At 42.9% G+C, this 144,179-nt stretch overlaps 1 protein-coding gene across 1 annotated transcript; it reads right to left on the bottom strand.

The window, feature by feature from the left end:
• Positions 1-52,294: 52,294 nt before the first annotated feature.
• Positions 52,295-143,373, bottom strand: LOC134355257 (calcium-activated chloride channel regulator 1-like). Its single transcript, XM_063065054.1, has 16 exons — positions 143,157-143,373; positions 130,657-130,797; positions 100,590-100,782; positions 100,273-100,416; positions 90,369-90,519; positions 84,087-84,195; positions 80,312-80,477; positions 73,072-73,293; positions 71,446-71,670; positions 71,187-71,364; positions 68,543-68,649; positions 68,233-68,454; positions 63,631-63,892; positions 60,371-60,538; positions 59,022-59,249; positions 52,295-52,973 (listed from the first exon to the last, which is right to left on the bottom strand). Exons 3-16 carry the CDS (start codon positions 100,752-100,754, stop codon positions 52,552-52,554), a joined length of 2,769 nt encoding a protein of 922 aa, XP_062921124.1. The 5' UTR covers positions 100,755-100,782; positions 130,657-130,797; positions 143,157-143,373; the 3' UTR covers positions 52,295-52,551.
• Positions 143,374-144,179: the final 806 nt, after the last annotated feature.

The following is a 144,179-nucleotide window of genomic DNA, read 5'->3' as shown; positions in this document are numbered from 1 at the left end:
TTAGAGATCTCTTGCGGGATGTTAGGGATAAATTTGTCCCAGTGAGAAAGATAAAGAATACTACGGTGAAGGAACCATGGGTGACAAGTGAGGTGGAAAATCTAGTCAGGTGGAAGAAGGCAGCATACATGAGGTTTAGGAAGCAAGGATCAGATGGGTCTATTGAGGAATATAGGGAAGCAAGAAAGGAGCTTAAGAAGGGGCTGAGAAGAGCAAGAAGGGGGCATGAGAAGGCCTTGGTGAGTAGGGTAAAGGAAAACCCCAAGGCATTCTTCAATTATGTGAAGAAAAAAAGGATGACAGGAGTGAAGGTAGGACCGATTAGACATAAAGGTGTGAAGATGTGCCTGGAGGCTGTGGAAGTGAGCGAGGTCCTCAATGAATACTTCTGTTAGGTATTCACCAATGAGAGGGAACTTGATGATTGTGAGGACAATATGAGTGAGGTTGATATTCTGGAGCATGTTGATATTAAGGGAGAGGAGGTGTTGGAGCTGTTAAAATACATTAGGACGGATAAATCCCCGGGGCCTGATGGAATATTCCCCAGGCTGTTTCATGAGGTGAGGGAAGAGATTGCTGAGCCTCTGGCTAGGATCTTTATGTCTTTGTTGTCCACAGGAATGGTACTGGAGGATTGGAGGATGATGAATGTTGTCCCCTTGTTCAAAAAAGGTAGTAGGGATAGTCCGGGTAATTATAGACAGGTGAGCCTTATGTCTGTGGTGGGAAAGCTGTTGGAAAAGATTTTTAGAGGTAGGATCTCTGGGCACTTAGATAATCATGGTCTGATCAGGGACAGTCAGCATGGCTTGGTGAAGGGCAGATCGTGTCTAACAAGCCTGATAGAGTTCTTTGAGGAGGTGACCAGGTATATAGATGAGGGTACTGCAGTGGATGTGATCTATATGGATTTTAGTAAGGCATTTGACAAGGTTCCATATGGTAAGCTTATTCAGAAAGTCAGAAGGCATGGGATGCAGGGAAGTTTGGCCAGGTGGATTCAGAATCGGCTTGCCTGCAGAAGGCAGAGGGTCTTGGTGGAGGGAGTACATTCAGATTGGAGTATTGTGACTAGTGGTATCCCACAAATATCTGTTCTGGGACCTCTGCTTTTCGTGATTTTTATTAACGACCCGGATGTGGGGGTAGAGGGGTGGGTTGGCAAGTTTGCAGACGACACCAAGGTTGGTGGTGTTGTAGATAGTGTAGAGGATTGTCAAAGATTGCAGAGAGATATTGATAGGATGCAGAAGTGGGCTCAGAAGCGGCAGATGGAGTTCAATCCGGAGAAGTGTGAGGTGGTACACTTTGGAAGGACAAACTCCAAGGCAGAGTACAAAGTAACTGGCAGGATGCTTGGTAGTGTAGAGGAGCAGAGGGATCTGGGGGTACATGTCCACAGATCCCTGAAAGTTGCCTCACAGGTAGATAGGGTAGTTAAGAAAGCTTATGGGGTGTTAGCTTTCATAAATTGAGGGATAGAGTTTGAGTCGCGATGTAATGATGCAGCTCTATAAAACTCTGGTTAGGCCACACTTGGAGTACTGTCTCCATTTCTGGCCACCTCACTATAGGAAGGATGTGGAAGCATTGGAAAGGGTACAGAGGAGACTTACCAGGATGCTGCCTGGTTTAGAGATTATGCATTTTGATCAGAGATTAAGGGAGCTAGGGCTTTACTCTTTGGAGAGAAGGAGGATGAGAGGAGACATGATAGAAGTGTACAAGATAATAAGAGGAATAGATAAAGTGGATAGCCAGCACCTCTTCCCCAGGGCACCACTGCTCAATACAAGAGGACGTGGCTTTAAGATAAGTGGTGGGAAGTTCAAGAGGGATATTAGAGGGATACTCAGAGAGTGGTTGGTGTGTGGAATGCACTGCCTGAGTCAGTGGTGGAGGCAGATGCATTAGTGAAGTTTAAGAGACTACTAGGCAGGTATATGGAGGAATTTAAGTTGGGGGCTTATATGGGAGGCAGGGTTTGAGGGTCGGCACAACATTGTGGGTCGAAGGGCCCGTACTGTGCTGTACTATTCTATCTATCTATCAGTCTATCATAAACAGAAAAAAAAATTCTGAGGAAGGAACATTTTGAAAAAAATTGTTGTCCAATGTAATCAGTCACCAATCACACTGTGGCAACACTCATGACATGCTGGAGGAACTGAGCAGGTTAGGCAGCATCTATGGAAACGAGTAAACAATGGATGTTTCTGGCCAATAGCTTTTATTATGACTTCATCATGCCAAATGGTGCCAGTCCCCTGCTGTGCAAAGGGAAATTATGATCATCAAAGACCTCTCTTCAGAGGCCTTTCTTGCATAGGTTGACTGCACATTATCTGTAAACTCTCCTTGCCTGGACATTACCTTAACCCTTGCCTTGCTGCAACTTCCATAGTACTGTAAAGCTATATAAGGTGTTATATATTTGTCAATATTATGACCATATTATGAGCAATTTTTGGCCCTGTATCTAAGGAAAGATGGCTTGTTCTTGGAGAGGTCTAGAAATGGTTCACAAGAATGATCCCAGGAATGAAAAGCTTCGTGTATGAGGAACATTTGATGGTTCTGGGCCTGTACTTGATGTACAGAAGGATGAAGGAGATCTTATTGAAACCTACCGGATACTGACTAATCTGAATAGAGTGGATGTGGCGAAGATGCTTCCATTAGTAGGAGAGTACAAGATCTGAGGGCACAGCATCTCAATAAAGAGATTTCTCTTTAAAACTGAGATGAGGAGGAATTTCTTCAGCCAAAGGTGGCAAATATATGGAATTTGTTGCCAGAAAGTGTGGGGGAAGCCAAGTCATTGGATACTTTCAGGAGATTGATAGGCTTTTGATTGGGAAAGGATTTAATCTTTATGGGAGAAGGCAGGAGAATAAGCCTTAAACATGTCAACCACAAATGTCGGAAACAGCTCTATTTCTACCTTTAATATTTTTATTTTTCCCTTTTGGGGTTCTTTTGAAGACCTTGACCTGGAGTTACACACCAGGTTCTTGGCAGGAATGGGACCCATTCTCAGGGTCCCATGACTGGCCGTTATTCCACATGCCAAGAGTTTGACCTGAGGGTCTCGCTCGCGTTTGGAAGCCAAAGGTCTTGGGGCTCTGGAGATGGGTGGATCAAGGGCCAGTATCATGGCAGGAGACTCGTGTGTCGTCCAGGAGGCCAGAAAATCTTTCGCTGTGGGCCTGAAGACCCAAGGTCTTTGCGAGCTTTGGACACAGGGCTCGAAAAAACCGATGAAATGGACTTTTAACATCGTAAACCAACGGGTTGTTGTTATGTCTCCCACTCGCTATGAAAATGGGGGATACCTCCCTCTCCCCTGCTAGGAAGAGAGAGAACCTGTGGTTTGTCGAATGTCGGATGAAATGCGAAGCCTTTGGTATAACTTTGGTCTGTGTCTTTGCTATTGCTTAGCACACGCTTGGGCTCGGTGATGGTACCGACGCACCTTTCTTTTGCTTGTGGGGGGAGGGCGAATCGTTACTTGCTGCCGCTTATGCACGGGAGGGGAGATTGAGGGGGGGGACCATGGGGTTCTCACGTTTAACTGTCGTTCATTCTTTGGGGCACTTCTCTGTTTTCGTGGATGTTTTGTGAAGAAAAAGCATTTCAGGATGTATATAGTACACATTTCTCTGACATTAAATTTGATCTTTGAACCTTTGAACAATTGAGTGGTGGAGCAGATTAACAGGCCAAATGGTCTAATTTTGCTCTATAACCTTTTGGTCTTAATGCTTGTTCAAATTGAAAGCACTGTCCATTCTTCTGTTATGGGATGACATTTCCTTTATATTATTTCTCTTATCACAATAATCTGTTGTAAAGTTGGCTTCTTTCCATCATATTTGACAAAGGTTTAGCTGTTAACCATGTTTACATCTTAAAACAATCATGAATTGCCAGTAAATTTTAAAGAGCTAAAATAAATCTTAATAAATCTAATCAAGTTTATTATCACTAACATACATCAGGAAATGTGTTAATTTGTGGCAGTAGTACTGTGCAAATCATAAATTATATGATGAATGACAATAAGAAATACAGTATCTGCATTGCTAACATAGAGTAAATATATTAAGTTGGTATCTAGACTTGTTTTCAGACTGCTGACAGATTTTTAGTATTTAGACTGTTTTCGAAATTTGAACCCAATAGATTTTGAATATTTTTGTCAGACTTCAGTGAATCCTGAACTTCACTTTTCAAAGTCTGTCCTGGATTCAATTTCATAATTGAGTAGTTTTAACAATATGGACTGTGACCCTCTTGCTCAAACCACCTATTAGTCTGCAGAGAATTTCCTATGTGACATAGGAGGCCATTCATCAAATCCGTACTGGAACTCAGGGCAATCCTGTCAGTTCCATTCCCCCACTTCAGAATCAGGTTTATTATGACTGCCTGATGTCTTGAAACTTTGAATACAAGATATTCTGCAGATGTCCTGATGAAAGGTCTCAGCCCAAAACATTGAATGTTTGCTCATTTCCATTGACGCTGCCTGACCTGCTGACTTTCTTCAGCATTTTGTGTGTGTTGTAGTGAAATTAGTAGTTCATCATCAGTGCCTGTCACATTTTCTCTCACACAAGCCCTTATCCATCTTCGACTAGGTATATGTTAGAGGTTTCAAGGAAAACTTCAAGCTTGACAAAAACTGGTTGAAGGAAGAAGTTCATCCTGACATAATGATAAGGATGCTGAGGAATTTTAAGGTGAGGTGATGTACCTAAGTGTCTAGGAAAGAGTCAGGGGTTGGGAGGTGGGGGTAAATGTGTTCAGACGGATGGCTTAGAAATGGTTCAACACACACAAAATGCTGGAGGAACTCAGCAGGCCAGACAGCATCTATGGAAAAGTGGTTAACTTAGGAGTCCAAGCTGTAGATGGAGGGGGGGTGTGTGTGTGTGTGTGTGTGTGTGTGTGTGTTTGTTTCTTACTACTATGAATAAGGTCAAGGTCAGGTTTAGACTTCTTCAAAGAAAAGTGAACTGGATATCACAGGAATGAAAGGCAACTTTCAGTCAAGAAATATAGGTATTAGTGATAGCCAGAAACTTGAGTGCACCCGTATGAGAGAGATTTCTTGTTTTGAGAAACATAGATTTATGTCTCACATACTACTTGTGATCAATTAACTGCTGGTGTATATGGAAACTTCTGTTTGGTAATGTTCTGCAATAAATCAACATTCAAAATTTGAATTGTATGGTGTGATCTCGAGTGTAAGGTTTGTCAATTCAGCTGATATTTAATCTAACTCAAGACACATTTGTGACTACAACAAACCACAAGGCATTTAGGTATATTAGTTACAAGCACAATAATTTATTCAATAAATTACATAGTATACAAAGTAGCAATACTCAATAAAAAATGAGAATCACAGTCTGTTGCTCAAACGCTCAGATTTTCGCCCTTAGAGACTGTGGCATGAATTTCTTTCCCCCAATGACTAAAGGCTCTTTTTCCTTTGCTCGCACTTACTTGTTTTCTCTCCCTCTAATCCCAAATGTTGTGCACTTTATCTCTCTGACATAGACTGCCAAGTCACGGTGTGACTTCACCTTCACTCTCTTACCTTTCAGTCAGCCCCCAGGGTGCTTGCTGGAGTTGGCTACTTGAAACGAGAAAGGCTCAAGATTATGATGGTAATAACAGCAGAACACCTAAGTACTGAACAGTACAGGCACCATCCATAGAGAGGAAAGAAAAGCCTAGTTCTGTAGATTTCCAGCAATGGGGATTATGAGAAGGGAAGAGAATCAAAAGAGATTTCATTGGGAAATAGACAAACTGAATGCATGGCAAAAAACATGTAAGGTGCAATACAATGGAGAAAATTGAATTGTGAACCACCTTGTTGAACATAACAGAATTTCAGAGTGTTTTTTTAAGTGGTGAGAGATTTGCTAATGTTGAAGGGGAGAAGTGATATGAAGGCAGGGAATAGAAGAAGGAAGAGGGAAAAGGTTTTTTTTTAACCAGAAGGAGAGAACAATATTCATGCCATCAGGTTGGAGGCTACCCAGACAGAATATAAGGCTTTGATCCTCCAAGATGAGGCCACGGACCGACATGTTGGACGGGAATGGGAACTGAAATTAAAATGCTTGGCAACCCTGGAAGTTCCGTGTTTGGTGGATGGAGCAGAGGTGCTTGACACAGCTGTCCCCCAGTTTATGATCAATCTCACCAATGTAGAGGAGGCTGCTTCAGGAGCAACTGACACAATAGACTGCTCCAGCAGTTTTGCAGGTGAAGTATTGCCTTACCTTTAACGACTGTTTGGGACACTGAATGCAGGTGAGGAAGAGGTGAATGGCAGGTGCAGGTCTTTGGCCAATTGCAGGGATAAGTCCTGGGAGGGAAATTGGACAATGGAATCCTAGAGGGAGTGATCCCTGCAGAAAGCGGAGGGAGGGGAGGTAAATATAAGTTTGGTGGTAGGATTCCTTTGGCGATGGCAGAAGTTACAGAGGATGCTCACGGGGTGATCATAAAGATGAATGAGTAGATAAAGAAGTGCTGCAGGGGACAGAGTTACAGATTTGTGGTTTATTGGGATCTCTCTTGGAGAAGATATGATCTGTACAGAAAGGATAGGTTGCACCTGAACCTTTAGTTAGAGGTTTTGGGGAGGGTTTAAACTGATTTAGCAGAAGTGATGGAAACTGTAATGATAGGGCTGAGGAGGGGGCATTTGGCGTACAAGTCCTTTGTGTAACGAGACTGTGAGGAAGGACATGCAGAAGCTGACATAATTGCAGTTAGTGGGAGGAGTTGAAGTGTAATATGGGGGAAAGATCAAAAAGTGTGATGAAGACAGGACTGAAGGCATTATATTTAAATGAACCAGTATATGGAATAAGGCGGCTCTGTGGGTAAAAAAATGAAATCTAATCCTTAGAAAGAGGAGACATAGGATCCGAAGGTGTAGAATCCTTGTATGCAGAGTTGAGAAACTGCAAAAAAACCAGGATGGGAGTTATATACAAGCCTCTGAACAGTAGCCAGGATTGTGATATATCATAAATTCTAATGGGAGATATAAAATGCATGTGATAAGGTCAATATTATGATAGTCATGTGGGATTTCAACATGCAGGTAGTTTGGGAAAATCAGGTTGGTGCTGGATCCCAAGAGACGAGATTTGTAGAATGCCTGCAAGATGGCTTTTTAACCATTCCTAGTGGTTGATCCCACTTGGGAAGGGCAATTCTGGATTGAATCATGTAATGAACCAGATTTGATTAGGGGAGTTGAAGGTAAAGGAACCCTAAGGAGTCAGTCATCAGAATATGATAGAATTCACCCTGTAGTTTGAGAGGGAGAAGATACCATCATAGGTATCAGTATTACACTGGAGTAATGGGAATTACAGAGACATGAGAGAGGAGCTGGCCAATGTTGATTGGAATGGGAAACTAGCATGGATGACAGCTGAACAGCAGTGGCTGGAGTTTCTGGGTGCAATTCAGAAGACGCAGGATAGATGTATCTCAAAGATGAAGAACTATTCTAAAGGGAGGATGAGGCAACTGTTGCTGACAAGGAAAGAGTGAGCATATAATATTGGAAAAATTACTGGGAAGTTAGAGGAATGGGAAGCATTTAAAAAACAATGGAAGGCAATGAGAAAAGCCATAAGGAGAGAAACAATGAAATATGAAGGTATACAGGCCAATAATATAAAAGAGGATACAATATGTCTTTTTTTCAGATGTATAATGAGTTTAAAGAGGCGAGAGTAGATATCAGACCATGAGAAAATCATGCTGAAGAAGTACAAATAAGGCACAAAAAATAGTGGAGGAACTTAATAAGTATTTTACATTAGTCTTCAAAGTAGAAGACACTAGCATGTGCCATAGATTAGAAAAAGGTGGCAGAAGTGAGTGTAACTGCCATTACTAAGGAGAAGGTATTTAGGAAGCTGAAAGGTCAGATAGTAGATAAGTCACCAAGACGAGATGGTCTACACCCCAGGGTTCTGAAAGGGTAGCTGAAGAGATTCTGGAATCAATAGTAATGATTTTTCAAGAATCACTAGATTCTGGAATTGTTCCAGAGGACTGGAAAATTTCAAATGCCACTCCAATCTGTAACAAGGCAGGGAGGCAGAAGAAAGGAAATTATAGGCCAGTTAGCCCGACTTCAGTGATTGGTAATGTATTGAAGTCCACTATTAAGGATGAGGCTTTGGGGCACCTAGAGGCACAAGATAAAGTAGGCCAAAGTTAGCATGGTTTCTTGAAGAGGTAATATTGCCTGACAAACTTGATGGAATTCTTTGAGGAAATAACAAGCAGGATAGACAAAGGAGAGTCAGTGGATGTTGGATTTTCAGAAGGTCTTTGACAAGGTGCCACACATGAGGCTGCTTAACAAGCATTGTATTAAAAGAAAGATACTACCATGAACAGAGGATTGGATGATTGGCAGGAGGCAGAGTGGGAATAAAAGGTCTCTTTTTCTGGTTGGCAGCCGGTGACTAGAGGTTTTCTGCACGGGTCGATGTTAAGACTGATCCTTTGCATATTATGTCAATGATTTGAATGAAGGAATTGATATATTTGTGACTATTTGCAGAGAATATGAAGATGGGTGGAGAGACAGGTAGTGTTGAGGAAGCAGGATGTCTGCAGAAGGGCTTAGACAAATACAGGGAATGAACAAAGAAGTGGCAGATTAAACATTCTGTCAGGAAGTGTATGGTCATGCACTTTGGCAGAAGGAATAAATCATGAACTATTTTCTAAATGGAGAAAAATTAAAAAATCAGAGCTGCAAGGGGACTTGGGCTTCTTTCTGTAGGATTTTCTAAAGGTTAACTTGCAATTAACTTTCTTACTTGTGGTAAGGAAGGCAAATGCAATGTTAGCATTCATTTCAAGAGGACAAGAATATAAAATCAAGGATATAACGCTGAGGCTTTATAAAGCATTGGTCAGACCAGACTTGGAGTATTGTGAGCAGTTTTGGGCCCTTAACTAGGAAACGTTGTGCTGGCATTGGAGAGTGTCCAGAGGAGGTTCATGAGGATGATTCCAAAAAGGAAAGTATTAACATACGGGGATCATTTGATAGCTCTGGTCCTGTACACACTAGAGTTCGGAAGAACATTGGGGGAAGCTCATTGTAGCTTAGAAATATTGAAAAGCATAGGTAGGATGGATATGGAGATGTCGTTTCCTATAGTGGTTGTGCCTAGGCCAGAGGGCACAGGTTCAGAATAGAGGGAAGTCCATTTAGGACAGAGATGAGAAGGAAATTCTTAAGGAAAGTGAATCTGTGAAATTCATTTCCGCAAATGGTTGTAGAGACCAAGTCATTGAGTATATTTAAAGTGGAACTTGATAGGTTCTTGATAGTCAGTGCATCAAAGGATATGTGGAGAAAGCAGGAAAATGGGGTTGAGTGGGATAATAAATCAGCCATGATGAATTGCAGAAGACACTCAATGGTCTAATTCTGCTCTTATGTCTTATGGTATTATGGTCTTATCCCTTCCTGTCTTTTTAAAGGAAGGCACAACAATAACAAACTTCTCAGGCTTCAGTACTACTCCTGTGACCAGAGGTGATAGGGGTCAGAGCATCTACAACTTCCTTTTTTGTTTCTGTTTTAATATGTGGGTATATATAACAGTGTAGCCTTGGGATTTATGTATTTTGCCCCTTTTTCTCTCTCTGCGCTTATCCAATCAAATATTTTCAATAATCCTCATTAATCTCAACATTGGTATTGCTAGTATGTTTTTAAAGATAGCATCAAAAAAAATCATTAAAAAGCCTTTCCAAGTCTTCTGCTTTTATGATTTTTTTGCTCCCTATAACACAAATTTTTCCCTTGGTTATCATCTTTCTCTTTATGCATACAAAACTTTTTTCTATTTTCTTTAATTTCCCAATTTGTGCCATGTCATCTTCCCACAGTTGCACACTGGCAGGAGGTACAGAAACCTGAAGTTCCACACCACAGGGTTCAAGAACAGTTACCATTTAGTACAACCATTCAGTTTTTGGAATGACTGGCAAAACCCTCATCACCAGAATTTAATAACACTGTAATTACTTCGATCACTTTGCACTAAAATAGACTTAGCTTTGTTATTCCTTTCTTCTAAAAATTATGATTAATTTGTGAATGCTGCTCATATGATGTTATGGGTATGTGTTTCTGCTGCTAATTGTAGACTTCAGGAGAGGGAAAACAGAAGTCCATGAGCCAAAACCAGACAGCACCTCTGCTTCCTTAGGAGTCTGTGGAGATTTGCCAGGACATCAAAAGCTTTGACAAACTTCTATAGAAGTTTAGAAGGAAGTGTATTGACTAGCTGCATTATGGGAACAACAGTGCCTTTGACTGGAAAATCCTATAAAAGCTCCTGGATTTAGCCCAGTACATTACAGGTGAAGTCCTCCAAACAATTGAACACATCTGCATGAAACACTATCACAGGAAAGCAGCATCCATTATCAAAGATCCCCACCACCCAGGCCATGCTCTTTCCTCACTGCTGCCATCAGGCAGAAGGTACAGGTGCCTCAGGACTGACCATCATGTTCAAGAACAATTGCTACTCCTCAACCAGCAGGCTCTTGAACAAAGGAGGGTAAGTACACTCATCTATTGAAATGTTCCCACAGCAAATGATCTTACGCTTAGGTCTCTTCATCTTGTTATTTAATGCTTTAATTTTTATTGCTATTTATTTATATTTGTATTTGCACAGTATGTTGTCTTCTGTGCTCTACTTGATCCTTCACTGACCCTGTTTACAATTACTATTCTATAGATTTGCTGAGTATGCCCATATGATAAAGACTCTCAGTGTTGTATGTGGTGATAAATATACTCCAATAATAAAATTTACTTTGAACTTTGAGCTAAGTTTTTTATTGCAGTGATCCCTGGCACTGTAAAGTGTTCAAGCTCAAAAGTACATTTATTACCAAAATATGTATACCTTGAGATTCATCTCCTTAGAGGCAGCCACCAAACGAGAAACCCCAAAAGAACCCATTAAGAAGACTGTCAAACACCGAGTGTGCAGAGAAAGAGAGAGAGAGCAATAAAATAAGCAAGTACCATTTGGAATGAAAGTGAATCCTCAAACATGAAGCCCAGAACAGGCAGAGCAGGCCCACAGCATCAGAGTCATTTCAGTGAATAGCAGAGTAAATGCCGTGGAGCCCACAGACATGAAGCCCAGGTCAGCTGGTACAGGCCCACAGCCTCAGCCTCAGTTCAACACAGAGTGGAGTATACATGGTTGAGTCCACAGACACAAAGCCCGCAGCAGCTGGAGCAGACCTTCATCATGGGCCTCAGTTCAGTAAATAACAGAGTAAATGTCAAGGAGCCCGCTGACTCAAAGCCAGGATCAGACAGAGCCCACAGACACAAAGCCAGGATCAGACAGAGCAGGCCCACTGCCTCAGCCTCCATTCAGCCCTTAGTGGAGAAAGCTTCACAGAACACCGAGCAGAACTGAACCAACCCTCGCCTCTGATCCCGACACCCTGCCTTTTCAATTCCTCTGGCCCAGCATTTAAATTGTCCAAACATTGGGTCATTTCTCACACTAGGACCAGGGCCCTCTTGCATCAATGCTCGCTGAGCCTAGACCCCACTGCCACGTTTCAGTTCGTGCCAAATCAATCAATCTCACTCTTGGTTTAGGAGGAGGGACCCTGAAACTGCCTTTCCTCCACTGTGACTTTTCTCCACTCCACTTGCCTCAACTCCGTCTCAAATGTGCCTCAACTTTTCCTTGCAAATGCACTCTTCGACCTTCAACTCAGCCTCGCCTTCACTTGCCTCTTCATTGTTTGCGGTGATCAGCAAAGTTAATTTTTTTCCAGAAAAGTGCTATTAATAAAGTATTTAGTTGGATTTCTTCTTTTCTGAGCCACCTGGAAGTTGTCATTCACCCTCAGTAGTGCCAGCTTCAACTGAAAGTTTCCTGCTAATCGCTACGCTTCCTGCCACCCCCACTAATTGGTGGGTTAACTGAAATGTGAGCAGCCAACTTTGGAAAAGGCGATGTCAGCATCAAAGAGGTTGCTGGATCTCTGTCCTCAGATTAATTTGAAGTTTTTAATGAATTAATGCAAGCCAATATGTGATAATTATTGCGTTGACTTTTCTAGGAGCATACTGCATCCAAGTTGGCTGTTAGGTTTCCCACTACAACAGTAACTACATTAATTGACTGTAATGATTGGCTGTCCAGGCCTATAAGTCTCTTAGTACAATAAGTTAGGCTCCTGACCTCACAATCTGCTTCAATATGATTTGCACTTTATTGTTTGCACTGAACTTCCTCTGTAAATATAAAACTTCAGTTTGCTTTCAGAATCAAAATCAATTTTAATATCACTGGCATGTCATGAAATTCATTCACTTTACAGCAACAATACAATGAAATACATAATACATATAGAGAAAAAATACTGAATAAAAGTAAGTTATTCTTACATAGACATTTAATATGTCTATTAAATAGTTCTGTTGAAAGTAAGTAGTGCAAAAGAAAACAGAAATAAAAAAGTAGTGAGGTAGTGTTCACAGGTTCAATGCATGTTTAGAAATGGGATGTCGGAGGGGAAGAAGCTGTTCCTGAATTGCTGAGTGTGTGCCTTCAGGCTTATGTACCCCCTTCCTGATGGTAACAATGAGAAGAGGGCATGTGCTGGGTAGTGAGGGTCCTTAATGATGAATGCCACCTTCCTAAGGCACTGCTGCTTGAAGGTGTCTTGAATACTACAGAGGATCTCCTTGGTATATTTGTAGAAGTTTTTGAACGTTCCGGTTGACAAACTTCGAATGAAATACAGTTGTTGTCTTGCCTTATTTACAGCTGCATCGACATGTTGGGACTAGGTTAGGTCCTCAGAGATTTTGCACACAGGAAATTGCTCATTCACTCCATTTCTGATCCCTCTATGAGGATTGGTTTGTGCTCCCTCATCTGACCATTTCTGAAGTCTATAATTAGCTCTTTGGTGTTGCTGACATTGAGTACAAATTTGTTGCTGTGATAACACCCAACTAATTGTTATATCTTGCTCCTGTAGGCCCTTTCATCACTATCTGAAATGCTGCCGACAATGGTTGTATTATCAGCATATATAGGTCCACAGCAAATGCCATTTCATTGGCTCTTTACTCAATCCTAGAACATCTGGACAGCTAAGGTGCATACATCAGGATACTCTTTAACAACTACAGCTCAGCATTCAATACCATCATCCCCTCAAAACTAATCAATACGCTTCAAGTCCTTGGCCTCAGCACCTCCTTGTGCAATTGGATCCTGGATTTCCATACTTCTAGATCCTTGTCAGTTCAGATTGACAATACCTTCTCCACAATCTCCATCAGCACAGGTCCACCATAGGGCTATGTGTTTATACCCTGCTCTACTCATTTTACACTTACGACTGTGTGCCTAAGCACAGCTTCAGTGCCATATTTAAGTTTTCTGATTATACCTCCGTCGTGGGCTGAATCAAAGGAGGTGATAAATCAGCATATAGAAGGAAGACTGAAAATCTGAACAAGAGCCTCTCACTCTATGTCAGCAAGACAAAGGAACTGATTTCAGAAGGGTGAAACTAGAGGCCCATGACCCAGTCCTCATCAAAGTATCAGAGGTGGAGAGGGTTAGCATGCTTAAATTCCTAGGTATTGCTATTTCAGAGGATTTGTCCTTGCTCCAGCACATATGTGCAATTGTGAGAAAAGCACGGCAGTGCCTCTACTTCCTCAGGAGTTTGCAGGGCTTCGGCATGACATCTAAAAATTGACAATCTTCCATGGTGTGTAGTGGGGAGTATGACATTTTATATGCTAAAGATCAAAGGACAACTCCATATGCACAATGTATCTACAATGCTTCCTTTGAATTACATAGAATTTTCACACCTCCTTCTTCACACCCCGCTCCAGACACCCAAAATGAATGTTAATTAGCATTGTCCGGTTTTCCAGTTACCTGCTGTCCAGATCTCTAGGAATCTATCGTCCAGGGCTATATTTTAAATTTAATTTACCATCCACTTTCAGTTCTAAAGATTGTTTGCAGAAATTAGTTGCTGAAGTTAATATTTTGCAATGTAACCCAACTCTAGAATATTCCCTACAAGCACCTCTCTGCTGAGCCCAATACAGGTCATTCAATATATTAACACCCAGAAATTTAAAGATTTAAAAATGAATAGTATTGGCCATGGTGGAGTTAAAGTATGGAAGAAAACATCAAACTCAAATGGGTGAGGGACACACCAATTGTCTTGGTTCTCGCCATGTGCTGATTGAGTGGAGGTTCCCAATTTGTGAAGCTTCTCTGTAACTTCCATCTTGTGAACTGTTTGATTACTGACTCTCGCTCTGGGATAATCTAATCAAAGCAATTGAATGTGGACACAAGGAGTTTTTTGTTTCTGACCTGGTAAACCTGAGATCATTTTCAGATAATCTGTGTATTGTCATGCACTTTGGAAGAAGAAATAAAAGGGGGAATCAGGGTAGTAATCTCTGGATTGCTGCCTGTGCCACATGATAATGAGCACAAGAATAGAATGATCAGGCTGAGAGACTGGTATATGGGGCACGGCTTCATATTCCTGGATGATTAGGGCCCCTTCTAGGGGAGGTATGACCCGTACAAAAAGGAAAGGATGGGTTACACCTGAACCTAAAGGGGTCCAATACCCTCGCAGGCAGGTTTAATAGAGTTGTTAGGGAGGGTTTAAACTAATTTGGCAGGGGATGGGAACAGTAATGATAGGGCTGAGGAAGAGGGAAACAGAAATCAATCAAAGATACCATGCAACAGAGATGATAGAAAGGAGAGGCAGGAGATGAGGCATAATCACAGCCATTGGGATAAGTTACAGGGCAAAAGACACATGGTGCAGTTAAAACAGAAAACAACAAATACTGGACCGAAAGTGTTATATTTGAATGCACGCAGCATACAAAATAAATGGACAATCTTGAAATTCAGCTACAGACTGGCAAGAATGACGTTGTGGCCATCTCTGAAACTTGCCTAAAGGATGGCTGCCATTAGGAGCTGAATGTCCAAGGATATACGGTGTATTAAAAAGATGGGTTAGTAGGCAGAAGGGGTGGTGTAGCTCTGTGTATAACCATTAGAAAGCGATGACATATGATCGGAAGGTGTAGAGTCTCTATGGGTTGAGTTAAGAAATGGCAAGGGTAATGACAGTTATATTGAGGCCTCCAAACAGCAGCCAGGATGTGGATTACATATTACAGCAGGAGATAGAAAAGGCGTGTCAGAACGGCAATGTTACGATAATCGTTGGGGATTTTAACATGAAAGTTGATTGGGAAAACCAGGTTAGTACAGGATCTCAGGAGAGAGAATTTGTAGAATGTCTAAGGGATGGCTTTTTAGAACAGCTTGTTGTTGAGCCCACTAGGGGATCGGCTGTGCTAGGTTAGGTGTTGTGCATGATCCGGAGATGATAAAAGAGCTTAAGCTTAAGGAAACCTTAGGGAACAGTGATCACAATATGATCGAGTTCATTTTGAAATTTGAAAAGGAAAAACTAAAATACAATGTGCAGGTAAATTATAATGGTATGATAGGGGAACTGTCCAGTTGACTGGAAAGGGGCACTAGCAGGAAGAACAGCAGAGCAGCAATGGCTGGAGTTACTGCAATTAAATGAGGGAAGCACAAGACAGATATATTCCAAATAAGAAGAGGTTTTCGAATGGAAGAAGGACACTACCGTGGCTGACAAGTGAATTCAGAACCAAAATAAAAGCAAAGAAGAGGGCATACAAAGAATCCAAAGCTAGTGGGAAGATAGAGGATTGGGAAGTTTTTAAAACCTTGCATAAGGAAACTGGAAGGTCACTAGGAAGGAAAAGATGAATTATGAAAGGAAGATGGTGACTAATATCAAGGAAGATTCTAAAAGCTTTTTTAAGTATATAAAGGGTAAAATCAGATTTCCTTCATGTCGTTCCCCCTAGGCCTGAGTCGACATAGTAGTAGTGGTAAAGGGTAAAAGAGAGTTGATGGTAGATATAGGACTAATACAAGATGACGCTGGAGATATTGTAATGAGAGACGCAGAGATGGCAGAGAAACTGAATGTGTATTTTGCATCAGTCTTCACAGTGGAAGACATCTGCAGTATACCGGACATTCAAGAATGTCAGGGAAGTGAAGTATGTGCAGTGAAAATTACAACTGAGAAGGTGCTCAGGAAGCTTAATGGATAATGAGGGTGGATAAATCTCCTGGATCTGATGGAATGCACCCTCAGGTTCTGAAGGAAGTAGCTGAAGAGATTGCAGAGGCGTTAACAATGATCTTTCAAGAATCGATAGATTCTGGCATTGTACTGGATGACTAGAAAATTGCAAATGTTACTCCACTATTTAAGAAGGGTGGGAGGCAGTAGAAAAGAAACTATAGACCTGTTAGCCTAACATCAGTGGTTGGAAGCTGTTCGATTTTTAAGGATGAGATTTAGAGTATCTGGAGGCACATGACAAGATAAACCAAAGCCAGCATGATTTCCTGAAAGGAAAATCCTGCCTGACAAACCTACTGCCATTTATAAAGGAAATTACAAGCAGGGTAGATAAAGTGGATGCAGTTGCTGGAGTACTTGGATTTTCAGAAGGCCTTTGACAAGCTGCCGCACAAGAGCCAATGTAATTTCAAGAAATTTACAAATATGGGTGGAGCATTGGCTGTTTGGCAGAAAACAGAAAGTGGAAATAAAGGGATCCTATTCTGGCTGACTGCCGGTTACCAGTGGAGTTCTACGGGGATCAGAGTTGGGAACATTGCTTTCTACAAATGTATGTCAATAATTTGGTCTATGGGATTAACCTCTAAATTGAATTGGTGGTGAGGAAGGCATATACAATGTTGGCATTCGTTTCTAGAGGTATAAAATATAAGAGCAGGGATGTGATTTTGAGACTCTATAAGGCACTCATGAGACCAGACTTGGAGTATTGTGTGCAGTTTTGAGCTCCTTATTTTAGAAAGGATATACTGACATTGGAAAGGGTTCAAAGAAGATTCACTAGAATGATTGCTGGAATGAATGGGTTACCATATGAAGAAAGTCTGGCAGCTCTTGGGCTGTATTCCCTGGAGTTCAGGAGAATGTAGGGGTGGGGATCTCATAGAAATATTTCGAATGTTAAAAGGCCTGAAGAGATTAGATATGGCAAAGTTATTACACATGGTAGGGGAGTCAAGGACAAGAAGGCACAACTTCAGGATTGAAGGATGTACATTTAGAACTGAGATGCAGAGAAATTACTTTAGTCAGAGAGTGGTAAATCTGTGGAATTTGTTGCCACGAGCGACTGTGGAGGCCAAGTCATTGGGTGTATTTAAGGCAGACATAGATAGGTTCTTGATTAGCTAGGGCATCAAAGAGTATGGGGTGATGGCAGGGGAGTGGGGATGACTGGAAGAATTGGATCAGCCCATGGTTGAATAGCGGAGCAGACATAATAGGCCGAATGGCCTATTTCTACTCCTATATCTTATAGTCTTATGGACTATTTTCTCAATGGAGAGAAAATTCAAAAATCTGAGGTGTAAAGGGACTTGGGAGTCCTTGTGCTAAATTTCTTAAAGGTTAATTTGGATGTTGAGTTAGTGGTGAAGAAGGCAAATGAGATGTTAACATGCCTTTCAAGAGGACTAGAATATAAAAGCAAGGATGTAATGCTTAAACTCTATAAAGCATTTATGAGGCCAAATTGGAGAATTGTGAGGAACTTTGGGTCCCTTAATGAAGAAAGAATTTGCTGACATTAGAAACAGTTCAAAGGAGGTTCACAAAAATCCTTCCAGGATTGAATGGTTTGTCATATAAAGAGTGTTTGATGGTTCTAGATCTGTATTCACTGGAATTCAAAAGAACGAGGGGTGATCCAATTGAAACCTATCAAATGTTGAATGGCCTCAATAGAGTGGATGTGCAGGAGACAGAAGAGTCTAGGACCAGAAGCAGCAGCCTCAGAATAGAGGGGCAACCATTTAAAATGGAGATGAGGCAGAATCTCTTTAGACGGATACTGGTTAATCTGTGGAATTCATTGCCACAGGTGGCTGTGGAAGCCAAGTCATTGGGTATAGTTAAGACAGAGGTTGATAGGTTCTTAATTAGTCAGAGCATGAAGGGATCTGAGAAGAAGGCAGGAGATTGGGGCTGAGAGGAAAAACAGATCAGCAATGGTGAAATAGCAGAGCAGACTCAAAGAGCCAAATGGCTTACTTCTGCTCCCACGTTTTACGGTCTTATGGTATTGTGGACAATGGCAGTTTTGCAGAAGTAATCTCACCACGTCGGCCCAGTGTCTGAGTAACCTGGTCTGACTGGTCTGAACCAGAAATGAAGGGAACAAAAGAAGTCACCCAGGGCATGACGTTGTGTTGCCCTTGGACTACATCCAAGGGGAAGGTGTTATAGGTTCACAGATGAATCATAGCCAATAACACTGAAATGCAATATTCATCTGGTAATGAACAAATATAAAAAACAGAGGTTTCAATTACAAAGAGCTATAACTTCAAACGTTCACCATCGTCAGTAAGAACCCCCATACCAGAAGCTGGGAGAAGAAAAGACTAATAGTCTGGCCAAAGGAGATCCCCTATCTCAGTGTAATTAATTGGAAAAGTGGTCTGAGTGAGTACTAGTACAAAGGAAACAGTGGAATTCATTTTTAAGTTGTTGGCCTAGGGTCAACACAGTCACATTGTTGTTTGTGCAAAGAGAATAAAATGCAATCTTTGATACCTTAAGAATCTTCTAGGGAATTTCCTAACCGAGTTCCACTGATAAGTGGTTAACAATAGGATTAGGAGGAAAAGGAAATCAGATTGCAGCCAACATATAGAGGTAATGGAGTGAAAAAGTGTGGCTAAACCAAGACAGGTGTTGGGAGGAGGATGATGGGTCCAAAGAATCCCCATAATTCATGAAAGTAGCATATTTATTACAAGAAAAGCTTATTGTGTGCTGAATATTATTGCAATACATAAAGCATTCTGCATACTTGTTACTGTTATACTTCTGAGAACAGGGAGCTGGGGGCCGTGGGAAGACTGGCCAAGCGGTCCTCAGACTAGTGGAAGATCCCAGTCCATAGCACTAGCTGGGTTAGACATTCACCTGAGCTCTCAGATTAGTGATAAAATGGCAAGAATGGACACTGCTGGCTGTATGGTCCATCGTGGAATGCCTTAGGGACTCTAACTTCAGATTTTTACCATGGGACTTACTCCCAAAGCCTTTCCCATGTATGCGTATAGCCACAAAGCACTAGAAGTTGGAAGTGAAAGTTTTCCTTCTTGAGGAGCTGCGAGCAATGGCTGGTGAACCACGTCTCCTCAAAATGATTAGTTTTAAGGTGCCAGTAACCTGCCCTCGCCCCTTCTCTTGTCCATAGAAATGGTTCCACTGGGCTGAGAAGCTAAGCCACATGCAAAGCTCAGCAGCTGGATTTGGTTGTCAGAGGCCATTTGAGGCGCAAGCCATTGGGAACACTTGATAGGTAGTGGGAGTTTGTCCCCACTATCACTCCTGGTTATAATAACTTTAAGGAAACAATTCCTTAATCCCTTAATAATAAATTGGTTTATTGTTATCACGTATACCTCATTAGAATGAAAAGCATTTGTTGCATATGTTCATACAGTTCATTTCTTACATAGCGCATTGAAGTCGTACAAGGTTAAACAGCAATACTGAATAACGTATAACAGCTGGAGAAGGTGCAGTATAGGTAGACAATAAGGTGGTAGATTATAACAAGGTAGATTTTGAGGTCAAGAATCCATTTTACTGAACTATATTTGAGACTTGGTCATCATCAGCAAAGCTATCATTTATTCTTCATCCCTAATTGCACTTAAGAAGGTAGTTAAGATTTCTTTTTTCAAGATTGGCTTTATTTGTAACAAGTGCATCAAAGTATGCAGTGAAATTTGACGTTTGCATCTAAGGATGTGCGGAGCACAGCTGGTAAGTGCTACCATGCATCTGGTGTCAACATAGCATGCCCACAACTGACTAACCTTAACCTGTACATCTTTGGAACATGGGCAGAAACTGGAGCTCCCGGAGGATACCCATGCTGTAAGTCCTTACGGACAGCAGCAGGAATTGAATCCCAATCACTGAATCTTTCATATTCCACCGGCATATAACTTCCTGGTATGTGTTTAGAGTTTTTCTTAAACAGCAGGACAACATTGGCTACCCTCCAATCATCTAATACCTCTCCTGTCACTAATGGTGATTTAAATATCTCTGCTAGGGCCTTGGCAATTTCTGCATTTGCCTCCTGTAGAGTATGATGGAACACCTTATGAAGACCTGGGGATTTCTCCATTCTGATTTGCCTCGGGATAACAAACACCTCCTCCTCTGTAATCTGTACAGGGCCCATGAATTTGATGCTGCTTTGCCTTATTTCTGTAGACTCTGTGTCCAAACCCTGAGTAAATACAGATGAAAAAAAGATATTTAAGATGTCCCCTATCTGTTTTGGCTCCACACATGGATTACCATTCTGATCTTCCAGAGGACCAATTTTGTCCCTTGCAATCCTTGTGCTCTTAACATACCTGTAGCATCCCGTAGGATTCTCCTTTGCTTGGTCTGTTGGAGAAACTTCATGCCCTCTTTTAGCTCTCCAGAGTTCTTTATTAAGCATTCTCATGCAGTTCATATAAACTATAAGCACCTCATTTGTTCCTACCTGCCCATACCCACTATGCACCTCCTTTTTCTCTCTTAATCAGGACCTCCATGTCTCTTGAAAATCAAAGTTCCCTACATTTATATCTTTATCGTTAATTCTGACAGGCATATACTGTACAAGCTTTTCACTCTCAAAAATTCCACTTTTGAAGGCCTACCACTCACCAAGTGCACCTCTGCCAGAATACCATCTGTCCCAATCCACACTTGCCAGATCATTTCTGATACCATCATAATTGGCCTTTATTCAATTAAGAATCTCAACCTGCAGACCAGATGGATCTTTTTGCATATTTACTTTGAAACTAATGGTATTGTGGTCACTATATTCAAAGTGTTCCCCTGTTCAAACTTCTGTCACCTATCCTGGCTCATTCACTGATAGCAGATCCAGTATCACATGCTCTCTTGTTGGAACTTCTATGTACTGATGAAGGAAACTTTCCTGAACACACTTGACAAACTCTATTCATAGAAACATAGAAAACCTAAGGCACAATACAGGCCCTTCAGCCCACAAAGCTGTGCCGAACATGTCCTTACCTTAGAAATTACCTAGGGTTACCCATAGCCCTCTATTTTTCTGAGCTCCATGTACCTGTCCAGGAGTCTCTTAAAAGGCCGTATCGTATCCGCCCCCACCACCGTGGCCGGCAGCCCATTCCATGTACGCACCACTCGCTGCATAAAAAACTTACCCCTGACATCTCCTCTGTACCTGCTTCCAAGCACCTTAAAACTATGCCCTCTCAAGTTAGCCATTTCAGCCCTAGGAAAAAAGCCTCTGACTATCCACACGATCAATGCCTCTCATCATCTTGTACACCTCTATCAGGTCACCTCTCATCCTCCGTCGCTCCAAGGAAAAAAGGCCGAGTTCACTCAACCTATTCTCATAACGCATGCTCCCCAATCCAGGCAGCATCCTTGTAAATCTCCTCTGCACCCTATGGTTTCCACATCCTTCCTATAGTGAGGCAACCAGAACTGAGTACAGTATTCCAAATGGTGTCTGACCAGGGTCCTATATAGCTGCAATATTACCTCCTCAATTCAATCCCATGATTGATGAAGGCCAAAGTACCGTATGCATTCTTAACCACAGAGTCAACCTGCACAGCAACTGTGGACTTGGACCCCGAGATCCCTCTAATCCTCCACACTGTCAAGAGTCTTGCCATTAATGCTATACTCTGCCATCATATTTGACCTACCAAAATGAACCACCTCACACTTATCTGGGTGGAATTCCATCTGCCACTTCTCAGCCCAGTTTTGCATCCTATCAATGTCCTGCTGTAACCTCTGACAGGCCTCCACACTATCCACAACACCCCCAGCCTTTGTGTCATCAGCAAATTTACTAACCCATCCCTCCACTACTTCGTTCAGGTCATTTATAAAATTCACGAAGAGCAGGGGTCCTAGAACAGATCCGTGAGGCACACCACTGGTCACCAACCTCCATGCAGAATATGACCCGCCTACAACCACTATTTGCCTTCTGTGGGCAAGCCAGTTCTGGATCCACAAAGCAATATCCCCTTGGATCTCATTCCTCCTTACTTTCTCAATAAGCCTTGCATGGGGTACCTTATCAAATGCCTCGCTGAAATCCATATACACTACATCTACTGCTCTAACTTCATGAATGTGTTTAGTCACATCCTCAAAAAATTCAATCAGGCTCGTCAAGCATGACCTGCCTTTCACAAAGCCGTGCTGACTATTCCTAATCATATTATGCCTCTCCAAATGTTCATAAATCCTGCCTCTCAGGATCTTCTCTATCAACTTATCAACCATCTAGTATTTTTACAGTATGGTATTCCCAGTGAATAGTTGGACATTTGAAATCACCTACTGTAACAACCTAATGTTTCTTGCAACAGTCTGTGATCTCTCTACAAATTTGTTCCTCTAAATCAGAATCAGAAACAGGTTTATTATCACCGACATGTGACGTGAAATGTGTTAACTTAGCAGCAGCAGTTCAATGCAATACGTAATATAGAAGAGAAAATAAATAGAAATAATAATAAATAAATAAATTACTGTATACATATATTGAATAGATTAAAAAACGTGCAAAAAACAGAAATACTGTATATTAAAAAAGTGAGGTAGTGTCCAAGGATTCAATGCCTATTTAGAAATTGATTGGCAGAGGGGAAGAAGCTGTTTCTGAATCATAGAGTGTGTGCCTTCAGGCTTCTGTACCTCCCTCCTGATGGTAACAGTGAGAAAAGGGCATGCCCTGGGTGCTGGAGGACCTTAACAATGGACACGGCCTTTCTGAGACATCGTTCCCTGAAGATGTCCTGGGTACTTTGTAGGCTGGTGCCCAAGATGGAGCTGACTAGACTTACAAACCTCGGCAGCTTCTTTCAGTCCTGTGCAGTGCCCCCCCCCCATACCAAACAGTGATGCAGTCTGTCAGAACTAGCTCTTCATGGCACATCTATAGAAGTTTTTGAATGTATTTGTTGACATGCCAAATTTCGTCAAACTCCTAATGAAGTATAGCCGCTGTCTTGCCTTCTTTATAACTACATCGATATGTTGGGACCAGATTAGATCCTGAGAGATCTTGACGTCCCCATGAAACACTCCAATTCTGTCGGCTGCGTAAGTCTAGGGAAGGCAATCTCTGGCCCCACCAAACATGGGAGATTGAAGCACAAGCCCATCGGAACCCCCTGTTTGTTTGGATGCTGCGTGATTCATTACCCTGTTACAAATAAGGACCATGAAATGACAGACAGTATACTGCATGCTATTGAATGATATAGCTTTATAATTCTTAGTTTGACTAAAGGGTTAGTCGAGAAAAAGCAAAAAAAGAAAAGTACCCATTTTAATGAAACAGTATAATGTGCACAAGTTGGAGCTCGCGGTTTCCCCTTCGCCAATCCTCCTTCGATCTCCCCGAGGTTTATCGAATCATGGCTCTGCTCCGGGTCGAGTCCTACAACTTCTTTCACAAGCGTCTTCTCCCTTCATCTTCCACCGATCAAAAGACCCAGCTCACACTTGTGTCAGGCACAGAACACGATAACACACTCCCTTCATTGGATGGCTCACATTCCGAAGCACTCATTATCTCTAACCATAACCCAAACACTGCTTCCACAGGAAAACTGTTACATTAGCAGTGAAACCTTTTCCAAGGTGTTACACCTAGGAATGTTGAGTGGCCATTAACATGACCATACCTTTCTTATTACTCAGTTACACCCATAACGCCTGACCTTTTGAGTTCTCCAGTCTGTCCTGTCAGTGCACTGCTATGACAATTTTCCTGATTAGTAATGCTGCCTCTCCCACTTTAGTTCCTCCCACTCTGTTATGTCTAAAACCACAAAATGCCAGTCCTGTCCCTCTTGCAACCAAATGTTACAATATCATAATTTCATGTGTTGATCCATGCCCTGAGCACATCACACTTTCCTACAATACTTGCATTAAAATATATGTATTTCAGGATTTAGTCTCATCACGCTCAACCTTTTGATTCCTGACTTTTGTCTGAGATCTAACCAACATCTGGCTCCACAACCACTCCATCAGCAGTTCTGGCACTCTGGTTCCGATCCCCCTGTAACTCTAGATTAAACCTCACTGTGCAGCATTAGCAAAACTTCTCACTAGGATATTAGTCATCTCTTCTGTCCATATCCCAACTTCCCTCGAAGAGAGCCCAATGATCCAAAATCTTATGCTCTCCCTCCTACACCAACTCCTTTGCCACATGTTAAACTGTATAACCTTCCTATTTCTGGCCTCACTAGTATGTGCCAACTATCCAGAGATCACAATCCTGGAGGTCCTGCCCTTTAACGTAGCATTTAGCTGCCTGAATTCCCTGTGCAGAACCTCGTTACTCATCCAACCCATAACTATAAAAGTGGTGCAGAGGAGATTTACGAGGATGTTGCCTGGATTGGGGAGCATGCCTTATGAGAATAGATTGAGTGAACTCGACCTTTTCTCCTTGGAGCGGCGGAGGATCAGAGGTGACCTGATAGAGGTGTATAAGATGATGAGATGCATTGATTGTGTGGATAATCAGAGGCTCTTTCCCAGGGCTAAAATGGCTAACACTAGAGGGCACAATTTTAAGGTTCTTGGAAGTAGATACAGCGATGAAAGGGGTAAGTTTTTTTACGCAAAGTGGTGAGTGCATGGAATGGGCTGCTGGCGGCAGCGGTGGAGGCAGAAATGATAGGATCCCTCAAGAGACTCCTGCATAGGTACATGAAGCTTAGAAAAATAGAGGGCTATGGATAACCCTAGGTAATTTCTGAAGTAAGTATATGTAGGCTGAAGGGCCTGTAGTGTGCTTTAGGTTTTCTATATTTTTCTTTTCTATTGGTACCTACATGGAACACGACTACTGGCTTTCAACCTCCCACTTAAGAATGCGGAAGATTCTATCGGAGATGTCTCTGACCCTAGCACTTGAAAGCAACATACCATCCAGGAATGTTGTTCTTGCCAACGGAATCTCCTTCCTTTTCCCCCTAACTAACAAATCTCTTCTTGCTCTTTCCCTTTTGATCCACAGGGATGCTCTGCACTGCCACCTTGACCCCTGACCCCTTTCCCCTTCCTGACTGTTGCCCAGTTTCCTGTGTCCTGCACCTTGGGTGTAACTGCCTCTCTATGTGTCTTATCTGTACAGAAGATATGGAAAAGTAGCTCTTCTGAACCTAGTGGTGTGGGTCTTCGAGGTCATAACCAGTTTTGCTTTGTTGTATGCACTCTCTTTTGGTTTTACATTAGCTTTGATCTCCCTTGTCAGGCATGGCTGTATAATTCTGGCATTCAGGATTTCTTTGTGTCTGGAATACATCTATTGTGCACCTTCCTCATTTTTCCCAGAAACTTTTGTCATTGCTGCTCTGCTGTCATCCCCACCAGCATCTCTTTCCAATTTCTTTTGTCCAACTCCTCTCTCGTACCACTTTAATTTCCTTTACTCCACTGAAATATTTCTAGGTGAGACATTATTTTCTCCTTATCGAATTTCAAGTTGAACTCAGACATATTGTGTTCACTATTTCCTAAGGTTTCCTTTACCTAAAGCTCCCTAATCACCTCTGGTGCAGTACATAACACCAAGTCCAGTATAGCTGATCCCCTCATAGGCTCAACTTCAAACTGCTCTAAAAAGCCATCTCATAGGCATTCATTAAACTCACTCATTTGAGATCTATTTCCAACCTGATTTTCCCAATTGACCTGCATGTTGAAATCTCCCTTGACTATCACAACATTGCCCTTTGACATGCCCTTTCTATTTCCTGTTGTAATCTGTGGTCCACATCCCAACTATTGTTGCGAGGCCTGAGTAGAACTGCCACCAGGGTCCTTTTACCCACCTTTTCTCACAGCTATCTGGACTATTCCTCTTCTCACCCTGTCTCTTGCAAAAATGCCATCCCCTTCTCGCAATTCCTCCGTCTCCGCCGCATCTGCTCTCAGGATGAGGCTTTTCATTCCAGGACGAGGGAGATGTCCTCCTTTTTTAAAGAAAGGGGCTTCCCTTCCTCCACTATCAACTCTGCTCTCAAACGCATCTCCCCCATTTCACGTACATCTGCTCTCACTCCATCCTCCCGCCACCCCACTAGGAATAGGGTTCCCCTGGTCCTCACCTACCACTCCACCAGCTTCCGGGTCCAACATATTATTCTCCGTAACTTCCGCCACCTCCAACGGGATCCCACCACTAAGCACAACTTTCCCTACCCCCCCCCTCTGCTTTCCGCAGGGATCGCTCCCTACGTGACTCCCTTGTCCATTCATTCCCCCCCCCCCATCCCTCCCCACTGATCTCCCTCCTGGCACTTATCCTTGTAAGCGGAACAAGTGCTACACATGCCCTTACACTTCCTCCCTTACCACCATTCAGGGCCCCAGACAGTCCTGTTGGAGGAACAACACCTTATATTCCGTCTGGGTAGCCTCCAACCTGGTGGCATGAACATTGACTTCTCTAACTTCTGCTAATGCCCCACCTCCCCCTTGTACCCCATCCGTTATTTATTTATTTTATATATATATTCTTTCTCTCACTCTCCTTTTTCTCCCTTTGTCCCTCTGACTATACTCCTTGCCCATCCTCTGGGTCCCCCCCCCCACTTGTCTTTTTCCCCGGACCTCCTGTCCCATGATCCTCTCATATCCCTTTTGCCAATCAACTGTCCAGCTCCTGGCTCCATCCCTCCCCCTCCTGTCTTCTCCTATCATTTTGGCTCTCCCCCTCCCCCTCCCACTTTCAAATCTCTTACTAGCTCTTCCTTCAGTTAGTTCTGATGAAGGGTCTCGGCCCGAAACGTCAACTGTTCCTCTTCCTAGAGATGCTGCCTTGCCTGCTGCGTTCACCAGCAACTTTGATGTGTGTAGTCTGACTGCATGCTATCTTTGCTTTTTTATCATCTGTCCTATCCTGAGTCCCTTCTCTCCAGTTCCCACCCCCCTGCCAAATCAGTTTAAACCCTTCCCAAAAGCTCTAACAAACCTGCCTGTGAGAATATTGGTTCCCGTTTGGTTCAGGTGCAACCCATCACTATTGAACAGGTCATACCTCCCCTAGAAGAGATCCCAATGTTCCAAGAATATGAAGTCCCACCCCTTGCACCAGCTTCTCAGTCACCCATTAATTTGCCAAATTATCCTGTTTCTACCCTCACTAGTTCATAGCACCGACAGCAATCCAGAAATTACTACCCGGGAGGTCCTGCTTCTCACCTTTCTACCTAGTTCTCTAAATTTTCTTTTCAGGACATCTTTGCTTTTCCTTCCTGTGTCATTGGTACCAATATGCACCAAGATATCTGGTGCTTTCCCTCCCTCTCCAAGATGTTGTAGATGTGATCTGAGACATCCCTGACCCTGGCACTGGAAGCCATATACCACCTGGGTGTCCTGTTCATGTCCCCAGAATCTCCTGTCTGTTCCCCTGTCTATTGAGTCCCCTATCACTACCACTCCCCTCTTCTCCCTCTTTCCCTTCTGCATCATGAACCTATGCTCAGTACCAATAACCAAGACTCCATTGCATTCTCCTGGGAGGTCATCCCCCACAACAGCTTCAAAACCAATATTCTTACTTTTGAGGGGAATGGCCACAGGGGTGCACTGTGCTAACTGCCTATCCACAGTTCCATTCCTCCCGACAGTCAACCAGCTACTCACCTCCTGCAACTTCAGGGTGACTACTTTCCTGTAACTCTGATTGACAATCTCCTCACTCTCCTGTACAAGCTGAAGGCCATCCAGCTGCTGCTCCAGATCCCTAACACGGTCTTCAAGGAGCTGCTGCTGGATGCACTGCATACAGAAGTAGTTCCCTGGAAGAGTCTGGGTCTCCCAGGGCTCCGGCATGAAGAACGCACAACAGCCATTTACTACACCAGGTACAGTAAGAGGGAACCTTAACAGAAGCTTACCCAGAGCCTCTTTGGAGCTGAAGCCTACTCTCACCACTGGCCGACTCCCAACAATAGCTGCCCTGACAGTTGCCGCCCCGCTTCTCCCTTCTGTACTTTTAAACAGGTATCATTGACATGTGAGAAACCTGTGGCCTGCTCCTGCCGCTGACTGGGCCATCGGAATGAGCCTGAATGCCTGCGAAGATCTCATTTTAAAAAAGCAAGGCCAACCTGCAAGAAACTTCGTTGCTGTGGCCTGCTTCTGCCACTGAATGGCCAGAAGATGCGCCATACTTCTCCATGACTGGAGTTTAGAAAATTAGGTCAACAACAAAATAAATATTTTGGAATTTCTAGACATGGATACCTTGGAATTTCTAGATATGTTATTAATGGTTGAAGTATTTCTTACAATGATAACAGCAACCTGTATTACTATATCCCTTATGAAAGGGAAAAAATACATATTTTGCAGAAGTGTACGTCAAAAGAATCCAAGATCAGTCGAAGTGATCGGATCCGAAGCATTCTAACAAATAGAAAAGTAAATGGTTTATGAAGTATGGAGTTCCTAAATTCTTCTTGTGACACCATAAGTTTAAAAATGACTTAAGATACCAGACAGAATAAAATAACTGAAGACATTTGTGGAAGTTATCCAAGTGAATTACTTGACTTTCAATGACATATTGGACAGAGTTAAACTGAATGGATTAAAATTTGCTAATTCCATTGATAGATCATTTCTGACTTCATATGAATAGGAGGAGAGGTAACATGGCTTTAAATTTACTTTGAATTTTCTTAGAATATCCATCAAGATTTAAGATTCAAGTTTATTTGTCACATGTTTATTTGCATGCATCTTCGGAAACAACAATATTTCCATCTTTAATATCCTTATTTTTCCCTTTCAGGGTTCTTTTGAAGACCCTGACCTGGAGTTACATGCTGACTATGGTTCTTTGCGGGAATGGGACCCGTTCTCGGGGTTTCCTAATCGGCCATTGTTTGGCACGCCAAGGGCTCAGCTAAACAGTCCAGCTCAGATTTGGAAGCCGAGAATTTCTGGGCTCTGAAGATGGGAGGATCGAGGGCCAGTGTCACAACAGGAGACGCGTGTATCGTCGGGGGAGTCGGAATATCCATGGTTATGTGCCCATTAGGGAGAGAGAGAAAACCTGTGGTATGTCGAATACTGGGTGAAGCACGATGTCTTTGGGGTAACTGCAAGTCTGTGTCTTTGCTGTTGCTTTGCTCACACTTGAGTGCTCGGTGGCTGTTGCCAATGCTTTTTTTTGCCGGTGGGGGGAGGGGGGTATTGTTGCTTGTTGCCACTTACGCATGTGAGGGGGAGCTGGGGGGTACTTTGGGGTTCTAACATTTGACTGTCATTCATTCTTTGGGGCACCCCTCTGTTTTTGTGGATGGTTGCGAAGAGAAAGCATTTTAGGGTGTATATTATATACATTTCTCTGACATTAAATTGTACCTTTGAAACCTTTGATATGTACATTGAAATTGACAGATGTCGAGGGGTAATAATGAAATTGACAGATTGACAGACAATTAACAGTGTCATTTCCATTAACAAATAACATCCACAGACTTCTGATTCAACACTTGGGCCTTGATCCCTGGCATCAAACCCCAACCTCACTGATTCATGAATTCGGGGGCACATCGGGACTCATTCCTCCTGCGCACACAGAACTCTGACTTCAGAATTCACCAACAACTTTCTGCCCTTGGGTGGGAGAGGTTGTGGGCCTCATTCATTCTCTGCCGGTCTGACAAACTCCAATAGCAGCTCTGAGAGATTAGTACAGGTTGAACGTAGAACATAGAACATAGAATAGTACAGTACCATACAGGCCCTTCAGCCCACAATGTTGTGCTGACCCTTAAACCCTACCTCCCATATAACCCCCCACCTTAAATTCCTCCATATTCCTGTCTAGCAATCTCTTAAATTTCACTAGTGTAGCCTCCACCACTAACTCAGACAGTGCATTCAACGTAGCAACCACTCTCTGAGTAAAAAACCTTCCTCCAATATCCCCGTTGAACTTCCCACCCCTTACCTTAAAGCCTTGTCCTCTTGTACTGAGCAGTGGTCCCCTGGGGAAGAGGCACTGGCTGTCCACTCTATCTATTCCTCTTAATATCTTGTAAACCTCTATCATGTCTCCTCTCATCCTTCTTCTCTCCAAAGAGTAAAGCACTAGCTCCCTTAATCTCTGATCATAATGCATACTCTCTAAACCAGGCAGCATCCTGGTAAATCTCCTCTGTACCCTTTCCAATGCTTCCACATCCTTCCTATAGTGAGGCGAACAGAACTGGACACAGTACTCCAAGTGTGGCCTAACCAGAGTTTTATAGAGCTGCATCATTACATCGCGACTCTTAAACTCTATCCCTCGACTTATGAAAGCTAACACCCCATAAGCTTTCTTAACTACCCTATCCACCTGTGAGGCAACTTTCAGGGATCTATGGATATGTACCCCCAGATCCCTCTGCTCCTCCACATTACCAAGTACCCTGCCATTTACTTTGTACTCTGCCTTGGAGTTTGTCCTTCCAAAGTGTACCACCTCACACTTCTCCGGGTTGAACTCCATCTGCCACTTCTCAACCCAATTCTGCATCCTATCAATGTCTCTCTGCAATCTTCGACAATGCTCTACACTATCCACAACACCACCAACCATTGTGTCGTCTGCAAACTTGCCAACCCACCTTTCTACCCCAACATCCAGGTCATTAATAAAAATCACGAAGAGTAGAGGTCCCAGAACAGATCCTTCTGGGACACCACTAGTCACAATCCTCCAATCTGAATGTACTCCCTCCACCACCACCCTCTGCCTTCTGCAGGTAAGCCAATTCTGAATCCACCTGGCCAAACTTCCCTGCATCCCATGCCTTCTGACTTTCTGAATAAGCCTACCGTGTGGAACCTTGTCAAATGCCTTACTAAAATCCATATAGATCACATCCACTGCACTACCCTCATCTACATGCCTGGTCACCTCCTCAAAGAACTCTATCAGGCTTGTTAGACACAATCTGCCCTTCACAAAGCCATGCTGACTGTCCCTGATCAAACCATGATTTTCTAAATGCCTATAGATCCTATCTCTAAGAATCTTTTCCAACAGCTTTCCCACCACAGACGTAAGACTCACTGGTCTATAATTAACCAGACTATCCCCACTACCTTTTTTGAACAAGGGGTCAACATTTGCCTTTCTCCAATCCTCCGGTACCCTTCCTATGGACAACGAGGATATGAAGATCCTAGCCAGAGGTTCAGCAATCTCTTCCCTTGCCTCGTGGAGCAGCCTGGGGAATATTCCGTCAGGCCCCAGGGACTTATCCGTCCTAATGTATTTTAACAACTCCAACACCTCCTTTCCCTTAATATCAACATGCTCCAGAACGTCAACCTCACTCATTGTCCTCACCATCATCAAGTTCCCTCTCACAGGTGAATACCGAAGAGAAGTATTCATTGAGGGCCTCTCTCACTTCCACAGCCTCCAGGCACATCTTCCCACCTTTATCTCGAATCGGTCCTACCTTCACTCCTATCATCCTTTTGTTCTTCACCTAACTAAAGAATGCCTTGGGGTTTTCCTTTACCCTACTCGCCAAGGCCTTCTCATGCCCCCTTCTTACTCTTCTCAGCCCCTTCTTAAGCTCCTTTCTTGCTACCCTATATTCCTCAATAGACCCATCTGATCCTTGTTTCCTAAACCTCATGTATGCTGCCTTCTTCCACCTGACTAGATTTTCCACCTCACTTGTCACCCATGGTTCCTTCACCCTACCATTCTTTATCTTCCTCACCGGGACAAATTTATCCCTAACATCCTGCAAGAGATCTCTAAACATCGACCACATGTCCATAGTACATTTCCCTGCAAAACCATCATCCCAATTCACACCCGCAAGTTCTAGCCTTATAGCCTCATAATTTGCCCTTCCCCAATTAAAAATTTTCCTGTCCTCTCTGATTCTATCCTTTTCCATGATAATGCTAAAGGCTAGGGAGCGGTGGTCACTGTTCCCCAAATGCTCACCCACTGAGAGATCTCTGACCTGACCCGATTCATTACCTAGTACTAGATCTAGTATGGCATTCCCCCTAGTCGGCCTGTCCACATACTGTGACAGGAATCCATCCTGGACACACTTAACAAACTCTGCCCCATCTCAACCCTTGGAACTAATCAGGTGCCAATCAATATTAGGGAAGTTAAAGTCACCCATGATAACAACCCTGTTATTTTTGCACATTTCCAAAATCTGCCTCCCAATCTGCTCCTCTGTATCTCTGCTGCTACCAGGGGGCCTATAGAAAAACCCCAATAGAGTAACTGCTCCCTTCCTGTTCCTGACTTCCACCCATAGTGACTCAAAAGAGGATCCTGCTACATTACCCACCCTTTCTGTAGCCATAATAGTATCCCTGACCAGTAATGCCACCCCTCCTCCCCTTCCCCCCACCATCCCTTTTAAAGCACTGAAATCCAGGAATATTGAGAATCCATTCCTGCCCTGGTGCCAGCCAAGTCTCTGTAATGGCCACTACATCATAATTCCATGTATGTATCCAAGCTCTCAAATCATCACCTTTGTTCCTGATGCTTCTTGCATTGAGGTACACACACTTCAGCCCTTCTACCTTACCGTCTTTACACCGTTTATTCTGCTTCTCTTTCCTCAAAGCCTCTCTGTATGTTAGATCTGGCTTTACTCCATGCACTTCTTTCACTGCTCTATCGCTCTGGGTCCCATCCCTCTTGCAAATTAGTTTAAACCCTCCCGAACCATCTGAGCAAACCTACCTGCAAGGATATTGCTCCCCCTCGAGTTCAGGTGCAACCCATCCAATCTGTACAGGTCCCACCTTCCCCAGAAGAGATCCCAATGATCCAAAAATCTAAAACCCTGCTCCCTGCACCAACTCCTCAGCCACACGTTCAACTGCCATCTCCTCCAATTCTTACAATTACTGTCACGTTGCACTGGCAGCAATCCTGTGAACGCCACCCTTGAGGTCCTGTTCTTCAGCCTTCTGCCTAGTTCCCGATACTCACCTCATCCCTCTTCCTGCCTATGTTGTTGATCCCTACATGTATCACGACTTCTGGTTGTTTTCCCTCTCGTACCAAGATGTCATGCATGCGGTCAGAGACATCCCGGACCCTGGCACCCGGGAGGCAACAAACCATGCGGGTGTCCTTCTCACGTCCACAAAATCTCCTGTCTGCTCCCCTGACTATAGCCTCTCCAATGACGACAGCTCTCCTTTTCTCCGTCCCTCCCTTCTGCACCACAGGGTCAGACTCAGTGCCGAAGGCCCTGCTATCATGGCTCACACCTGGTCGGTCGTCCCCGCCAACAGTATCGAGGATGGTAAACTTATTATTCAGGGGAATGGCTACAGGGGTGCTCTGAACTACCTGTCTGCTCACCTTCGCTTTCCCCCCTCTGACTGTCACCCAACGACCTGCTTCCGACAGCTTAAGTGTGACTACCTCCCTGTGCTCTCATCTATGACTGCCTCATTCTCCCTTATGAGTCGAAGGTCATCCAGCTGCAGCTCCAGATTCCTTACACGGTCTTCCAGATCACCCAGCCGTATGCACTTCTGGCAGGTGTGACTCTGCGGGAGAGGGGCGTTCCCCCAAGACTGCCACATCTCACATGAGAGGCACATCACCGTCTCAGGAGGCATTGTAAAGACTAACTGCGAGCAAGCTTGTCCTCCGCCTCTTCTCATCGAAGCCTCTCGAGTCAAAGCCTCAAAGCTCCATTCCTTCACTGGCCCACTCACTCACTGGCCGCTTTTCACAGGCCGCTCCATTTGACCTACCCTTCTATTTATCTGTTGCTCGTTCTTTGCTTGTTTCATAATCGACATACCATTAAGTAGTTAATATTCACTTCAGTGCTGCTGAATTCATTATATGTGTGATGTCACTTCTTAGAACTGACTATGGCATGCAGAGGCCTGTTGTGCATCGGCTGGGAAACTTCCCAGCACCTTGTGGAATTTTTCCATTGGTGATACTATAGCAGCACTCAAACAGGTTTCAGATTTCAGAGGTTTGTAAATTTTGGGATAGAGAGTACTCCACCAGAAGAACCCACCAGTCAAATGATGAGCATTGTGATATCTCTTGTTACAAGAATCATTCCATGTGATAATGATCAGAGACGCACAGAGAGAATCTGTATTTACTTATAAGTACCCTTATTGTCTCAACTGAAGCACACGTGAACTTGCACAACCAAATAGCTTTGTGCATCCCTGCTAAGTTTTCCTGACCTTCCATGAAGAGTCAAAGAATAGAAAATATAATACCAGTTAAAGAGGATGTTCCTCGTAGTCCCGTTTTGATTCTTCATGTGCCTGAGGGGAACTTCACATTCACGATGGTGAACCTGTAGTTCAGGGGGCTATTTAATAAGGGGGAGGGAGAAGAGAAATGTAGTGGTAATTGAGGATAGTAGAGTCAAGGGAAAAAAACGAAGTTCTCTGTCGCGAGGATAGAGCATTCCAAAGGCTGTGTTGCCTGCCTGTTGTCCAGATTCAGGACGTCTTATCTGACCTGCTGAGGAATTTGCAGTGGGAGGGGAAAGATCCAGTTGTCGTGGTCCATGTGGGTACCAATGACATAGGCAGAACGAGGAATTTGAGCAGCTAGGGAGTAAATTAAAAAGCAGAAGCAAAAAGGCAGTAATCTCTGGATTACTACCTGAGTTACACACAAATTGACATAGGGTCAAGAAGATCAAAGAGTTAAGTGCATGGGCTCAAGGATTGGTGTGGAAGAAGTAGGTTTAAATTCATGGGAAATTGGCACCAGTATTGGGGAGGGAGGGAACTGTACCAAAGGAACGGGCTCCACATGAACGAGATACAAGCGAATTGCTCAGCTAGGGCTGTGGACAGGGCTTTAAACTAAATAGTCGGGGGGTGGGGGTGGGTTCAATAGATTGGAGAAGTACAGTTAAAGTAAAAAAGAAAAGTGCAGATAAAGATAAAGTAAAAGCAAAAGATAAAAAAGAGAAAGGTAAGAGTGGAGTGAAGAAAAGTGGAATACTGAAGAGTAAAAGATTACAAGATTTTAAAAGCACCAGAAGTGTAAAGGCACTTTATTTGAAAGCCCATAGTATTCAAAACAAGGTCAGTGAATTGTGGCGCAAATCAGTACAAAGGGGTATGATTTAGTGGCCATTACAGAGATGTGGTTTCAGGGTGAAGAGGATTGGGAATTAAATATCTCATTATTTTGTCCCTTCTAGGAAAATAGCAAGTATCTGAGGTTATCCTCTCTCTACTTTCTATTCTATTCTTAAGGATGTGGAGAAGAATGTACCTATGCATAACTGTTTCTTAGGGAATGTTTAGCTATTAATCCTCAACAATAGTGACTAATTAGGCACAATAAGAATTTCTATTACCTGACAAATACCTTTATTGGTTCAGTTAACAACAAGCACATGAAGTTACAAAACTAACTACCTGTGCACACACTACTGGATTTCCCTGACACTCCCTAAACAGTCAAAGTAGGAAAGATACTACCTGGGACAGGATTCTATGATGGCCAGGTATTCCTCCTGATCCCGTAGTAATCTCCATGTTTCTGATATGGGGTTATCCGCTTCTGTGATGGGTAGTCTCCAGAGTTGTCACTGTATCTCGACATCCTCCATTCATATCCTTTTCCTTATCCGATCAAGCGATAATCTTGCCATTTTGTTTGCTAAGGCTCATTGACTTCTCTTTGGATCTGGCCCAAGGGCCCAAGTAGTATATTTGGGCCTAAAACAACTTCTTTTGTTCTTTCCCAAATCAGCCTAGTTCAAACCGGTTTCGCCAGGTCAGCCAAATAATGGGCTCATGTTATGTCAGATCACTGGTGGTTCTTTCTACAAGCCTGCCATTTTTAAATAACTGAACAAACAGCTTCTTGTTCTTCTTCTCCGTCTAGTTTTACGGCAGTTGGTATCCAGCTTAATGGTGCGTTACCGCCACCTTCCGCTCCGGAACGTGCAATGGATTTACGTTCTAAATCCCTTCATCCAATCTCTCACACACACACACACACACACACACACACACCCTAACCTACACTTTATCCTCCCATCTTTGGCCATCCTAGTACCCTATTCCTGCTTATCCTTCATATCCTATAAAAAAAACCCTTAAGAAAGCTAAACATACCCTGAGCTGTGCTCTCTCACCCACGCCCAGCAACCCTTTTAATGTGAATTCTTGCACACCTGATTCCCTTAGATTAATTCTCATCATCTCTCTCTGTATCCCATTCTTCCTGCAAGTCAGAACTACATGTTCTATTGACTCCTCTTCCTGACATTCCTCACACAATCCTTTCTGGTGTTTCCCTATCATTTTCAATGTTTTGTTTAATGCACAGTGCCCCAGCCTTAACCTAGTCCACACAATTTCCTCTCTTCTGTATCCACTACCTACCCTACTACCTGCAACACTTTTTTGTATTTGATATAAATGCCTCCCTTTCCCCTCCCTGTCCCATTTTTCTTGCCACATTTGGTTGATTTTTTTTCCCCCAGATTACACACTTAACCTCTGCTTTACTGATACTAATATGCATTTCTATATTTTCTTTCTTTAATGCCCTCTTTGCCAACTCATCCGCCCTGTCATTCCCCTTCACCCCTACATGTGCTGGAACCCATAGAAACTTTACCTGACCTCCCTGATTTGCAATTCTTGTAACTAACTGAAGGACTTCATAAAGTACATCTTGCCGACTGTTTGTGTGAAAAGACCTTAAACTTGCTAGAACTGAGGATGAATCTGAACATATCAATGCTTTGGCTTGTCTGGCTTTCTGCACCCATTGCAACGCAACCAACACTGCCAGCATCTCCACTGTAAACACCCCTAACTTATTAGATGTTCTTCTGCTGATTCCAATTTCTTTTGCTGGTATAGCCACCCCAAACCCTGTCACTCCTGTTTCAGGTTCCTTAGCACCATCCGTATAAATCTGAGTATAATCACTATACTTTTCCATCACATGACAGTTAAATGCACTTACCAAATCAGTTTTATATTTTCCTTTCCTTTTTACCTCTAACAAATGCCAGTCTATGTCAGGGCACACAAGCTTCCATGGAGCTACAACTGGATAAACTACTGAAGGACTTATCCTTAGATCAAACACTCCACATTCTTTAGCAATATCATTCCCTACTCGACTAAACGTATCCCTCTGAAACCTCCTATTTTCCCAGCACTCCTGTAACACTCCTTTTTCAGGGTGAGAATCATTGTGCCCCTGCAAATTAGCCCAGTAGTTTGCCATCAATTGCATCCTTCTTAGATCCAAAGGCATTACTCCTATTTCTACCTGTAGGGCTGATACTGGTGATGTTTTAAAAGCCCCACTGCACACTCTCAAAGCCTGAGCCTGAATCACATCCAGTTTCCTTATAAGAAACCTAGCTGCTGATCCATATGCTATATTTCCATTGTCCAACACAGATCTTACTAAAGCCACATACATTCCCTTCAACGCTGAACAACTTGCTCCCCATTCCCTACCAGTCAAACATCTCATCACATTTATTACTTTTTTACATTTCTCCTCAACTTTCCTGATATGGTCTGCTCATGTTAATCGTGAATCAAATATAACTCCCAGGAATTTTAATGATCCAACCCTTTCTAATTCAATCCCATACATCCTTAACTTCTTTCCTACCTCAATTCATTTCCTGGTGAAAAATACAGTTTGAGTTTTTTCTATTGAAAATCTACATCCTCAACCATAACCCCACTCCACCACTTCATCAATTGCTCCTTGTAGTTTCCTGATTATATGCTCCATGTTCCTGCCTCTTTTCCACAAGGCCCCATCATCCGCAAATAGTGACCTACCTACGTCCACTGGTACCTTTGTGAAGACATAATTGATCATAATGATGAAAAGTAACGGGCTAATCACACTACCTTGAGGTGTGCCATTTTCCACTGTGTACTGTTCTGATAATTCTGATCCAATCCGAACTTGAATTTTTCTACCAAACAAAAAATCTTTAATCCAATTAAAAACTCTTCCACCAACCCCAATCTTGTGCAGTTTAATTAACAATCCTTCCTTCCACATCATATCATAGACTTCTTCAATGTCAAAAAACACTACAACTACTGACTCTTTATTTGCCTGGGCCTTCCCTATTTCAGTCTCTAACCTTATCACTGAGTCCATGGAATTCCTTCCTTTCATAAAACCACTCTGATAATTTGCCAGCATTCCCCTCTTCTCAAGCTCATATGATAACCTTTCTGTTATCATCCTTTCCATTATCTTACATATATTTAATGTTAATACTATTGGTCTGTAGCTAGTGGGTTTTGACGGATCCTTGCTAGGTTTGCTTATTGGAATTACTACTACTTTCTTTCCATGCACTTGGAAATCTGCCCTCCTCCCATGCAGCAACTTCAAGAGCGTTCCTTCTCCTAGATGTTTTAGCATAACATAGCAAATCAGATCTTTCCCTGGGGAGGTTGGTCTTGATCTCTTTATTGCTCTCACCATTTCTGCCAACGTAAATGGATCATCATTTATATCAAGCAACACACATAAACGTTGCTGGTGAACGCAGCAGGCCAGGAAGCATCTCTAGGAAGAGGTACAGTCGACGTTTCGGGCCAAGACCCTTCGTCAGGACTAACTGAAAGAAGAACTAATAAGAGATTTGAAAGTGGGAGGGGGAGGGGGAGATCCCAAATGATAGGAGAAGTCAGGAGGGGGAGGGATAGAGCCAAGAGCTGGACTGTTGATTGGCAAAAGGGATATGAGGGGATCATGGGACAAATGTATATATTTTATATATATATATATATATATATATACATACACATATATACTTTCTCTCTTTCTCCTCTTTCTCACTCTGTCCCTCTCACTATACTCCTTGCCCATCCTCTGGGCTTCCCCCCTCCCCCTTTCTTTCACCCCGGGCCTCCTGTCCCGTGATCCTCTCATATCCCTTTTGCCAATCAACTGTCCAGCTCTTGGCTCCATCTCTCCCCCTTCCTGTCTTCTCCTATCATTTTGGATCTCCCTCTCCCCCTCCCACTTTCAAATCTCTTACTAGCTCTTCTTTTAGTTAGTCCTGACGAAGGGTCTCGACCCTAAATGTCGACTGTACCTCTTCCTAGAGATGCTGCCTGGCCTGCTGCATTCACCAGCAACTTTTATGTGTGTTGCTTGAAATTCCAGCATCTGCAGATTTCCTTGTGTTTGCATCAATCATATCATCTGTTTCTTCCCTCTTGTTTAACACACCTGGGCGTTGACTCGTTGTTCTTTCCCTTCTCCTTCTCCCTTCTTCAGACAAATTTTCTGAGCTGTGTATCTGTACAAATAACTTGGCCATGATCTCAGCCTTATCCCTACTGGAGACTGCTGTTTCCTCCTCAGATATCATTACTGGATATTCCCATTCCCTTCTATCTCCCCCCCCCCCATCCTCTTAATCATTCCTCATACCTCTTCCACAGGTGTTGTTCTTCCTATTTTGTTGCAAAAACTCCTCCAAATTGCCCTTTTAGCTTGACGTATACAGTAGTTCTTCTCACCACTGCCTGTGCTTTCTTATATTGAATCAAATGCTGCATATTATGGGTTCTTTTAACTAGCCTGAATGCTCTATTTCTGTTTTTTACAGCCTGACAACATTCCTCTGTCCACCATGATACCAGTTTTCTATTCATCCTATTTTTTACTCCTGGGTATAGATCCTTCTACTGCCATGATAATTGCTGAAGTCACCTATTTAATTCATCTATATTTCCAGAAATGTCAATCTTTGTCAACGCTTCTTCACTCAGCTTCTGGAACTTACCCCAATCTGCTTTTCCAAACACTCACTTTGGGATTACACCACCTGGTCTTACTTCAACCCCTTCACCCACTGAACATAAAACTGGGTAGTGATCACTGCGGACTGCTGAAGCAGTCCAAACTCCCCAGTTACTAATGCCAGCCAAGGTATTAGACACTAACGTAATATCTAACACTGACTCAGTTCCTGCTGTTATGTTTATCCTTGTTCCTCTACCATCATTCATACACACCAAACCCCTTTCTTCCACCAAATCTTCAATTACCTTTCCATTTGAATCTGTAATCGGATCCCCCCATGTTGAGCTGTGAGCATTATAATCTGCACACTACACTACTTTATGTCTGTTTTGTCCTTGTATCCTTAATAGGCCGTCCAAATCCAACCTTTTACATGGATTGTAGTAGTTAATTATAACCACTCCCTCCCCTCTCTCCCACACTTGAACCACTACGTATTCCTAATCATCTCCTTTTTCCAGTACCCTATAGAGTATAATTTGCTTGATTAACATAGCACAACCCCCTCCTCCCCCTAGATTTCTCTCTTTCCTTATCATTGTATACCCATATACCACAAAGTCTAAAGTTGGTTTCAACCAAGTTTCCTGAATACACTCTACATCCGGTTTTACAACTATATCTTTAATAAACTACTTGAATTCCTGGCTATTGGCCAGTAAGCTCTTTGCATTCCATTGCAAAAGGATCACCATAATTAATATTAACCAACCCATAACACTTTCTGGCTTGACTGATTAGTGAGGTTCTCCCTTACTTCCTTATTGCTCCTTGTTCATTAGGAGCATTATTCTGTTCTCTTGACATTCTCACAGCTTCTGCATAAGTGATCTTTCTTTTCAATCTTATTTCTTGAATTTTATTCTCCCGTCTCATAACCTCACACCCACTATATGCAACACTATGAGCTCCTCCACAATTGCAGCATTTTGGTTGAACTCCTGTTCCGCACTTTCCATATTCATGATCACCCCCACATCTAGCACATCTCCTCTGCCTTTTACAGTTTTTAGCTACGTGTCCAAACCTTTGACAATTATAGCACCTCAATGGCTTTGGCACATACACCGTTACTGGGAAATTCATGAAACCCAGAAACACCTTCCTTGGCACTCTTCTTCTTCAAATTCAATCAATACTGTTTCACAAACAACAGGAATTCTGCAGATGCTGGAAATTCAAGCAACACACATCAAAGTTGCTGGTGAACGCAGCAGGCAAGGCAGCATCTCTAGGAAGAGGTACAGTCGATGTTTCAGGCCGAGACCCTTCGTCAGGACTAACTGAAGGAAGAGTTAGTAAGAGATTTGAAAGTGGGAGGGGGAGGGGGAGATCCAAAATGATAGGAGAAGACAGGAGGGGGAGGGATGGAGCCAAGAGCTGGACAGGTGATTGGCAAAGGGGATATGAGAGGATCATGGGACAGGATGGGAGGGATGGGGGGGACGAATGGATAAGGGAGTCGCGTAGGGAGCGATCCCTGCGGAAAGCAGAGAGAGAGAGGGGAAGGGAAAGATGTGCTTAGTGGTTGGATCCCGTTGGAGGTGGCGGAAGTTACGGAGAATAATATGTTGGACCCGGAGGCTGGTGGGGTGGTAGGTGAGGACCAGGGGAACCCTATTCCTAGTGGGGTGGCGGGAGGATGGAGTGAGAGCAGATGTGCTTGAAATGAGGGAGATGCGTTTGAGAGCAGAGTTGATCGTCTCCATCCGCCTCCGTCTCCGCCACAGCAAAATGCCATCCCCTCCTCGCAATTCCTCTGTCTCTGCGCATCTGCTCTCAGGATGAGGCTTTTCATTCCAGGACGAGGGAGATGTCCTCCTTTTTTAAAGAAAGGGGCTTCCCTTTCTCCACCATCAACTCTGCTCTCAAACGCATCTCCCCCATTTCACGCACACCTGCTCTCACTCCATCCTCCCACCACCCCACTAGAAATAGGGTTCCCCTGGTCCTCGCCTACCACCCCACCAGCCTCCGGGTCCAACATATTATTCTCCGTAACTTCCACCACCTCCAATGGGATCCCACCACTAAGCACATCTTTCCCTTCCCCCCCCCCCCGCTTTCCGCAGGGATCGCTCCCTACGCGACTCCCTTGTCCATTCGTCCCCCCCATCCCTCCCCACTGATCTCCCTCCTGGCACTTATCCTTGTAAGCGAAACAAGTGCTACACATGCCCTTACACTTCCTCCCTTACCACCATTCAGGGCCCCAGACAGTCCTTCCAGTGAGGCGACACTTCACCTGTGAGTCGGCTGGGGTGATATACTGCATCCGGTCCTCCCGATGTGGCCTTCTATATATTGGCGAGACCCGACGCAGACTGGGAGATCGTTTTGCTGAACACCTACGCTCTGTCCACCAGAGAAAGCAGGATCTCCCAGTGGCCACACATTTTAATTCCACGTCCCATTCCCATTCTGACATGTCTATCCACGGCCTCCTCTACTGTAAAGATGAAGCCACACTCAGGTTGGAGGAACAACACCTTATATTCCGTCTGGGTAGCCTACAACCTGATGGCATGAACATTGACTTCTCTAACTTCCGCTAATGCCCCACCTCCCTCTCGTACCCCATCCGTTATTTATCTTTATACACACATTCTTTCTCTCACTCTTCTTTTTCTCCCTCTGTCCCTCTGACTATACCCCTTGCCCATCCTCTGGGCTTCCCCCCTCCCCCTTTCTTTCACCCCGGGCCTCCTGTCCCATGATCCTCTCATATCCCCTTTGCCAATCACCTGTCCAGCTCTTGGCTCCATCCCTCCCCCTCCTGTCTTCTCCTATCATTTTGGATCTCCCCCTCCCCCTCCCACTTTCAAATCTCTTACTAACTCTCCCTTCAGTTAGTCCTGATGAAGGGTCTTGGCCTGAAATGTCGACTGTACCTCTTCCTAGAGATGCTGCCTGGCCTGCTGCATTCACCAGCAACTTTGATGAATACTGTTTCACTTTCCTTTTTCACTCCCTCCTTTGTTGTTTTCTGTCTTTGAACATTCATTACTCTTCCTCCTTTGATATTCCTCTTTAACTCCTCCATATTTATACCCATTGGTACCCCCAAGATCACTCCTTTACATCCACCGCCATTTTGTGCTCCCACCCTCCCTGTGTATTCCACCTTGCATTTTCTTATCTCTTTTAGCTTGAGTGCTTTCTCAAGTTGTTCCTCATTCGCACATCTTACCAGTAGGTTGCCATTATTAAGGACTTTTGCAAATACTATTTCCCCTATCTTATTTGCCAGAGTTGTTGTTAGCACAAATGGGTTAATTTTCTTCATGTGACACTTTCTCTCTGAACTTATCTTCCTCACTTTCAGAGCTCTCTCCACTGTCATTTCTTAATCTTTTGTTCCCTTTGTCTCGGTTTTCCTTCATCCGTCCCCTCTACTACTGCTACTACTACTACGTCAGCTCAGACCTAGGGGGCTGGCGTCGGGCACGATGATGGACTCTCCACTTCTTCCTCTCCCTCATCAGTGTGTTCAATTCATCTACATTAGCCACGCCGCTGTCTTCTAGGAGCGTGTTGACCATAGTCTTGGGAGGGTGCCCAGGGTTCATCCTCCCGTGCTTGGGCTCCCATATGATGACTAGGCTGGCAGGTAGCTCGGGGTGGCATAGGCAGTGCCCTGCTAGTTGCAGTCTTCTCACCTCGATTTTAGTGGTGAGCATCGGTAGGTTGTTATAGAGCTCGACGTTCGTCATGTGCTGTTGCCAACTCACATCAAGAGCCATCCGGAGCATTCGTGTATAGCAACCATCTAGAGACTTTCACATCGTCTTGGTGAGTGTTCACGTCTCGCATCCATACGTGAGAATGGACTCTATGACTGCTATGCAAATCCTCTCTTCGGGTCCAACATATTATTCTCCGTAACTTCCGCCACCTCCAACGGGATCCCACCACTAAGCACATCTTTCCCTCCCCCCCCCTGCATTCCACAGGGATCGCTCCCTACACAACTCCCTTGTCCATTCGTCCCCCCCATCCCTCCCCACTGATCTCCCTCCTGGCACTTATCCGTGTAAGCGGAACAAGTGCTACACATGCCCTTACACTTCCTCCCTTACCACCATTCAGGGCCCCAAACAGTCCTTCCAGGTGAGGCATCACTTCACCTGTGAGTCGACTGGGGTGATATACTGTGTCCGGTGCTCCCGATGTGGCCTTTTATATATTGGTGAGACCCGACGCAGACTGGGAGACCGCTTTGCTGAACATCTACGCTCTGTCCGCCAGAGAAAGCAGGATCTCCCAGTGGCCACACATTTTAATTCCACATCCCATTCCCATTCTGACATGTCTATCCACGGCCTCCTCTACTGTAAAGATGAAGCCACACTCAGGTTGGAGGAACAACACCTTATATTCCGTCTGGGTAGCCTCCAACCTGATGGCATGAACATCGACTTCTCTAACTTCTGCTAAGGCCCCACCTCCCCCTCGTACCCCATCTGTTACTCATTTTTATGCACACATTCTTTCTCTCACTCTCCTTTTTCTCCCTCTGTCCCTCTGAATATACCTCTTGCCCATCCTCTGGGTCACCCCCCCCTTGTCTTTCTTCCCGGACCTCCTGTCCCATGATCCTCTCGTATCCCCTTTTGCCTATCACCTGTCCAGCTCTCAGCTCTATCCCTCCCCCTCCTGTCTTCTCTTATCATTTTGCATCTCCCCCTCCCCCTCCAGCTTTCAAATCCCTTACTCACTCTTCCTTCAGTTAGTCCTGACGAAGGGTCTTGGCCTGAAACGTCAACTGCACCTCTTCCTATAGATGCTGCTTGGCCTGCTGCGTTCACCAGCAACTTTGATGTATGTTGCTCTCTTTAAGCCCTCTGGTCAGGTTTGACTTCCAGATTTCCTTCGTGTCGTTCATAGCCCTCCACGCCAGCGCCTTCCGTATCTTTATGTCCTTCTCTGAACTTTCTCTACAGAGCTGAGAGTACCTTCGTCACAGTTAAACGCCATGTACTCTGTCTTTTTGGCGTTTAGGTGAAGTCCAACTTTATTGCACTCAATTTCCACTTTTGTCAGTAGCTGCTGTGCTTCCTCCATCTGGTCAGAGAGCAGGACTATGTCATCTGCAAAATTGAGATCTGTGAGCGTTACTGGTTTAAGCCTTTTGGTTCGCCATGGTTTTATGGTAAGACCAAGCTTGTCATGACCTTTGGTAGCTTGACGCAGAGCGTAATCAAGTATGATTATAAAGATGTAGGGTGCCAGAGTGTCTCCTTACAGCACTCCAGCCAGGAGCTCGAACACTGCTGTTTCACCGTCTGGTGATACATCTTTCACCATGGTTTTAGTATAGCTGGACTCTGTTGCTCTCAGTAGACGGTCTGGCACTCCGTAAGCTTTCAGGATCTTCAGCATTTTACCTCGGTGAATGAAGTCAAAAGCTTTGCGAAAATTGATGTAAGTAAGCACGGCTGGTAGGTTGTTCTTCTTGACTTCCTCAATGATCCTACGGAGAGCAAGTATTTGCATTACTGTTGTGCGCTTCTGCCGAAAACCATTCTGATTGAATCTTGGCTTAGGGTCAATGGTGGTGCGAATCCTGTTCTAGATCATCCGATTGTATAATTTTGCTAAGATCAAGCTGATACCGCGGTAGTTATCTGTCTTTGTGAGGGATCCAGACTTGGGGACTGGGATAATGTTTGAGAGTGACCATTGTTCTGGTTTGTCGCCTTTCATCAGTGCCATATTACATATGTCCAGCAAGATGTCGTCCAGGTCGCAGTTCTTCAGGACATCTGGTGGTATCCCATCTGGTCCAGCACTCCTGCCCTGTTTGAGTGCATATTTGGCCTTCTTCAGTTCCTCAATGGTGAATGGGCCGTCATCGATATCGACTTGCATTAGTACCATGGGTATGTCCTCTTCTTCTTCTGTGATCGGAGGGCTTCCCAGCAGGTTCTTAAAGTGGGTAAACCATGTCAGGACACAGTCCTCTGCTGTTTTACCACTTAGTTGACCTGATGGGGACTTCTTCCATCTACTGATCTCGTTGACTAGGTGCCATGCTTCTCCATGCTGCATGTCTTCATTAGCCGCTTCTATCTCTCTAACCCTGTCAGATAGTTCCTCTTCCTTCAGTCGGTCATAGGTGGCAAAGAGATTCTTCTTTGCTGTCTTGAACTTGTCTCTCAGCTCTTCTGTTTCACTCCTTCTAAATCCAGCATGACAAGCATTGACCACACTTCTTGCTGCGATGACATCAGGATGTTTCGAGATCCGACTCATCTTGATTCGCTTCACAGTAGGCAAGCTCTTTGTTGCATCTGTGTGTGCGTCTATGAGCCATTGGTAGCGGTCGGTGGCAGTCTCTTCCTCCCCCCTTTCCAGTGAGCCGAAGCGATTTCTCAGCTCCACTGTGTACTGGGCTTGAAGAATAGTTTGTGAGGAGAATGCCTTCCAGTCTACCTTCTCTTTGGGACCTGTGGCTTTGGGTTGCCGCAGGCTCAGTCTCACTTGCATTGACACTACTCTGTGGTCAGAACTGACCGAGTTGAAGGTGCTGTAGGCTTCTGTGTCAATCACACAATTACGTCATTTTGTTCTTATGAGGATGTAATCGAGTTGTTTCCTGTAGATGGAGGCTCCCTCACTAACTCCTCATTCCCTTTATTTCTCCCTTCACAATAATCCATTTTTCCCCAGCTGCCTACCTCTGATCCCAAATCCCTATCCCACTCTTTCCCTCAACCCCCACCTCGCCTTGTCCGCCATTACCGGACCCGCGCGACCCCCTCCCAGCAATTCCCGCTCCTTCCCCACTCTCTTTCCCTCAACAAGTTCCGCAACCACATTCACGCATGTGCCCACTCAAGACCTCTTTCCGTCACGCCCAACTGCTGCTCCGTTTCCACAGCCAAGCCCCCTGCCAGCAGTCCAGCTTCTTGTTCGGAAATAGTCTCTCATTTAAATAATTGTCATTTCGGAAGATTAATCTAATTATACTCAGTTGCACAAACTTCTAGTAATCACTCAATAGAATGGGATGTTCTTACCATTATAAATAAATAATATGCAAATATGTTCCTTTGTTTTCTAATGTCCTCCCTATTTTACTTAATATCTTGTTTTTAGATTATAGTTTCTCTCAATCCCCTTTCATTTAGAAATTTATTGCTGGTTTAGTCTTTCTTTTGCATGTAAAACTTCTCATTATAGGAAGGATGTGGAAGCTTTCGAGAGGATGCAGGGGAGATTTACCTGGATGATGCTGGAATAGAGACCGTGTCTTATGAGGGGAGTTTTAATGAACTAGGGCTTTTCTCTTTAGAGAGAAGGATAAAGAGAGGCGACTTGATATAAATGCCCAAAATAAGAGGCATAGATCAATTGGGTAGCCAGAAACTTTCTTTTCCAAGAATGCAAATGGTTAATACAAGGGGCATACCTTTAAGGTGTTGGAAGGAAAATACAGGGGGATATCAGGGGTAGGTTTATTTTTACACTGAGTGCGGGGAACATGCTGCCAGGGATAGTGATAGAGTGATTAGCAGCATTTAAGATGCTCTTAAAGGGAACATGGATGAAAGAAAAATGAAGGATGAAGCAGGAGGGGAGAGTTAGATTGATCTTGGAGTAAATTAAAGGGTCAATACACACCTTGGGCTGAAGGCCTGTATTTTTGCCATCTGTTCTCTGATCCATGCTCTATGTTCCATGAATATTTTTTCCCTGACCAGGCTTGTGGTCAGCTGCCCTCTCCATCCTCTGTTTGGACCCTGTTTCCAACTTTACTGTTCTTCTTGAATGTCATAGATGTATCTTTTGACATTAAATGGCTCCACCTAATTATAAATGATTGCTGTTACTGGTGACGAAGATGGAATCTTCAGTGTGTAAGACAAGTATTTGAAGTTTCTATAGAGACTCAGCAGACTCCAAAAAATAAACTTCATTATGAACTCCTAAAAGGTGGTATCAGAAAATGAGTAAAGTAATGCTACCATTTCAGAAAATACTGTTTTTATTGATACAGAGGTACATCAGGATTATTCAATAATACAGATTCTACCCCAGTAGAAAAACCACATCCTCCTCCAATAACAGTGTTTCCAATCTAAAGCATGCAATCTTCCCATCATTCCTAAGAGGCTAAGTAATTAATCTGGATTGAATTTCCAAGGGAGATCTTCCAATTGTCTGGAAATGACTATAGATGGCTCAGAAAATATCAGACAAATGGTTTAATCTTCAACTACTCAGCAGCAATAATGACTCCGAGTAAAGTAATCCTTAGATAAGTAACCGTAGGCAGCTGCTGCTACTGGCAGCCTTTTGTTTTTGCATTTTTTTCTGCAACAACGTAACTGGTAATCCCTATAATCAAAACATACAATAACTGCTACTGTTACTGCAACCCAAATACCGTTGTCTTCCAATCTGTCAGGCAGAGTCACAAAGAAAGAAACCTTGGCAACATTGGACATGTCAGAGACTGATCCTTTTCATCATAAGCGTGTAAAGTGAAATACAGCGAGGTTGTGTTTTTTTAAGTCCTGTACATTCAGATGGCAAAGGGGAAGAAGCTGTTCCTGAATTGTTGAGTGTGTGCCTTCAGGCTTCTATACTTCCTTCCTGAGAAGAGGGATTTTCTAGGTGGTGGGGGGTCCTTATTGATGGACACTGCCTTTTTGAGGTACCACTCCTGGAAGATGTCTTGGATAATACAGAGGCTAGTAGCCATGATGGAGCTGATGAATTTTGCAACTCTCTGCAGCCTACTTCGACTCCCCCCCCCCCCCATATCAGACAGTGACAGGGTCAGTCAGAATGCTCTCTGTGGTACAACTGTAGAAATTTCCGAGTGTTTTAGGTGATATACCAAATCTCCTCAAAATTCTAATGACATCTTGCCTTTGTTATAGCTGCATCAATATGTCAGGTTAGGTCCTCAGAGGTATTGACACCCAGAAACTTGCTCAGGAAATTGTTCACTCTCTCCACTTCTGGTCCCTCTGCAAGGCTGGTGTGTGTTCCCTCATCTAACCCTTTCTGAAGTCCATGATCAGCTCTTTGGTCTTACTGATGTTGAATGCAGGTTATCACTATGACACCACTGAATTATCTGGTATATCTCACTCTACCATGCCATCTCAACACCAACTGAAAGTCTGCCAACAATGGTTGTGTTGTCAGCAAATTTATAGATGGCATTAATAATGCCACACAATCATGGGTGTAGGGAGAGTAGAGCACTGGGCTAAGCACACATAGAAACATAGAAAATAGGTGCAGGAGTAGGCCATTTGGCCTTTCGAGCCTGCACCGCCATTCAGTATGATCATGGCTGATCATTCAACTCAGAACCCTGTACCTGCCTTCTCGCCATACCCCCGATCCCTTTAGCCACAAGGGCCATATCTAACTCCCTCTTAAATATAGCCAATGAACTGGCCTCAACTGTTTCCTGTGGCAGAGAATTCTACAGATTCACCTCTCTCTGTAAGTTTTTCCCCATCTCAGTCCTGAAAGGCTTCCCCTTTATCCTTAAACTGTGACCCCTCGTTCTGGACTTCCCCAACATCGGGAACAATCTTCTTGCATCTAGCCTGTCCAATCCCTTTAGAATTTTATACGTTTCAATAAGATTTCCCCCTCAATCTTCTAAATTCCAGCGAGTATAAGCCTAGTCGATCCAGTCTTTCATCATATGAAAGTCCTGTCATCCCAGGAATCAATCTGGTGAACCTTCTTCGTACTCCCTCTATGGCAAGGATGTCTTTTCTCAGATCAGGGGACCAAAACTGCACACAATACTCCAGGTGTTATTTCCAATACATCCTTGAGGTGCATCAGTATTGATTGTCAGCAAGGCTGGGATGTTATTTCCAATCTGCTCCGATTGTGGTCTTCCGCTTAGGAAGTCAAGGATCCAGTTGCAGAGAGAGATACAGAGGCACAGGTTCTGGAACTTTTCAATCAGAAGTGAGGGAATGATGGTGTTAAGTGCTGAGCTGTAGTCAATGAACACTATTCTGACGTAGGCATTGGGAATTTATATTTTCCAGGAGATCCAAGGCCACATGAAGAGCCTACAAGATCGTGCCCAGCTATTGTGGCGATAGATCCAGGTTGTTGCTAAGGCAGGGTTGATTCTAGCCATGACCAAACCCTCAAAGCACTTCATCACTGTAGATGTGAGGGCTGTTGGACAATAGTTGTTAAGGCAGCTTGCACTACTCTTCTTGGCCACTGGTATAATTGTTGCCCTTTTAAAGCCGGTGGGAACTTCTGACTGTAGCAGTGAGAGATTGAAAAGGTCTTTGAGCACCCCCGCCAGTTAGTTGGCACAGGTTTTCAGAGCCTTACCAGGTTCTGTAGCGATCCTCACAGCAGTAGTTTTATTCTCCCTTTCAAAACAAGCATGAAAGGCATTGATTGACCTTGGAACACCTTGAGCCAAAGGTCTTATTTTGCTGCCTGTTCTAAGTTCCATGCTCTATGTTCCATGAATATTTTTCCCTGACCAGTCTTGTGGTCAGCTGGCCTTGCCATCCTCTGCTAGGCCTCCCTTTCCAACTTTACTGTTCTTCTTCAATGTCATAGATGTATCTTTTTACATTAAATGGCTCCATTTAATTATACATTATTGTTGTTTTTGGTGACAAAGATAGAACATTCAATGTGTATGACCCTGGTATCTCAAAGGTTCAAAGGTTCATCTTATTGTCAAAGTATGCATGTCAATACAACTCTGATACTTATCTTCACAAACACGAGGAAATCTGCAGATGCTGGAAGATCAAGCAAAACATAAAAAGTACTGGTGAACACAGGCCAGGCCGCATCTATAGGAAGAGGTACAGTCGATGTTTCGGGCCGAGACACTTTGTCAGGACTAACTGAAAGAAGAGGTAATACTCCCCCTCCCACTTTCAAATCTCTTACTACCTCTTCTTTCAGTTAGTCCTGACGAAGGGTCTCAGCCCGAAACGTCGACTGTACCTCTTCTTATAGATGCTGCCTGGCCTGCTGCGTTCACCAGCAATTTTTGTGCTGATGTTTGTCTTCTCCAGATAGCTGTTAAATAAAGGAAAAAAAGCATGGGCTTTGTTGAAAGAAAATACATTAGCTCCCTGCACGAAAAAGTAAACGATAAAGAACCAAATCTTTCAAAGCACAACCCCGCTATCTCCTCCATCACGAAAAAAATGAATAGATTTCAGACACTGAAAATGGCAGCTGGAACTTCAAACCCCTAACCAACAGCCCCTCCCTCTCTAAAAAGTTAGAGACAATAACATCAAGCCCCCAACCCCTCCCTTGCAAAAAATGAACCGTTACGATAGCATCAAACTCCCAACCACTCTCTCACATACAGATTGCTCGCACAAAAAAAAACACTAACAAGAACATCAGATCCCAAATCGCCAACCCCTGCCCTCACACAAAAGTAATATCCACCAATCAGCAACAAGAAAGAAAACACAGAAAACTGAAGGAGACCAATATAAACTGCAATCCAATGATCACATAAATTTCCGAATTTTAAAATCATTCACCAATCAGCATCGAGGAGACAGCCGCACAAACACAGTGGTTCCGTGAAGAGCAACCATCTCGCAGATCCAAACGCTGCCGACCCGGCTATGCCATCAACCTCGTGGCCTCTGTAGAGAGTGAATGCTGATCTCCTCCACATTCAACTCAATGCTCCAGTCTTCCATGACACTTTAAAATGGAGTCGATCATGGCCTCGCGCCTGATCGCTGGTCTCGCCACGAGGCACCTCGTGCTCTCAGTGCTCTCCAGATACTACAGAGCACTAGGTCATTTGATCAAATTCCAAACTGCACAAGCTTCAACAGTTTCCGAAACACAATCAAGACAAAAAGAACAAGCAGAAGATGTAGAGAAAGTGAAATAATCAAAGAGATTGGCCATCTAGAAAATGTTCTCTGCCACCATTTTGACCGGATACCTGAAGTTTCTATGGAAATTAAGGAGACTATGGAGACTCCAAAATATAATCTTCATTATGAACGCCTTAAAGATGGTATCATAAAATAAAGTAATGCAACCATTACAGAAAATATCATTTTTATTGGTATAGAGCTACATCAAGATAATTCCATGATACAGATTCTGCCCCAGGAAAATTCCACAACATCCTTCAAAAACAGCATCACCAATCTAAAGCATGCAATCCTTCGATCAACCCCAATAAGCTAAGCAACTAACTTGGACTGAATTTCCAAGGAAGGTCTTCCAGTTGTCTGGGAATGACTACAGATGTCTCAGAAAACCTTCAAACTAACCTGCTACAATAATAACTCAGAATAAAGTAAATGTTCAGATTAGTGAACTCAGCAGTTGCATTGTCCGTATGCCGATGCTGCTTCTGGCAACCTCTTCTTGCATTTCTTCTGCACAACAAAATCAGTAATCCCAATAATCAAACATACAATGATTGCCACTACTACTGCAATCCAAATACTGTGCAGTACTTTATTGTCTTCCTTATTGTCTCCCTGATTATCATACAAAGGCATAAAGACCCTGACAACATTGGACATCTCAGAAGACTGATGCTTTTCATCATAAGCACATAGAGCGAAATAAAGCGTGCTTGTGTTTTTAAGTTCTGTACTTCCAACGGCAATTGTAAATGTTTCTTTGGAGCCAAACGGTTGCGGTTTCAAACTTGTCAAATTAACCTGTTCAGCTCCTGAGAAACTGTCCCGTAACTGCAGCAGTTTCTCACTCATTCTCATCTCATAGTAGGACGCTGATAAAGAAAGGAAATACTGTGAGTAAACAACAGGAATTCTGCAGATGCTGGAAATTCAAGCAACACACATCAAAGTTGCTGGTGAACGCAGCAGGCCAAGCAGCATCTATAGGAAGAGGTGCAGTCGACATTTCAGGCCGAGACCCTTCGTCAGGACTAACTGAAGGAAGAGTGAGTAAGGCAAGTTACCTCTTGCCCATCCTGTAACTTGCCTTACTCACTCTTCCTTCAGTTAGTCCTGACGAAGGGTCTCGGCCTGAAATGTCGACTGCACCTCTTCCTATAGAAATACTGTGAGTGATTGCTTTGACATATTGAACGGTATCGGATAGATGTGAAATGTAGTGAGTGCTTATGCAGCTGATCGATTGTGTGATAAATTAATTGGGCTTCCTGTGCGCAGAAAGCTCTCTTTTTTTGTGCGGGCTTTCAAGTGCATATGTTTCCATCTTGGCGGGCCAAGTTCTCTGCTCCCACACTGGAAGTTGCCCAGTATGTGCAGTGGCCAGCATGACTCAGTAAGAACAGTTAATCAGTTGTCATTGTTTCTCTGTGCAAACGTAAACACTCGTGACTGATCTGCCTACTTCCATATCATTCTGCAAATTTTTAAATTCTTGTTTCATTGTCCTGGGAAGCAACTTAGGATATTTTGCATTGAAGTGAATTGTCATTACAAATCAGAACAATGTAATGCATTTTAATTTTGATGTGAAAAAGTGGTGAGTGCGTATACGGCTGATCGATTACGTGGTAAATTGATTGGCCCTGCTGCGTGTGGAAAGCGTTCTCTTATCACGTGGACTTTCAGGTGAGCACGTTTCTGTCTCTGTGGGCCCAGTTCATCACCCCCACACTGTAAGTTGCCCAGTGTGTACAGTGGCTAACATGACTTAGTAAAAGCATTTCATCCATTGTCGATCTTGATCATCGCAAATGCAACAAGTGACTGATTGTCCTCCTTCAATGTAATACCTCTTGTTTTATTGCCCTGACAAGCAACTTCAAATATTTTACATTCAAGTGCAGTTATCATTCTAAATGTAGTTCTGTAATGCATTTCAATTTTGAAATCTTATCTGTTCAATTATTTCCATTCCAGTTTGGTATATTCAGATTAGATTAGCTTTATTTGTCACATGTATAATGAAATACCAAAACATACAGCAAATATGTCATTTGTGTCAAATAAAATCAGCGAGGATTGTGCTGGGTAGCCTGTAAATGTTGTCATGCTTCTGACACCAACATCGCATGCCCACAACTCCCTAACCCTAACCATATGTCTTCGGAATGTGGGAGGAAACAGGAGCAGCCAGAGGAAACCCACATGGTCACAGGGAATACATACACAATCCTTACAGGCAGGACTGGGAACTGAACCTTGATCAGTGATCACTTGCACTGTAAAGTGATGGGCTACCTGCTGCACCACAACACAGGGAGGATTCCCTGCCTGTAACAATTCCAGCAGAAAGAGAGGCCAACGGTACCCTCCTTAACTCCCTGGGCCACTGTGTGTGTGTTAGTGTGCACTGGTGGTCAGAGACAAAGAGTCAGTTTGTCATCTTCAGTACCAGACATTGACTGGAACTGTAGTGTCCCACTGGGATTAGAGTGAACAAAGGCTTCATGAAATCTAACAGCTGTGAAGATGTATGACAGAAACTGGAAGGGAAGGACATGTATCTTATCCCCTGTGGTCATTGACTGACTGTGTTCTTCAAAACTCACAATATAGTCATAAAGTACATTTCAATAACCAAAAGGTATTGAGTCAGGAGCTGCTGGCAAAACCTGCCAGAGAGACCACTAAAACTAAAATTGCCACATTGAGGCTGTGTGTATGAACAGCAGGTGTTGGGAAGCATTTAGAAGCTGTATTTCTCCATCTGACATCCATCTTATTGTGAATATGTGAAACCCTTTAAACTAAAATGTTATTGAAGTGTACTTAAATATAACCATTGAAATAATGTTTCACCACAGGGAATGGAATTCATAATTATGATTTGGTAACATAAAACATTTTTTTTCAGTTTACACATAGTTCATTGAAAGTGATGAGAGTAAAGGAGGTGAAATGTAGTGTCAGCTGTTATAGGAGGATTACCATTAATCTTTAAACCCCAATTATAGAAATGTGATCATCAAATAAGCAACTTATTTCCTTTAGGGTTGGCACGGTAGAGTAGTGGTCAGTGTTAAGCTATTGTGGCTCCAGTGACTGGGTTCAATTCCGCTGCTGTCTGTAAGCAGTTTGTATGTTCTCCCCACTACTGTTTGGGCTTCTTCTGGGTGTTCTGATGCTCCAAAGATAATATGGATTGGGAGGTCAATGGTCACATGTGCGTAAATGGCTCATTGGGTCAGATGGGTCTGTTACCCTGCTGTATTTCTAAATATATATATTTTTTAAAAGTAGTTAGTCCTGACAAAGGGTCTCAGCCCGAAACGCCGACCTTCGAATGTGTCTCCGCCACCAACTTACTCCAGTTGGCTTCAGGATTGGTTTTCGAGCCTAATCAACTTTCCAGCTGTTAGCTTCATCCCTCCCCCTCCTGTCTTCTCCTATCATTTCAGATCTCCCTCTCCCCTCCCACTTTCAAATTTCTTACTACCTCTTCTTTCAGTTAGTCCTGACGAAGGGTCTCGGCTCAAAACGTCAACTGTACTTCTTCCTACAGATGCTGCCTGGTCTGCTGTGTTCCACCAGCATTTTGTGTGTGTTGATTCAATAAGATCATGGCTGATCTGTCCATAAACTCAGCTCCATCTAGCTGCCTTTTCCCCATAACCCTTAATTCCCTTGCTATGTAAAAACCTATCTAACTGTTTCTTAAATATATTTAGTGAAGAAGCCTCAACTGCTTCCCTGGGCAGAGAATTCCACAGATTCACCACTCTCTGGGAAAAACCATTTCTGCTCAACTCCGTCCTAAATCTTCTCCCCTAAATCTTAAGGCAAAGTCCCCTAGTTCTAGTCTCACCTACCAGTGGAAACAACTTTCCTACTTCTATCTTATCTATCCCTTTCAAAATTTTGTATGTTCCTCTAAGATCCCCTCTCATTCTTCTGAACTCCAGACAGTATTGTCCCAGGCAACTCGATCACTCCTCATAAGTTAACCCCTTCATCCCTGGAATCAACCTGGTGAACCTCCTCTGCACTGCCTCCAAAGCCAGTATATCCTTCCTCAAGTATGGAGACCAGAACTGCACACAGTACTCCAGGTGCTGCCTGTATAGTTGCAGCATGACCTCCCTGCTCTTGAATTCAATCCCTCTTGCAATGAAAGCCAACATTCCGTTTGCCTTCTTAATAACCTGTTGTGCCTGCATGCCAACTTTTTGCAATTCATGCACAAGCACTCCCAAGTCCCTCTGCACAACAGCATGCTGCAATTTTTCACCATTTAAATAATAATCTGCTCTTCTATTATTCCTTCCAAAGTGGATGATCTCGCATTTACCAACGTTGCATTCCATCTGCCAGACCTTGGCCCACTCACTTTACCTATCTATATCCCTCTGTAGACTCTCCACATCCTCTGTACAATTTGCTTTTCCACTTAGTTTAGTGTCATCAGCAAATTTTGTTTCGCTACGCTCTGTCCCTTCTTCCAAATCATCAATGTACATGGTAAACATCTGCGGGCCCAGCACTGACCCCTACAGCACCCCATTCACCACAGGCTACCAACCAGAGGAACACCAATTTATACCAACTCTCTGTCTTCTATTGGTTAACCAATCCACTATCCAAGCCAATACACTTCATCCGACTCCATGCTTCCTTATGTTATTTATCTCTCTTGTGTGGCACCTTATCGAATGCCTTCTGGAAATCCAAGTATATGACATCCACCTGTTCCCTTCTATCCACTGCACTCATTATGTCTTCAAAGAGCTCCAGTAAGTTTGTCAAACAGGACCTGTCCTTTCTGAATCCATGCTGTGTCTGTCTAATGGAACCACACCTTTCTAAATGTTTCACTATTTCTTCCTTAATGACATCTTCAAGCTTTTTCCCGACTACAGATGTTACGCTAACTGGCCTATAGTTGCCTGTCTTTTGCGTACATCCTTTTTTAAAAAGTGGCGTGACATTTGCTGTTTTCCAGTCTGCCGGGACCTGCCCAGAGTCTAGAGAGTTTTGATAAATGATTACCAATGTGTCTACTATAACCACCGCCAATTCCCTCAGCACCCTGGGATGCATCCCATCAGGACCAGGGGACTTATCTACCTTCAGGCTCTCTAGTTTACTCATCACTATCTTTTTAGTGACAGTGATTTTATCGAGGTCCTCACCTCCCATTTCATCTATAACATCATTTTTTGGCATATTAGACATGTCCTCCACCATGAAGACCAACACAAAATAGTCGTTGAATGCCTCAGCCATTTCCTTATCACCCAATATCAATTTCCCCTTATTGTCTTCCGAGGAACTTATGTTGACTTTAGCCACCCTCTTTCGCTTTATATATTTATAAGAACTTCTGCTATCTGTTTTTATATTTTGTGCTAATTTACTTTCATACTCTATCTTCCCTTTCCTTATTTCTTGTTTAGTTGTTCCCTTTTGCTTTTTAAGGTTTTCCCAATCCTCCAGTCTCCCACTACTCTTTGCAACTTTGTACACGAGCTTTTAATTTGATACTATCTTTTATTTCCTTAGTTATCCAAGGCTGACTCTCCCCACACTTACTGTCCTTACTTTTGACTGGAATATACTTTTGTTGAGCACTGTGAAAAATCTCTTTGAAAGTATTCCACTGTTCCTCAGCTGTCCTACCAAATAGCCTGTGCTTCCAATCCACATTAGTCAACTCCTCCCTCATCCCGTTGTAGTCTCCCTTGTTCAAGCATAATATACTAGTTTTAGATCTAACTATTTCATCCTCCATCTGAATACAAAATTCAGTCATACTATGATCACTCTTTCCAAGAGGATCCCTGAATACAAGATCATTAATCTTACATGTCTCATTGCACAGGACTAGATCTAAGATAGTATTTTCCCTTGTAGGGTCACTAACATGCTGCTCAAGAAAGCCATCATGGATGCATTCTATGAAGTCCTCCTCAAGACTTCCTTGACCAACCTGATTCACCCAATCTACGTGGAAGTTAAAATTCCCTATGACAACTGCCATTCCGTTCTCACAAGCCTCAGTAATTTCTTGGTTAAACGCCTCTGCCACTGCAATTATTTTTATTAGGTGGCCTATAGACAACACCTACCAGTGATTTTTTTCCCTTTACTATTCTTAATCTCTACCCAGAGGGACTCAACATTCTGCGCCGTAGATCTTATATCGGCTCTCACAATTACTCTGATCTCATCCCTAATCAAGAGCACCACCCCACCTCTTTTGCCTTCCTGCCTATCTTTCCGTATTACCTGATAACCTTGGATATTTAATTCCCAGTTATCTCCACCTTGCAATCAGGTTTCTGTAATGGCCACTAAATCTTTGGTACTGATCTGTGCCACAAGTTCACTAACCTTGTTTCTAATACTACGGGCATTTAGATAAAGTGCCCTTATACTCATTGTCCTTTTAGAATCTAGTGACCTATGTGATTTTTGCTTTTTACTTTTATGCACTCTACTCTTACTTTTTTCTTCACTAACTCTAGCTTTGGTCTCTGCATCACTTTCCTCTTCTTTTCTGTGTGGGTTCCCATCCCCCCACCATATTAGTTTAAAGCCTCCCCAGCAGCACTAGCAAACAATCTCCCTAGGAAATTGATCCTGGCCCTGACCAGATGTAGACCGTCTGGACGGTACTGGTCCCCACCTCCCCCAGAAGCGGTTTCAATGCCCCAAGAATCTGAAACCCTCCCTCCTGCACTACCGCCCAAGCCACATATTCATTCTAGCTATCCTGCTATTTGTTCTTGTTCTTTCATCTTGGGAAATATGCTTTTATATGCGTCAAACCTCAACTAGTCAGCAGATTTCCCAACAACCGAATCACCTCATTACTGGGAAGAAAAGTTCCATGTAAGTTATGAAAACACAGGAACATTTACCTGTTCCTTGATCCAGGTCTGCTCCTGGTGCTGTCCACTGCAGCTCAATTTCGTCCTGATCTATGGTTGCATGAAGGTCTGTGACTTTGCACGGTGGAAAGTTGACAGTAGGTGTACCGGGGGGAATTGAAAGCGCTCCTCCTGATTTCACCCTGCTGAAGATTCCTATTTGAGCTGCAGAATCTCCATTACTAACTGGAGGCCTTGGTGGATTTCTGTGGATAAAACCTATGTGGAAAGAAAGGAACTCAAATTGAAATTGGAATTGGTTTGTTCTCATCACATGTGCCGAGGTACAGTGAAAACCTTGTTCATACAGATCAATTCATTACATCATGCATTAAGGTGGAATGAGATAAAATAATATCAATGCAGAATAAAGTGTAAAAGTTGCAGAGAAAGTGCAGTGTAGATGGACACACACAACACACTGGAGGAACTCAGCAGGTTGGGCAGCATCCGTGGAAACGAACAGTCAACGTTTTGGGCTGAGACCCTTCGCAAGGACTACCTGATGAAGGGTCACGTCCTGAAACATTGACTGTTCATTTCCACGGATGCTGCCTGACCTGCTGAGTTCCTCCAGCATGTTGTGCATGTAGCTTTGACCCCAGCATCTGCAGAGTATATTGAGTGTAGATGGATAATAAGGTGTAAAATAATTTGTTAGATTTTGAGGACAAGAGTCCATCTTATCATATCAGGTAATCATAAAATAATCTTATAACATCAGGGTTAAAGTTGTCTTGAGCCTGCTGGTATGTAGTAGAGACAGATGTATTAGGGATCTTTACGAAACTCTTAGATACGCATACGGATGATAGAAAAATGGAGGGCTATGTAGGAGGGAAGGGTTACATTGATCTTAGAGTAGGTAGCCTGAAGGACCTGAACTATGTTGTAATGTTCCACGTTTGAAGTTCTTTCTAAATCTGGACACACCAAACAGAATTCCACACCAGCTTGCACGTTGTAGGCAGGCAATAATTTATTTGAATACAATCCTATGAAACACGACAAGTGGAAATGTGGGATTGTGTTCTTCCTGATGATGAGTGACGGGACAAGCACAGGCAAGATTGCTGGAGGAATGGGCACCAATTCACAAAGCAAGCATACAATTCAATGGCTCACCGTGTCATTACATCACAAACCAGGAAAGGCTTAGATGGATGTAAACCAATGAAGACAATTAGCACTAGCCCAGTTGGACAATTGGGGCAGTGAGGACAAGTTGGTCTAAAGGACTTGTTTCCATGCTGTATTGCTCTATGATTCTCTGACTTTAAGCACTGTAATGACAATAAAAACCTGTATTGTCTTATTATGAAATGCCAAATATTTATTACCATTTTTTGTGTATCCTGGTATGTACATGGCACTCCCATCTGTTCTGTTTTTCGTCATGGTAGACCCTTCCTTTCCCTCTACCCGCACCTTGAAGTTGTATCTTCCATGTTCATTAATGTTCAGGAAATACTTAGAGTAAACCCCATCATTGCTGACAATATCAGCACCTAAAAGTAAGTAAAGGTGAATGATTTTCAGCCGAGGAGAGAATGCAACACAAATAATACAATTTAGTTAAAAACTGCCTATAGAAACTTCCTACTCTCATTTCATGGGTAGTCCATCATGATGCCTTCAGGTCAAGAACAAATTCCAAATTTTAGATGTTTTCATTGCTGTGTGGACTGCCAAATGTGTGTTATGTTGAGCAGGAACAATTTTAAGGCAACATTCAAGAAAGAGAATTTTTTCTCATTAATTGCTCTATTCCATCACATCCACTGAAACTGTGATATATGAATAGATAACAAAACGTCCCAGGCAGTCATTATATGGATACAGAATGAAAGCTCATATCTATCTTGAATAATAATTTGTCAAGTTCAATAATTAATTCATTTATACAAGGTTACAATATACATATGGTAAATTAATCTGAATTTCTGAACCTCCTTGGATGGATAGATGAGAAAGTTTCCAAACAGCAATAGGCCGGCGAGTTTGATCCAGTCAATCACAATCCATAGATGTCTGAAACTAGCAAGTAATACCTCTTCTTCTGTGCTTCCTGTCCATATCCATCCTTTAACCTCCAAATTTATTAGCTTTTTTAGTTATATACTGAACCCGAAGGATTCCAATATTGTTGCAGGCAGTTTAGCAAGAGTTTTTCGGGTGGGTTTAAACTAATTTGGCAGGGGGCGGGGAACTGAAACACTGAAGATGAAGTAGTTGGCTTACAAACAGGCAATGCATAGTGAGACTCCTGGCAAAGAGCGGCTGGTAATAGACCTAAACTGCTGTCAACGGGATGAGTTGTAACATAAAAGGCAGACAAAATTGGAAAGGGTGAATATAGGCCTGAAGATGTTATATTTGAATATTTGCAATATATGGAATAAGGTCAATGAACTTGTAGCAGTTACAGATTGGCACATATGATGTTGTAGACACCACTGCATCATGGCTGCAAGAAGATTACAGCTGGGAGCTTGATGTCCAAGGATACTCATTGTATCAAAAGGACAAGCAGCAAGGCAGAGGGGATGGCGATGCTCCATTGGTAAAAAATGAAATCAAATTATTAAAAGAGGCAACATAGGGTCGGAAGATATTGAACATTTGTGGAACTACAAGAGCAAAATAAACTTGAAGGGAGTTGCATATAGACATTAAGCTCCCAGCTATAATCATCTTTCAGCTATGACTCAGTGATACTAAAACCTCCTATCTGCCAACCTGCAACTGTGTTACAAGTTAATCTACCCTACTCTGTATACTGTGTGCATTCAAATATAACACCTGCAATCTTGTATTCATCCTTTTCAATTTTGTCAGCCTTATATGTCACAGCTTATCCTGTTGACTGCAATTTTCCCCAGTCAACAGCCTCTCCTCACTACACATTACCTCTGTTATTAAACCAGCTACCTCATCTTCAGCACTATCATCTGACTTTTCTACGATACTTCTTGCATTGAGATATACGTAGTTCAGGACATAAGTTGCACCATGTTTAACCTTTCAACTTCTATCTTTGTCTGAGGTCTTACCAATATCTGCCTCCACAGCCTCTCCACTAACTGTTCTCACAATCTACTTCCTATCCCCCTGCAACTCTAGTTTAAACCCCACCATGCAGCGTTTACAAGCCTTCCCGCTTGGATATTAGTCCCCCTCCAGTTCTGGTGCAAACTGTCCCTTCTGTACAGGACCCACCTTCTTGGAAGGGAGCCCAAAGAAATGAAAGCGTAACTTATTCTCTAAATGGAGAAAAGATTCAAAACTCTGAGGCGCAAAGAGACAAGAAAAATCCCCTGAGGGCAGTAAGTCACTTTGTTTGTGAAATAATTATAATGCATTCATCTTCCATAATCTCTATGAGCAGCCCAGTTGAAGATTTATGCAGGGGGGAGGGGAACGTTGACTCAGACCATGATAGGCCTGCGTCGGGCAAGTGTTGGGCACATGGCCAAGTGGTTAAGTCGTTCGCCTAGTTATCTCAAAGTCGCTAGTTTGAGCCTCAGCTGTGGCAACATGTTTGTGCCCTTGAGCAAGGCACTTAATCACACATTGCTCTAGTCTGTGTGTGGAGTGGCGCCCCACACAGACTTCCAATCTGCGCCTTGTAAGGCATGAAGACATATTTATGCAACTGATTAAATATTCTTCCTATTTTAGTTGGCACATTGTTGGAAGTCACACACCTAGGGCAGAATTGTTCTTGACTTGGCATCTTGCTCAGACTTCCTTCATCTGGACGTGGAAGGCCAGATGAGCTGACTGTCTGCACCACTGCTGTCCTATAAGATGAAGCAGCCTGTGTATGACAGGCTGGCTTCAGAGACCACACCCCAAGGTCCTCACACCTCAATATTCTGATAGCCTTTGACTGGCATGTAACCAAAACATTCTGATAAAGTAAAAGGAGTGGACCTTACCTGCTTTTACATTTTTTCCACAGAATTGGTGACCCCATTCAGACAGATGAATCTCTCATTCACACACCGGTCCTCCCTGACACTGGATTGTGTTCTAGTCAAGATGGTGCCCAGCTGCGGCCTCTATCAAGGTTGTGTCTCAGACTTAGTTGTTTTTAAGGTTTGAGGGGATGATTTGGGGGATTTGAAATCAGGTTAAAGATTAGGGATAGGGATTGGGGGAGTTAGAGGTCAGGCCAGATTTCAGGTTGGTGCTCTCCATGAGTCAAAGCCAGCAAACTCTGTAGAGGTCTACGGATCTGAATCTAAGTGGTTGGCGCAGTAAGCTATTGCTTCATGAGGGACCAACCACTGAGTCTGGCTCTGGGCTCGCTACTATGTGAAGCAATGAGATGGACAGTCTATCTGAACTTCAGGCTATCTTAGATCTTCGCAGTTGACCACAAGGCACAACACAGCCCATTAAAGTCTGGTTTACAATTTGATCAGGGCACCTGTAGGTTAAATAGTTCTCCTGCTGGCAGCCGATGGTCCCTTACCCACCCAGTTCACTCTATGTCATTAGATCTCCCTCAAACTTACACTTATATTCACAAAATCATCAGTAATTTCACAAAACCTCCAACTTTATTTCTCAAAGCGAATTTTATATGACTTACCTAAACCATTATCCAAAAGCTCCACTTCTTCTGTAGGACCCGTGGATGGTTCAGCAATGATTATCACTCTCGCAGATAAGACTGGTAAAAATCCTTGGGAGACTTTCACATAGATGACCACTGGACTAGTGAGATCCTTTCTGGTGATTTTTGTGTTGACTGTGACAGGGGGAACGTTCTCATCCGCTGCGCGGGATGTTACTGTAACTGTTATTTTCTGCTTATTTCCAGTATTCATGATATTGTAAGTCCAAGTTCCATCCTGGAAGATGATTATGGTTAGTTCTATGAAAACCAAAGGCAGGAATAACTTCTCAGTGATATTTAAAATTATTAATACTGGACATATAGAATGATTATCTCTGTAGGGGACCATTGAGAAAGTTGTGGCGAGTCATTATCTTCAATACTGTTAAGATACTACAAGATCATATGGCATAGGGGCAGAATTAGGCCGTTCCATCATGGGTGATTTATTATCCCTCTCAGCCCTATTCTCTGGCTTTCTCCCCATAACTTTTGATGTCATTACTAATCAAATACTTATCAGCCTCTGCTTCAAATGTACTCAATGACTTAGACTGCACATCCAGCTGTGGCAATGAATTCCACAGATGCACCCCCCTCTGGCTAATGAAGTTCCTACTCATCCCTGTTTTAAATGGACATTCTAATTTCATAATTTTGAAATAATTTGGTGCAAACAAACGTTGTTAGGTGACCTAAGATTATTTTCCTGATTTCTCCTGAATCCAGGCCCATTTCCTACTACTGGAACATTACTCTTGTCAGTTTGCTATTGAGGAATGGTGCCCAGTGAGAGAGGAAAATTCAATGTATAAAAGAGAAAATGCTGGAAATGCTCAGTCAGTCAGGCAGCATCTGTGGAGGGAAAACACAGGTTATGTTCCAAGTCAACAACTGTTCATTCAAAGGATTTCACGGAGTACAGAGATTAAAACCACTTTTTTCTCTTTTTGAGGAAAACAAGGCAGCATCAACATATCTCTAAACAGCTACAATAAATAAAAATAAAATTAACCCCAGTTATTCAGGTTTGAGATGAAGAAGCAAGGAGTTGGTGAGATTTAAGGATGTCACTATAAAGGATAGTACAGACATCCCACCCTGCAAAAACTCATTTCAGGGAGGTAGCACCATCAATTTGCGGGAGACTTCCGGGAGAGATGGGATGTCTGCAATAGAGTAGCTCCTTAGCAGCTAGCCAGCTAGTTTAAATAACATTAGCTATGCTAATGAATGAATGACACCTGTTAAACTCACCTCAACATGTCTCTTACATTTTAACCCACCATGGGCAATAGAAAAGTCACTGTTGCAAACAGTGCAGCGAGCAACACTGTCATTATTTTTGACCGCTATTAGGCAGGGGTACACTTTAGTGTAGTCTGGGGTGACGTACGTATCATATTTTCTTTTTTTTGGAACACTCTCGCTCTCGCTCTTGCTCTCACTCTCTCTTGCACGCTCGCTCTCTTGCTCTGTCTCTCGAGCGTGCTCTCTCTCGCTCGTGGTCTCTCTCTCTCGCGCTTGCTTTCTCGCTCTCGCTCTCTCTCTCATGGTTGCTCACTCGTGCTCGCTCTCTCGCGCTTTCCTGCTCTTGCTCTCTCGCTCGCTCTCGCACTCCCTCTCTCTCATGGTCGCTCTCACTCGCGCTTGCTTTCTTGCTCTTGCGCTCGCTCTCTCGCGTGTTCTCTCACGCTTGCTCTAAAAAAAAATCAATTTCCGGGACATTGTATATAATTTGCAGGCATCAGGGAGCCACTATTAATATGCGGGAGACTCCTGGAACTTCCGGGAGAGGTGGGATGTCTGGATAGTATGACTGAGGATCAGTTATCAGTTAGATATTGTCTGAGCATGGATATTAAACTCTGTGGAATCAAAGGCTGGTATTGATGCAAATAACACATCATGCTAGAAGAACAAAAGAGGATGAAAGGGTCACAAATGTATACAGTACAGAAACAGGCTCATCGACCCATTATATCCACGCCAACCATCAAACAACCATCTTCACTAATCCTAAACCCTATTTTATCTACTTCACATTCCCATCAACTCTGCCCTCAGTCTAATATTCACCTACAAACAGGAGCAATTTACACTGGCCAAATCACCTATCTATCTAGGCCTTTCAATATTCAGTATGTTTTAATGAGAACCCTCCTCATTCTTCTAAACTCCAGTGAGAGCAGACCAAGAGCCATCAAATACTCTCATGTACTAACCATTTCATTGCCGGGATCATTGCCGTAAGCCTCCTCTGGACCTTCTCCAATGCCAGCACAATCTTTCTGAGATAAGTAGCCCAAAGTTGTTTACATTATTCCAGATATGGTTTGAACAATGTCTTAAAAAGTCTCAGCATTACATCCTGATTTTATGTACGAGTACTCTCGAAATGAATGCTAACATTATATTTGACTTCCTTATCACTGACTCAACCTGCAAGTTAACCTTTAAGGATTAATCCATGAGGATTCCGCAGTCCATTTGCACTGCTGATTTTTGAATTTGCTCCTTGTTTGGAAAATCGTCTATGCCTGTATTACTTTTAATAGAGTGCATGATTGTACAGCATCCTGCACTGTAAATTTATCCTCTAAATTCACTTTAAACTAAGATCTCTATTTATAGACCACCCTGCTTGCTGTGGGAAGAAACAACACTCTGACTATATTACAAATGTCTATCAGGTTACCCCTTGACCTTCCATACTTCAATGAGAACAAACAGAGCCTATGCAATCTAACTTTATGACTGAAGTCTTTCATTCCAAACAGCTACCTGGTGAAATCTCTTCTGCAACCTGTCAATTGCTACAATATCTTTCCTGTTTATAGTTCAAAGTTAATTTCTTATCAAGGTACATATAGGTCACCATAGAACAAACTTAAGGTCTGTTTTCTTATAGAAACATAGAAAATAGGTGCAGGAGTAGGCCATTCGGCCCTTCAAGCCTGCACCGCCATTCAATATGATCATGGCTGATCATCCAACTGAGAACCCTGTACCAGCCTTCCCTCCATACCCCCTGATCCCTTTAGCCACAAGGGCCATATCTAACTCCCTCTTAAATATAGCCAATGAACTGGCCTCAACTGTTTCCTGTGGCAGAGAATTCCACAGATTCACCACTCTCTGTGTGAAGAAGTTTTTCCTAATCTCAGTCCTAAAAGGCTTCCCTTTTATCCTCAAACTGTGACCCCTCGTTCTGGACTTCCCCAACATCAGGAACTATCTTCCTGCATCTAGCCTGTCCAATCCCTTTAGGATTTTATACGTTTCACTAAGATCCCCCCTCAATCTTCTAAATTTCAACGAGTATAAGCCCAGTCGATCCAGTCTTTCATCATATGAAAGTCCTGCCGTCCCAAGAATCAATCTGGTGAACCTTCTTTGTACACAGTACACAGTAGCAGTACACAGTACTTATAGATATACACAGTAAATCCAAGATACACAATAGAATCAATGAAAGACCGCACCCAACAGGACCGACAATCAACCTGCAAAAGACAAAAAACTGTGCAATACAAAAGAGAAAAATAAATAATAAATAAATACATAAGCAGCAAATATTAAGAACATGAGATGAAGAGTCCTTGAAAGTGAGTCCATAGGGTATGGGAACAGTTCAGTAATGGGATGAGTGAAGTTATTCCATCAGGTTCAAGAGCCTGAATGTTGAGGGGTTATAATTGTTCCTGAACCTGGTGGTGCAGATCCTGAGGCTGCTGTACCTTTCTCCTGATGGCAGCAGTGAGAAGAAAGTATGGCCTGAGCAGAAGGAGTCCTCGATGATGGATGCTGGCTTCTTGTGGCAGTGCTCAGTGTAAATGTGCTCAAAGGTGGAGAGTGCTTTACCCGTGAAAGACTGGGCCATATCCACTACATTTTGTAGGATTTTCTGTTGAAGGGCATACCCGACCATGATGAAACCAGTGAATATACACTTAGATAATCGACAGAAATTTCTCAAAGCTTTAGATGTCATACCAAATATTAACAAACTTCCGAGGAAGTAGAGGTACTGCTGTGCTTTCTTATTTATTGCAATTCCCTACTGGGCCCAGGACAGATCCTCTGAAATAATAAAAGAGGAATTTAATGTTGCTGACCCTCTTCACCTATGATCCTCAATGAAGATTGGCTCATGGATGTCCAGTTTCCTCCTCCTGAAGTCAATAATCAGCTCTTTGGGCCTGCTGACATTGAGTGAGAGGTTGTTGTCGCACTCTCAGCTAGATTTTCAATCTCCCTCTTATGTGCTGACTTGTCACCACCTTTGATCCGGCCAACAACAGTGATGTTATCGGTAAACTTCAATGTGGCATTGGAGTTGTGATTGCCGTAGCCTCATAGTCACAAGTGTCAAGTGATTAAATTGACTGTAGTGTGATAAACAGGACTGTATACAGTATTCCAATACAGCCTAAATGAACACGTCTAAGTAATGCAACTTGACTGTAATGTTAACAGAAAGTAAAACTAGAAAACTCTGTGGAAACCAGACAGGCCCATCAGCCTCTGTGGAGAGAGAAATACAGATAGTATTTCAGGTACATAGGAGAATACCTGTGCCGTGCCTTCAATTTCGAGCCGTGCAGTGTGTATGCTCTCTTCTATGACAAAGTCATTGTTGCTGTATACCTTTCCATTGGGGTCACGTACAAATACTTGTGGTGTGGACACCTCCCAAGTGAACACAAAATGTGTGTTGTTTCCAACAGTTTTATCGATAACAATTGAATCATTAAACGAACTGTTTTCATCAACACTCCTTCCTGTACTTTCAAGCTAGGAACGAGGAAATAAACATATTTTATTACCAAAAAGTTGGTAACAGAAGAGTAATTGGAAATTAATTTCTCTAAGGTAATCAAACCTGGATTGACTGTTGGTTAATGTCACCATCTCCTGATCCTAATCCACTGAATGCATCAATTAGTCCATTTGTGTTCACGTTATCAGTGGCTGTAAACTGTAGACCTCCTAATTAATGGAAAAGGAAAAATAATCCATAACTCAGATATTATCCATGGTTTCCTCTTCTATCCCTGAGTGGTTTTACCCTCACTCTAGTTATCCATCTGTTCTTCACACACATATACAACACCTTGGGGTTTTCCTTAATTATACTCACCAAAGCCTTCTCATGTCCATTTCTAGCTCTCCTCAGTCTCTTTCCTGGATACCTTGTAACTTTAGAGCCCTTTGCTTCTTCCTCCCTCTTGATTAGAGCTCTTGTCAACCATGGTTCCTTCAACTTACCATCCTTTCCCTGCCTCAATAGGACAAACCTATCCAGGATCCAATGCAAGTGCTCCCTAAGCAGCTTTCACATTTCTGTTGGGCATTTCTTTGAGTACATCTGTTCCCATTTTATGCTCCCAGGTTCCTGCCTAATAAGATTAAAATTCCTCTCCCCAAGTAAGAACGTTCTCATGCTGTTTCCTCCAATCCTGTCCAAGGTTATGGTAAGGTCAGGGAGTTGTGGTCACTGTCTCTGAAATGCTCACCCACCAAGAGATCTGTCACTTGACCAGATTCATGACTTCGTATGACCCCTCCTCTCATCAGCCTGTCTACGTGTCGTGATGTCTCAGTAATCATTCCTGGACACACATATCAAATTCTCCCCCATAATAAATGTTTACACTTAGGAGGCGCCAATCAATAGTAGGGAAGTTGCAGTCACCCATGACAACAGCCCAGTTATTGCAGCTTTCTAAAATCTGCCTGCCGATCTGTTTCTCAGTGTCTGCTGCTATTGGGGGTCTATAGAATACTCTTAACAGAGTGATTGCCTCATTCTTGTTTGGGATTTGCTCAGTAGATTAGCCAGTGGATTTTCTGCTGCTGTGATCGTAACACTGATTAGCAATTAGCTCTTTTACCCCCGCCCCGTTCATCTGAAAGATTAAAACCCCGGAACATCCAGCAGCCAATCCACCCCATATGAAAGCCAAGTATCTGCAATAGCCACAATGTTATAGTTCCATGTACTGACCCATACTCTAGTCACTGGTAGCCAACCAGGAACTTTATTCTCACTCACACCCTGTCAGCCATTCCTTTATCCATGCCAGTATCTTTCCTGTAATGTCATAGGATTTTATCTTGTTAAGAGGCCTCATGTGTGGCACCTTATCAAATGCTTTATAAAAGTCCAAGTAAATGACATCCACTGCCTCTCCTTTGTTCACCCTGCTTGTTACTTCCTCAAATAACTCTAACAGATTTCCCTTCACAGAATCCATGCTGATTTTGACTTATTTTATCATTAGTCTCCAAGTACCCCGAAACATCATCCTCAATAATGGAGTTCACCACTTTCCCAACCACCGAGGTTAGGCTAACTGGCCTGTAATTTCCTTTCTTTTATCTTCCTCCCTTTTTAATGAGTGGAGTGACATTTGCAATTTTCCAGTCCTCAGGGACCATGCCAGAATCAAGTGATTCTTTAAAGATCATGACCAATGCATCCGTTTTCTCTTCAGCAACCTCTCCCAGGAATCTGGGATGTAGTCCATCTGCTCCAGGTGACTTATCCATCTTAAGACCTTTCAGTCTGTCTAACAGTTTTGCCTTTGTAAAAGCAATAGCACTCACTCTTGATCCCTGACACACACCGACCTCTGGCATATGGCTAGTGTCTTCCACAATAAAGACTGAAGTGAAGTATTTATTGAGTTCATCTGCTACTTCTTTGTTCCCCCGTTATATGACTGAAAAAGATTTTTGGCATCCTGTTTTATATTATTGGCTTTCTTGCCCTCATATTTCATCTTTTTCCTTCATATAGCTTTTTTAGTTGCTTTTTGTTGGATTTTAAAAGCTTCCCAACAACATCCCAGTCACTTTAGCTACCTTGTCTGCCCTTTCCTTTGCTTTTATGCTGTCCTTAACTTCCCTTGTCAGCCACGATTGCCTACCCCTGCCATTTGAGTACAACTTCTTCTGTGGGAGATATCCATCCTGCACCTTGTGAACTATTCTCAGAAACTTCTGGTCAAGCTCTGTAATTCCCTTTATTCCATTGTGATAATGATACAGGTAACTTATGCTTCTGCCTCGCATATTGTAGTATGAATTAAAGTCCAGAACGAGGGGTCGCAGTTTGAAGATAGAGGGGAAGCCTTTTAGGACCGAGATTAGGAAAAACTTCTTCACACAGAGAGTGGTGAATCTGTGGAATTCTCTGCCACAGGAAACTGTTGAGGCCAGTTCATTGGCTATGTTTAAGAGGGAGTTAGATATAGCCCTTGTGGCTACAGGGGTCAGGGGGTATGGAGGGAAGGCTGGGGCGGGGTTCTGAGTTGGATGATCAGCCATGATCATAATAAATGGTGGTGCAGGCTTGAAGGGCCGAATGGCCTACTCCTGCACCTATTTTCTATGTTTCTATGTTTCTATATTAAGATTACTGCCTCCTTAGGGTTCCTTTACATTAAGTTCTCTAAAAAGATTTGGATGATCTCATACTGTTAGCCCAGTTGTTAACCGTGTGATTATTTGGTGTTGGTTACCTGTCTTTGCTGAGAGCTGTTCTAGATCCTTGGCTGCCTCTGGCCCTAATGCAATGGTGTGGATTATGGCTCTGCTTTGTTCTACCTCTGTGAAGCAAGTGTTAATACTGTCGTCCTCTCCGTCCGTAAGCAAAATAATTTCATCACCTCTAGTATCACCATCATCGCCACGAAGTACCTGAAAGACAATGAGTTGTCACCAATTTGGGTAAAATGTAATCCCTGAAAGGAATGTGTTCATGAAGTTTTCCAGACCTACCTGAAAGCCAGATCGAACCCCCGCACAGATTCTCGTTCCCCCTTCAGCAGACGTTGGTAACAGAAGTACAAGGTCCTTCCTCGCACTAGGATTATCAATCTTTTTTAACTGTGTTTTAATGCTTGCATCAGAGTTAAAAGTGACAATTCCAACTTGTGATCCTTTTTCAATGATGTGCAGCAAGAATATCTCAGCAGCTTGTCGAAGCCTGACAATGCGATTCCCCTGTTCACCAACATAAAGTACAAAGTGTGATGTAAGATTAATCTCAGCCCCATTTAATGGACCAGACAGTGCTGGATACAACTGAATCAAAATGCCTTTAGATGTAAACCATGAAACATAGAAACATAGAAAATAGGTGCAGGAGTAGGCCATTCGGCCCTTCGAGCCTGCACCACCATTCAGTACGATCATGGCTGATCATCCAACTCAGAACCCTGTACCTGCCTTCTCTCCATACCCCCTGATCCCTTTAGCCACAAGGGCCTTATCTAACTCCATCTTAAATATTGCCAATGAACTGGCCCCTGACTGTTCCATGACCTTAGGAACATACCACGCCATGGCTGCCACCACTGCCCTTGCAGTGAACACACAGAGTTGAGGAAAAGGTAAAATTTTACCTTGACTTACCTCATTGCTACCCACCCTCCTCACTGAATCCTGGTGTTCACCAAAGCCAGCACTTTAACATACTGACCACACTTGGTGAGATCTCCACAACTACACGCTGAAAGGCTGACAAGCAAACACAGAAAGCTGTCCATTCCATCTCAGCTTCCAGTTGAGGGATCAGGTTGGGTAAATTCACGCGTGTAGCTGTTTGAAATGTGTCCTCAGCATAATAAAGATGGCCACACTGTCCTAAGAATCTAATTGTTTTGAGTCTCTGTATTACTAATGGTTGGTTAAGTAAAAATTGGATTTTCTTCATTTATACAACTCTATTCTACCATTGTCTACCCACTTAAATATAAAACCTCACTGACTGTTTAGGACCAAGAGATTGTCCATGCATTAGGGTTAGTGTTCCGTGCATTCACTGAGTGGTACCAAGGATTATGGATTTAAGAAATTAAGGGCAGGAAGCTCATGTAATAAGATAGTAAAGCTGTCGAATTGATCATTTACACAAAACAGCTAAAGCTCACCCCATCACTGAGTGAATGTCGTCTCTTAGTCCAACAGGAATGTTAAACCCACTTCAACATTTTGCATAAATTTGAAACAAATGGTGACCATATGTTTGTTTCTACTCACATACAGTAAATGAAAATGAAATATTATAGACAAAAAATTGCACAGTTCCCACTCTGAGGCCTCTTTTCAAGGATCAAAGTTAAACTTTAATTGCCATATACATTTACGTATCTTAGGAGTTTGCTGTAGTGTGTTGCTCAGGGCACAAAATGCAACAAAAAACAACATTCAACAATATAACAAATAAAGAGTTATATAAAGCAAAGAATTATATATAAGAATGCTAATGAAGTTAGAGTTTAAAAGATGGGAATGGAATAAAATATGCATAAATAAATAAATATCAGAATGCATTCACAATGTCACTCTCTTGTTACCCTATCTACACAATTCATCGAATGGTCTGATCATAATAGACCTTACCCCATCCATGCTTCCTGAAACATCAAGGACTAAGCAAAGCACACGGTCCTTGGCCTGTAGAAGTGTGAACGTTGGGATGGTTGAACCAGTGTAAGGCAGAGAAATGTTTCTGAAATCTTCCGAGTGACTGATCACATCCCAAGTGCTCCTGTAATTACACATAGTGTTCTGCATGTTGGGTGCTTCGGTATTGTGGGTCTTGTCAGTGCAGAATTTGACCACCTAGAAAATGTATAATGTGTTAAACAGATGAGTAGCTGAAAGGAAGTCCTTATCCAGAAGGTTACAACTGATTTCAAAGACTTATTTCAAAGACCAGCCAGGGATTATTCCCATTTTAGACCTGATAGTTACTCTTCAATCAACATCACAAACAACAGGTCACCTGGTTAAAGACTGAAATGTGCCCTTTGACCTTTCCTGTCCATGCAGGGATCTTTGCCCTTTTACACTGATCCCATTTTCCCTTGTCTGAACCATATTTTATTTGCCTTTCTTTCAGTGTCTAGCATTGAGTGTATTTAAAGTGGAGGCTGATAGGTATTTAATTAGTAAGGGCATCAAAGCTTATCGGGAGAAGGCATGTGAATAGGGTTGAAAGGGAAAATTAATCAGCCATGATCAAATGGCAGAGCAGACTTGATCGGCTAAATGACCTAATTCTGCTCCTATGTCTTATAGTCTTATGGTCTTATCAGATTTCCCAAAATGTTCAGGAGTGTGAGTCAGGGAATATCCTCTTGGGATGCGATAGATGCTGTTGTTAGGGGTTCTGACCTACCCTGTTCAGTTTGAAATGTTAATTATTAGTCCATGGCTGGATGATAATCAGGAGTGCTTTGATGGCTGATAGATAGAGTCACGTTGAACATTGCCATTCAGAGAGGAGAGGTTGGGGCATTTGAGGTCTGATGTACATAGAACTGGCCCAGATAGGAGGCTGGATTACTCTGGGCTGGATCTGAAGAGCTTGGGAGCAGCTTCGGGCTCGGCAGAGAAATCTGGGCCCAGAGCCCTTCACAGTAGCTGGGTCCTAGCGTGAGGTACAATCCGCTGTTTAGACATCTTAAACATCAGATGACAGGCAATTTCGTTCACTCTCTGTGATGGTCATTCCTCTCTCCATGGCATTGAGGCTATGAAGACTGCTATGCTAATATGATGAGCTACTAAGCGAGGCTTTAGGCCTACTTCGGGCTGCTCCAGTGTTTGGATCTGAGGACTCAATTTGGTTTGGAATGTTGCTTCAATTGTTTGCATGATTTGTACTTTTTCCTCTTGCGCTAAAGGCGTTAGTCTTTAATTTTACTTTTTCTTTAACTGGGTTCTTTCAGGTTTTTTTGCTTTGTGGCTCCCTGTAGGCAAACAAATCTCAAGGTTGTATAATATATACATCCTTTGATAATAAATTTGCTTTGAATCTTTGAAATTTTGAATCATCAGCAATAAACAGGAGGATTCCCCCCTCCTTCTTTCTTTCTCCCTAGGCCTCCCATCCCATGATCCTCTTATATCCCTTTTGCAAATCAACTTTCCAGCTCTTGGCTGCATCCCTCCCCCTCCTGTCTTCTCCTGTCATTTTGGATCTCCCCCTCCCCCTTCCACTTTCAAATCTCTTACTAGCTCTTCCTTCAGTTAGTCCTGACGAAGGGTCTCAGCCCGAAACGTCGACTGTACCTCTTCCTAGAGATGCTGCCTGGCCTACTGCGTTCACCAGCAATTTTTATGTGTGTTGCTTGAAATTCCAGCATCTGCAGATTTCCTCGTGTTTGCGCTAGCAAATTTCTGACTGGTTGCATCACCGCCTGGTATGGAGGTACCAATGCACAGGATTGGAGAAAAGTGCAGAGAGTTATGGGCTCAGCCAGCTCCATCCTGGGCACTAGCCTCCTCAACAGTACAGGAAGTCCAGGTACCACCTCTAGAGAGCCACCTCACATGCGAAGTGTTAATTCCAGACCAAACTTGAATCACAGAGGGATGCTCGACAGATGTGGAAAGGCTTGAACGCTATCACCTTCTACAAAGTAAAACCCAGCGAAATATGTGACAAAAAATGAGAGTTCCAGATGAGAGTTCATTTTATGTTCACTATGTGTGACAGAACATGGAGGCATCTTCAACAACTTCCGCAGTCCCCGATGACCCTGTGATTTCAGTCTTTGAGGACGACATAAGAATTTCCTTAAGGAGGGTGAACCCACGGAGAGCATTTGGCCCAGGTGGTATACTTGGACAAGAACTGAAGACCTGTGCTAATCAACTGGCTGGAGTGTTTACTGATATCTTTAACCTCTCACTATGGAAGTCTGAGATACCCTCCTTTTTCAAGCAGACTTCAAATTTACTGATGCTAAGAAGAACACAGCAACCTGTCTCAATGACTATTGTCCAGTACGTCCACTGTGATGGAATGCTTTGAGAGTTTGATGAAGCACATCAACTCCTGCCTGAGAAACAGCTTGGATCCACTCCAATTTGTTTACTGTCACAACAGGGCCGGAGCAGATGCCATTTCATGGGCACTGCATTTAACCCTGGAACATCTGGATGGTGAAGGTGCATACACCAGGATGCTCTCCATTGACCAGAGCTCTGCAGTCAACATTATCTCCCCTTCAAAGCTAATCAATAAGCTCCAAGACCTTTGCCTCAATACTTTTTTGAGCAACTGGATCCTTGATTTCCTCACTTGCAGATTTCAGTCCATTGGTCATAACACCACTTCCACAATCACCATGAGCACAAGTGTACCACAGAGTTTGTGCTTACCCCTTGCTCTACTCACTTTATACTTATGACTGTGAGGCTAAGTACAGCTCCAATGCCATATTAAGTTTGCTGACAACACCACTGCTGTTGGCCAAATCAAAGGGGGTGACAAATCAGAATATAAGAGGGAGATTGAAATTTTGGATGAATAGTGGTGCCACAACAACAAACACTCACACAACATCAGCAAAACCGAAGAGTTGGTTATTGAATACAGGAGGAGGAAACCTGAGGTCTATGAGCCGGTCATCATCAGGGAATCAGTAGTGGAGAGGGTCAGTAACTTTAAATTGATTGGCGTTATCATTTCAGAGGATCTGCCCTGAGTTCAGCACATCACTGTCATTACAAAGCAGGCACAGCAGCACCTTGGCTTTCCTCGAAGTTTGTGAAGATTCAGCATGTCATAGAAACATAGAACATAGAAAACCTGCAGCACAACACAAAGCTGTGCCGAACATGTCCCTACCTTAGAACTACCTAGGCTTAACCATAGCCCTCTATTTTTCTAAGCTCCATGTACCCATTGAGGGGTCTCTTAAAAGACCCTATCGTTTCTACCTCCACCACTGTTGTCGGCAGCCCATTCCATGCACTCACCACTCTCTGTGTAAAAAACTTACCCCTGACATCTCTGTACCTGCTTCCAAGCACCTTAAAACCATGCCCTCTCGTGCTAGCCATTTCAGCCCTGGGAAAAAGCCTCTGACTATCCACAAGATCAATGCCTCTCATTATCTTTTACACCTCTATCAGGTCACCTCTCATCCTCCGTCGCTCCAAGGAGAAAAGGCTGAGTTCCCTCAGTCTATTCTCATAAGGCATGCTCCCCAATCCAGGCAACTTCCTTATAAATCTCCTCTGCACCCTTTCTATGGTTTCCACGTCCTTCCTGTAGTGAGGCGACCAGATTTGAGCACAGTACTCCAAGTGGGGTCTGACCAGGGTCCTATAGAACTGCAACATAACCTCTTGGCTCTTAAACTCAATCCCATGCTTGATGAAGGCCAATGCACCATATGCATAGCAGCTTTGAGTGTCCAAAGGACTTGGACCCCAAGATTCCTCTGATCTTCCACACTGCAAAGAGTCTTGCCATTAATACTATATTCTGCCATCATATTTGACCCACCAAAATGAACCACTTCACACTTACATGGGTTGAACTCCATCTGCCACTTCTCAGCCCAGTTTTGCATCCTATCAATATCCCGCTGCAACCTCTGTCAGCCCTCCACACTATACACACTGGTCACCGGCCTCCATGCAGAATATGACCCATCTACAGTCACTCTTTGCCTTCAGTGGGCAATCCAATCCTGGATCCACAAAGCAAGGTCCCTTTGGATTCCATGCCTCCTTACATTCTCAATAAGGCTTGCATGGGATACCTTATCAAATGCCTTGTTGAAACCCCTATCCACTACATCTACTGCTCTACCTTCATCAATGTGTTTAGTCACATCCTCAAAAAATTCAATCAGGCTCGTAAGGCATGACCTGTCTTTGACAAAGCCATGCTGACTATTCCTAATCCTATTACGCCTCTCCAAATATTCATAAATCCTGCCTCTCAAGATTTTCTCCATCAACTTACCAACCACTGAAGTAAGATTCACTGATCTATAATTTCCAGAGCTATCCCTACTCCCTTTCTTGAATAAGAGAACAACATCTGCATCCCTCCAATCCTCCGGAACCTCTTTTGTCCTCATTGATGATGCAAAGATCATCACCAGAGGCTCAGCAATCTCCTCCCTCACTTCCTACAGTAGCCTAGGGTACATGCTATCCATTCCCAGTGACTCATCCAACTTGATGCATTCCAAAAGCTCCAGAAAATCCTCTTCCTTAATATCTACATGCTCAAGCTTTTCAGTCTGCTGCAAGTCATCTCTACAATCACCAAGATCCTTTTCCATAGTGAATACTGAAGCAAAGTTTTTATCGGTGGGAGGAGAAGATGGCGACGCGACACAGCTTGCAGCGGCCACTCCAGTGGTGATGTCTGTTATTTGTTAAGTAGAGTGCTGTGCACAATCCTGATTTGATGGAGACGGACGTGAGAGCACGGAGGAACAGCTGGTGAAACTTCTGAAGTGCGTGCTTCACTGCTGCTGATACTGTGTGGTCCAGGATCTCTGGAGGAGAAGGCCCCGAGTCCTCGGCTTTGCTAGTTGCTCGGCGGGCAGGGTTGAAGCTCTCGGCAGAGGATGGTGCTCGGAGAGGCTGTGTCAGAGGGGCTGGCTGGAGGCTCGAAGTTTTCAGACGGACTCGGAGTCCGCTGCGGTTGGGTGCTTCCAATGATGCTTGGAGGTTCATGACAGGGAGAGTTTCTCCCTTCAGCCACCTGCATGAGATGATGGGTCCATCGGGACTTTGAGACCATTTTTATCGTGCCCATGGTCCGCTCTTTATCAAATTATGGTATTGCTTTGCGCTGTTGTAACTATATGTTATAATTATGTGGTTTTGTCAGTTTTAGTCTTGGTTTGTCCTGTGTTTTCTTGTGATATCATTCTGGAGGAACATTTTATGATTTTTTAATGCATGCATTTCTAAATGACAATAAACGAGGACTGAGTGCCCTCATAATCTAAGTACATAAAACTTTAATAAACTTCTCTAGATGGACGGTGGAGGGTATACTGACTGGTTGCATCATGGTGTAGTATAGAAACACCAATGCCCTTGAATGGAAAGGCCTACAAAAATAATGGGTCCAGCCCAGTCCATCTCAGGTAAAATCCTCCACACCATTGAGCACATCTACAAGGAGCACTGTCGCAAGAAAGCAGCATCCACAATCAAGAATCCCCACCATCCAGGCCCTGCTCCCTTCATGCCGTAGCCATCAGGTAGGAGATGTAAGAACTGTAAGTCCCACAACACCAGGTCCAAGAACAGTTATTCCCTTCAACCATGAATCTCCTAAAACAGAGTGAGTAAATTCACTCACTCAACACTGAACTGATTCCACAACCTATGGACTCACTTTTAAGGATTCTACAACTCTTGTTCTCAATATTAATTAATTAATTTGTTTATTTATTTCTTGTTTTTTCTTTTTTACCTTTGCACAATTTGATGTCTTGTTCTTATTGGTTGTCTGTCCATCTTTGCGTGTAGATTGTCATTGATACTATTGTGTTTCTTCGTATTTACTATGAATGCCCACAAGGAAAATCATCTGAGGGTGGTGACATGTAGGTATATTTTTAATAAGTCTCCTTTGTCTTTGAACTCTGGATAGAGGACATCTTTAGAGAGCGGTGCCTCAAGAGGGTGACCCCCATCTTTAAGAACCCTCACAATCTGGAACATGCCCTCTTCTCATTATTACCATCCAGCTGGAGGCACAGGAGCCTGAAGAACCACACTCAATGTTTCTGAATGTTTCATGAACTCATTAACACTACCTCACTATTTTGATTTTTTTTCTATATTTTTTATATATTGCAATGCACTGCTGCTGCAAAACAACAAATTTCATAGCATATGTCAGTGCTAATAGTCTCTATCCTCAGCTCTGCCCTGTCCCACTTTTAAAATTGTGTCTCGTGACAAGACGCTGCTTATCGACATCAGAGCAGTGTCTAATTTAATCATCCCCCAGAAGCTGGTGAGTAAACTGTCCTCATAGGGTCTCAGCATTTCTCTGTAACTGGATCTTGGAGTTCTTGACACAAAGATCACAGACAGTCTGTGTTGGCAGCAACACCTCTAGCCCTATCACACTGAGCACTGGCGCCAACACCCATCCACGTGGCTGCATGCTCAACCCTCTGCTGTTCACACTGCTAATATTTACAGGAGCATCTTCGAGAGTACCGTGAAAAGATACATCACCATCTGGTATGGATTTGCAAGGCACTTCAACACAAGACCCTACAAAGGATTGTGAGGACTACTGAGATCATTGAGGTCTCTCTTCCACCCAACTGAGATACTTATCTGAAATGCTGTATACGCAGAGCTCTTAGCATTGTCAGGGATCCCTCTCACCTATCCCATCATCTCTCTGACCCCTACCGTCAGGCACAAATTAGGACAGCAACTGTTAGGATGGGGAACAGCTTCACCCCCCAGGCTGTGAGATGACTGAACTCCCTACTACCAACCAAGTCTCTTCACATATAACACCTCAGTAGCATTAGGCCGCTTATACTGTATGTGACTTGTGTTGTAAATGCATTTTATGCCAGATGTCAATCACCTGGAATATATTTTGGTGTTTGTTAATTTATTTGTGGTAATATTACTTTGTGTGTTCTGTGTGGGCTATATGTAGTGTGTGGTTGAATGTGGAGGAATATGGTTCAGTTTAGCGAGGTATACACGTGTACAGTTCAGTGACAATAAACTTTAAATTGAAGCAATAAACCTGATTCTGAAGCAGCTGAACTCAGGCTGGCCTGGGATATTGCCTTAACAATGTCCTGCAGTGATCAACTGTAACTCTACTTACATTCTCCAATCCTTGATTATACATTATTGAAGATGATGCATCCTGGTTCTTCTCTGGATAAAATGTACAATATCCATCTGGCAATCCTGTCTTTTTATTAACGGTACAGTCTAAACAGTCACCGCTACTACAATCTTTAATAACTCCTTTTATCACCTTTGAACACCTGAAAGACCAATGACAAAAATAAATCAGATTTGTTTCTGAGTGACATTTCTATAACTAACCATTGAGTAATTGTGTGCCAGCTTTATTAGAAGAGCCCGAGAATTGGACTTTCCCTCAGTTGGGAGGTATACATCGAACACAGAAGAGCTCAGCACAGGAACAGGCACTTCAGCCCACATTGTCACTGCCAAACATGATGCCAAATTAAACAAATCCCATCTGTCTGCACATGATCTCTACCCCCTTCATTGGCTGCATGTCCAAATGCCTCTCCAATTCACTATTGTATCTGCTTCTACCAGCTTGCCAACAGAATATACCAGGCACCTACCATTCTCTTCGTTAAAAGCATCTTAGTTCTCACATTTCCTGTGAACTTTCTCTTTCTAACATTAAAACTATGCTCTGTTATTTGACATTTTCACCCTGGGGAAAAAAACTAACAATTTACGTTATCTATGCAACACACACACATAAAATGCTGGAGGAGCTCAGCAGGTCAGGCAGCATCTATGAAGGGATATAAACAGTCGACATTTTGGGCCAAGACCCTTAATGATATCCAGTAAAGGTGTCCCTACTGCCATGATGAGGATAAACTCAGGTTGGAGGAGCAATACCTCATATACTGTCTGGGTAGTCTCCAGCCCCTGGGCATGAACATTAAATTCTCCAACTTCCGGTAGTTCCTTCCCCCTTCCTTCCCCCATCCCAGTTTCACTCTGCCCCTGTCTCCAGCTGCCTATCACCTCCCTCATGGTTCCACCTCCTTCTACTACCCATTGTGCTTTCCCCTATTCCTTCTTCACCTATCCTGCCTATGCTGAGTTCCTCCAACATGTTGTGAGTGTTGTTTTGTCCCATAACACCATGAGGTGATAAGACCTTAAAACCTTGGAACAGAATTAGGCCTATGGCCTATCAAGTCTGCTCCAGTTTTCTAATCTGTCTGATTTATTATCCCTCTCAACCCCATTCTCCTACCTTCTCCCCATAACTTTTGATGTTCTTACTGATCAAGAACCTATTAACTTTTTAAACATACCCAATGACTTCGCCTTCACAGATGCCTGTGGCAACAAATTCCACAGATTCACTATCCTTTGGCTAAAGAAATTGCAATTCCTCTCTGTCCTAAAGGGACATTCTAATTTCATGTTTTTGAATCAAAAATCTATCAATCTCCATTTAAATATTCCCAATGATTTGGCCTCCACAGCTGTCTGTGGCAATTAAGGCCTGAAATTTAAACTATTTATTTTTCTCCACAGATGCTACCTAACCTTTTTAGATCCTCCAGCATCTTGTGGGTGTCCAGACTTCCAGCATCTGCAGGATATCTTGTGTAACCTATCTATGCAGCTTATGGTTTTATAAACTTTTATCTGGTCAACTCCAGAAAAAAAATCACAAGTTTTCCAGCCTACACGTTTAGCTGATTTGGGCAACGACCTGATTAACTTCTTCAACACTCTCTCCAAATCCTCCACACCCTTCCTTAAATGTGATGACCAGAACTGCACACAGTATTCCCAATGTGACCTAACCAAGCATTTATACAGCTAGAACATGACTTCCCACCGAGTAAAAGGTAGAACCATTCAAGGACGAGGAAGAGAGATTATGCTAGGAGTCAGAGGAATTTGGGAAGGTACTAAATGAATACTATGATGGTGTCCAGCATGGAGAATAACATGGAAGACCATGAGATCAGTGCAGGGCATGTTGGTATTAAGAGAAGGTTGATGTCAAGATGCACAACGTGTTAGGTCTCTTGAAGAACATTAAGCTGGATAAATCCGCAGGGATGAAATCTAAACTAGACTATTGACAGAGGCAAGAAAGGAGATTGCTGTGTCCTTAGTGGAGATCTTGTCCAAGTAATTTATATAGATCATAAATGATGAACGTCCCAACATTGATCCCTGCAGAACACCTCTAATCACAGACTTCCAATCAGTGGAACTTGTGGTCCATGTAGACAGAATTTATTGTCCTACCATCATCAGTCCCATGTGCCTTAACCTTTTGGATCAGCCTACCATGAAACTCCAGAGCAACATCTGCAGAATCTCTTGTGTTGCTGATGTACTAAAATCCATGCTGACAACATTCCCTGGGCCACCCTCATCAATCACCTTTGCCACCTCCTCAAAGAACTCAGCCAATTTCATAAGACATGGCCTGCCCTGAACAAATTCATGCAGACTATCCAAATAAATCCTCATTTTCCAATAGGAATAAATCCTATACCTAAGAATTCTCTCCAATAGCTTGCCCTACATTGATGTGAGACTCACCTGCTTGTACTTTGCCAGATCACTGATTGCTATTCATAAGCAAAGGCTCAACAATGACTATTCTCCAGTTTTATGGGACATCACATATGGCTGGAAAGTATACAAACATCTTGTTCAAGGCCGCAGCATTCTTCTTTCTTGCCCCTGTTAATAATCCAGGATAGATCCCATCTCTGGGAATTTATCCACCTTAATGTTCCTCAAGAGACCTAACACCCCATGGTTCTTCATATCAACATGCTCTGAAATATTAACATACCTCGCTCTGATCTCACTGTCTTCCATGTCCTTTTCCTAACTGGTTACCAATGCAAAGTACTCATTTAGTACCACACCAGCTTCCTCTGGCTCTTGGCATAGAGGTTTTCCTTTGTCCTTGAATGGTCCTACCTTCTACCTAGTATTCCTCTCTCTTTTACGGTATGCATATACAGTACAGACATTCCTTCTGTTACATCAGGGACTAACTATGTTGTAGGAAACTGGTTTGCAATCATTAATAAAAGCCTTATTAATGTGTGCACATCTACAATCCAATAGAAAGTTCTGGTCAATTTGTGCTCCACAGCTAGATACCTCAACACAGTCATAATTACAGCATAAACACAAGAGATTCTGCTGATGCTGGAAATCCAAAGTAACACAAACATGCTGGACAAATACTTTATACTTTATTGTCGCCAAACAATTGGTACTAGAACGTACAATCATCACAGTGATATTTGATTCTGTGCTTCACACTCACTGGATTGCAAATATTAAATATTAAAGATATTAAAAATAGTTAAAATTAGTAAATACTAAAAATTTAAATTATAAATCATAAATAGAAAATAGAAAAATGGGAAGTAAAGTAGTGCAAAAAAAACAGTCAGGATCCATTCAGCAGTCTTATCACATGAAGGGTTTCAGCCTGAAAAATCGACTGTTTATTTTTCTTCACAGATGCTGCCTGACCAGCTGAGTTCCTCTCACATTATGTGTGAAGTAACATCAGTTAATATTCTAGTAATATTAATAGGTTGGGAAGAATTTCAACACCTTGGTTGTCAGTTGCTATCAAAATTAAGTGTTTCTTATCCATAAGCCATTAAAAAACACAGATTAAATCTGCAATAAATTAACCAGTGCCAGAAATTCTCAAAAGGTCCATCAGCATTGTAGAGAAGGACACCTGGTTAACCGTGAAATTATATCAGCACTGGGAAATGATAACTATTTAAAAAAATGATGCAAAATTAGCTGGGTTGGAGAAGGATGGAGGTAAATTGACTATGATATGCAAAAAAAAAACTGAAGTTCCTCACCTTGTTGCCTCAATGATTCCATCATTAGATCTGTAAAAGGGCACCTGATCATCATATTCATTAAATACGCCCCACTGGAGATGGGCCCATTCATGAACAAACAATTGTTCTGTAGGAAAGGAAGTGTATTTTTTCAATACAATGCAATAATTTTTTTTTAAATTTTATTTTGAGATACTGCACAGTAACAGGCTTTTCTGACACAACTGTACCCATGCAACCAATTAACCTACTAACCCACACACCTTTCCTCCAAGAGGACCACAACCCTCTCATTGGGCTTTGAGGCTGGCATGCCTCAATGACGCAGAAAGCTATGCTGGATGGAGTCGGGGCTTCATGCTTTAGCTCTTGGTAGATTCACCCAGGCCAAGCAGGTCAGATTAAGAATGGTCCCAGTTTTGGGGGTTCAGCTCAGGGCTAACAACCCTGACTGGTAAAACAAAATTGTTACAGAAACATCTGACTGTGATAGTATTCCAGAGTCTCCACCTGGGATTTGTATGATTGACAATACTGAAAACCAAAAGGAAGCTACTGACATGAAGAAGGAACCCCCGAACAATAACAGAAATGGAGGACGTTCATTGCTTCCCAAAACACCTGTGGCATAATAGGTAGTTAAAAAAAAATTAAACCACACATCTTTGGAATGTGGTAGGAAACCGCAGCACCGGAGGAAAACCATGCAGTCACGGGAAGAGCTACAAATTCCTTACAGACAGTGGCAGGATTTAGTAAGGGGTTAACATTAGCTTACTCCGAAATATCCTATCCTAAAGTTTGCTAACACTAGGGTGCTAATCTGCTGGAAAAAGATCTCAAATAGTTGTGTAAAAACTGAAAACCATTTCCACTCACTGTCAGTCTCATCCATTCTCTGATGATAAAGATAAAGATCAGCTTCATTTATCACCTGTACTTTGAAACATAGAGTGAAATGTGTCATTTTGCTTCATCTGAAGATGTGCTGGGGCAGCTCACATGTCTCACCGTGCTTCCAGCACCAATATGGCATGGCTACAACTCACTAACCCCGACTGTACTTCTTTGGAATGAGGAAGGAAATTGGAGAAGCAGAGGAAACCCAGGCAGTCTTGGGGAGAATGTACAAACTCCCCACAGACAGCAGAAAAATTGAACCTGGTTCACTGGCATTACAATAGAGTGACATGCAGATTGTTAACACTTTTCACAATGTTTAGCTATTGGTATGATATTTCTCCTATCTCTTATTTCTATAACATAGAAAAAGGACATTTTACCCGTTGTGTCTATGCCAGGTCTCAGATGAACACGATCAGTATTTCCCCATTCCCAATCCAATTGTCACATAATAAATATGTGACATGATTAAATATTCCCGTTTCAGCTTGATACAGCTATAAAACACAACTGCTTCCAAGGTCAGTACAGTCAACAAAGATGTCTTAATGCATTTAAACGAACTATCGCTGCTTAAAACTGACAGAAACAACACCGATTGTGGTTGGAAGCACCCACATAGGTTACCTCGGAGGAAGCGCGGATGCTGAGCAGGGTTACAAGTGCGCTTAAGGAAAAGGGGTCTTAAACTCCCTATACCAACTACCTTGCTGGCAAACATGCAGTCTCTGGTGAATAAAGTCGATGATCTCAGACCAAGGGTGCTGAATCAAGGGACATTAGGACCATGTGTGTCCTTTGTTCCAAGGAATCCTGGTTAACCCCTTCTGTACTCCGGATGCAATGATTCAGATCTACGGGTTTACTATTCACCGCCAGGATAGATCTATAGAGTCTCTCAAAAGCAGAAGTGGAGGAGTATGCCTCATGACCAACTCTTCTTGGTGCACAAATATATCAGTGCTGCCAGTTCTGCACAGCAGACCTGGAATATCTAGCGGTTAAGTGCCATCCTTTTTAGCTACTACGGGATTTCTCTGGGGTCGTTTTGGTAGCAGTATGCATTCCACTTCAGGCCAATGTCAAGCAGGCTTTAGGTGATCTGAGCAATGGGATCAACATGCATGAACCAGCGGAATCCAATGCCTTCACCATCGTTTTGGGGGATTTTAACCAGGCCAATCTGAAAAAAATCACTAAGCAACTACCATCAACAGATCACTTGCAATACCAGAGGAAACAACACACTGGACCATTGCTACACCACCATCAAGAATTCCTATCATCCTATTCCACGCCCTCACTTCAGGAAGTCTGATCCCCTGGCTGTCCTTCTATTCCCTGCGTATAGGCAGAGACTGAAGACTGCAGCACCAGCAGAGAGGACCAAGAAGATATGGACAAGGGAAGCACAGGAGCGCATACAGTACTGCTTTGAATCGGTGGACTGCACTGTATTCAGTGATTTATCTTTGAACCTGTATGAGTATGCTGCAGTTCTTACTGACTTCATTAAAACCTGTGTGGATGAGTGTGTGCCTACAAAAACTTACTGTACATTCCCAAACCAAAAGCCATGGATGAACCAGGAGGTATCTCGTCTGCTGAAGGCTAGATCTGTGGCATTAAAGTCTGGCAACCCAGGCCTCTATCAGAAAACCAGGTATGATTTGCAGAGGGCTATTTCAAGGGCGAAGAGACTACTTTGAATGAGGTTAGAGGTGACATCGGATGCACAGCAACTCTGACAGGGTTTGCAAGACATTTCTTCTTACAAAGTGAAACCCAATAGCATGAATGGCAGCGATGTTTCACTACCAGAGGAACTCAATGCCGTCTATGCCCGCTTTGAAATGAAGAACACAAATGTAGCTGTGAAGATCTCTGCTGAACCTGATGATCATGTGATCTCTGTCTCGGAGGCCGATGTTAGGCTGTCTTTAAAGAGAGTGAACCCTCGCAAGGCGGAAAATCCTGATGGAGTACCTGGAAAGGCTCTGAAAACCTGTTCAAACCAACCAGCCGGAGTATTCAAGGACATTTTCAACTTCTCACTGCTATGGGCAGAAGTTCCCACTTGCTTCAAAAAGGCAACAATTATACCAGTGCCTAAGAAGAATAATGTGAGCTGCCTTAATGACTATTGCCCGGTAGCACTCACATCAACAGTGATGAAATGCTTTGAGAGGTTGGTCATGACTAAACTGAACTCCTGCCTCAGCAAGGACCTGGACCCATTGCAATTTGCCTATCGCCACAATAGGTCACTGGCAGACACAATCTCAATGGCTCTCCACACGGCTTTAGACCACCTGGACAATACAAACACCTATGTCAGGATGCTGTTCATCGACTATAGCTCAGCATTTAATACCATCATTCCCACAAACTTGATTAAGAAGTTGCAGATCCTGAGCCTCTGTACCTCCCTCTGCAATTGGATCCTCAACTTCCTAACCAGAAGACCACAATCTGTGTGGATTAGTGATAGCATATCCTCCTTGCTGATGATCAACACTGGCGCACCTCAGGGGTGTGTGCTTAGCCCACTAATCTACTCTCTAAATACACATGACTGGGTGGCTAGGCATAGCTCAAATACCATCTATAAATTTGTTGATGATACAACCATTGTTGGTAGAGTCTCAGGTGGTGACGAGAGGGCGTACAGGAGTGATATATGCCAACTAGTGGACTGTTGCCACAGCAACAACCTGGCACTCTACATCAGTAAGATGAAAGAGCTGATTGCGGACTTCAGGAAGGGTAAAATGAAGGAACACATACCAATCCTCATAGAAGGATCCAAAGTCGAGAGAGTGAGAAGTTTCAAGTTCCTGGGTGTCAAGATCTCTGAGGATGTAACCTGGTCCCAACATATTGATGTAGTTATAAAGAAGGCAAGACAGCAGCTATACTTCATTAGGAATTTGAAGAGATTTGCCATGTCAACAAATACACTCAAATACTTCTATAGTTGTACCCATGGAGAGCATTCTGACAGGCTGAATCATTGTCTGGTATTGGGGGCTACTGCACAGGACCGAAAGAAGCAGCAGAGGGTTGTAAATCTAGTCAGGTTCATCTTGAAACTAGCCTACAAAGTACCCAGGACATCTTCAGGGAGCAGTGTTTCAGAAATGCAGCGTCCATTATTAAGGACCTCCAGCACCCAGGGCATGCCCTTCTCTCACTTTTAACATCAGGTAGGAAGTACAGAAGCCTGAAGGCACACACTCAGCGATTCAGGAACAGCTTCTTCCCCTCAGCCATCCGATTCCTAAATGGACATTGAATGCTTGGACACTACCTCACTTTTTTACATATACAGTATTTCTGTTATTTGCACATTTTAAAAATCTATTTAATATACACATACTGTAATTGATTTATTATTATTATTGTTATTTTTTTTCTCTCTTCTATATTATGTATTGCATTGAACTGCTGCTGCTAAGTTAACAAATTTCATGCCACATGCCGGTGATAATAAACCTGATTCTGATTCTGACATAAGACCATAAGATACTGGAGCAGAAGTAGGCATTTGGCTCGTCAAGTCTGCTCCGCCATTCAATTATGGGCCGATTCAGTTCTTCCAGTCATCCCCACTCCCAGCTTTCATCCCATACCCTTTTGATGCCCTGGCTAATCAAGAACCTATCTATCTATGCCTTAATACACCCAGTCACTTGGCCTCCACTGCTGCTCAGGGCAACAAATTTCACAGATTTATCACCCGGTGACTAAAGTAATTTCTCCGCATCTCAGTTCCAAAATGACGTCCTTCAATCCTGAAGTCGTGCGCTCTTGTCCTAGAATCCTCTGCCATGGGAAATAACTTTGCCATATCTAATCTGTTCAGGCCTTTTAACATTTGGAATATTTCTATGAGATCCCCCCTCATTCTCCTGAACTCTAGGGAATACAGCCCAAGAGCTGCCAGACGTTCCTCATAAGATAACCTTTTCATTCTTGGAATCATTTTTGCAAATCTTCTCTGCGCCCTCTCCAATGCCAGTATATCCTTTCGAAAATAAAGAGCCCAAAACTGCACACTGCACACAAAACTGCAAAACCGCTCCAAGTGTGGTCTCACGAGTGCATTATAGAGCCTCAACATCACATCCCTGCTCTTATATTCTATACCTCTAGAAATGAATGCCAACATTGCATTCGCCTTCTTCACAACTGACTCAACCTGGAGGTTAACCTTTAGGGTATCCTGCACAAGGACTCCCAAGTTCCTTTACATCTCTGCATTTTGAATTCTCTCCCCATCTAACTAATAGTTTGCCCATTTATTTCTTCCACTAAAATGCATAACCATGCTCTTTCCAATATTGTATTTCATTTGCCACTTCTTTACCCATTCCCCTAAACTATCTAAGTCTCTCTGTAGGCTTTCTGTTTCCTCAACACTACCTGCTCCTCTACCTATCTTTGTATCATCAGCAAATTCAACCACAAATCCATTAATACCATAGTCCAAATCATTGACATGCCCCAGTCAGACCAATCAACTCTAACCTTATTCTCTGGGGTTGGAGGTTGGAGGTTGGAGGTGTGTGTGTGTGTGTGTGTGTGTGTGTGTGTGTGTGTGTGTGCACACGTGTTTGTGTGCGCGTGTGTGTGTGTGTGTGTGTGTGTCTGTGTGTAGTGAGTGGGGTGGGAAGGGAGTTTGTTTCATTGTTGATGCCTGGTGTATGTTGTCTCCGTGTTGTACTGCTGAACATAGTGGGTGAGCTTGCTATGTTGGTCTCAGAATGTGTGGTGACACTTACAGGCTGCTTCCCGCACATCCTCCGATTGTGTTACTTGTTCATGCTAAAGACACATTTTTCTGTATGTTTCGATGTACATGTGGTTAATAATAAAGAAATTTAAATCTAAGTCCCAACACTTACCTAGATTACTAACATTGGTCCCATTCCCCATTCATCTAGCTTGTACCTTATTAATGACCAGCAACTCCAGCATAATCCCTCCTCACACCCACCAAACAAAAGTGCAGTTTCTGCATTGTAATGCTTTCATTTCCTGCCACTAAAAATCACATTTCTGAATGTTTAAATACTGCAGTGATATGTCTCATTTCTCTGAAGAGGAGATTTGGCCCAGTGAGACGTGCTGGCTCTCAGATTACCACCATTAGTATTTCCACATCCCTGATCCACTTTTCCATGTCCTAGTCAAGCCCCCCCTCAACTCCACCCTTACTCTCCTGTCACCCACCTGAACAAAGGGTAGTTTATATGTTCTCACTTAACTTACCAACCGGCACAAGTTTTTCACCAGAACTTCTGACTTCCTGTATTTTTGCCAGGTTGTTATCACTGGAAGCCTAGATACGGTTTCATCAGATTCAAAACATATGCTTCAAAGATGTTAACTTACCCTTTTTACCATAAACTTGTACCAGACTGTCATTTAGTAGGAAGTTCGGCGTAAGGTGAATGTAGAGGCCTTTCTCCCCACATCCTCCATACTGCAGGGTGTATGGGGTGTCTCCATACAGAGGATTGGGTTCAGCAATGATCACATTTGCCTGTGAAATACAATTGTATTTTTCCACATTAAAACCCATGTAATAGTTGTAATCCATAGAACTGTGAGCCTAGAGTTTTAATGTAAGAAATATGCATTGAATAGAATTTATAATAATATTTTCCAGATTTTTATTCATAATGTATTAATTATTTGACATTTGGACATCTCCGAAGACCAGGCCATAAGACCATAAGATACAGGAGTAATATTGAGGCATTTGGGCTATTGTGTCTGCTCCGCTATTCGAACATAGCGGATGTATTATCCCTCTGAATACCATTCTCCTGTCCTCTCCCATAACTCTTGATGCTCTTAAGAATCAAGGACCTAACAACTCTGCTTTAAATATACCAGTGTTTATTGCCCTCCTTGAGTTGCCCTTGATAGGCAGTTGAAGTCTACTATCCTGAATCAGTGCCGTCTTTCCTTGTTCTGATGCATACCTGCAGACGGTGGTTTCCTTCCCTGGCTGTTTTCCTTCTGCTACTTGATTGCTGTGCCATGCTTTGTTAAAATCAAAGTAGTCAAAGTAAAGTTAAAGTCAAAGTGAAATTTATTATCAGAGTACATGTCACCACCTACAACCCTAAGATTCAGTTTCCTTGGGACTCTTTGCAAATCTATAGAACAATAACTGTAAATAGAATCAATGAAAAACAAATTGTGCAAATGCAAATATAAATAAAAAGCAATAAAGAGTATGAAATAAAATGAAATGAAAGACAATGAAATAGCAAGATAAAGAGTCCTTATAGTGAGACCATCGGTTGTGGGAACACCAGAAATAGAATGAGTGTTGTATTGTTCCGTTTTTTGTTCAAGAACCCGATGGCTGAGGGGTAGTAACTGTTTGTGAACCTGGTGGTATGAGTCCTGAGGCACTTGCACCTTCTACCTGATAGCATCAGCAAGAAAAGAACATGGCTGGGCGGTGAGGATTTTTGATACTGGGTGCTAGTTTTCTACAGCAAAGTTTCATGTAGATGTGTTCAATGATTGGGAGCGGTTTACCAGTGATGTAAGTGATGTACTGGGTTGAATCCACTACATTTTGTATAATTTTCCACTAAACAGGATTGGTGTTCCCATACTAGGCTGTAATGCAGCCAGTCAGCACACTTTCCAGCTCTTTAGGAAGTGCTCTTGGAGTAGCCAGGATTACAATCCATTTTGTAGACAATGCACAATACAGATAATATGTTGTGGTAGTTAAGGGGATGAATGTTTAGGCTGATGGATGGGTTGCTTTGTCATGGTTGGCGTCAAGCTTCTCGGGGGTTGTTGGGGAACACTGAACCAGGCAAATAGATAATGTTCACAAACACCAGAGATTCTGCAGATGCTGGAAATTCAGGCAACACTACAACATTCTGGAGGAACTCAGCAGGTCAGGCAGCATCTAGGGAGAGGAATAAACAGTTGACTTTTCAGGCTGAGACCTTTCGCCAGGACTGGAAAGGAAGGGGGAAGATGTCAGTATAAAAAGTTGAGGAGAAGGGAAGAAGGATAGCTAGAAGGTGAGAGGTGAATCCAGGTGCTAGGAAAGGTAAAGAGCTGGAGAGGAAGGAGATTGGCCATAGGAGAAAAGGAAGGAGGAAGGGATAGAGAGGTGAGAAAATGTTAGAGGCCAGAGTGGTGAAGAGAAGAGGGTAGGGTGAGTCATTTTTTTTAAACTGGAAGGAGAAATCGATATTCATGATATCAAGTTGGCGGCTACCGAGATAGAATATAAGGTGTTGCTCCTCCACACTGAGGAACAAGAGGAGACCATGGATCAACATGTCAGAATGGGAACGGGAATTAGAATTAAAATATTTTGCTACCGAGCAGTTCCGCATTTTTGAGGATAAAGTGGAGGTACCTGATGAAGCAGTCCCACAATTTACGATGGGCCTCACCAATGTAGAATAGACCTCAATGGGAGCACTGGACACAGAGATGACCCCAGCAAATTCACATGGGAAATGTTGCCTCGCCTGGAAGGACTGGCTAGGGTTTAAATGCAAGTGAGGGAGGAGGTGAATGGGCATGTGTAGCACTTTATAGTAGGTGTTTCAGGGATAAATGCCAAGAGGGAGATTAGTTGGGAAGGATGATTGAGCAAGGAAATCATGGAGGGAGCGATCCCTGTATAAAGTATATATCCCTGTATAAAGGAAGGGAGGTAAAGATATGTTTGGCGGTAGGATCCATTTGGAGATGGCAGAAGTTGTGTAAAATGATGTGTTGGATGTGGAGGTTCGTGTTGTGATAGGTAACGACCAGAGGAACTCTATCACTGTTAAGGCAGCAAGAAGATGGGGTGAACTTGGATGTTTGGGAAATGAAGGAGATGCAGGTGAGGGCAGCATCAATGGCAGAGGAAGGGAAACCTCATTCTTTGAAGAAAGAGAACATCTCTGATATCTTGGAAAGGAAAGCTGTATCCTGACAAATAGATGTGGCAGAGATGAAGAAACTGAGAAAAAGATCCCTGTCCTTACCTACCACCCTTCCTTTCTGTCCTGAAGAAGAGCCTCAGCCTGAAACATCAACTGTTTATTCATTTCTCTAGATGCTACCAGCATTTTGTGTGTGATGCTCTGGATTTCCAGCATCTCCAGACTTTCTCGTGTTTTTGATCAGCACGTCCACAACAGCACAACAGCATTATATAAGTAGAACAAAAAGAGGGAAATGAAGTTGTGAGGTACTGTTCGCAAACACAAGAAAGTCTGCAGATGCTGGAAATCCAAAGCAGCACACACAGAGTACTGGAGGAGGGCTGCAGGACTGATGAAGGGTCTTGGCCCGAACCGTAGGCCATTCACTCTTTTCCATAGATGCTGTCTGAACTGCAGAGTTAGTCCAGCATCCTGTGTATATTGCATGAGGTAGTGTTCATGGGTTCAATGTCCATTCCGAAATCTGATGGCAGAGGGGAAGAAGCTATTCCTGAATTGTTGAGTGTGTGCCTTCAGGCCCCCGGACCTCCTATCTGATGGCAGCATATCTTGGGTGATGGTGGTGATGGTGGTCCTTAATGATAGATGCCACTTTTTGAGATATTGCTCCTTAAAGGTGTCCGAGATGCTAGGGAGTCATGACAGAGCTGACTGAGTTTACAACTTTCTGCACCTTATTTAGATCCTGTCTCCTATCCTATCTCCTCTCAGATAGATAAGAAGTTTTTTTTTTTATCTTCTTTCCTATCAGTTACCTTATGCGGAAGGATTCCTGCACGTAGCGTTGCTTTATGCCCATACAATCAGTCTATATTTACAGTATAATCTAATTTTATGTATATATGGCCACACCCAGTTACTTGTATATCGTGATTTATAGGATTGCTTTCATATTTATAATTATTGTGGTTTTCTTCTTTTTTATTGTGTTCCTTCTGCTTATTATGATTTTTTTTGTGTTGGATCCAATCCGGAGTAATAATAGTTCCATTCCACTTTACACTGGTATACAGAAGAATAACAATAAACAATCTTGAAATTGTAATCTTGTTTTCAAAGTTCAAAGTTTCAAGTTTGAAAGTACATTTATTATCACATAACGTATGAATTATACAACCTTGAGATTTGTTTACTTACAGGAAACCACAAAGCAAGAAATCCAAAAAGAAAACCCAATTAAAAGAAAATAAAATAAAGACCAATACCCGATGTGCAGGGAAAGAGGGATAAAAACACAAATCATGCACACACAAGAAGCAACAGCGTTCCGAACAAAATGAGTCCTTACATCCGAACCCCAGAGCAGCCAAAGCCTCAGAGTTGCCAACAAAAGAGACAATATCGCAAGCACAGAATGACCAGTTTGGAAGGGGGGCAAGTGCAGATTACAGGGAGCTGTAGGTAGGAGAACCAAAAGAACTACTGCACTCTCAAAACACTTAAAATGGATCTGATGAACATTTGGATTGCCATGGACCTGGTGTCAGTAAATGGGTTTGCTATAAATAGGTAGTTGATGGGGAGCCCAGACAAGCTTGAGGGTCTGTTTCTGAGTGTATACCTCTATGACTGATTTTGATATCACTGACTTAGGCAGTATTAAGAAAGTATTTAAACGCAAACAACAGGAATTCTGCAGATGCTGGAAATTCAAGCAACACACATCAAAGTTGCTGGTGAACACAGCAGGCCAGGCAGCATCTATAGGAAGAGGCGCAGTCGACGTTTCAGGCCGAGACCCTTCGTCAGGACTAACTGAAGGAAGAGTGAGTAAGGGATTTGAAAGCTGGAGGGGGAGGGGAGATGCAAAATGATAGGAGAAGACAGGAGGGGGAGGGATGGAGCCGAGAGCTGGACAGGTGATAGGCAGAAGGGGATACGAGAGGATCATGGGACAGGAGGTCCGGGAAGAAAGACGGAGGGGGGGGGTGACCCAGAGGATGGGCAAGAGGTATATTCAGAGGGACAGAGGGAGAAAAAGGAGAGTGAGAGAAAGAATGTGTGCATAAAAAAGAGTAACAGATGGGGTACGAGGGGGAGGTGGGGCCTAGCGGAAGTTAGAGAAGTCAATGTTCATGCCATCAGGTTGGAGGCTACCCATACGGAATATAAGGTGTTGTTCCTTTGTCTAAGAGGGTATTTCATGTTTTGTAGTCCTAAACATTTTGAGAAATCTGATATAAAATACTTCAATTACTTCAATCAATCAATCAATTCCAAACCGCGTTAGGGAACTGGAGCAGGAGCTGGATGACCTGCGGATCATTCGGGAGAATGAGGAGATTATAGATCGTAGCTACAGGGAGGTAGTTACGCAAAAGGTGCCGAGGACAGGAAATTGGGTCACTGTCAGGCGAGGGAAGAGGAAAGTGCAGGCAGAGCAGGGTTCCCCTGTGGCCATTCCCCTCAACAACAAGTATACCGCATTGGATACTGTTGGGGGGGATGACTTACCTGGGACAAGATGCAGTAGCTGGATCTCTGGCACTGAGTCTGGCTCTGCAGTGCAGAAGGGAGGGTGGAAAAAGAGGAGAGCAGTAGTGATAGGGGACGCGATAGTTAGAGGTACAGATAGGAGGTTCTGTGGTCGTCACAGAGAATCCAGGATGGTTTATTGCCTCCCGGGTGCCAGGGTCAAGGATGTCTCTGATCGATTGCATGACATTCTGAAGTGGGAGGGTGATCAGCCAGATGTCGTGGTGCACATGGGTACCAATGACATAGCAAGGAAGAGTGAGGAGGTCCTGGAGAGTGAGTATAGAGAGCTTGGTAGGAAGTTGAAAAGCAGGACCTCGAGGGTGGTAATCTCAGGATTGCTACCTGTGCTACGTGCCAGTGAGGGTAGGAATAGGATGCTCTGGAGGATGAACAAGTGGCTGAGGAACTGGTGTAGGGGGCAGGGTTTCAGATTTCAGGATAATTGGGACCTCTTCTGGGGCAGGTGGGACCTGTACAAGAGAGACGGGTTACACTTGAACTACAGGGGGAGCAATATCCTTTCAGGGAGGTTTGTTAGTGCTATTGGGGAGGCTTTAAACTACATTTGCAGGGGGGTGGTAACCAGAGTGCCAGAGCTGACAGTGTGGCTGGGGTGAAAATAAATGATGTTAAAAGTTCAAGCAAATCCACTAATAGAAAGGCTGTGAGTGGTGGTAAAAATCTTCTGAGGTGTATATATTTCAATGCTAGGAGTATTGCGGGGAAGGCAGATGAGTTGAGGGCGTGGATTGACACGTGGAATTATGACGTTATAGCAATTAGTGAAACTTGGCTACAGGGGGGCAGGACTGGCAGCTTAATATTCCAGGGTTCCGATGTTTCAGATGTGATCGAGGCAGAGGAATGAAAGGTGGGGGAGTAGCATTGCATGTTAGGGAAAATATTACAGCAGTGCTCAGGCAGGACAGATTAGAGGGCTTGTCTACTGAGTCCTTATGGGTGGAGCTGAGAAACAGGAAACGTATGGCCACATTAGTGGGATTGTATTACAGACCACCCAATAGTCAACGAGAATTGGAAGAGCAAATCTGCAGAGAGATAGCAGGCAACTGCAGGAAACATAAAGTTGTGGTGGTAGGGGATTTTAATTTTCCATATATTGATTGGGACTCCCATACTGTTAGGGGTCTAGATGGTTTAGAGTTTGTAAAATGTGTTCAGGTAAGTTTTCTAAATCAATATATAGAGGGACCAACTAGAGGGGATGCAATATTGGATCTCCTGTTAGGAATCGAGTTAGGACAAGTGACGGAAGTCTGTGTAGGGGAGCACTTTGGTTCCAGTGATCATAACACCATTAGTTTCAACTTGATCATGGACAAGGATAGATCTGGTCCTAGGGTTGAGGTTCTTAACTGGAAGAAGGCCAAGTTTGAAGAAATGAGAAAGGATCTAAAAACATGGATTGGGACAGATTGTTCTCTGGCAAGGATGTGATCGGTAGGTGGGAAGCCTTCAAAGGAGAAATTTTGAGAGTGCAGAATTTGTATGTTCCTGTCAGGATTAAAGGCAAAGTGAATAGGAATAAGGAACCTTGGTTCTCAAGGGATATTGCAACTCTGATAAAGAAGAATGACATGTATAGGAAGCAGGGAGTAAATAAGTTGCTTGAGGAGTATAAGAAGTGCAAGAAAATACTTAAGAAGGAAATCAGGAGGGCTAAAAGAAGACATGAGGTTGCCTTGGCAGTCAAAATGAAGGATAATCCAAAGAGCTTTTACAGGTATATTAAGAGCAAAAGGATTGTAAGGGATAAAATTGGTCCTCTTGAAGATCAGAGTGGTCGGCTATGTGCGGAACCAAAGGAAATGGGGGAGATCTTAAATAGGTTTTTTGCGTCTAGTATTAACTAAGAAAACTGGCATGAAGTCTATGGAATTAAGGGAAACAAGTAGTGAGATCCTGGAAACTGTACAGATCGAAAAGGAGGAGGTCCTTGCTGTCTTGAGGAAAATTAAAGTGGATAAATCCCCGGGAACTGACAGTGTGTTCCCTCGGACCTTGAAGGAGACTAGTGTTGAAATTGCAGGGGCCCTGACAGAAATATTTAAAATGTCGCTGTCTACAGGTGAGGTGCCGGAGGATTGGAGAGTGGCTCATGTTGTTCCGTTGTTTAAAAAAGGATCGAAAAGTAATCCGGGAAATTATAGGCCGGTAAGTTTATCGTCAGTAGTAGGTAGTTATTGGAGGGAGTACTAAGAGACAGAATCTACAAGCATTTGGATAGACAGGGACTTATTAGGGAGAGTCAACATGGCTTTGTGCGTGGTAGGTCATGTTTGACCAATCTATTGGAGTTTTTCGAAGAGGTTACCAGGAAAGTGGATGAAGGGAAGGCAGTGGATATTGCCTACATGGACTTCAGTAAGGCCTTTGACAAGGTCCCACATGGGAGGTTAGTTAGGAAAATTCAGTTGCTAGGTATACATGGAGAGGTGGTAAATTGGATTAGACATTGGCTCGATGGAAGAAGCCAGAGGGTGGTGGTAGAGAATTGCTTCTCCGAGTGGAGGCCTGTGACTAGTGGTGTGCCACAGGGATCAGTGCTGGGTCCATTGTTATTTGTCATCTATATCAATGATCTGGATGATAATGTGGTAAATTGGATCAGCAAGTTTGCTGATGATACAAAGATTGGAGGTGTAGTAGACAGTGAGGAAGGTTTTCAGAGCCTGCAGAAGGGCTTGGACCAACTGGAAAAATGGGCTGAAAAATGGCAGATGGAGTTTAATACAGACAAGTTTGAGGTATTGTACGTTCACAGGACAAACCAAGGTAGAACATACAGGGTTAATGGTAAGGCACTGAGGAGTACAGTATTGAGTATAAGAGCTGGAATGTTATGATGAGGTTGTATAAGGCATTGGTGAGGCTGAATCTGGGGTATTGTGTTCAGTTTTGGTCACCAAATTACAGGAAGGATATAAATAAGGTTGAAAGAGTGCAGAGAAGGTTTACAAGGATGTTGCCAGGACTTGAGAAACTCAGTTACAGAGAAAGGTTGAATAGGTTAGGACTTTATACCCTGGAGCGTAGAAGAATGAGGGAAGATTTGACAGAGATATATAAAATTATGATGGGTATAGATAGAGTGAATGCAAGTAGGCTTTTTCCACTGAGGCAAGGGGAGAAAAAACCAGAGGACATGGGTTAAGGGTGAGGGGGTAAAAGTTTAAAGGGAACATTAGGGGGGGCTTCTTCATACAGAGAGTGGTGGGAGTATGGAATGAGCTGCCAGATGAGGTGGTAAATGCGGGTTCTTTTTTAACATTTAAGAATAAATTGGACAGATACATGGATGGGAGGTGTATGGAGGGATATGGTCCGTGTGCAGGTCAGTGGGACTAGGCAGAAAATGGTTCGGCACAGCCAAGAAGGGCCAAAGGGCCTGTTTCTGTGCTGTAGTTTCTATGGTTCTATGGTTCTATGGTTCTACTTCCCCCAAGCCATCAGGCTGATCAACACCTCCATCCATTAACCCACTCCCCCACCTCAACCCACCACTACACACATATCAGCCACTCTTTTCCGCTGCCTGTGAGCACCCCACAACCCCCTCCCCCCCATGCACTTTACTTCTACTATGTCCTTTACAGGTTTACTTTTACAATTATATTTATTCTTATTTATGCTTATTGATTTTTTATATGCTTCATCAGATATGAAGTAACAATCATTTTGTTCTCCTTTACACTCATTTACTGGAGAATTACAATAAGTAATCTTGAATCTTGAAGACCATAAAATATAGAGCAGAATTAGTCCATTTTGCCCATTGAGTCTGTTCTTCCATTCGAAGGTTGGTGAGCAGGTGAGTCTGGAGTTCAGGGACCCATCGTTGGCTTGTGTGGGGGTTGATACTGAAGATTGAAGTCTGAAAGTTGATCAGATTACTGGAAGTCAAAGTTTGATGGACAAAGTCTGGAGCCTGGAGGAATGTCCATGTATGTGGGGAAGGGGTGGGAGGGAGGAAAGGCACTTGTTTTGGTGTTGTTTTGTTGTCTGTTGTGTTCGGTTATGTTCTGTCAAGCATTAAGGGCATACTACGTTGGCACTGGAATATAGGGCAGCACTTGCAGCCTGCCCCAGCACATCCACAGATTGTGTTCATTGTTAATACATTACACTGTCTGTTTCAATGTACAAATTCATAAACAAATGAATCTGAATCTTGGGCAGGGACCAGGCTACGTTTAGTGTAAAAGGGCAACAGGAAAAGGGAATTGGGTGAACTTAAAGGGACCATGGGAAATGAGGTGCTATTGAGTTTAAAGAATCCCGGTGAGTTGAGGAAGAGGGCAGAAACCAGGACTGGGTGAGTTGAAAATGAGAGAGCAGAGACTGGGTTTCAGTGCAGTGAAAGGAAATGGGGCACTGGTTTGGATAAAGAGTGCACAGGAAATAGGATTCCAGCGAGTTCAATGGAGCGCAGGATCCGGATAAGTTGAAGGGAGAACAGAAATGGGACACTGGTGAGTTTCGGTGTGGGGGTGGAGAGAAACATCATCAGTGAGCCAAATGCTAAACCATCAGGATTTCTGAATGATTGAACAGCAGATAATTGGTGTTATATTGTATATATTTCAGTCTTTCACTTCACCTGTAACTTGCTGCCTATTCAGCAGCTCCATCTACATCAGCGTACATTATCACCCTCTCACACTTTGCCACTCCTTCATCCATAAATTTATAAATGTTATCCAACACATCCATTTCAGTATTGAACCCTGGGCAACTAGGCACTAGCTATCATTGTTCAATCTGATATACAACCATTTACTATCACTCTCTGATTTCTTTGTTCTTACCTTCTCATATGATTGATTAGTTGGTCTTTGAACCAAGCTGGAGTTAACCGGCCAGGTTTTAGGCAAAAGGATTTTAACATCTGAAAAATAGAGCCACTTTTTGGTAGCTTGATGCAGGAAGGAGGAGGCTTCAATCATCATCGCCTAAAGGAAACACAAGTGTAAAATCAATATCTCGTTGTATTTTAATTATGATACCAGAGCAATTACGGACACATATTCTTTTAACTCTTCCTTCTGTCATCAAATCCCAATTTCAAGGTAATACAACACAACATTGACACAAAGCAACAGATGTGTATCATTTTAGATCTTACCTGGATTTTTTCAGGAAGCTTCTTGTCATATGGGATACTTGGTTTAATTGCAATCACAATGTCTTTATATCCATTATCCACCACGTTTATTCCACAGCTACTCTCAACATAAGCACATAGGAGGTAGATGAACACCGAATTAAGTGCTTTTTGCAGAACCATCATTGCATTGAAACTTTACTCCACTGGCTTCCTGTGCTTACAAAGACACCTTTGTCAGTTACCCAAAAATGATGATGAAAAATTGCACCTCAGTACAAAAAGGGTGTGATGTTGGCTCAGAATTTCCAACTTGTTCCAATCTTTCAGCATCAGCAGATTTTAACACGACATTGATATGCATCACAGAGCTGCAAGCAAATTTCATCTTGGAATGAATCCAACAAAACCCTTCTGTGAATAACAAGTTCAACTTTGTTGGAGACTCTTCCCACTTTTAAAGCACTTTGATGATCTGAAGAACATAGATAGATAGATAGATATACTTTATTGATCCCGAGGGAAATTGGGTTTCGTTACAGCCGCACCAACCAAGAATACAGCATAAATATAGCAATACAAAAACCACAAACAATCAAACAACAAAATGCAAACTATGCCAGATGGAAAATAAGTCCAGGACCAGCCTATTGGCTCAGGATGCCTCATTATGTGCTGTAGATGGAATAGAGAAGATGGGTCGTCCCTGAAATGGCCTAATTTGTCTCAAGCCAGCAAACACCTCCTACTCTGTCATCTGTATAGGGTCTTCTTTGATGCCACTTTGCCTCACTTCCACACACTCTGTGTCCATCTTCTGAGTAAATACAGACGTATATAATTTATTTAAGTAAAAATTAATCTGGTGCTTTCTCAGTGTATATAACAAATAAACTCTTCTGATGCTTCCGCTGGGTACAGGTATTGATTTTAACCAATGTTTCAATGACAAATTCTGCCATCTTCATCAGGAATGATGCCTGGACATGTCTATTCTGCTGGCAATTATACCTCCATCATCCATCCCTCCTGATTGATTAGTCGCTGTCCAACCAGTTTTCCGCTGTCCCACCTTATTAATAATTGGTTCCAGTTCTTACTCAGAGCGAGACATTTGTCTTTGTTAAAATTCTTTTTCTGTGCAGGTTGACAGTGTTGTTGAGAAGGCGTATGGTGTGTTGGCATTCATCAACCATGGGACCATGGGATTGAGGTTAGGAGCCGAGAGGTAATGTTAAAGCAATATAAGACCTAGGTCAGACTCCACTTGGAGTACTGCATTCATTTCTGGTCACCTCACTACAGGAAGGATGTGGATACTATAGAGAGAGTGCAGAGGAGATTTCCAAGGAGGTGGCCTAGGTTGGAGAGCATGCCCTATGAGAATAGGTTGAGTGAATTCGGCCTTTTCTCCTTGGAGCGACGGAGAATGAGAGGTGACCTGATAGAAGTGTATAAGATGATGAGGGCATTGATCATGTAGACAGCCAGAGGCTTTTTTCCAGGGCTGAAATGGCTAACACGAGGGGGCATGGTTTTAAGGTGCTTGGAAATAGGTACTGAGGCAATGTCAGGAGTGAGTTATTCACACAGAGAGTGGTGGGTGCGTGAAATGCCCTGCCAGTGGTGGTGGTGGAAGCGAATACAACAAAGTCTTTAAAGAGCTTCTTAGATAGGTACATGGAGCTTAGAAAAATAGAGGGCTGTGCGCTAGGGAAATCCTAGGCAGTTTCTGGCGTTTCTCCTCCCTCACTACCATTCAGAGCCCCAAACCGCCCTTCCAGGTGAAATGACGTTTCAGCTGTGAGTCTGTTGGGGTCATGGGTACTGTGTCTGGTACTCCAGGTGTATCCTATATATTGGTGAGACCCACTGTAGATTGAGTGGCCGCTTCACCGAGCACCAATGCTCCATCCATCAAAAAAAGTGAGATAGCGCAGTGGCTACCCATTTCCAATTCTCCCATTGGTTGGTACAGCATTTTGGGCCAAAGGGCCTGTAATGTGCTGTAGGTTTCTATGTTCTAGTCTTATTTCAATGACTTCCTTTACCTGATAGTCCCAAAAAAACATTGGCTCTGCACAGTATAGCATTGGACCTGTGCTTAGCCTCACAGTCATAAGTAGAAAGTGAGTAGAGTAGAGGGCTAAGCACACAGCCTTCTGGTGCACTTGTGCAGATGGAGAGTTTGGAGGAAATGATAATGCCAATTTTAACTGACTGTAGTCTGCAAGTAAGGAAATTAAGGAACCATTTGCATAAGGAGGTACTGAGGCCATGGTCTTGAAGCTTATTCATTGGCTTCGAGAGAATTGAGTGCTGAACATTAGTTGATAAAGAGCATCCTGCTATATGTACCTTTGTGATTCAGGTGTTCCAGGATTGAGTGAAGAAGCAATAAAATGGCATCTGCTGTGAACCTGATGTGACAGTGGACACACTGAACCTGGATCCAAGTCGCTTCTCAGGCAGAAGTTGATAAGTTTCATTGCCAGAACTCTCATAGTGGATGTAAGCACTACTGGACGATAGTCATTCAAGCAGATTACCATGTTCTTCTTAGGCACCAGTATAACTGAACCCAACCTCATTGGAAAAAGCCTGCTTGTGTTTACCCTGTCTATATTCTTCATAATTTTGTATTACCCCTAGTAAATCTCCGCTCAATCTTCTATGTTCTAAGCAGTAAACTCCTAATCTATTTAATCTTTCCATGCAACTCAGCTCCTCCAGACCCAGCAACATCATTGTAAGTTTTCTTTGCACTCTTTCAACCTTGTTTACATCTCTCATGTAGGTTAGGTGACCAAAACTGCACACAATCCTCCAAAATAGATCTCACTAATGTCTTAAACAACTTCAACATAATGTAAACAACAGGAATTCTGCAGATGCTGTAAATTTAAGCAACACACATCAAAGTTGCTGGTGAACACAGCAGGCCAGGCAGCATCTCTAGGAAGAGGTGCAGTCGACGTTTCAGGCTGAGACCCTTTGCCCTAGAAGAATGCTTTCTACAGTGCATCTATAAAAATTAGTGAGGATTTTAGGGGACAGGCCAAATTTCTTTAGTTTTCTCAGGAAGTAAAGGCGCTGGTGGGCCTTCTTGGCAGTGGACTCTGCTTGGTTGGACCAAGTCAGGTCATTTGTGATATTGAACCCGAGGAACTTAAAGCTTTTGACCTACTCCACTTGCGCACCACCGATGTAAATTGGGTCGTGAGGTCCACTATGCTGTCTGAAATCAACAACCAATTCCTTCACCTTGCTGACATTGAGGGATAGGTTATTGTCTTCACACCATGCCACCAGGTTCTTAATTTCCTCTCTGTACTGAAACTCATCATTACCTGAGATACGGCCTACAATAGTGTCATCAGCAAACTTATATATTGAGTTTGACGGAAACTTGGCTACACGATCATGGGTGTACAGTGAGTACAGCAGGGGGCTAAGTACACTGCCTTGTGGGGCACCGGTGCTCAGAGTGATTGTAGAGGAGAGCTTGTCCCCTATTTTTACAACCTGGGTCCTGGCTGTGAGGAAGTTGAAAATCCAGCTGCAGATCTGAGTGCTATATATTGGTGAGACCCAGTGTACAATGAGTGACTGCTTCACCGAGCACTGATACTCCATCCATCAAAAAAAGTGAAATAGCCCAATGGCTACCCATCTCAATACTACTTCCCATTCCCATTCTGACATGTCAGTCCATGACCTCCTTCACTGCTGTGATGAGGCCACACTCAGTTTGGAGCAGCACTTTGTATTCTGTCTGGGTAGCGTCCAACCTGATGATGTGAACATTAAATTCTCAACCTTACGGTAATTGTTCCTCCTTCCCCCACCTTCGTTGGCATTTCCTCACTCCCGTTTCCCTCTCTCACATTATCTCCTTACCTGTCTATCACCTCGCTCTATGCTCCTCCCCCTTCCCTTTCTTCCATGGTCTTCAACCCTCTCCTATTGGATTCTCTCTTCTCCAACCTTGGTCTCTTTCACCAATCAACTTCTCAGTTCATTACTTCACCCCTCCCCCCTCCTGGTTTCACCTATCACCTATGAACTTGTCCTTCTTCCTCGCCTCCTACCACCCTCCCCCCAGCTCTTGATCTGACTTTGCATCTTTTATTTCCAGTCGAGATGAAGGGTCTCAGCCCGAAACGTCAACTGTTTACTCTTTTCCACAGATGCTGCCTGGCCTGCTGAGTTCCTCCAGCATTTTGTGTGTGTTGTAAGGTAATAGTTGTTGCTTAAACTAAAGGTGTGGGACCTAAGACTTATGTGCCTGAGGGAGATCGATTGGTAAAGATGATGGACAAAAGGGTCACGTAGAGATTGATCCCTGCAGAAAGCAGAGGGGTGTTGGGGGTGGAATATATTTTGTGGTAGGAACCCATTGAAGACGGTAGAAGTTATGGACAATGATGTTTTGGATGCAGAGGCGTGTGGGGTAGTAGATAATAACAAAGGAAGTCTATTATTGTTATGATGATGAAAAGATGGAGTGAGGGCAGATGACTGGGAAATGGAGGAGATAAGGGAGAGTATTGGTGGTAGAGGAAGGGAAACCCCGTTCTTTCAAGAAGGATGTTCTGGAATGGAAAACCTCCTCCTGAGGACAGATACGATGGAGGTGGGGGAACTGAGAGAAGGGAATAGCAATTTTACAAGTAGCAGAGTGGGAAGAGCTATAGTCAAGATACCTGTGAGAGTCAGTAGGTATAAAATATATCAGTAAATAGTCTCTCTCCAGAGATAGAGAAAGAGAGATCGAGAAAGGGGGCAGAAGTCTCAGAGATGGACCAAGTAAATATGAAGGCAGGGTGGAAAGTTGGAAACAAAGCTGATGAAATTGACAAATTCAGCATGGCTGTAGGAAGCAACACCAATGCATTCATCAGTGTCGCACAGGAAGTCTAGGGGAGTGTTAGCGGTGTAGGATTGGAAAATGGACTGTTTTACAAAACTGGCGAAAAGGCAGGCATATCTGGGGCCCAAGCCGATGCCCATGGCTACATCTTGAGGTTGGAGATAGCAGGAGAAGCCAAAAGATAAATTGATGAGTGTGAGGACCACTTCTAGCAGACAGAGGAAGGTGGTGGAGGAGGGAAACTGATTATGCCTAATATCTAGAAAGAAGCGGAAAGCTTTAAGGCCTTATTGATGGAGATAGAAGTGTACAGTGACTGGATATCCACAGAGAATATGAGGTGATCAGGACCAGGACATTGAAGAGATCAGGGGCATGTGAAATCTCACGGATCTAAGTGGAAACAGACTGAATTTTTACATATATAATGTTACCACAAAGCAAATTTCGCAATATATGTCAGGAGAAATGAATCTGATTTATTCAAACGAAAATCAATACATACATACTCACAAAGAACCCCCTCTCCCTACAAGTGCTTGCATGTTCCTGGCAAGGAAATATTTAACTTGAAAACTTGCTCACTTTTTAACCCTCAATGATCTTAGACAGGGGCTACCCTGAAAGTACGCCAGTACAACAAATTGTGGGGCCATAAGAAGGCCTTGGCAGACAGGATTAAGGAAAACCCCAAGGCATTCTACAAGTATGTGAAGAGCAAGAGGTTAAGACATGAAAGAATAGGACCAATCAAGTGTGTCAGTGGAAAAGTGTTCATGGAACTGGAGGAAATGGCAGAGGTACTTAATGAATACATTGCTTCAGCATCCACTACGGAAAAGGATCTTGGCGATTGTAGGGATAATTTGCAGCGGATTGAAAAGCTAGAGCATGTAGATATTAAGGAAAAGGATGTGCTGGAGCTTTTGGAAAGTATCAAGTTCGATAAGTCACCGGGACCGGATGGGATGTACCCCACGCTACTATGGGAAGCGAGGGAGGAGATTGCTGCGCCTCTGGCGATGATCCTTGCATCATCAATGAGGATGGGAGAGGTTCTGGAGGATTGGAAGGTTGTGGATGTTGTTCTGTTATTCAAGAAAGGGAGTAGGGATAGCCCAAGAAATTATAGACCAGTGAGTCTTACTTCAGTGGTTGGTAAGTTGATGGAGAAGATCCTGAGAGGCAGGATTTATGAACATTTGGAGAGGCATAATCATCAACATGGCTTAGTAAAAAGCAGATCGTGCCTTATGAGCCTGACTGAATTTTTTGAGAATGTGACTGAACACATTGATGAAGGTACAGCCGTAGATGTAGAGTATATGGATTTTAGCAAGGCATTTGATAAGGTACCCCATGCAAGGCTTATTGAGAAAGTAAGGAGGCATGGGATCCAAGGGGACATTGCTTTGCGGATCCAGAACTGGTTTGCCCACAGAAGGCAAAGAGTGGTTGTAGATGGGGTCATATTCTACATGGAGGCCAGTGACTAGTGATGTGCCTCAGGGATCTGTTCTGGGACCCCCTACTGTTTGTAATTGTTCTATATGACCTGGATGAGGAAGTGGAGGGATAGGTTAGTAAATGTCTTGATGACACAAAAGTTGGGGGTGGTGTGGATAGTGTGCAGGGCTGTCAGAGGTTACAGCGGGACATTGATAGGATGCAAAACTGGGCTGAGAAGTGGCAGATGGAGTTCAAACCAGATAAGTGTGAGGTGGTTCGTTTTGGTAGGTCAAATATGATGGCAGTACGCAGCATTGATGGCAAGACTCTTGGCAGTGTGGCGGATCAGAGGGATCTTGGGGTCTGAGTCCATAGGATACTCAAAGCTGCTATGCAGGTTAACTCTGTGGTTAAGAAGGCATATGGTGTATTGACCTTCATCAATCTTGGGATTGACTATAAGAGCCGAAAGGTAATGTTGCAGCTATATAGGACCCTGGTCAGACCCCACTTGCAGTACTGTTCTCTGTTCTGGTCACCTCACTACAGGAAGGACTGGAAACCATAGAAAGGGGGCAGAGGAGATTTACAAGGATGTTGCCTGGATTGGGGAGCATGCCTTATGAGAATAGGTTGAGTGAACTCGATCTTTTCTCCTTGGAGCTATGGAGGATGAGAGGTGACCTGATAGAAGTGTGCAAGATAATGAGAGGCATTGATCGTGTGGATAGTCAGAGACTTTTTCCCAGGGCTGTCATTGCTAACACGAGAAGGCATAGTTTTAAGGTGCTTGAAAGAAGGTACAGATCAGATGGCAGGGGTAAGTTTTTTATGCAGAGAGTGGTGAGTGTGTGGAATGGGCTGCCAGCGGTGGTTGTGGAGGCGGAAACGATACGGTCTTTTAAGAGACTCCTGGATGGATACATGGAGCTTAGAAAAATGGAGGGCTATGGGTAAGCCTAGGTAGCTCTAAGGTAAGGACATGTTCAGCACAGCTTTGTGGGCCAAAGGGCCTGTATTATGCTGTAGGTTTTCTACGTTTCTATGTTTCTAGACTGTAGGATGGTATTGTCAACAGTTTCTTGTGAATTGTTTCTCTCTTTCTTGAGCCCTGCTCACCTTACAATCCAAAGATCATTGTAGTAGCAAGCTGATTCCTGCAATCTCTTGATTGCTCCAGCTGTATTTTGTCAGAATGTGCAAGACGATGATTTAAAGCCATAAGACCTTCAGATATTTGAGCAGAATAAGGCCATTTGGCCCATTGAGTCTGCTTTGTCATTCCATCATGGTTGAATTATTATGCCTCTCAAACCCGTACACTTGTTTTCTCCCCATTGCCTTTGACACCCTTACTCATCCAGAAACTATCAACCTCTGCTTTACACATACCTACTACCTTGGCCTCCACGGATGTTCCTGGCAGATTCACAACATATGGTTAAAGAAATTCCTCCTCCTTTCTTTTATAAAGCAACATCCCTCTATTCTGAAGCATTACTCTTTGGTCATAAACTCCCCTATTGTAAAAAACATCCTCTCCATGTCCAGTCTATCTAGGCATTTCAATATTGATAGATTTCAATGAAATCTTCCATCGTTCTTCTATACACCAATGGTTACAAGCACAATGCCATTAAATGGTCCTAATACATTAACCTTTTCATTCCCAGGATCATTCATCTGAACCTCTTCTGGTCCCTCTTGTCCAATATAGGAATGTTCAATCTCCAAAAATTAAGCCAACATGCTTTGATGGGGGTGAAATTTGATTTTTATCAGCAGGCCAAGAGTTGTTGACAATTTTTGCCAAGTCCTGCTGAAGGCAGAATCTGCCATTATGGAATCATATGATAACTTGTGATATTTGCTGACGTGGTCATAAGGCAAGAGTCCAGAAGGAAAAATTGGTTTGTATAAAATATATTCTCCAGGATTTCCCTTCCCATGAAAGTCAAGGAGAAGTTCAATACTGACAATTTGTTCCCCGTAGCATCCTGAGATAGGATGTTCAGTCAATTTGTGATTTGTTGTGATTATACATGGTGAAATCCATAACTCCAAGAGTTCTATCTATTTTACAAGAAAATGCTTACAATTGTCATTTTGTTGAATAAAAAGGGAGGTTGTCCATTATCTAATGTGTCTCACCATAAGAATTACTTAAAAAGTGTGCATTTGCACAGCATCCTGTGATGGGGTTCTGAATTACCCTATGAACTGTGCTTTTGAAAGGAGAGAGAGAGAGAGAGTTATTTAACACTGACATATTGTTTGTAAAAGAGAGAGAGACGAAGACTAACTGTTGGACTGTCACTTTAATGCACTGGAAGTAACTTTGGATTTCTACTAAGCTGGAGTTGGAGACAGCACCGAGCAGCTCGTAAGTTGCTATGGTGACCGAAGGCGATGTTATTTAATGGACACTCGATCTTATGATTTTCGGCAGGTTGTTGACACTTCCTTCAAGGATTTTTGCCTGCTTGCATTTCTTCAGAGAGAGAGGAAGGAGGAGTTATTTGAATGACAGTTGATGCTCAGCACAAGAAGATAAAATAGGAGGTCAGATGATAGACCTCAGACAGATGTTTGGACACTGAATCAGCATTGTTGTGCCCACAGAAAAGGTGGGTTTTAGAGGATCGATCAGGTGAATCGATCCCTCGCTCTTGCAGTGGAAAGAAGGGAAAAAGGGTTGACTGGTGGGGAGTTGTCCATGTGTCCACCCTCGCCTGGGGGATAGCTCCACCACAGAAAACCGGTCCCCTTTGTTAAAGTCACAGTCGGTGACTTTTAAAGGATTTCGAAGGACAACGAGAAGATCGACGGTGTCAGCTCACATAAAGACTCAAATCTCTCTCTCTCTCTCTCTCTCCATCACTACTCAACTCAGTACCACGAACTGAACTGAACTGAACTTTACTCATCATCGTAAGACTGTATCTTTTTACCCCTAGACTTAAAGAAGCTTGGTTTCTCATACATATATATTCCATACTTACTTTCATGTAATTATTGCTAACCTGTTTGATTTATCTACATTTATATTACTGTATTGCATAGTTACTAATAAATATTATTAGTTTATAGCAATACTGGACTCCAAAATGTTTTCCATCTCTGCTGGTCCTTTATTCCCGTCACAGGGTTCATGACAATCCAATTGTTTTGCTGAAGCAGCTTAAAATCCCTTAATCTTTTTCATGTGCTGATAACTTATCTTGAGTCATAGAGTCATGGAATACTACAGCTCAGAAACAGGGCCTTCAACCCATCTATTTTGTGCCAAAGTATTCATCTGCCTAGTCTCATTGGCCTACACCCACAATATAGCCCTCCAAAAGATTGAAACATATAAGATTATTAAGGGACTGAACACGCTAGGAGCAGGAAACATTTTCCCGATGTTGGGGGAGGCCAGAACCAAAGGTCACAATTTGAGAATAAGGGGTAGGCCATTTAGAACGAAGTTGAGGAAAAACTTTTTCACCAAGAGAGTTGTGGATCTGTGGAATGCTCTGCCTCAGAAAGCAGTGGAGGCCAATTCGATTAGCCTTGCCTTTTATTCTGACAGGAACATTCAAACTCTGTACATGTATGCACAGGTGCAATTGAAAATGTACTTGTGACAACATCGCAGGCACAGAGCATCACATGTGCAGAATTCACAGGACTGGCACAAGCTAGAGAGAAATTGTCCACATTTTTATAAGAAAACACAATCAGAACAAAAAGAAAGGTAATCTGCTCCATAATGCAGGAGTGTTTATCACCTGAGCATGAAATGTCTGTGAAGTTCATGAAAATGTCTGCATTAGTGAGTTTGTATTGGTAATGTTGTAGGTTTTCGTAAAACAGCAGAGGCTTTTTAACTTTACGGAAAACCGTAACAACTCCTTTATTGTCCTCCAAACACAGAACATAAAATGTGGTTAAGAAGAAAGCTTCACCTAATTACATCAGACCAGCCTCTTAAAGTGAACCCCAACACAATGTCGTTGGTGTTTGTGAATTCTGCCTGTTTCCACCCACTGCATTACCCTGCAGTATCAGAATCAGATACTGTATTTGTTATTTTCACTGACATCATTCATGACATTTGTTGCTTTGTGGTAGCAGTGCAGTGCAGGATAATAAATTACTGTAATTTACAATAAAATATAAATAAATTAGTAGTGAAAAAGTAAAACAGTGAATTAGTGTTCATATGTTCAGGGACCATTCAGAAATCTGAATGCAGAGGGGAAGAAACTGTTCCTAAAACTTTGAGTGTGTATCTTCAGGCTCCTGTACTTCTTCCCTGATAATAATAATGAGGAGCGGGCATGTCCTGGATGGTGAGGGATCTTCATGATGGATGCCATCTTCTTCAGGCACCAGCTTTTGAAGATGGGATGTGAGGATTGTGCCTGTGATGGAGCTGGCTAAATCTACAACCTTTTGAAGCCTCTTATGATCATGTGCCTTCATACCAATCAGGGATGTTGCTGGGTCTGGAGGACCTGAGTTATAAGTGAACTCTCCACCCTCGGTTTCCTTGGTTTGGTAAGGAATACACACTCTGGTCCTGCCAAACCCGTGAAATTGAGCTGGCTATCCCACCCCAAACTCCAGTTTGTGTGGATGCTGTGTAATTTACTACCCTGTTACAAATCTGTTCCAATAACTAAGAGACAGCATTCTGCATACGATTAAAGGAATTATATTTATGAATCGTAATTGAATTAAAGGGTTAGTAAAGAAAAGAAAGAAAAAAAAATCAAAAAGGGCCCATTATAATAAAACAATCAAATGTGCACAAGTTGGAGCTCAACTCTTCCCCAAATGTAATATTCACCAATCCTCAGTTGATCTCAGCACCTTGCTCTGTAGAATCACGGTCCCCACTGGATCAAATACTATAACCGGTTCTCTCTAGCGTCATCTCTCTTCCTCTCCCACAAACGAAGGACCCAGCTCACACCGGTGTCAGGCACACAACACAAACTCCCACTCTCTTGATTGGATGGCTCACATTCCAAAGTATCCATCATCTCTAACTATAACCCAAACACTGCTTCTGCAGAAAGACCATTACATTAGCAGTGAACCTTTTCCCAGGGTGTTACATAAGGAAAGATTGAATAGGTTAGGACTTTATTCCTTGGAATGTAAAGACTGAGGAGAGAGTTGATGGAGATGGACAAAATGATGAGGGGTGTAGACAGGGTAAAGGCAAGCAGGCTTTTTCCACTGAGTTTGTGTGGTACATGGATAGTAGGAGATGGAGGGCTCTGGTTCTGGTCTAGGTTGATGGGAGTAGGCAGTTTAAATGGCCAGCACAGACTAGATGGGCCAAAAGGACTGTTTCTGTGCTGTACTTTTCTATGACTCTGTTGCTCTACAAATTACTACATGTACTGCAATACTGCAGTAAAACCAGATGTGGTCTGTACATACTGGCTGTGTAGTGAAAAAGGCATAACAGCGCCTATTTCATCTCAGACGGTTGAAGAGGTTTGATATGGTCCCCCAAATACTAAGAACTTTCTATAGGGACACAATTGAAAGCATCCTGACTGGCTTCATCACTGCCTGTTATGGGAACTATACTTCCCTCAAACACAGGACTCTACAGAGAGTGGTGCAGACAGCCCAACACATCTGTAGATGTGAACTTCTGTCATAGGGCGGTGGCTAGGAACGGACCCAAATGCAAGACACAGACACTGAAGTACTTGGGACAGGACTAGGATACACGGTGAGGGCAAGGACATGGACACGAAAACCGGGAACCCGGAACAGGACTGGACAAGAGAGCTAGGAGCCCAGGCTTGGACTCCGAGCCAGAGACTGGACAAGGACCCAGTACCTGGGTCTTGCCTCTGGCTCGGACCCCAGAACTAGGCAAGGAGAAGGCTTGGCTGGCAGGCAGGACGAGGCTGGAGTCTTCAGGCTTGAGGCTAGAGGCTAGAGACTTGAGGTGAGGCTTGGCAGGAGGCTAGAGGCAGAGACTTGAGGCAAGGCTTGGCAGGAGGCTAGAGGCAGAGACTTGAGGCGAGGCTTGGCAGGAGGCTAGAGGCTAGAGACTAGAGGCGAGGCTTGGCAGGAGGCTGGATTCTTCAGGCTTGAGGCTAGAGGCTAGAGACTAGAGGCGAGGCTTGGCAGGAGGCTGGATTCTTCAGGCTTGAGACTAGAGGTGAGGCTTGGCAGAAGGCAGGAGGCTGGAGGCTACTCCTGGGCAGGGCGCGGATCACCACCCGATGGAGCCAAGGGACAGGAAGGGACAGAACCAACCGTAGGTAACGGCAATGTGGCCTGGCTTACCCGACAGAGGCAAGGGACAGGAAGGGACAGAACCAGCCACAGGGTAATGGCAAGACAGCCTGACTTACCCGGCGGAGGCAAGGGACAGAAAGGGAGCTAGGTACGGGGTGGCTCCAGGACAAGACTGAAGGTGAGACGAAGTGAGAGTTACCAGCAAGACCAGGCAAGGCTTCAGGCAATGCAAGGCGAAACGAGAACTTCAGATGAGGCAAGAGTTACTGGAAAAACCAGGCAAGGCTTCAGACGAGGAAACAGAAGGCAGGGGAAGGGATACAAGGAGTAAGGACAAGAACAATCCAGCAGCCACGCCCTGGTCTCTGAAGGTATTTATGCAGCCAGCCCCAACAAGCATCAGCTGCCTCAATTAGAGCTCAATAAGAACAGAAACAGGGTAGACTGGAAATCCTGGAGCAAGGGTTGATGGACCGGACCGTGAACCAGAATACGGACTTCACTTCCCACTATTCAGGACATTTACAAAGACAGGTGTGAGAAAAGGGCCTGAAGGATCTTTGGAGACCTGGGTCACCCCAATCACAAGCTGTTCCAGCTGATACCATCCGGGGCCAACAGACTCCAGGACAGCTTCTTCCACCAGGCCATCAAATTGCTTAATTCATGCTGACGTAACTGTATTTCTATGTTATCTTAACTATCTTGTGTTACTACTATAATTGCACATTGCACATTTAGATGCAGACGTAACATAAAGATTTTTAATCCTCATATATATGAAGGATGTAAGTAATAAAGTCAATTCAATTCAATAATACTGGCGGGGGGAAGAGGAAGAGAATTCAGATAAATAAATGTTAATTCTGATGAACAGACTTTAGTGCTGAAGAGATCATTCTCAGTAAACTGTTTTGTTCAGTTGCAATGATCAGAATTTGGAGCACTTAGCAGATTAACATTTACCATCAGAAGATTAAATGGTGAAATCTGAAGGACTTTTTATAGTTGAATAGAATTCCTGTAAGTTGAACAATTGGCTTTTCAGACAATGAATCTATTTAAACTCTGTGTTGGCTTTCTCTCACTGTAACAAAACGTTCCCTACCATTGGCTGAGGGATTGGAGCAGGGGGCAGGAATTCAAGTTTTTGGATCATTGGGACATCTTTTGGCACAGGTATGACCTGTACAAAAAGGATGGGTTGCACTTGAATCCTAGGGAGACCAATATCCTGACGGGGAGATTTGCGAAGGCTACTGGGGAGATGTTAAACTAGAATGGTTCGGGCGAGGGGTGGGAGTCAAATTGAAGAGACCAGGAGAGTGGAGGTTAGTTCACAAATAGAGAAAGCTAGTAGACAGTGTGTGAGGGAGGATAGGCAGAAAACAGAGAACGGGAGCACTCAGACCGAAGATGTAGGGGAGAAGGAAGAAAAAGATAAAGTTGTTTGCTCTATTAGGGATAAACAGAGAGTAAGAGGTGGAGAGTTTCTTAAATGCATCTATTTTAATGCTAGGAGCATTATAAGAAAGGTGGATGAGCTTAGAGCATGGATTGATACCTGGAAATATGATGTTTCACTAATAGCTGCAACATGGTTGCAGGAGGGGTGTAATTGGCAACTAAATATTCCTGGATTTCATTGCTTCAGGTGTGATAGAATCAGAGGGGCAAGAGAGGGAGGTGTTGCATTGCTTGTCAGAGAAGATATAACAGCAGTGCTTTGGCAGGATAGATTAGAGGACTCGTCTAGGGAGGCTACTTGGATGGAATTGAGGAATGGGAAAGGTATAGTGATGCTTATAGGGGTGTATTATAGACCACCTAATGGGGAGCGAGAATTGGAGGAGCAAATTTGTAAGAAGATAGCAGATATTTGTAGTAAGCACAAGGTTGTGATTGTGGGAGAATTTAATTTTCCACACATAGACTGGGAAGCCCATTCTGTAAAAGGGCTGGATGGTTTGGAGTTTGTAAAAAGTGTGCAAGATAGTTTTTTGCAGCAATACATAGAGGTACCAACTAGAGAAGGGGCAGTGTTGGATCTCCTGTTAGGGAATGAGATAGGTCAGCTGACGGAGGTATGTGTTAGGGAGCACATTTCAATATAATTATCGAGAAGGATAGGACTGGACCCAGGGTTGAGATTTTTGATTGGAGAAAGGCTAACTTTGAGGAGATGCAAAAGGAATTAGAAGGAGTGGATTCGGACAATTTGTTTTATGGGAAGGATGTAACAGAGAAATGGATGTCATTTAAAGGTGAAATTTTGAGGGAACAGGATCTTTATGTTCCTGTTAGGTTGAAAGGTAAGGTTAAAAGTTTGAGAGAGCCATGGTTTTCAAGGGATATTGGAAACTTGGTTCGGAAAAAGAGAGGGATCTACAATAAATATAGGCAGCTTGGAGTAAATGAGGTGCTCAAGGAATATAAAGAATGTAAAAAGAATATTAAGAAAGAAATTAGAAAAGCTAAAAGAAGATATGAGGCTGCTTTGGCAAGTAAGGTGAAAATAAATCCAAAGGGTTTTTAACAGTTACATAAATAGCATAAGGATAGTGAGGGATAAAATTGGTCCCTTAGAGAATCAGAGTGGACGGCTATGTGTGGAACCAAAAGAGATGGGGGAGATTTTGAAAAAAATTATTTTCTTCGGTATTCACTAAGGAGAAGGATATTGAATTGTGTAAGGTAAGGGAAACAAGAAGGGTAGTTATGGAAAGTATAATGATTAAAGAAGAGGAAGTACTGGCGCTTTTAAGGAATATAAAAGTGGATAAGTCTCCGGGTCCGGACAGGATATTCCCTAGGACCTTGAAGGAAGTTAGTGTAGAAATAGCAGGGGCTCCGATAGAAATATTTCAAATGTCATTAGAAACGGGGATGGTGCCGGAGGATTGGCGTATTGCTCATGTTGTTCCATTGTTTAAAAAGTGTTCTAAGAGTAAACCTAGCAATTATCGGCCTGTGAGTTTGACGTCAGTGGTGGGTAAATTGATGGAAAGTATTCTTAGAGATGGTATATATAATTGTCTGGATAGACAGGGTCTGATTAGGAACAGTTAACATGGATTTGTGCGTGGAAGGTCATGTTTGACAAATCTTATTGAATTTTTGATGAGGTTACTAGGAAAGTTGACGAGGGTAAAGCGGTGGATGTTGTCTATATGGACTTCAGTAAATCCTTTGACAAGATTCCACACGGAAGGTTAGTTAGGAAGGTTCAATCGTTAGGCATTAATATCGAAGTAGTAAAATGGATTCAGCAGTGGCTGGATGGGAGATGCCAGAGAGTAGTGGTGGATAACTGTGTGTCAGATTGGAGGATGGTGTCTAGTGGTGTGCCTCAGGGATCTGTACTGGGTCCAATGTTGTTTGTTATATATATTAATGATCTGGATGATGAGGTGGTAAATTGGACTGGTAAATATGCAAATGATACTAAGATAGGTGGAGTTGTGGATAATGAAGTAGGTTTTCAAAGCTTGCAGAGAGACTTAGACCACTTAGAAGAGTGGGCTGAAAGATGGCAGATGGATAATGCTGATAAGTGTGAGGTGCTACATTTTGGTAGGACTAATCAAAATGGAACATACATGATAAATGGTAGGGCATTGAAGAACGCAGTAGAACAGAGGGATCTAGGAATAATGGTGCATAGTTCCCTGAAGGTGGAATCTCATGGGGATAGGGTGGTGAAGAAGGCTTTTGGTATGCTGGTCTTTATAAATCAGAGCATTGAGTATAGGAGTTGGGACGTAATGTTAAAATTGTACAAGGCATTAGTAAGGCCAAATGTGGAGTATTGTGTACAGTTCTGGTCACCAAATTACAGGAAAGATGTCAATAAAATTGAGAGAGTACAGAGGAGATTTATGAAAATGCTGCCCGGGTTTCATCTCCTAAGTTACAGAGAAAGGTTAAACAAGTTGGGTCTTTATTCTTTGGAGCGTAGAAGGTTGAGGGGGGACTTGATAGAGGTATTTAAAATTATGAGGGGGATAGATAAAGTTGACGTGGATAGGCTTTTTCCAATGAGAGTTGGGGAGGTTCAAACAAGAGGACATGAGTTGAGAGTTAAAGGGCAAAAGTTTAGGGGTAACTTGAGGGGGAGCTTTTTACTCAGAGAATGGTAGCTGTGTGGAACGAGCTTCCAGCAGAAGTGGTGGGGGCAAGTTCGATGTTGTCATTTAAAGTTAAATTGGATATCTATATGGACAGGACAGGAAAGGAATGGAGGGTTATGGGCTGAGTGCAGGTCGGTGGGAGGTGAGAGTAAGAGTTCGGCACGGACTAGAAGGGCTGAGATGGCCTGTTTCCATGCTGTAATTGTTATATGGTTATTTTAATGAAAATGTGTGCAAGGTACTATGTGTTTTAAAATTGATCAATGCATTTCCCTTGGGATCATGTAAAGACTTGCTGTGTGAGAGTCTGCCAGAGGCCGGAATGTAACCCAATCTCAAGGGCCTCATTAAGCAAAAGTATTGTGTTCATGTCAACACTTGTGTTAATGACTATTTCTGAACATTCCCATTTTGTGCATTATTTTAGAGCAACTGCAAGGACTGAAACATGTTCCAGTAATTGGAAAAGCTACTTAAAACATCTACAGGAGGAAGTTCTGAAAAAGTGCGAAAAGGTGATATTTTTACCTTTCTGGGCCAAGTGTTGCAAAGATATTTAAGTTTGGTTGCCTGAATTGAAGTCAAAGCAAATGAGTTCCATCAATACAGTAAAAAGTTGGTGCAATTATTGGTGGAATTTCTTTAGTCAGAGAGTGAGACTTTGTTGTGACAGTTGGCTGATGAGGCTACGTTGCGGTGTATATTTAAAGCAGATGTTGATGGGATTAGTCAGGGCATGAAAGGTTATGGGGAGAAGGCAGGAGATTGGGGCTGAGAGGGAAATGGATCAGCCATGATGAAAAGGCAGAGCAGACTCAATGGGCCAAATTGCCAAATCCTGCTCCATAAGATCTTATGGTCTTATGGGTCACTATCAAGGATAGTTTCAAGAGGCAGCATCTCAAGAAGGCAGCAGCCATCAGTAAGGACCCTCACCATCTGGGACGTGCGGTCTTCTCATTACTACAGTCAGGGAGGAGGTTACAAGAGCTTGAAGACCCAAACCCAATGATACAGAAACAGAATTTTCCCTCTGTACTCAGATTTCAGAACCAATGAAAACTATCTTGATTTTTCCTTATTCCTTGTTATTAAGAAATTAACAACAGGATTTGTTATTCCATCCTGTTGGGTGTGGTCTTTTATTGATTAGATTAGATTATGGGGACACTCAGTCCTCGTTTATTGTCATTTAGAAATGTATGTATTAAGAAATGATACAATGTTCCTCCAGAGTGATATCACAAAAAAACAGGACAAACCAAAGACTAACACTGACAAGACCACATAATTATAACGTATAGTTACAGCAGTGCAAAGCAATACCATAATTTGATAAAGAGCAGATCATGGGCATGGTAAAAAAAAAATCTCAAAGTTCTGATCGACTCCCGATAGTCCCGTTAGCAGGCGGCAAAAGGGAGAAACTCTCCCTGCCATAAACCTCCAGGTGCCGACAACTGCCGATGCATTGGAAGCACCGGACCACAGCTGACTGAGTCCGTCCGAAAACTTCAAGCCTCCGACCAGCCCTCCGACACCGAGCACCGAACACCATCTCTGCAGAGCGTTTCAAGCCCGCCCTGGCCGCAGAGCAACAAGCAAAGCCAAGGACTCGGGGCTTTCTCCTCCAGAGATTTTGGATCACACATTAGCAGTGACAGTGAAGAAGGCATTTCAAAAGTTTCTCCAGATGTTCCTCCATACTCTCACATCTGTCTCCATCAAATCAGGATTGTGCACGGCACCCTACTTGACAAATAACAGATATCATTCACCGGAGAGGCCGCTGCGCGTTGCGTCGCACCATCATCTTCTCCTCCTCCTATGATTCATCTTCTACTATGATTCTTGGATTTATTGATACGCCCACCAGAAAATGAATCTCAGTGTTGTATATGGTGCTATATATGTACGTTAATAATACATTTACTTTGAAATATGAGCTTTTTTATATTACTTATTTTGTAATTTATTGTAATTTTATATCCTTTCATTGTACTGCTACAACAAAACAACGCATTTCACATAATTAAAGACATTACTTTCAGGAAGCAATTCAGAAGGCACAAGATATATACATCCCAAAGAGGAAGAAGTATTCTAAAGGAAAGATGACACAACCGTAGCTAAAAAGAGAAGTCAAAGCCACTATAAAAGCCATATAATAGAGCAAAAACTAGTGGGAGTTAGAAGATTGTAGAGCTTTTAAAAACCAACAGGCATCTAAAAATGGCATTAAGAAAGATGATACCAAAAGTTTATTCAGATATATAAAGTGTAAAAGAGAGGTGAGAGTGGATTTCAGAACACTTGAAAACAATTGCGGAATGGTAGTAATAAGGGACAATGAAATGGCCGATGAACTGAATAAGTATTTTGCATCAGTCTTCACTGTGGAAGACAATAGCAGTGCGGTGAAAGTTCAAGATATCAGGGGGCATGAAGTGTTACCTTAACTAGAGAGAAGGTTCTTGGAAAACTGAAAGGTCTGCAGGTAAATAAGTCACCTAGATCAGATGATGTACACCCTGGATTCAGAAAGAGGTAGCAGAAGAGATCGTGGAGTCATTAAAAATTATCTTTTGAGAATCACTAGATTCTGGAATGGTTTCGAAGACTGGAGAATTGCAAATGTTATTCTACTCTTCAAGAAGGGAGAGAGGGAGAAGAAAGGAAATTATAGGCCAGTTAGTCTGACCTCAGTTGTTAGGAAGATGTTGGAGTCAATTATTAAGGATGAGGTCTCAGGGTACTTGAAGGCACATGATAAAACAGTCCATAGTCAACACAGTTTCCCCAAGGAAAAAGCTTCCCTGTCAAATCAGTTGGAATTCTTTGAAGAAATGGCAAGCAGGATAAACAAGGGAGAATTGATTGATGTGTACTTGGATTTTCAGAAGGCCTTTGAAAAGATGTAACACATGAGGCTGCTTAAGAAAATAAGAGCCCATGGTATTACAGGAATGATACTAGCATTGAGAGATGGGTAGATTGGCAGGAGGCAAAGAGTAGGAATAAAGGGAGCCTTTTCTGGCTGGCTGCTGGTGACTAGCGGTGTTCTACAGGGGTCTGTATTAGGACCGATTCTTTTTACATTATATGTCAATGATTTGGATGATGGAATTGATGGTTTTTTTAAAAAAAAGTTTGCAGTTGATATAAAGATACATGTAGGGGCAGGTAATTTTGAGGAAGTAAAGAGGATATGGAAGGACTTAGAGCAAAAGAATGGGCAAAGAAATGGCAGATAGAATACAGTGTCAGTAAACGTATGGTCATGAACTTAGGTAGAAGAAATGAAAGGGTTATCTCTTTTCTAAAGGGAGTGAAAATGCAAAATCTGAGGTGCAAAGGGACTTGAGAGCCTTGTGCAGAATTCCCTAAAGGTTAATTTGCAGGTTGACTCAGTGGTGAGGAAGGCAAATTCAATGTTAGCATTTATTTCAAGAGGATTAGAATATAAAAGCAGGGATATAATGTCAATATTTTATAAAGCACTGATGGGGTCTCACTTGGAGTATTGTGAGAAAGTTTGGGTTCCTTTTCATAGAAATGATGTACTGAAACTGCAGAGGGTTCAAAGGAGTTTCACAAAAATGATTCCAAGGTTGAATGACTTGTCACATGAAGAGCATTTGATGATTCCTGGCCTGTATTCATGGGAATTCAGAGGAATGAGGGGTTACATCATTGAAACTTACCAAATGGTGAATGGACTTGATGGAATGCATGTGGAGAGCTTGTTTCCAATGGTGGAAGCATTTAAAACCAGGGACACAGCCTCAGAACAGAGGGGCATCTTTTTGGAACAGAGTTGAAGAGGAATTACTTCAGCCAGCAAGTAATGAGTCTATGGTAATCTTTGCCATAGGCAGCTCTGGAAGCCAAGTCTTCAAGTATACTTAAGGCAGAGGCTGATAGATTCTTGATTAGTCAGGGCATGAAAGGATATGGAAGGAAGACAGGAGATTGGGGAGAAACGGAAATTTGGATCTGCCGTGATGAAATAGTGGAACAAATTCAATGGGCCAAATGGCATAATTCTGCTCCTGTGTCTTACTGTCTCATGATCTTATTAAGTAAAGTTTGGATAACTACATAGTTGGGAGATGTATGGAGGGCAATGTTCCAGGTGCGGGTCAATGGGACTAGGCAGAACCTAGCCGGGACTTTTGCTAACAAACCTGATTCTGATTCTGATTTGAAATGTCAATCACCAGACTATCACTATAACATGTAAATTTTTTGAAGCAAACCCTGCCTGGACTTAACTAGCTGTGTTCTGACTGGTTCAGAATCAAGGTTAGACCGTGCCATATTCACAATTATGTCAAACCGATTTCTTATACCTATAGTCTAGATCATACAGCATATGCTTCACCACACCAGGAGCTGAAGAGTTCCACGTTCGACACTGAGGTGTTCACTAAGCAGAACCTGGCAACTGTAACTTTCTTACTTGGCTTGAAAATAAACTTGGACAAACAGTATCACATCTGACTGAAGATAAGTCACTTGAATGAAGCACAACTACCAGTAAGATCATTAATGCAGTATGACTGCAGTCTCAATACTGGATGCAGCAAGGCAGGAATGAAAAGAGGAATCACAAATGTGCATGCACAAAATGTGTGACACTTAAATCCTCTCTCTCTGGCTATCCATCCCATAGGATGGTGATAGTTCCTTTCAGTCAGTTAGTGGGGTTTAGGATACCCCACTCCTCAGAAAGGAACAGCGTGTGCGTGAATGGATTTAGGTGAGTAGGGGGTTGCACAGGTCCAGACCCACCCTCTCGACATCTCCTCCCGGATCCAGTGGCATGGTGGGGTCCAAGACGGCTGGGGGAAGTTCTGTTGCAGTGAATGGCCAGACCAAGCTTCGATGCAAGGGATGCCTTTTCCACGCTTCACAGCACGTGTTTGCTAGATAGCCGTTGACCCTACGAGAGGGTTCATCCACCCTTTGATAGGTCTTGTTTCTCATCCTGCAGGGTGTCTAGCCACCCTCCTCACCAGGCAAGCCTGGTGGGGGAGCCAGTTTAGTCGCCGGCCACCCGACCATGCGGCAGGTAGTACTGGGTTGTATGGTACCAGTAGCACTCAGACGAGTGACCTGGGCACTTTAATAACACAGTGGTAATAGATTTCCACCCTACAACATCTACACCCTCCCTGTGCTTTTCAGGGACAATGCAAGTTACAGCATGTCTGTGCAGGGAGTGGAACATGTTCCAAAAGACTATAAGAGACAGTCATAGAGAATGATAGAAAAGTAAAGCACAGAAAAATGCTTTTCAGCCCATCTAGTCCATGCTGAAGGCACACACTCAGCGATTCAGGAACAGCTTCTTTCCCTCTGCCATCCAATTCCTAAATGGACATTGAATCATTGGACACTACCTCACTTTTTTTAAATACACAGTATTCCTGTTTGGGCGCGTTCTTTTAAGATCTATTCAATATACATATACTGAAATTGATCAACTTATGTACTAGAACATAGAATATAGAATAGTACAGCACAGTACAGGCCCTTCGGCCCACAATGTTGTGCCGACCCTCAAACCCTGCCTCCCATATAACCCCCAACCTTAAATTCCTCCATATACCTGTCTAGTAGTATCTTAAATTTCACTAGTGTATCTGCCTCCACCACTGACTCAGGCAGTGCATTCCACACACCAACCACTCTCTGAGTGAAAAAACCTTCCTTTAATATCCCCCTTGAACTTCCCACCCATTACCTTAAAGCCATGTCCTCTTGTATTGAGCAGTGGTGCCCTGGGGAAGAGGCACTGGCTATCCACTCTGTCTATTCCTCTTAATATCTTGTATACAGTACCTCTATCATGTCTCCTCTCATCCTCCTTCTCTCCAAAGAGTAAAGCACTAGCTCCCTTAATCTCTGATCATAATCCATACTCTCTAAACCAGGCAGCATATTGGTATATCTCTTCTGTACCCTTTCCAATGCTTCCACATCCTTCCTATATTGAGGCGACCAGAACTGGACACAGTACTCCAAGTGTGGCCTAACCAGAGTTTTATAGAGCTGCATTATTACCACGCGACTCTTAAACCCTATCCTTCGACTTATGAAAGGTAACACCCCATAAGCTTTCTTAACTACCCTATCTACCTGTGAAGCAGCATTCAGGGATCTGTGGACATGTACCCCGAGGTCCCTCTGCTCCTCCACACTACCAAGTATCCTGCCATTTACTTTGTTCTCTGCCTTGGAATTTGTCCTTCCAAAGTGTACCACCTCACACTTCTCTGGGTTGAACTCCATCTGCCACTTCTCAGCCCACTTCTGCATCCTATCAATGTTTCTCTGCAATCTTCGATAATCCTCTACACTATCTACAACACCACCAAACTTTGTGTCTTTTGCAAACTTGCAACCCACCCTTCTACCCCAACATCCAGGTCGTTAATAAAAATCACGAAAAGTAGAGGTCCCAGAACCTATCCTTGTGGGACACCACTAGTCACAACCCTCCAATCCGAATGTACTCCCTCCACCACAACCCTTTGTCTTCTGCAGGCAAACCAATTCTGAATCCACCTGGACAAACGTCCCTGGATCCCATGCCTTCTAACTTTCTGAATAAGCTTACCATATGGAACCTTGACAAATGCCTTACTAAAATCCATGTAGATCACATCCACTGCACTACCCTCATCTTCATGCCTGCTCATCTCCTCAAAGAACTCTATAAGGCTTGTTAGACACGATCTGCCCTTCACAAAGCCATGCTGACTGTCCCTGATCAGACCATAATTCTCTAAATGCCCATAGATCTTATCTCTAAGAATCTTTTCCAACAGCTTTCCCACCACAGACTTAAGGTGCACAGGTCTGTAATTACCCGGACTATCCCTACTACCGTTTTTGAACAAGGGGACAACAATCACCTCCCTCCAATCCCATGGAAAACGAGGACATAAAGATCCTAGCCAGAGGTTCAGCAATCTCTTCCCTTGCCTCGTGGAGCAGCCTGGGGAATATTCCGTCAGGCCCCAGGGACTTATCCGTCCTAATGTATTTTAACAACTCCAACACCTCCTTTCCCTTAATATCAACATGCTCCAGAACGTCAACCTCACTCATTGTCCTCACCATCATCAAGTTCCCTCTCACAGGTGAATACCGAAGAGAAGTATTCATTGAGGGCCTCTCTCACTTCCACAGCCTCCAGGCACATCTTCCCACCTTTATCTCGAATCGGTCCTACCTTCACTCCTATCATCCTTTTGTTCTTCACCTAACTAAAGAATGCCTTGGGGTTTTCCTTTACCCTACTCGCCAAGGCCTTCTCATGCCCCCTTCTTACTCTTCTCAGCCCCTTCTTAAGCTCCTTTCTTGCTACCCTATATTCCTCAATAGACCCATCTGATCCTTGTTTCCTAAACCTCATGTATGCTGCCTTCTTCCACCTGACTAGATTTTCCACCTCACTTGTCACCCATGGTTCCTTCACCCTACCATTCTTTATCTTCCTCACCGGGACAAATTTATCCCTAACATCCAGCAAGAGATCCCTAAACATTGACCACATGGCCACAGTACATTTCCCTGCAAAAACATCATCCCAATAAACACCTGCAAGTTCTAGCCTTATAGCCTCATAATTTGCCCTTCCCCAATTAAAACCTTTCCTGTCCTCTCTGATTCTATCCTTTTCCATTATAATTTTAAAGGCCAGGGAGCAGTGGTCACTGTCCCCCAGATGCTCACCCACTGAGAGATCTGTGACCTGACCTGGTTCGTTACCTAATACTAGATCTAGTATGACCTTGCCCCAGTCGGCCTGTCAACATACTGTGACAGGAATCTGTCCTGGACACACTTAACAAACTCTTCCCCGTCTAAACCCTTGGAACTAATCAGGTGCCAATCAATATTAGGGAAGTTAAAGTCACCCATGATAACAACCCTGTTATTTTTGCACCTTTCCAAATTCAGCCTCCCAATCTGCTGCTATAGAATACCCCCAATAGAGTAACTGCTCCCTTCCTGTTCCTGACTTTCACCCATAATGACTCAAAAGATGATCCTGCTACATTACCCACCCTTTCTGTAGCCGTAATAGTATCCCTGACCAGTAATGCCACCTCTCCTCCCCATTTCCCCCTCTCTCTATCCCTTTTAAAGCACTGAAATCCAGGAATATTGAGAATCCATTCCTGCCCTGGTGCCAACCAAGTCTCTGTAATGGCCACTACATCATAATTCCATGTATGTATCCAAGCTCTCAGTTCATCACCTTTGTTCCTGATGCTTCTTTCATTGAAGTACACGCACTTTAGCCCTTCTACCTTACTACCTTAACACCAATTATTCTGCTTCTCTTTCCTCAATCCCTCTCTATATGTTAGATTTGGCTTTACTCCATGCACTTCCTTCACTGCTCTATCGCTCCGGTTTCCATACCCCTTGCAAATTAGTTCAAACCCTCCCAAACCATGCCAACGAACTTACCTGCAAGGATATTGCTCCCCCTCTAGTTCAGGTACAACCCATCCAATCTGTACAGGTCCCACCTTCCCCAGAAGAGATCTCAATGATCCAAAAATCTAAAACCCTGCTCCCTGCACCAACTCCTCAGCCACGCATTCAACTGCCATCTCCTCCAATTCTTACCATCACTATCATGTAGCACTGACAGCAATCCTGAGAACGCCACCCTTGAGGTCCTGTTCTGCAGTCTTCTGCCTAGTTCCTGAAACTCACACTTCAGGACCTCATCCCTCTTCCTGCCTATGTCATTGGTACCAACATGTATCACGACTTCTGGTTGCTTTCCCTCTCATACCAGGATCGCATGACCCAATTTACATCGGTGGTATGCAAGTGGAACAGGTCAAAAGCTTTAAGTTCCTCAGGGTCAATATCACAAATGACCTAACTTGGTCCAACCAAGCAGAGTTCACTGCCAAGAAGGCCCACCAGTGCTTTTACTTCCCGAGAAAACAAAAGAAATTTGGCCTGTCCCCTAAAATCCTCACTAATTTTTATAGATGCACCGTAGAAAGCATTCTTCTAGGGTGCATCACAACATGATATGGAAGTTGTCCTGTCCAAGACTGGAAGAAGCTGCAGAAGATCATGAAAGTGGCGCAGCACATCACACAAATCAATCTTCCGTCCGTGGACTCACTTTACACCGCACGCTGTCGGAGCAGTGCTGCCAGGATAATCAAGGACACGACCCACCCAGCCAACATACTTTTCGTCCCTCTTCCCTCCGGGAGAAGGTTCAGGAGCTTGAAGACTTGTATGGCCAGATTTGGGAACAGCTTCTTTCCAACTGTGATAAGACTGCTGAACGGATCCTGACCCGGATCTGGGCCGTACCCTCCAAATATCCGGACCTGCCTCTCGGTTTTTTTTTGCACTAACTTACTTCCCATTTTTCTATTTTCTATTTATAATTTATAATTTAGATTTTTAATATGTAGTAATTTTAACTAATCTTAATATTTTTAATATTTAATATTTGTAATGCAGGGAGTGTGAAGCGCAGAATCAAATATCACTGTGATGATTGTACGTTCTAGTACCAATGGTTTGGCGACAATAAAGTATAAAGTATGTCATGCACCGGGTCAGAGACATCCTGGACCCTGGCACCCGGGTGGCAACAAACCATGCGGGTGTCCTTCTCACGGCCACAAAATCTCCTGTCTGCTCCCCTGACTATAGAGTGTCCAATGACGAAAGCTCTCCTCTTCTCTGTCCCACCCTTCTGCACCACAGGGTCAGACTCAGTGCCGGAGGCCCTGCCACCGTGGCTCACACCTGGTCAGTCATCCCTGCCAACGTTATCCAGGACGGTATACTTATTATTCACTGGAATGTCTACAGGGGTGCTCTGCACTACCCCTCTACTCACCTTCGCTTTCCCCCCTCTGATTGTCACCCAACGACCTGCTTCCGGCAGCCTAGATGTGACTACCTCCCTGTAGCTCTCATCGATGACTGCCTCATTCTCCCTTACGAGTCGAAGGTCATCCAGCTGCTGCTCCTGATTCCTTACACGGTCTTCCAGATCGCCCAGCCTCATGCACTTCTGGCAGGTGTGGCTCTGCAGGAGAGGGGAGTTCCCCCAAGACTGCCACATCTCACATGAGAGGCACATCACCGTCGTAGGACGCATTGTAAAGACTAACTGGAAACAAACTCGTCCTCCGCCTCTTCTCATCATAACCTCTCGAATCAAAGCCTCAAAGCCCCACTCCTTCACTGGCCCACTCACTCACTGGCCGCTTTATTTTTTATCAATATTATTTTATTTAATTTAATATTATTATTTTTTCTCTCTGCTAGATTATGCATTGCATTGAACTGCTGCTGCTAAGTTAACAAATTTCACATCACATGCTGGTGATAATAAACCTGATTCTGATTCTGAAACCATTTAAGCTGCCATTTAAACTCCCATTGACCTGCACCGGGACCATACCCCCATACCCCTACCATCTATGCACCTGTCGAAACTTCTCTTAAAATTGCATGCACTATTTGTGCTGGCAGCTCATTTCACACTCTCACGACCCTTTGAGTGAAGAGGTTTCCCCTCATGTTCCCCTGAAACTTTTCACCTTTCTCCCTTAACCCATGTCTTCTGGTTGTAGTCCCACATAACCACAGTGGAAAAAGCTGCTTGCAGTTACCCTATCTCTACACCTCATAATTTTGTATAACTCTGTCAAAACCGTTTTTTCAATTTTCTCTGTTCCAAGGAATAAAGTCCTAACCCATTAAATCTTTCCTTTTAATCCAGACCCAGCAACATCGTTGTACATTTTCTCCATACCCTTTGAACATAATTTATATCTTTTCTGTAATTATGTGAACAAAACCGCACACAATATTCCAAATTAGCCCTCAACAAAGTCTTACCCAACTTCAACATAACATCCCATCTCCTGTGCTCAGTACTTTGATTTATGAGCGTTAATATGCCAAAAGCTTTCTTTATGGCCTTATCTAACTTTGATGCCACTTTCAATGAATTATGGACCCCTATTCACAAATCCCTTTGTTCTACCACACTCCTCAGTGCCCTACCATTCACAGAGTGAGAACTACCTTGGTTAGTCCTTCCAAAATGCACACCTCGCACTTGTCTGTATTAAATTTCATCTGCCATTTTTCAACCCATTTTTCCACTGCTCCAGGTCCCACTACACCTCTAATCTTGGTGTCATCCACAAATTTACTGATCTATTTAACCACATTGTCATCCAGATCATTGATATAGATGACAAACAACAACAAACCCAGCAGCACACCACTCGTCACAGGCCTCCAGTCAGAGATGCAACCATCTACAACCACTCTTTGGCACCTCCCACACAGCCAATGACTAATAGGAGCAGAATTAGGCTATTCAGCCCATCGAGTCTACCCCACCATTCCATCAGAGCTGATCCTGGATCCCACTCAAGTCCATACACCTGCCTTCTCACCATATTCTTTGATGCCCTGACCAAACAGGAAACTTCTGCTTTGCATATACCCACTGACTTGGCCTCCACCAGTCTGTGACAGAGCATTTCACAGATTCACCACTCTCTGGCTAAAAAAAAAATTCTCCTCACCTCTCTTCTAAAAGTTCACTCCACAATTTTGAGGCTGTGCCCTCTAGTACTGGATATTATGAATTTAATCATAATATGATCACTGTCTCCGAAGGGTTCATTTACATTAAGCACCCTAATAACATCTGGGTTTTTTACATAACACCCATCTAAGATAGCCTTTCCTCTCCAGGGTCAAGCACAAGCTGCTCTAAAAAGAATTCAACAATTCCCTCTCTTGCAATGTAACACCAACCTGATTTTCCCAAACTCTTGCATATTGAAGTCGCCCATTACAATTGTGTCTTTACCCTTATTACATGCCTTTTCCAGCTCCCTACATATGATTCCAATAATATTTTTTTTACCCTTGCATTTTCTTAACTGCACCCACAAAGATTTAACATTCTCTGACCCTATGTCACCTCTTTCTAAAGATGTAATTCCATCTTATACCAACAGAGCCACACCACTACCTGTCTGTCCTTTCAATACAAGGTATATCATTTGATGTTAAGCTCCCAACTATGGCCTTCTTTCAGCCAAGACTCAGTGAAGCCCACAACATTATACCGACCATTGCGCCATGAGTTTGGCCACCATATTCCAAAGGCTATAAGCACCTTCAGTCCTGCATTCTTCACCCTTTTGAAATTTGCTTCTGTGGTACAATTCAATTCTTTGCTTTGTCTGCATTTGTACCCCATCATTGGCTTGTCCTTCCTTACATTCACATTATACCCATCATCTATTTGTAAACCTGCTGGATTACTCTCAGCTCTGTCATATTGGTTCCCACCCCCATCGTATTAGTTTAAATCACTCCCAACACCGCTAATAAACCTGCCCACAAGAATATTGGTCCCCCTTGGATTCAAGTGTAACTTGTATAGTTCACACCTGCCCCAGAAGAGTTCCCAATCTATCCAGAAATCTGAATCCCTGCCCTCTGCTCCAATTCTTCAGCCGTGTATTTATCTGCCACCTCATTCTATTCCTATCCTCACTTTTGTGTGGCACAGGGAGCAATCCCGAGATTACTACCCTTGAGGTGGTGCTTCTCGGCTTCCTTCCTAACTCCCTGTATTCTGTTTTTAATACCACCTCCCTTTTTCTGCCAATGTGATTGATACCAAGATGCACCATGACTTCTGGCTGCTCAGCTTCCTTTCTCAGGATATTGTGGACGCATCCAGAATCATCGCTGACCCCGGCACCAGACAGTCAAACTACCATCCATGTTTCTTTCTCGTGTCCACAGAATTTCCTATCGGCCCCCTAACTATAGAATCCCCCATTACTGCTGTCATCCTCTTCCGTTCTCTACCCTTCTGAGCCACAGGGCCAGACTCAATGCCAGAAGCACAGCCACTGTTGCTTCCCCCAGGTAGGTCGTCCCCTGCAACAGTATTCAAAATGGAATACTTATTGTTGAGGGGCATGGCCACAGGGGTGCTTTCCACTATATGATGATCTCCCTTCCCTCTCCTGACAGTCATCCATTTATCTGTCTCCTGCAAGCCTGGGGTGGCTACCTCCCCGTAGCTCCTGTCTATCACCTCTTCACTCTCCCTAGCAAGCTGAAGGTCATCCAGCTGCAGCTCCAGTTCCTCAGCATGGTCCCTAAGGAGCTGCGTTTCGATGCACCTAGTGCATATTTGGCCATCAGGAAGGCTGTTAGACTCCTGGACACCGATAACAGAACTCTAGCTCTGTAGATATACCCCTATTCTCTCAAGAATTAAATTGGGAAAAAGAAATCAGAAATAAGGAAATAAACTTACCTACGCAAACATGAGGAAATCAGCAGATGCTGGAATTTCAAGCAACATACGTAAAAATTGCTGGTGAACCAGCAGGCCAGGCAGCATCTATAGGAAGAGGTACAGTCGACATTTCAGCTCAAGACCCTTCGTCAGGACTAACTGAAAGAAGAGATAGTAAGAGATTTGAAAGTGGGAGGGGGAGGGGGAGATCTGAAATGATAGGAGAAGACAGGAGGGCGAGGTAAGAGCAGGAAAGTTGATTGGCAAAAGGGATACAAGGCTGGAGAAAGAAGAGGATCACGGGACGGGAGGCCTAGGGAGAAAGAAAGGGGAAGAGGGGAAGCCCAGTGGATGGGCAAGGAGTATAGTGAGAGGGACAGAGGGAGAAAAAGGAGAGAGAAAAAAATTAATAAAATAATAAATAAATAAATAACAGATGGGGTACGAAGGGGAGGTGGGGCATTAATGGAAGTTAGAGAAGTCAATGTTCATGCCATCAGGTTGGAGGCTACCTGTTAAACTTACCTATTTGCCTTGCCTCCACCTGTTTTCGCCAAGACCCTGTTGAGCCAAAGCCTTACCACTCTGATGACTGCTCCCACGATGAGCCATCTGCTAGACGGTACCCCTCTTTTATGGAGACTAGCCCATCAAGTATACTCCGCCATTTCATCATGGCTGATCCATTTTCGGTTCTCAACCCCATTCTCCTGCCTTCTCCTCATAACTTTTCACTCCCTGACTAATCAAGAGCCCATCACCCACTGCATTAAATGCACCCAATGACCTGGCCTTCACAGCCTCCTGTGGCAGTGAACTCCACGGATTCACCAACCTTTGGCTAAAGAAATGCCTCCTCATTTCTATTCTAAATGGATATCCTACTTTTCTGAGGCAGTGCACTCTGGTCCTAGGCTGCCCCACTATAGGAAATATCATCACCACATCCACTCTTTCCAGGCCTTTCAACATTAAATTGGTTTCAATGAGATCTTCCCTCTTCTTCTAAGTGCCAGCAGGTAAAGGCCAGGATCCTTCAAATGGTCTTCATGAGATGGTCCTTTCATTCCCAGCTTCGTTCTCATGAAGCACCTCTGAATCCTCTCCAACGTCAGCACATCCCTTCTCAGATAAGTGGCACAAAACTGCTCACGATACGGCAAGTAAGGCCTCACCAGTGCCTTATAAAGCTTCTGATACACTTGAAATGAATGCTAGTATTCCATTTGTCTTCCTCACCACTGACTTAATCTGCAAGTTAACCTATGTTTTTGTTCTTTCTGATATAGTGCATGACCTCCTGGCACTGTACTCCATCTACCACTTCTTTGCTCATTGTTCTCATCTGTCTAAGTCCTTCTGCAGCCTCTCTACTTCCTCAACACTGCCTGCCTATCCAGCTATCATCATATCTTAAGAATGTAAGAAATAGGAGCAGGAGTAGGTCATCTGGTCCATCCAGCCTGCTCCACCATTCAATAAGATCATGGCTGATCTGACTATGGACTCATCTCCACTACTATCTTTCCCCATAACCCTTAATTCCGCTACTATGCAAAAATCTATCCAACCTTTTCTTAAATATATTTACCGACATTGTCTCCAATGCTTCATTGGGCAGAGAATTCCACAGATTCACCCCTTTTCAGGAAAAGCAGTTCTTTCTCATCTCCAACCTAAATTTACTCACTCGAATCTTGAGGCTATGCCATTAGTTCTAGTCTCACATACCAGTGGAAACAACTTTCCTGCCTCTATCTTCTCCTATCCCTTTCATTATTTTATGTTTCTATAAGATCTCCTCTCATTCTTCTGAATTCCAGGGAGTACAGTCCCAGGTGACTCAATCTCTCCTCAGTCTAATCCCCTCATCTCGGGAATCAACCTGGTGAACCTCCTCTGCACCACCTCCAAAGCCAGTATATCCTTCCTCAAGTAAGGAGACCAGAACTGCATACAGTACTCCAGATGCAGCCTCACCATTACCGGTACAGTTGTAGCACAACTGCCCTGCTGTTAAATTCAATCCCTCTAGCAATGCAGGCCAACATTCCATTTGCCTTCTTGATAGCCTGCTGCACCTGCAAACCAACCTTTTGCAATTCATGCACAAGCACTCCCAAGTGCCTCTGCACAGCAGCATGCTGTAATCTTTTACCATTTAAGTAATAATCTGATCTTCCATTTTTCCTTCCAATGCATTTACCAACATCGTACTCCATCTGCTAGACCATTACCCACTCACTTAACCTATCTATATCTCTCTGTAGTCTCTCCACATCCTCTGCACAATTTGCTTTTCCACTCTATTCAGTGTTATCAACAAACTTAGATACACTACGCTTGGTCCCCGCTATTCTCTAACTTGGTTACAAAGCCATCAATTCTGTCATATGAATCATTGACACATAACGTGAAAAGAAGCAGTCCTAATGCAGACCCCCTGTCGCCAGCAGTTCCCTTTATTCCCACTCTTTGCCTCCTGCCAGTCAGCCACTGTTTTATCAATGCTAATATGTTTCCTGTAATACCATGGGCCCTTATTTTCTTTAGCAGCCTTATGTGCAGCACCCCGTAAAAGGCCTTCTGAAAATCCAAGTAAAAATCAGCACTGGTTATTAAGGACCTTCAGCACCCAGGGCATGCCATTTTCTCATTGTTACCATCAGGAAGGAAGTACAGAAGCCTGAAAGCACACACTCAGCGATTCAGGAACAGCTTCTTCCCCTTTCCCATCCGATTCCTAAATGGACATTGAAGCTTTGGACACTCCCTCACTTTTTTTTTAAATATACAGTATTTATGTTTTTGCACATTTTTAAAATCTATTCAATATACGTAATTGATTTACTTGTTTATTTATTATTATGGTTTTATTTTATCTTGTATTTTTTTTTCTCTCTCTACTTGATTATGCATTGCATTGAACTGCTGCTGCTAAGTTAACAATTTTCATGTCACATGCAGGTGATATTAAACCTGAATCTGATTCTCCTTTGTCTATCTTGCTTATTATTTCATCAAAGAATTCCAACACACTTATCAGGTAAGATTTTCCCTTGAGGAAATCATGCTGACTTTGGGACAGTTTTATCATGTGCCTCCAAGTACACTGAGACGTCAGCTTTAACAATCGACTCCACCATTTTCCCAACCACTGAGATCAGCCTAACTGGCCTATAATTTCTTTTCTTTTGCCTCCCTCCCTTCTTGAAAACTGGAATGTCATTTGCAATTTCCCTGTCCTCTGGAACTATGTCAGAATCTAGTGATACTTGAAAGATATTATCAATTCTTCCACAATCTCCCAGCTACCTGTTTCATAACCTGGTGTATAGTCCATCTGATGCAGATGACTTATCCGCCTTCAGACCTTTTATCTTTCCAAGCACCTTCTCCCTAGTAATAGCAAATGCTCTCACTTCTGCCCCCTGACATACTGAACTTCCAGCATACTGCTACTGTCCTTCAGTGATGAAGGATGAAAAATACTTATTTAGTTCAGCCGCCATTTCATTATTACCTGTCCAGTGTCATTTTCCAGTTGTCTGATATTTACTCTCACCTCTTTTACTCTTTATATCTCTGAAAAAAATTGATATTCTCCTTGATATTATCAGCTAGTTTACCATATTTTTATCTTTTCCCACCTTATGGCTTTTTTAGTGCCTTCTGTTGTTTTCTGAAAAGCTTCCCAATCCTCTAACTTCCCACTAAGTTTTGCTCTATTATTTGCCCTCTTTTTTGTTTCTATGAATTTTTTGAGTTTAACAGTTGCATCACACCGCCTTTAGAATACTTCCTCAGCTTTAGGATGTGTCTGTCCTGTGCCTTCAACATTAGTCCCCAAAACTCCAACCATTAATGCTCTGCTGTCATCTCTGCTACTGCCCCTTCCATTCATCTTTGTCCAGCTCCTCTCTCATGCCTCTAATTCCTTTTACTCCACTGTCATGATGATTGCCAACAAGGTTTCTATTTCCTTAAACTTTCTAATCAATTCCAGTTCATTGCAATCCAGATTTGCACCCAATCCAGATTTGCATTTCCCCCAGTGGTTTAACCACATGCTGATCTAAAAAGCCATCTCACAGGCATTCTACAAATTCTCCCTCTTGAGGTCCAGTACCAAATTCATTTTCCCAATATACCTGCATATTGAAATTCCCCCATGACTATTATCATTTCTATCTTCCAGTGTAATTTGTATCCCACACCCTGGCTACTGTTCTGAGGCTTGTATATAAATCCCATCAGGGTATTTTTATCTTTGCAGTTTTGTAACTCTGCCCACAGAGATCCTACATCTTCTAATCCTCATTCTAAGGTTTTAATTTCATTGTTGTTCCAACAGTGCCACACTACCCCCTCTGCCTACCTGCCTGTCCTTGCTATAAAAATGTGTATCCTTGGATATTAAGCTGTCAACTATGACCTTGTTTCAGCCACAACTCAGTGAAGCCCACAATGTCATATCTGCCCATCTCTAACTGCACTACAAGAACTACCTGATTCTGTATACTGCATGCATTCAGATATAACACCTTCAGTCCTGTATTCATTCCCCTTTTCATGTTTCACTTGAATTCACCCTTTGACTGAAATTTTACTCAATCATCTGCCTGTCTTTCCTCACAGTCTCACTCCACACTGCATCAAGTTGTATACCATCTGCTCCGTCCTCAGCTCTATCAGTCTGGTTACCATCCCCCTGCCAATTTAGCTTAAGCCCTCCCCAACACCTTTAGCAAAACTGCTCGCAAAGATATTTGTCCCACTTGGGTTCAGGTGCAGCCTATCCCTTTTGTACAGGTCATACTTTCCCCAGAAGAAATCTCTACGATCCAGTATTTCAATATGCAGGTATATTGGGAAAATGAATTTGGTACAGGATCTCAAAAGGGAGAATTTGTAGAATGCTTGTGCAATGGCTTTTTGAACTCCTACCCCCTGCACCAGTTCCTCTGCCATGAAATCATCTGCCAAATCATTCTATTCTTACCCCAATGGTGTATGACATGGGCAGTAATTCAGAGATTACTACTGTGGAGGCTCTGTTTTTCAGCTTTCTACCTAGCTTCCTAAATTCTCCCTTCTGGGCATCCTCACTTTTCCTACCTATATCATTGGTGCCAATATGTACCAAGACTTCTGGCTGCTCACTGTTGTCTATTAGAATTCTGAGGTTTACCTTGGAGGCAACATAACATCCAGGCGTCTCCTTCATATCCACAGAATCTTGTGACTACTCCTCCAACTATGGAATTCCCTTTCACTACTACAGTCCATTTCTCCCTCTTTCCCTATGGAGCCAGAGCAGTAGACGTAGTGACAGAGACCCAGTCACTGCATCTCCAGTTCCTCAATATGTTCTCTGAGGAGCTGCAACTCAATGGACCTGTTGCAGATATGGTTATCAGGAGGTTGGAGGTCTTCAGAATACTCACACCTCACACTAAGAACACACAACACCCTCTGGAGACATTCTCATTGCAGTAATAATGCACCAACAGATAAAGAATGAAGAAGAAGATTACTAGAAACTTAACGTGCCTAGGCCTCTTCTCAACAAAGCTCATAGAGCCAAAGCCTCCCTACTCTAACACAGATTGTCCCAACAATGACCACTCCACTTGACCCTATTTTATCTTTATTTACACTTGCTAATGAATTGTGATTCATTTAGGCAGCCGGAAAAAGACAAAAGCTCATGAATGCTCCTTTTAAATCTCTCACCCCAGCCTAAGTGTAACCTCTTCTCTTAATTCGATTGGGCTGCCTGGGAAAAGCTCTGTCTCTGGTGGATTTACATATTTACTTCAGCCAATTCATGTCCAACACCATTGGACCACATGCCCAATGGTGATGAACTTGACAGGCTACAGGTATTCTTGATGGATAGCAAAGATGTTTCAGTCTTTCCTATTCTCTCCAGATTGAGCTCCAAGGCTTTCCAGTCAAAGAGTTTTGTTCTGGCCTGGACTTGCCAGATGAAAAATTTGCCTTACCTTTGGGTTATGTCAGCACTGTTGATCTCCCTTTTCAATTCTTCTTGTTGTTTAGCAGTATTAATGGGATATAGAATATACCAGTGTTCAGGAATGGTAAAGACCCTAGTAAGTGGTAGATACAGCCCAGTCCATCACAAGCAAAGCCCTCCCAAAATCTGAGTACATTTACAAGGGGCACCAGTAGAAGTTCTATGTTCAAAGTAAATTTATTTTCATAGAGATTTATTTTCCTGTGGGTATTCACAGTAAATACAAAGAAACAGAATAGAATCAATGAAAGGCTACACACAACAAAGTTGGACAAAAGCCAATGTGCAAAAATCAAAATAAATGCGCAAATACAAAAAAAAACTAAGTACCAAATACTGAGAACATTAGAAGAAGAGATTTTGCAACTGAGTCCAGCGATTAGTGGTGGTATCCCACTGGAGATGGTGGAAGGTACGGAGAGTTATGCGCTGGAGGTGAAGGCTGGTAGGGTGGTAGGTGAGTACAAGAGGAACCCTATCCCTAGTGAGTGTTTCAGGTTAATGACTTGAAAGATTGTCTATTAGCAGCATCTTACAATGGAATATTCTGCTCCATAATTTACTCATTCCACTGTTGTTAACTAATCCGTGCACTACATTCTTTCAATAGCCTCACTTTTTCATGTAATCTTTCATCCCCTCTATCACATTGTATACTTTCTCCAGTATATTCCCATTTCACCACCATAAGACTATAACACATAGGAGCAGAATTAGGTCATTTGGCCCATCGAGTCTGCTCTGGCATTCAATTACGGCTGATCATTTTCTCAACTCCTCTGTCCCACTCCCTGGCCATCTCTCTCTAGCCTTTGATGCTATATCCAACCAAGAATCTTTCAATCTCTGCCTTAAATGACCCGGCCTCCACAGCTGTCTGTAGTAATAAATTCCACAAATTCATCACCCCCTGGCTGAAAAAAAATTCTCCATATCTCTGTTTTAAATGGATGCCTCTCTATCCTGAGGCTGTGCCCTCTTTTACTTTACTTTATTGCTGCCAAACAATTGATACTAGAGCATACAATCATCATAGTGATATTTGATTCTGCGCTTCGCGCTCCTTGGAGTACAAATCGATAGTAAATATTAAAAATTTAAATTATAGATCATAAATAGAAAATAGAAAAATGGGAAGTAAGGTAGTGCAAAAAAACCGAGAGGCAGGTCCGGATATTTGGAGGGTACGGCCCAGATCCGGGTCAGGATCCGTTAAGCAGTCTTAGCACAGTTGGAAAGAAGCTTTTCCCAAATCTGGCCGTGTGAGTCTTCAAGCTCCTGAGCCTTCTCCCGGAGGGAAGACGGACGAAAAGTGTGTTGGCTGGGTGGGTCGTGTCCTTGATTATCCTGGCAGCACTGCTCCGACAGCGTGCGGTGTAAAGTGAAGATTGGTTTGTGTGATGTGCAGGGCTGTGTTCATGATCTTCTGCAACTTCTTCCAGACTTGGACAGGACAACTTCCATACCAGGTTGGGGGTCCTAGACACTCCCCAACATGGAAAACATCCTTTCCACATCTACTCTGTCTAGGCCTTTCAAAATTTGAAAGATTTCAATGAGATCCCCCTCAAACTTCTAAATTCCAGTGTGTGCAGACCCAGAGCTATCAAATGTTCCTCCTATGATGACCCTTTCATTCCCAGAATCATCCTTGTGAACCTCCTCTAAACCCTCTCCAAAGCCAGCAAATCTTTTCTCAGATGAGGAGTCCAAAACTGTTCACAATGTGCAAGGTGAGACCTTACTAGTGCCTTATAAAGTTTCAGTATAACATCCCACTGTTGTATTCTAGGCCTCTTGAAATGAATGCGAATATTGCATTTGCCTTCCTCAGCACCAACTCAACCTGCAAGTTAACCTTTAGGGTGTTCTGAACAAAGATTCCCAAGTCCCTTTGCATCTCAAATATTTGGATTTTCTCCCCATTTAGAAATGGTCTGCATACTTATTTCTACTACCAAAGTGCATGACCGTGCATTTTCTAACATTGTATTTCATTTGCCACTTTCTTGCCCGTCCTTCTGCAGCCTTCCTGTTTCCTTAACATTACCTGCCCCTCCACCAATCTTCGTATCACCTGCAAACTTGGCAGCAAGGCCATCTATTCCATCATCTAAATCATACAGCACAAAAAGAAGTGGTCCCAACACCGACCTGTGGAACACCACTAGTCACTGGCAGCCAACTATAATAGGATTCTTTTATTCCCACTCGCTGCCTCCTACCAATCAGCTAATGCTCTAATCATGCCAGTAACTTTCCTGGAATATCATGGGCTCTTATCTTGGTAAGCTTCCTCATATGTGGCACCTTGTCAAAAGCCTTCTGAGAGTCCAAATGTACAACATCCACTGCAACCATTCATCTATTCTACTTGCATCTCCTGAAAGAATTCCAACAGGTTCGTCAGGCAAGATTTTCCCTGAAGACTTTGTACTATCTTGTCGTGTGTCACCAAGTACTCCATCACCTCATCCTTAACAGTTGGCTCCAACATCTTCCCAACCACTGAGATCAGGCTAACTGGTCTATAATTTCCTTTCTGTTGCCTACCTCCTTTCTTAAAGAGTGGAGTGATATTTGCAATTCTCCTGTCCTCTGGCACCATGCCAGAGTCCAATGATTCTTGAAAGATCATTACTAATTCCTCCACTACCTCTACCCCTGGGGTGTAGTTCACTTAGTCCAGGTGACTTACGTGCGATTAGATCTTCTAGCTTTTTTTTTTAGCAAGTTCTCTCTTGTAATAGTAACTGTACTCAATTCTCTTCCTTCACACCCTTTAACATGTGGCACACTGCTAGTGTCTTCCATAGTGAAAACTGATGAAAAATACTCACTTAGTTCTCCCGTTATTATTTCTCTAGCCTAATTTTCCACCAGTCCTGTATCCACTCTAATCTTTCTTTTCACATACTTGTAAAAAAACTTCTACTATCCACTTTGATAGATTGCCAGCTTTCTTTCATATCTTATCTTTTCTCTCCTTAGATGCTCTCTGTAGGTTTTTAAAGGCTTCCCAATCCTCTATCCTCCCGCTAATTTTTGCTTTGTTGTATGCCCTCTCTTTTGCTTTTACATTAGCTTTGGCTTCCTTTTTGTTCCATTTCCCTCCATTCTCCCCCACCCCAGCTAATTTTGCATCATAAAATTTGTTTTATAGTTAACAGTTCCCAGTAAGTTCCCAAATAATCTCACTGTTAACCAGGTGTCTTTCTCTACAATGCTGACAGACCTTCTGAGTATTTCTGGCACTGGCTAATTTATTCCAGATTTTATTGGTGCTTTTTTTATGAACAAAAATTGTCTCAGGCAGAGACCCTTCACCTGTCCAGCATTTTGTGTGTGATACTCTGGATTTGCAGTATCAGCAGAACCTCATGTTTTGGTTGTAATTACTCTAGCGGTGGAGTTCAAGATAACCAGAGCTCTCTATTGGATTGTATATATGCCTACCTTATTAATCTTATTAATGATTGCAAACCAGTGTCCTACAACACATTTAGTCCCTGATGTAACAGAAGGAAAGTTTGTGATGTATATGCACACTGTAAAAGTGAGAGGGTTACTAGGTAGAAGGTACTGTAGGATTATTCAAGGACCAAGGAGAATCTTTTGTTTGGGGGGGGGATACTAATTGAGTACTTTGCATTGGTATCCATTTAGCAAAAGGACATGGAAGACGGAGATCGGTGCAGGGTTTGATAATATTCCAAAGCATGTTGATATCAGGAAGCACATGATGTTATGTCTCTTGAAGAACATTAAGATAGATAGATCCCCAGGGATGATTTCTATCCTAGATTACTGACAGAAGCAAGAAAGGAGATTGCTGGGGCCTTAATGGAGATCTTTGCATACTTTCTAGCTGTATGTGAGGTCCCAGAAAATTGAAGAATAGTCATTGTTGTTCTTTTGCTTAAGAATACCATTTGGTAATCTGGCAGGCAAATTATAGGCAGGTGAGTCTCACATCAATATAGGGGAAGCTATTGGAGGGGATTCTTTGGTATGACATTCATTCGTATTTGGAAAAATGTGGATTTATTAGGACATCTGCGTGACTTTGTTCAGGACAGGCCATGTCTTATGAATTTAACTAAGATTTTGAGGAGATGACAAAGATGATTGATGAGGGTAGGCCGGTGAATGTTGTTTATTTACATGGATGTTAGTAAATCATAAACACAAGAGATTCTGCAGATGTGGAAATCCAAAGCAAGATACAGACAAAATACTGACAGCGCTGGGGGCAAGTTCCCAGGAAAAAGCAGCATTTTGCTTGAGCTGCTTTGGAGTTTAGAAAAGCTTTTGACAAAAGTTCCTCGTGTTGGACTAATCCACAAGATTAAGACACGTGGAATTCACAGAGATTTATAGTTTGCATTCAAAACTGGCTTGGCCATAGCACACTCAGGGTAGTGATAGACAAGTTTTTTTGAGGAAGTGACAAAGATGATTGATGAGGTTAGGGCAATAAATTCTGTCTACATGGACTAGACGTTTCACTGACTAGTGGTGTTCTGCAAGGATCTGTGCTGGGACCTCTGTCATTTGTGATATATGTAAATGACTTGGACAAAAATGCAAATATGTATAAATTTATAAATTAATAAGTTTGCAGACAATGTAAAAATTGATTGTGTTGTGAATAATGAAGAAAGTTGTCAGAGAATAGCAGAGGACTGAGATCAGTTGTAGATATAGGTGGGGAGATTGCCTATAGAGTTTAATCTGGACTAGTATAATGTTTTGTACTTTGGAAAACGAAACGGAAGCTGAAAGTGTACAGTCCATAGTGTCTTGAATGTGGCAACACAAGTAAATAAGGTTGTAACATGCTGGCTTTCTTGTTTGCATTCATCAGTTAGGGTATTGAGTATACAAATTGGGAAGGCATGTTGTAAATATATAAAATCTTGGTCAGGTTACATTGAGAATATTGTGTGCATTTCTGGTCACCGCTTCAAAGAAAGGATCTGAAGGCTTTGGAGAGGGTGCAGAAGATGTTAACCAGTTCAAAGGAGCTAAAAGGAATAGTTAAGGATTGCAGTAATGGTAATTGTTTAGACTGCAACATTAGTAAAAAGACATGATTGGTAGATGGATATTGTATATTTTATCCAGAGAGGAACCAAAATAGATCATCTTCATTAATGTATAATCAAGGATAGTAAAATGTAAGACTAAAATAAACAATTCTAATGTTTTTCTTCTATCACTCCAAGTCTATTTGGCCTATTTATTTATTTGTTTGTTTATTTATCTATCTATCTATTTATTTATTTTTAGATACTGAGAGATATGGCAGAGTAACAGGCCCTTCTGCTAATGAGCCCACCCCACTTAATTATACACATTTGACCAATTAACGTACTTAGCCTTATGTCTTTAGAATGTGGGAGGAAACCAGAGCACCCAGAGGAAACCCACAAGATCACAGGGAGAATATGAAAACTCTTTAAAGACAGTGTTGGGAACTGAACCTGGGTCACTAGCACTGTAATAATGTTATGCTAACTGCTATGCAACAGTGCCACTCTACTTTTTAACTACTATAGTCCAATCCAGGCAACATCCTTATTCACCACTTAGTATCTTTTGTTTTGTCAAAGAGAATTTTCCCTGACACATATTCCTGAACATTTAGGGAAATCTGATAAGACCATAAGATGTAGGAGCAGAATTTGGCTCTTTGGCCCACCCATCGAGTCTGCTCTGCCATTTGATCATGGGTGATTAATTTTCCCTCTCAACTCCTTTCGCCTGCCTTTTCCCCATAACCATTGATGCCTTTACTAATTAAATACCCTCAGCCTCCACTTTAAATACACCCAATGCCAGACAGTTTAAGACAGACACAATGAGTACTGTGTACAATGTTACGTAATCAGCAACAATGAATATATAATTGAGTCAGGTTTTATAAACAAACATCTATTAAACTCTGCTCAATAATAGTGAACAAATATTTAAGCAACTAACTTAACTGGAAGTTAACTGCTATACGACAGCTCTGGAACAGTTCTTAAAGTGGTAAACTGGAACACAGTTCTTAAAGTGGTAAATTTGAAAGTTCAAGTGATTTACACAGTCAATAACAGATTTGGGAACAGCTTCTCTCCAACTGTGATAAGACTACGGAACGGATCCTGACCCGGATCTGGGCCGTACCCTCCAAATATCCGGACCTGCCTCTCGGTTTTTTGCACTACCTTACTTTCCTTTTTCTATTTTCTATTTATGATTTATAATTTAAATTTTTACTATTTACTATCGATTTGTACTCAAGGGAGCGCGAAGCGCAGAAACAAATATCACTGTGATGATAGTATGCTCTAGTATCAATTGACTGGTGACAATAAAGTAAAGTAAGGAGAAACTTCTCTGGAAATGGATTTCTTCGAAGACGTGACGTTACTGCTGATTCTCCAAAGGATTTACGACGAAGGAAATAAAACCGCTTAAAGGAACTGACCTTTTTCTGGCGAGTGAACACTGCACAAACTTCCCTGCTGTTGCAGGAGTTATCTCAGATGCATGTCACTATTTCTGAACAAAGACTCAATAAGGTCGATCCTTTATAAAACCGCCGAACGACTCCAACTTTATTCAATCCTTCAGGTTCCCGTACTTCTGTAAGGTCTTCACTCTCCAATACTATTGTAAAGGAAAAATTGCAGATACAACACACAAAACTGGCAGCGATTGGCGAAACTGCCAGCACCAATCTTTGCACCTTAAAATAGAAAATAAAACTCTGTTTTAAAACGAAACTGCGTCATGAGACAAATACACAGCATAACGGAGTAACTGACGAACTAACACAAAACTAAACTAAAAAGTAACTGCATCACAACAAGGTTTCTCTTTATATACCTGTTGAGAACATGTCATCACGTGACCTCACACTGGCAGGAAAATTAGATCATGTGACTGCCACAAGACCATTACATCATTGTCATAAGACAGTCACAAGATACCCACAGGGTATGTAACAACAATCATGGTCTCCATATTTTGTGAGAGATTCGAAGGCACTGGAGAGTATCCAGAGAAAGGCGACGAGACTCTGTCCAGCTCTGCAGAATATGACCTATGAAGAAAGATTGAAATACTTACTTTATTTTATACTTTATTGTCGCCAAACAATTGATACTAGAACGTACAATCATTACAGCGATATTTGATTCTGCGCTTCCCGCTCCCTGGATTACAAATCAATAGTAAATATTAAAAATTTAAATTATAAATCATAAATAGAAAATAGAAAAATGGAAAGTCAGGTAGTGCAAAACAACTGAGAGGCAGGTCCAGATATTTGGAGGGTATGGCCCAGATCCAGGTCATTAATTAATTATTCATAAATAATTTATTTATTTTAGCCTAAGTAGACATAGAATGAGAGGAGACATTATAGCAGCGTTCAAAATCATTAAGAGTATAAGTAAGGTGGATGAAAGCTGCTAGTTCAAAATTTATCCATCAATGAGGACAGTAG

The sequence above is a fragment of the Mobula hypostoma genome, chromosome 12 (genome assembly GCF_963921235.1).
Source record: "Mobula hypostoma chromosome 12, sMobHyp1.1, whole genome shotgun sequence".
Taxonomy (NCBI): Eukaryota; Metazoa; Chordata; class Chondrichthyes; order Myliobatiformes; family Myliobatidae; genus Mobula; species Mobula hypostoma.
Note: the sequence above shows the minus strand (reverse complement) of the source record. Positions and strands in the feature narration are given on the sequence as shown.

Bases quoted from the DNA above. Each gene is read 5' to 3' on its own strand.
- LOC134355257 (XM_063065054.1), bottom strand. From the start codon at position 100,754: ATGATGGTTCTGCAAAAAGCACTTAATTCGGTGTTCATCTACCTCCTA. The intron at 90,520-100,272 runs GTAAGAACAAAG...TGTATTTCACAG, and splicing joins CTAATCAATCATATGAGAAG to GCAAATGTGATCATTGCTGA. The intron at 80,478-84,086 runs GTGAGGAACTTC...TTGGTCTTTCAG, and splicing joins GGAATCATTGAGGCAACAAG to GTGTTCAAAGGTGATAAAAG.